Source organism: Homo sapiens, chromosome 12, assembly GCF_000001405.40.
Source record: "Homo sapiens chromosome 12, GRCh38.p14 Primary Assembly".
NCBI lineage: Eukaryota > Metazoa > Chordata > Mammalia > Primates > Hominidae > Homo > Homo sapiens.
Window position 1 is genome coordinate 42,041,599 of NC_000012.12, and position 112,090 is coordinate 42,153,688.

Sequence of the window (112,090 nt, forward strand, 5' to 3'; positions counted from 1 at the left end):
GGATTGTTTGAGTCCAGAAGTTCAAGACCAGTCTGGGCAACATAGTGAGACCCCATCCCTACAAAAAAAATTTGAAATTAGCCAAGAGGGGTGGCTCACTCCTGCAGTCCCAACTACTTGGGGAGCTGAGGCAAAACAATCGCTTGACCCAGTAGTTGAAGGCTACATGCCCCTGCACCCCAGCCTGGGCAACAGAGCATTACCCTGTCTCTTAAAAATTAATTAATTAAAAATAATAATTTAAAAATTAAAATTAAATAAAAATATAGTCTGAAGATTATTCAAAGCAAGCCCATTTTATATATTTTTAATCCTTACAGACTTTTAAGGATATGACATTTTGAACTTACTAATTTTTGTGTTTTTTTAAATAATAAACTGATTTTTATAATATGCTCAGTAAAAACAATAGTTCTGTCAACCTTCTCTTTTATATTAGGGAATAAGGAGAGCTGAGGAGGGAAGAAAGAAAGAGAAACAATTTTCTTTTTTTTTTTTATTATACTTTAAGTTTTAGGGTACATGTGCACATTGTGCAGGTTAGTTACATATGTATACATGTGCCATGCTGGTGCACTGCACCCACTAACTCGTCATCTAGCATTAGGTATATCTCCCGATGCTATCCCTCCCCCCTCCCGCCACCCCACAACAGTCCCCAGAGTGTAATATTCCCCTTCCTGTGTCCATGTGATCTCATTGTTCAATTCCCACCTATGAGTGAGAATATGCGGTGTTTGGTTTTTTGTTCTTGCGATAGTTTACTGAGAATGATGATTTCCAATTTCAACCATGTCCCTACAAAGGACATGAACTCATCCTTTTTTATGGCTGCATAGTATTCCATGGTGTATATGTGCCACATTTTCTTAATCCAGTCTATCATTGTTGGACATTTGGGTTGGTTCCAAGTCTTTGCTATTGTGAATAATGCCACAATAAACATACATGTGCATGTGTCTTTATAGCAGCATGATTTATAGTCCTTTGGATATATACCCAGTAATGGGATGGCTGGGTCAAATGGTATTTCCAGTTCTAGATCCCTGAGGAATCGCCACACTGACTTCCACAATGGTTGAACTAGTTTACAGTCCCACCAACAGTGTCAAAGTGTTCCTATTTCTCCACATCCTCTCCAGCACCTGTTGTTTCCTGACTTTTTAATGATTGCCATTCTAACTGGTGTGAGATGGTATCTCATTGTGGTTTCGATTTGCATTTAAGAGAAACAATTTTCAATATTTCTCTTGGCTGGGGTGAGAACTTCCTAATGCATAGCTAAGTTCATTAAAAAAAAAATACAGTTTCCAAAATAAACAAGAAATCTACTTTTCAGAAATAGGCCAAAAATTGGCACAAAGTAAAATCAATTGGTCTTGGACATTTTTTTTGTTGTTGTTGTTTTTGTTTTTGTTTTTGTTTTTCCTCTTTCAGTTCCAAATCTTTTAATTAGGTTAAAAAAGGTAAAGAAAACATGAAGAACATGAATAATATAATAAAAGCAATTTAATTTACATATCCAACTACTCCTTTACCCTAAAAAATATATATCCATAACTACAACCTTAATAAATTTTAATAATATGTGATCACAATATAATAAACATGGAGATTAAAATAAAACATAAACCAACAATCTTTATTTCTTACAAGAAAAAAGGTATAATAAATTATTTTATAAATAACTTTTATATCCAAGAAAATATCAAAACTTTACCTGAATAGCTGGGAATAACAGAATAGCTGGGAAATAACAATAATGAGAGTATAGCATATGAGGTATTATAAAACATGTCATCACATTAAATGCTTTCATGATTGAATAAGCAAACAAACTTTTCTTATTGACAGTTTTCATATTGACAGTTATTCTTTTATTTTATTTTATTTTATTATTATTATACTTCAAGTTTTAGGGTACATGTGCACAATATGCAGCTTAGTTTTACATATGTATACATGTGCCATGCTGGTGTGCTGCACCCATTAACTCGTCATTTAGCATTAGGTATATCTCCTAATGCTATCCCTCCCCCACCCCGCCACCCCACAACAGTCCCCAGAATGTGATGTTTCCCTTCCTGTGTCCATGTGTTCTCATTGTTCAATTCCCACCTATGAGTGAGAACACGCGATGTCTGGTTATTTGTCCTTGCGATAGTTTACTGAGAATGATGATTTCCAATTTCATCCATGTCCCTACAAAGGACATGAACTCATCCTTTTTTATGGCTGCATAGTATTCCATGGTGTATATGTGCCACATTTTCTTAATCCAGTCTATCATTGTTGGACATTTGGGTTGGTCCCAAGTCTTTGCTATTGTGAATAGTGCCGCAATAAACATACGTGTGCATGTGTCTTTATAGCAGCATGATTTATAGTCCTTTGGGTATAAACCCAGTAATGGGATGGCTGGGTCAAATGGTATTTCTAATTCTAGATCCCTGAGGAATCGCCACACTGACTTCCACAATGGTTGAACTAGTTTACAGTCCCACCAACAGTGTCAAAGTGTTCCTATTTCTCCACATCCTCTCCAGCACCTGTTGTTTCCTGCCTTTTTAAAGATTGCCATTCTAACTGGTGTGAGATGGTATCTCATTGTGGTTTGGATTTGCATTTCTCTGATGGCCAGTGATGGTGAGCATTTTTTCATGTGTTTTTTGTCTGCGTAAAAGTCTTCTTTTGAGAAATGTCTGTTCATGTCCTTTGCCCACTTTTTGATGGGGTTGTTTGTTTTTTTCTTGTAAACTTGTTTGAGTTCATTGTAGATTCTGGATATTAGCCCTTTGTCAGATGAGTAGTTTGCAAAAATTTTCTCCCATTCTATAGGTTGCCTGTTCACTCTGATGGTAGTTTCTTTTGCTGTGCAGAAGCTCTTTAGTTGAATTAGATCCCATTTGTCAATTTTGGCTTTTGTTGCCATTGCTTTTGGTGTTTTAGACATGAAGTCCTTGCCCATGCCTCTGTCCTGAATGGTAATGTCTAGGTTTTCTTCTAGGGTTTTTATGGTTTTAGGTCTAACATTTAAGTCTTTAATCCATCTTGAATTAATTTTTGTATAAGGTGTAAGGAAGGGATCCAGTTTCAGCTTTCTACATATGGCAAGCCAGTTTTCCCAGCACCATTTATTAAATAGGGAATCCTTTCCCCATTGCTTGTTTTTGTCAGGTTTCTCAAAGATCAGATAGTGGTAGATACGCGGCATTATTTCTGAGGGCTCTGTTCTGTTCCATTGATCGATATCTCTGTTTTGGTACCAGTACCATGCTGTTTCGGTTACTGTAGCCTTGTAGGATAGTTTGAAGTCAGGTAGCATGATGCCTCCAGCTTTGTTCTTTTGGCTTAGGATTGACTTGGTGATGCGGGCTCTTTTTTGGTTCCATATGAACTTTAAAGTAGTTTTTTCCAATTCTGTGAAGAAAGTCATTGGTAGCTTGATGGGGATGGCATTGAATCTATAAATTACCTTGGGCAGTATGGCCATTTTCATGATATTGATTCTTCCTACCCATGAGCATGGAATGTTCTTCCATTTGTTTGTATCCTCTTTTATTTCATTGAGCAGTGGTTTGTAGTTGTCCTTGAAGAGGTCCTTCATGTCCCTTGTAAGTTGGATTCCTAGGTATTTTATTCTCTTTGAAGCAATTGTGAATGGGAGTTCTCTCATGATTTGGCTCTCTGTTTGTCAGTTATTGGTGTATAAGAATGCTTGTGATCTTTGTGCATTGATTTTGTATCCTGAGAATTTGCTGAAGTTGCTTATCACCTTGAGGAGATTGTGGGCTGAGACAATGGGGTTTTCTAGATATACAATCATGTAGTCTGCAAACAGGAACAATTTGACTTCCTCTTTTCCTAATTGAATACCCTTTATTTCCTTCTCCTGCCTGATTGCCCTGGCCAGAACTTCCAACACTATGTTGAATAGGAGTGGTGAGAGAGGGCATCCCTGTCTTGTACCAGGTTTCAAAGGGAATGCTTCCAGTTTTTGCCCATTCAGTATGATATTGGCTGTGGGTTCATCATAGATAGCTCTTATTATTTTGAGATACGTCCCATCAACACCTAATTTATTGAGAGTTTTTAGCATGAAGCGTTGCTGAATTTTATCAAAGGCCTTTTCTGCATCTATTGAGATAATCATGTGGTTTTTGTCTTTGGTTCTGTTTATATGCTGGATTACATTTATTGATTTGCATATATTGAACCAGCCTTGCATTCCAGGGATGAAGCCCACTTGACCATGGTGGATAAGCTTTTTGATGTGCTGCTGGATTCGGTTTGCCAGTATTTTATTGAGGATTTTTGCATCGATGTTCATCAAGGATATTGGTCTAAAATTCTCTTTTTTGGTTGTGTCTCTGCCAGACTTTGGTATCAGGATGATGCTAGCCTCATAAAATGAGTTAGGGAGGATTCCCTCTTTTTCTATTGATTGGAATAGTTTCAAAAGGAATGGTACCAGTTCCTCCATGTACCTCTGGTAGAATCTGGCTGTGAATCCATCTGGTCCTGGACTCTTTTTTGTTGGTAAGCTATTGATTATTGCCACAATTTCAGAGCCTGTTATTGGCCTATTCAGAGAGTCAACTTCTTCCTGGTTTAGTCATGGGAGGGTGTATGTGTCAAGGAATTTATCCATTTCTTCTAGATTTTCTAGTTTTTTTGCATAGAGGTGTTTGCAGTATTCTCTGATGGTAGTTTGTATTTCTGTGGGATCAGTGGTGATATCCCCTTTATCATTTTTTATTACGTCTACTTGATTCTTCTCTCTTTTCTTCTTTATTAGTCTTGCTAGCGGTCTATCAATTTTTCTAATCCTTTCAAAAAACCAGCTCCTGGATTCATTAATTTTTTGAAGGGTTTTTTGTGTCTCTACTTCCTTCAGTTCTGCTCTGATTTTAATTATTTCTTGCCTTCTGCTAGCTTTTGAATGTGTTTGCTCTTGCTTTTCTAGTTCTTTTAATTGTGATGTTAGGGTGTCAATTTTGGATCTTTCCTGCTTTCTCTTGTGGGCATTTAGTGGTATAAATTTCTCTCTACACACTGCTTTGAATGTGTCCCAGAGATTCTGGTATGTTGTGTCTTTGTTCTTGTTGGTTTCAAAGAACATCTTTATTTCTGCCTTCATTTCATTATGTACCCAGTAGTCATTCAGGAGCAGGTTGTTCAGTTTCCACATAGTTGAGCAGTTTTGAGTGAGTTTCTTAATCCTGAGTTCTAGTTTGTTTGCACTGTGGTCTGAGACACAGTTTGTTATAATTTCTGATCTTTTACATTTGCTGAGGAGAGCTTTACTTCCAACTATGTGGTCAATTTTGGAATAGGTGTGGTGTGGTGCTGAAAAAAAATGTATATTCTGTTGATTTGGGGTGGAGAGTTCTGTAGATGTCTATTAGGTCCGCTTGGTGCAGAGCTGAGTTCAATTCCTGGGTATCCTTGTTAACTTTCTGTCTCGTTGATCTTTCCAATGTTGACAGTGGGGTGTTAAAGTCTCCCATTATTATTGTGTGGGAGTCTAAGTCTCTTTGTGGGTCACTAAGGACTTGCTTTATGAATCTGGGTGCTCCTGTATTGGGTGCATATATATTTAGGATAGTTAGCTCTTCTTGTTGAATTGATCCCTTTACCATTATGTAATGGCCTTCTTTGTCTCTTTTGATCTTTGTTGGTTTAAAGTCTGTTTTATCAGAGACTAGGATTGCAACCCCTGCCTTTTTTTGTTTTCCATTTGCTTGGTAGATCTTCCTCCATCCTTTTATTTTGAGCCTATGTGTGTCTCTGCATGTGAGATGGGTTTCCTGAATACAGCACACTGATGGGTCTTGACTCTTTATCCAATTTGCCAGTCTGTGTCTTTTAATTGGAGCATTTAGTCCATTTACATTTAAAGTTAATATTGTTATGTTTGAATTTGAGCCTGTCATTATGATGTTAGCTGGTTATTTTGCTCGTTAGTTGATGCAGTTTCTTCCTAGCCTCAATGGTCTTTACAATTTGGCATGATTTTGCAGTGGCTGGTACCGGTTATTCCTTCCCATGTTTAGTGCTTCCTTCAGGAGCTCTTATAGGGCAGGCCTGGTGGTGACAAAATCTCTCAGCACTTGCTTGTCTGTAAAGTATTTTATTTCTCCTTCACTTAGAAGGTTAGTTTGGCTGGATATGAAATTCCAGGTTGAAAATTCTTTTCTTTAAGAATGTTGAATATTGGTCCCCATTCTCTTCTGGCTTGTAGAGTTTCTGCCGAGAGATCCGCTGTTAGTCTGATGGGCTTCCCTTTGTGGGTAACTCGACCTTTCTCTCTGGCTGCCCTTAACATTTTTTCCTTCATTTCAACTTTGGTGAATCTGACAATTCTGTGTCTTGGAGTTGCTCTTCTTGAGGAGTATCTTTGTGGCGTTCTCTGTATTTCCTGAATTTGAATGTTGGCCTGCCTTGCTAGATTGGGGAAGTTCTGCTGGATAATATCCTGCAGAGTGTTTTCCAACTTGGTTCCATTCTCCCTGTCACTTTCAGGTATACCAATCAGATGTAGATTTGGTCTTTTCACATAGTCCCATATTTCTTGGAGGCTTTGTTTCTTTTTATTCTTTTTTCTCTAAACTTCCCTTCTCGCTTCATTTCATTCATTTCATCTTCCATCACTGATATCCTTTCTTCCAGTTGATCGCATCGGCTCCTGAGGCTTTTGCATTCTTCACGTAGTTCTCGAGCCTTTGCTTTCAGCTCCATCAGCTCCTTTAAGCACTTCTCCGTATTGGTTATTCTAGTTATACATTTATCTAAATTTTTTTTCCAAGTTTTCAACTTCTTTGCATTTGGTTTGAATTTCCTCCTGTAGCTCGGAGTAGTTTGATCGTCTGAAGCCTTCTTCTCTCAACTCGTCAAAGTCATTCTCTGTCCAGCTTTGTTCCATTGCTGGTGAGAAGCTGCATTCCTTTGGAGGAGGAGAGGCGCTCTGCTTTTTAGAGTTTCCAGTTTTTCTGCTGTTTTTTCCCCATCTTTGTGGTTTTATCTACTTTTGGTCTTTGATGATGGTGACGTATAGAGGGGTTTTTGGTGTGGATGTCCTTTCTGTTTGTTAGTTTTCCTTCTACCAGACAGGACCCTCAGCTGCAGGTCTGTTGGAGTTTGCTAGAAGTCCACTCCAGACCCTGTTTGCCTGGGTACCAGCAGCGGTGGCTGCAGAACAGTGGATTTTCATGAACTGCAAATGCTGCTGTCTGATGGTTCCTCTGGAAGTTTTGTCTCAGAGGAGTACCTGGCCGTGTGAGGTGTCAGTCTGCCCCTACTGGGGGGTGCCTCCCAGTTAGGCTGCTCAGGGGTCAGGGGTCAGGGACCCACTTGAGGAGGCAGTCTGCCCATTCTCAGATCTCAAGCTGGGTGCTGGGAGAACCACTGTTCTCTTCAAGGCTGTCAGACAGGTACATTTAAGTCTGCAGAGGTTACTGCTGTCTTTTTGTTTGTCTGTGCCCTGCCCCCAGAGGTGGAGCCTACAGAGGCAGGCAGGCCTCCTTGAGCTGTGGTGGGCTCCACCCAGTTTGAGTTTCCAGCTGCTTTGTTTACCTAAGCAAGCCTGGGCAATGGCGGGTGCCCCTCCCCCAGCCTCACTGCTGCCTTGCAGTTTGATCTCAGACTGCTGTGCTAGCAATCAGCGAGACTCCGTGGGCGTAGGACCCTCTGAGCCATGTGGGGGATATAATCTCCTGGTGTGCCGTTTTTTAAGCCCGTAGGAAAAGCGCAGTATTGGGGTGGGAGTGACCCGATTTTCCAGGTGCCGTCTGTCACCTCTTTCTTTGACTAGGAAAGGGAACTCCCTGACCCCTTGCACTTCCTGAGTGAGGCAATGCCTCACCCTGCTTTGGCTCGCCCACGGTGCGCTGCACCACTGTCCTGTGCCCACTGTCTGGCACTCCCTATTGAGGTAAACCTGGTACCTCAGATGGAAATGCAGAAATCACCCGTCTTCTGCGTCACTCACGCTGGGAGCTGTAGACCGGAGCTGTTCCTATTCGGCCATCTTGGCTCCCTCATATTCAGGTCTTGGACATTTTACCCTGATGTGCTGACTCTATGAAATCTCCTTAATTCTATATAATATAAATCATCTAACAGTATTAGAACTAAATATAATTTGAAATTAATGATGTGAGCAATTTATTTCCATTATCATTTAATCAAGCCACTTTCATAATATAACTATTCACCTTGGCTTTCCAGAAACTAATGAAAGAAATAGCTTCTCAAATGGCAGGGGGGATGGACTTGGGCATCTGATCTTTTCCCAGTTGTCACTGACTACTTCTGTAACCTTGGACAAGTCACTTCACCTCTCTAGGCCCAGGTTCTCATGTGAAAATAGGTACAATATTACCTACATCACAGATTATGTTCATCTATATGGCAAATACTTATCAAAATCTCACTAGGAGCTGCTCACATAGATGTTAGAAATTCAATTAAGAACTAAGAACGAGATAGACATGGTCCCTATCCTCATGGAACTTACATTATAGTGGAACACAAGGATAAGAAAGCAGAAAAAGAAATAATTATATGTCATGATGGCTGCTATACAGGAAATACACAGGGGTAGAAACAGAGAGTAACAGATAGGGTCCTAATTATACAGAGTGATCAGTGTTACAGGAAAGATGACAACAAAATGAGATCACAGAAAAAGCACTTGACATATAAAAGGCATTCAGTAAACACTAGTTTTTATTATGTATTATTGCTTCAGAATAAGATATGGAGAAAATTCTGGAATAAAAATAGGTAGAATGTGAAATTTAAAGGAATGGCAGCCTAGATATTTTCAAAAATTCTCCTACAAGATACCTAGATAAATTGAATACTATATAACATCAATCCTTTCTCATGCATAGTTGAGTTCATTTAAAAAAAAAAAGTAAAGGAAAATCCCAAGGGCAAAGACTAACAAGCAAGCTGTAACCCACAGTTATAGACTGACACTGAAGGAGCAGTTGGCCTCAAAGCAATTGCCAATTTCCATTATCTAAAGTCTTGGATTTTAATGGCTACTTGGGGACAGGAAACAAGGCAGTGAACTTGCATAAGGTAGGGATTTGGAATTGAAGCCCCACATAAAGTGTTCACACCCATCTAAGTGCAGTGGCTCACACCTGCAATATCAGCACTTTGGAAAGCTGAGGCAGCACTGCTTGAGCCCAGGAACTTGAGACCAGCCAGGGCAACATAGTGAGGTCCCATCTCTACAAAAAAAAAACAAAAAACTTTTTTTTTAAATTAGCCAGGCATGGTGGGGTGTGGCTATAGTCCCAACTACTCATGAGACTGAGGCAAAAAGATTGCTTGAGACCAACAGGTTGAGGCAGCAGTGAGCCACTCCAGCCTGGGTGACAAAGGGAGACCCTGTCTCTAAAGTTAAAAATTAAAAATTAAATCCTCACATTCAGCTTAACAGAAGGCTGCAAAAAAGCTGTCTACCCAACAGTAGAAAGGAGAAACAAGATTTGTCAGTCTTGACCCAGACTCAATGTGCTTAAAAATAAAAATATCTCCTGAGATTTATAACTGCAGGCTTAACGTCATGCAGTTAAGATTAAAATTCTGTCTCTGGTTTTAAAAACTCCAAAACAAGAAATTAACAGATAAAGGTCGGACAAATATGATTTCACAATCCAAAATTACAAACCACATCAGCAAACAAGTCATCATGAGTAAAAATCAGCAGAAATAAGAAATTAGGGTCTCAAGGACTTCAGCTATTGGAAATACTGGATACAGATACAGAATACAAAATGAGAATTGTAAAAGAAGCATATAGTGACTAAAAGTGAAAATCCATAATAAAAGATTACACTGACGATGGGGTAGAACACACAAAATAAAGTTAGAAATAAAAACTAAACAAATAAAATATAGGGATAATGATCTACTATAAAAATATAATGGAGGCTGGGCATGGAGGCTCACACCTGTAATCCCAGCACTGAAAGGTCAAGAGATCAAGACCATCCTGGCCAACATGGTGAAACCCCATCTCTACTAAAAATACAAAAATTAGCTGAGTGTGGTGGCACGTGCCTGAGTGGGACTCCATCTCTACATATATATATATTTTTATATATATATATATATATATATATATATATATATATACACACACACACACACACACATACACACACATATGTATATATATACACATATGAATATATATATGAATTATCTGAAAAATGCCTGAAATTTACTCAAATATCCCAAAAGATCCGTAATTGAATGGAATTTATATATCACAAATTTTAGAAAGATTGGGGACTGAAAATACACTGTTGGAATAGTCTCTTCTTTAGTGAAGTAAAGAATTCTGTGCTTTTAATACATAACATAATGGGATGCCTGGAATCTTAGACTTTCATTAGAATTACCTTATTTAGAAATGAAGCAGCTATTCACTTTACAATTTGAACAGGATTAATGTTTGCAAAGAGCCCCTCTTAGAAAAGTAGCTTTGGCTACTTTTTGGTCTCACTCTATCGCCCAGGCTGGACTGCAATTGGTGCAATCACAGCTCACTGCATCCAGCCTCGTCCTGCCTGGGCTCAAGCGATCTTCCCACCTCAGCCTCCCGAGTAGCTGGGATTTATAGGTGTGAGACACCGTGCCTGGCCTGGACTAGATTGTTTTAATAACAAAAAGAGATCTGAAAATTTTGGAATCCGCCCAAGGTATTGTTAGGAGGTTGTAAAGTGAGATTTGGCATGTGATATAATTGGAATATTTGTCCCCACCAAAATCTCATGTTGAAATGTAATCTCCAGTGATGGAGGTGGGACCTGGTGGGAGACGTTTGCATCATGGGGTGCATCACTTATGGTTTGGTGCTGTCTTCCTGATGTGAGTGAGCTCTTGTGAGATCTGGTCATTTAAAAGTGCAGCACTTCCCCCCTCTCGCTCTCTCACTCTTGCTCTCTCTCTCCCTCTCTCTCTCTCTCTTTCACTCCTGCTCCCACCATGTGAGAGCCTGCTCCCTCTTTGCTTTCCACCATGACTGTAAGTTTCCTGAGGCCTCCCCAGAAGAAGATGCCAGCATTATGCTTCCTATACAGCCTGCAGAACAGTGAGCCAACTAGACCTCTTTTCTTATAAATTACTCAGTCTCAGGTATTTCTTTATAGCAATGCAAGAATGGACTCATACAGCATAGAATTATTAAAAGCAGTTTATACCCCAATTTATTCCACATCTCACTAATGCAGTTACATATATGTAGAAGGCAGAACAATACAGTATTCAGCTTTCAAGCCCCAAGATGCTTTTCAGACCTGCATTAGGAAAATTAGAAAAGCCAATTTTATTTATGGATAGAAGTTCATAATCTATCTAGAGAGATGGGCTATGCGAACATAAAAAGTTAATGCAAAATAATTCACATAACAACAAATGACTAAGTGCTGACTGCATGGCACAGACTATGAGATGAGAGAAGGAAAAGCCCTGTGAGCTACTGGTGAGGTTTCACGGCCAACACAGGACCTGCGCTGCACCTGGAGAGACGGGAATCATTTGTATTGATAAAGAGGTGTGCGGGGGATTTTGCAGGTAAAAGGAGTATCATGAACAAAGATGCAGAAATGAAAATCCAGGCATCATGTTCTACCTGACTGCTGTGGAATTCACATGAAGGAACAAAGGGACATATGTTTGGAGAAGGAAAAGGTCAGATTTCAGAAGCTGTGACATGTCAGCCAAAGGAATTAGGATTTCATTGGATAAGCAATAAAAAAAAATTAGAGGCTTTGTAAAAGTCTTTTGAGATGATTGGTAAAGGAAGACTCAGAGAAGGGAGCATTTAGAAAAGGAAAGAAAACATTTATTTTCCAAGACAGACACACTTCAGCAGAACTGGCTAGCCAAATATGAGTATTTACATTTAAAAGGTGCAAAATTACCCAGGTTTCCAAGTTAGCATTAGTCTGCACATGCAGGAAAGACAGTAGCTTTCTCACATGATTTTCATATTCACAAAGGTCATGATGTATCTTCAGACACCACCATGGCAACTGTCAGATATAAAATGGTTTATGAAAAACATTCAAGGTTTTACCATTATAGAGACCACACCCAGCCAGGGTGACCTTGTTAATTTTGATTTATGTCTGAGAGTTGCATGTTTTCTCTGACTGCCGTATGTGAAGTGCTTAATTATATTGAAAGCAGGGCGAAGTGTCATTTTTTGCTTCTATATGATCAAAGTAGAAATGGGGATCAATACATTTGACACTGGTATTTAGTTTGGGTTGTTGGGATGAGCAGAACCAGGAAGACCAGAAGGCTATGTAGATCTGAGTTGTATCTGTTTTCCAGCTTCACCACTAAGAAACTGAGGCAGAAGGGTCAACCCACCTGCTCAATAACATATTACACAATATAGTGAGGCCATGGTGCAGAATTGACATTACAGTTTTCAGCCCCAGCTGTCCAACCCTTCTGATTAGCTTGCTGAACGATTTTACTCCTCTTTCAATAGCTACCAGTGAATTAATTCAAGTGTGGGTGTGTTTTGGAGTTACTTTCAACAAGACAAATGCTATAGGCCTTACAAGCAGCACCTACAATTCAATTATTCTTAATTAGGTGGTGCTAATCTAAGAAAGAATCATCGTGCAAGTTCCTTGATGCCTCCCTGGATATCTCAGCATTATTGTCAGAGCATCTGCCTCCTTTATTGCTAATTCCAAAACATATGATTTACCTCACATTTTATTACATTTTGGGGTTTTCCCCCTTGAACCTGGAATGTGCAATTGGTGTGTTGTTAGGTTCTTAATCTGGCCTCAGAAGGAGCAATGCGAAGTTGCAAATATGCCTCTGTGGTATCATACTGATTCAGCCATTAAGAGATTCCCATTATTTCTGCTACCCGGCTCCATGTGTTTCTGTGATGATGGAAGGAAGCACTTTCTAAAATCTTGACTGTTTATTTGGTATTCACTACATGATGAGCTTTCTGTTGTTCAGTACTCATTAAGCACTTAAAAAGTATAATACAGTGCTATAATATAATTTATAAGTAGAGAATTGTTTCCATATATGTTACCCAAAGATGCAAAATTCAAACCTTCTCAGGTCTTTATTTGTGTCACACAATGATTTTTTTTTAACAGAATGTTGGCTGAGACTTTTTCTTTTATCCTGATACTGCTGTTAATTTAGTCCTGCTTTTTACTGGTCTAACATACACAGGACCATCTGCCAAAATATACACATGGCTCCATAACTAGGCAATTACAATTGTGTCTATGTATAAAAACTGCATTCAGGCAGCAAGTGTTGGTGGTAGAGGTAGGAGGGGAAAAGAGAAGGATAAATTGCAGATGTTTTAGACTTGGAAGTAAAAAGGCTAACAAAATGTTCCAAATAAAATATTTTTGTTGTTTTCCTTTTGTAAAATAAGTTTGTCTTTCGAAATTATAACAAACATGGTTACATCACAGTAATAGCTCAGTAAGATTCAGAATACTTCAAAGATGGTTTTGCTCATCAAATGAACTCAACAACTTAATTTTTAAATGCAATTGTAAATTAATATAAGTTAAAATACAAATAAAACTTTCCCTTTAAAAGTAATTTTTGAGAACAAAACCTGGCCTTGGAATCTTTGCCTTTTCCTTCCTCTGCTGGAAGTGTTCATCTAAGCTGGTTTTATGGCATCTTATTTAAAAAGCATCATTGGGCTGGGTGTAGTGACACATGCCAGTCATCCAAGCACTTTGGGAAGTCTAAGCAGAAGGATCACTTGAGCCCAGGAGCTTCAGATCAGCCTGGGCAACATAGTCTAAAGAAAATAAAATTTTAAAAAGTAATTAAAAAGCATCATATTATCTAATAGGGTGGTAATGCAGGAGGGACCCTCTACTCCAATTGGATTTCAAAATGAGAAGCTGAAGCTGTATGGATCACTATATCCTTTTTTTAAAATTGTGTTAAAATACACATACCATAAAATTTGCCATCTTAACCAATTTTAAGTGTACAGTTCAACTGTGTTAAATATATTCACATTGTCATGCTATCAATCTCAAGAACTTTTTTTCTTTTGCCAAACTGAAACTCTATACCCATTAAACAACCCTCATTCCCATCCTCCCAGCCCCTGAAACTATACTCTTTTAAGAAAACCCTGTTTAATTTCCCTTTAGTGCTGTCTCATCATTGCCATCAGTTTTCCGCCTCTGGGAAGTCACATCACCTGTTCTGTCACCCTGCCCTCTCTAGCTCTTAGCTTTGCCACACTCATCTCCATTCTTTTCCTAAACATCAGGCTCCTCAATATTCCTAATCCTAATCCTACTCAACATTCTCTATCTCCTCCTCAGCATTTGTATTGGCCAGTGTAGCTCTTTCTCTTTTAAAAAAATTTTTTAGATTGATTCTTGGTTGGCATTTTATTTATTTTATTACTTTTTTTTTGAGACAGGGTCAGCCAGGCTGGAGCGCTGTGGCACAATCTTGGCTCACTGCAGCCTCCACCTCCTGGGATCAAGCTATCCTCCCACCTCAGCTCCTGAGTAGGTGGGACTACAGGCTCACACCACCAAACCCAGCAACCCAGACACCTCGCCACAAGCTCTCGCTCATATTTCCCTGAGAGCTCCAAATTCTTCACCCACACCAGAGCTTAGGGAGAACTGGTTAGTAGCTCTTTCTTGATCCTCCTCCCTTCAGACTTTCACTTCCTCAGCTTCCCTCACAATTGGGCAAGGTCTAATTCATATAATCACTTCCTTATTCTGTGACATTTTTGGTGGCTTTGCTTCCCTGACTGAACACCGACTGATAAAATGGCAGAGGAGGAAAAACAATTTCCCTCTACCTTTCTAAGTTCAGCAGCTGGGGCCCTGCCAATAAAACTGATAAAAGACAGATTAATAGGAGAAAAGGCATACAAATGTTATTTGATATTAATATGTTTACATGTACATGGAGGCCTTTGTAAAAAAGAAATGAAGATTCAAAGAAGCAAATAGGCTTGAGCACTTATATACCATTTCAACAAAGAATGCTAAATTCTGGAGCTATGACAGGTCAAAGGAAACGGAGGCAAGGGAATGTCCTAGGGGTGGTAAATGTGAGGCGTAAATATATGAGGAAATTAATGGTAAATAAAGGTTGTTTAGTAAGATTTGTTCTGCAGATTTGTCTTGGTGCATCTCAGGGCTGATAAGAGTTCTAGAGTCCTCTCAAGTAATTAAGAGTCCTGGTGATTAAGAGTTGTTCTCCTGGGAGCTGTGGCTCACACACCTGTAATCTCAGCACTTTGGGAGGCCAAGGCAGAAGGATCATTTGAGACCAAAAGTTCAAGACCTGCCTGGGCAACATAGCGAGACCCTGTCTCTACAAAAATAAATTAGCCAGGTGTGGTGGTGCACACCTGTAGTCCCAGCTACTCAGAAGACAGAGCGAGACCCCATCTCTTAAAAAACAAAAAGAGTGATGTTCCCCTTCCTGTGTCCACGTGTTCTCATTGTTCAATTCCCACCTATGAGTGAGAACATGTGGTGCTTGGTTTTTTGTCCTTGCGATAGTTTGCTGAGAATGATGGTTTCCAGCTTCATCCATATCCCTACGAGCTGATGGGTGCTGCACACCAACATGACACATGTATACATATATAACTAACCTGCACGTTCTGCACATGTACCCTAAAACTTAAAGTGTAATTTAAAAAAAAGAGTTGTTCTCTTCTTTCTGGTACAAAAGAGGTAAACACCTTTACAAGTAGAAATTTATGTCCTGCTTTTAGTCAGATGGAGGAGGGCAGAGAGTTTTTTCTGCATAAGCTATTTCTTAATTGCCTTCAGCTCAAAATAATCCTCATGCCAAAGTGGCATATTCTGGTTCCCTTCACAATATATGTATGTGTGTAGAAAAATGTCTGAAAAGATACATACCAAATGTAAACCCTGGTTATCTCTGAGCTTATGTGAATTTTTTTACCTTTTACTCATTTGTATTTCCTAGTTTTTAAAAGAATAACTGTGGGTTAACTAAGCTGAAATGATTAAAGACAGAAAAATTTCTATTTACATTACAACAATTGAGTAACAACCCATTCTTAAACAAGAACCTTGGTAGGAATGAATGGGACACAAACTACCTGGCATTCATATGAGAACCTTCTCTTCAATGTAGGCAGCCTGAAGTACTCAATTTATTCCCTGAGATGACTAAGGAATCTCTGAAATACTGTGGATATTTGTTAAAAAAGGAAAGACAGAATTATTATACCTTTTCAAACTTTTGATTCACTTTCACATTTCTTTACTGAGTCTTTTCCCACCCTGGCAAGGTAGATATATAAATCTTAGTTTTACAAAGAGAGGGACTGACACATAGGACAAAAAAGAGTCAACTAAAGAATTTATAATACAAATGTTTTATGCTTAATGTTTTTCTAAAACCATTGCAAATAAAGATTAAGGTATTTGTGGACATAGGCAAATTCTGTATGTGTTTGGTCAATCTTGGCAAGGAAGTGGTTGTCAAGGATTTTTTGTTTGTTTGCTTTCACAAGGCAGACTGATTTATCTGCAGGCAAAGTGGAAAGTGTTTAGAATAATTGATATGCTATAAAGTATTCATAATTAATAATTATTATAAATTAACTTCATAAATAACATTTTGGCACAAAAGAGTTGGCAAATGATCAGCAGATTTGACAATTCTTTAAAAATGAACATTGTAGCAAATGAATCTGTTGTGTGTAGCATGTAATTACAGTGCTGTGGATAAGGTGCTAAGCTATCAAAAGGAAAAGTATGCTCTAAATTGGCCTCCTGGAGCATGAGGGTTGTGAGAAGCACATTACAACACTCTAATAAATTACCCATGTCACCAGCTTGGGCAACATAGTGTGACTTCATCTCTACAAAAAAAATTTTTTAATTAGCTGGGCATGATGGCACACACCTGTAGTCCCAGCTACTCAAGAGGCTGAGGTGGGATCACTTGAGGTCAAGGCTGAGCCAAGATCATGCCACTGTATTCAAGCCTGGATGACAGTGTGAACCCCTGTCTCGAAAAAAAAAATATTACCTATGTCAAATGGGCAAATATTAATATAAATATTAATATAAAAGCCAAGAGAAATTCTCTTTAAAAATAAAAATTACATAATTCTTCCAGTAATTAACTACATTTGCCCAAACAAGACAATATAGCAACAGGGGAAAATGGAAAAACAAAAGGATGCATGTTTGATGTTCTAAGGTTAAGAATAAGACCACTAGGCCAGGCACGGTGGCTCATTCCTGTAATCCCAACACTTTGGGAGGCCGAGGTAGGCAGATCACCTGAGGTCAGGAGTTTGAGACCATCCTGACCAACATGGTGAAATTCCATCTCTACTAAAAATACAAAAATTAGCCGGCCATGGTGGCAGACGTCTGTAATCCCAGCTACTCTGGAGGCTGAGGCAGGGAGAATCGCTTGAACCTGGAGGGGCAAAGGTTGCAGTGAGCTGAGATCGCGCCATTGCACTCCAGCCTGGGTGACAGAGTAAGACTCTGTCTCAAAAAAAAAAAAAAAAAAAGAATAAGACCACTAAAGTCTGGTCTTGCCACTTATTGCTTTGTCTTAGGCAAAAAATATGTTTCTATCACTCAGTTTTCTCATCTATAAAGTGAGGATAGTACTATCTAACCCATAACACTACCATAAATATTTGATGAGCTAATCAATATAAAGTAAAAACATCATACTTACTACTCAATAAGTATGAACCATGAGAAAAAGCTTAGCTCCTTTAATAAACTGGTATGTGTGGGGTAGGGTAAGGGACTTTATGGAAGATAGAGCTTAAAACAGCCAGAGATTAGCTAAATGAGTCTTTTGCACATTTTTAAGCTAATATGCTAATTAGCATCTCTAGAAATTAGACAGTAAACTGAGAAGAACAGATAGAAAAGAGAATTAAAACTCCTTATGTTAAAAACAGCAACAAATTGTTGAATTAAACATAGTAAGTTGAACTCACATATTTACCTTTGCTTCTTCACTAACCTCCACTAAAATGAAAGTGTGATGGTTAATTTTACATGTCAACTTGGCTGGGCTAAGGAATGCCCAGATAGCTGGCAAAACATTATTTCTGTGTGTGCCTGTGAGGATGTTTCTGAAAGAGGTTAGCATTTGAATCAGTAGAATGAGTAAGGAAAATTGCCTTCAGCAATCTGGGTGGCCATGATCAATCCATTAAGAGCCCAAATAGAAAAAAAAAAAATGTAGAGGAAAGGCAAATTCTCTCTCTTCTTGAGCTGGGATATCCATCTTCTCCTGCTTTTAGACAATGGAGGTCCCAATTCTCAGATCTTCAGCCTCGGATTGAATTGCACCACTGGCTTTCCAGGTTCTCCAGCTTGCAGAGGGCAGGTGGTTGCACTTCTCAGCCTCCATTATTGTGTGAGCTAATTCCCATAATAAATTTTCTCATGTATAATCCCTATTGGTTCTGTCTGTCTCTCTGGAGAACTCTGATAAACACAGATAGTAAAAGAGGAAAGGCATAAACCCACATGAACAAAGAAAACTGGAAGAGAGATAAATGCAGCAACAAAAATTTGAAAACTGGAAAGCAAATGAAGAAGTTATTATCCTCTTCTCTGCCTAAATGTAAGCAGGCAATGGGGAAATCCCAGAAATAAGCTATCTGAATTTTTAAAATCCTGGGGAAATATCAGGAACTGAAGCATAAGGTGCCACTGAAAGCAAGGGAACTGATAGACTTAATGCATGAGAACTAGCTGAAAGTTCATATAAGATGCTGCTAGACCACAGCCATCTATTTCACCCTTCCTCCCCCTTCATCCCACCCCCACCACTCCCACACCTGCCCTCCACCTTTTGCCACCATATAACGCCATTCCTCCACTATGGCAGAAGCCTGGAGTTTAACTGGTTAGAGAGTTCGACCAAAAAGACTGAATTTGGGTACACTGTGCTTCACAGAGAATGAGGGGTATTCTACCAAAAAAAGACGGGAGGTGGTTTAAGTGAAAGGCAACAACCCCTTTCCCCTACTTAGATTCCAAAACATGGCAGTCAGTTTCAAACCACATAAACAAGAGTTTCTTAGGAATCTGACCAGTACTCCCCACCCCCCAAAAAAGACCTATACATACTGAGAGTCAGGGGCTCCCAATAAAACAGTACAAATAGATTACTGTATTATAGAGTCTATTAGGTAATAAATCCCACCCATGCATAGAGTTTCCCATCAGCTTTTAGGTAGCTCGATATTAAATATGAGAAGATAGTCAAGAATCATCAGTCATTAGAAATATTCAATCTAACATGAAAGACAGAGGTCAAAACAAAGAATAAAAAGAAACTGTGACTGAGCTAATACAAAATCATTAATATCCATGGAAAGATAAGAGTGCATCCTTGAAACAAGAACAATATGCTATTAAAAAGGACATTCAGAGAACAAAAAAAAATTCTTGGAAATTAAAAATATGAAAACTAATTAAAAACTCAATAGAGGCTGAGTGCGGTGACTCACGCCTGTAATCCCAGCACTTTAGGAGGCTGAGGCAGGCAGATCACCTGAGGTCAGGAGTTCAACACCAGCTTGGCCAACATGGCGAAACCCCGTCTCTACTAAAAATACAAAAATTAGCCAGGCATGGTGGTGCACGCCTGTAGTCCCAGCTGCTCAGGAGGCCGAGGCAAGAGAATCTCTTAAACCTGGGAGGTGGGGGTTGCAGTGAGCCGAGATTGCACCACTGCACTCCAGCCTGGGCAACAGAGTGAAACTCCGTCCCAAAAAGAAAAAGAAAAGAAAAAAAAAAAGCACCTCAATAGAAGTTTGGAAGTAGGAGAGAAATTATAGGTTTATTAGAGAACTAGCCCAGGCTATGAAATGTCTGAAAAATACATGTTCCAGAAAGAGAGATAAAAAGTGAAAGGAAAGTATTCAAGACAATTTCCCAGAAATAAAGGTTCAAATGTCAAATGTCCAAATCAAAAGTTTTTTAAGTACCCAGCACAATGAAGGAGAAAAGGCTCATCCCCATGTTCATCATCATGAAATTTCAGAACTCCGAGAATTACCCAGTGGAATGAAGATCTCCAGGAGAAAAGACTTTAATGGTTTCCAGAAAGACAGGCCATAAACAAGAGTTCAAGAATCAGAGTTCCATCAGACATCTCAATAACAATATTACAATTTAGAAGACAATAGAACATATGCCTTCCACATTTAAAGGACAGTTGCTGTCCAAATTAGAGTTCTATACACAGCCAAATTATCCAACATGGGAACTCTAGAACAAACACATTTTTTAGGTGTGCAAGATGGGACACTGATTGTTGCCCTTCAATAGCTTTCTTCTTCTTTCTGTCCTCCTCCTCCTTCTTCTTTTTCTTCTTCTTCTCCTTCTCCTTCTCCTTTGCCTTCTGTAGTAAACATGACAAATTCTATCTGGACCCATGAAGATCCAGAATATGTAAAAATTTTCCAACTTTCATTCTAGCTAGATGTGTCCATGTGACTAAGCTTTGGGCCAAAAGTATGTAAGTAGAAGTAATTGATGGTACTCCCCAAAAGTTTTATTAAAAGCTAAAAGCAGGCCCTTTTCCTTCCATTTTTTTTCTCCATAGCTAAAAAGGAGATGGTAGATGGAACCAGAATGGCATTCTTATACTACTGGTGGAAGCTATTTGTTAGGAATGACCAAGGAGCAGGCTAGAAGGAGATTGAGTCCCTGATAATAACAGAACTTCCAAATCAGCTTTGACTACATTTATGTGAGAGAATAAGCTTCTATCTTCTTTTTTCTCATTTAAAAGAAAATTATCAACTTGATCATATAAGTTTAAAGATGTAACCATCTTACTTTGTTACATCTCCATCAAGATAGTTCAGTATTTAGGTTACAGGTATATGACTGAGAGTTCAATTCTCTTTTGTGATAAGCATGGATTATTCGAGCTATCATTCAATATTCACTTTTCAGATACATGAAGCTTGTTGACTCACATTCAAATTCACATTTGCTACTTTTTAAAATCATTTCTCGGGGCCAGGCATGGTGGGTCATGCCTGTAATCCCAGGACTTTGGGAGGCCTAGGTGGGTGGATCACTTGGGCTCAAGAGTTTGAGACCAGCCTGGGCAACATGGTGAAACCCCATCTCTATCAAAAATACAAAAAGTTAGCTGGGTATGGTGGCACACACCTGTGGTCCCAGCTACTCAGGAGGCTGAGATAGGAGGATTGTTTGAGCCAGGGAGGCAGAGGTTGCAGTGAGCCAAGATCGTACCATTGCACTCCAGCCTGGGTGACAAAGTGAGACCCCCTCTCAAAAAAAAATCATTTCTCGGAGGAGCCAAGATGGCCGAATAGGAACAGCTTTGGTCTACAGCTCCCAGCGTGAGCGATGCAGAAGACAGGTGATTTCTGCATTTCCAACTGAGGTACTGGGTTCATCTCACTGGGGAGTGGCAGACAGTAGGCACAGGATAGTGAGTGCAGCGCACTGCACGCGAGCCAAAGCAGGGCGAGGCATTGCCTCACCTGGGAAGCGCAAGGGGTCAGGGAATTCCCTTTCCTAGTCAAAGAAAGGGGTGGCAGATGGCACCTGGAATATTGGGTCACTCCCACCCTAATACTGCGCTTTTCCAATGGGCTTAAAAAACGGCACACCAGGAGATTATATCCCTCACCTGGCTCAGAGGGTCCTATGCCCACGGAGTCTGGCTCACTGCTAGCGCAGCAGTCCGAGATCAAACTGTAAGGCAGCAGCGAGGCTGGGGGAGGGGCATCCACCATTGCCAAGTTAGTTGTTTGATTAGGTAAACAAAGTGGCCAGGAAGCTCAAACTGGGTGGAGCCCACCACAGCTCAAGGAGGCCTGCCTGCCTCTGTAGGCTCCACCTCTGGGGGCAGGGCACAGACAAACAAAAAGACAGCAGTAACCTCTGCAGACTTAAATGTCCCTCTCTGACCACTTTGAAGAGAGTAGTGGTTCTCCCAGCATGCAGCTGGAGATCTGAGAATGGGCAGACTGCCTCCTCAAGTGGGTCCCTGACCCCCGAGTAGCCTAACTGGGAGGCACCCCCCAGTAGGGGCGGACTGACACCTTACACGGCCGGGTACTCCTCTGACACAAAACTTCCAGAGGAACCATCAGGCAGCAGCATTTGCGGTTCACCAATATCTGCTGTTCTGCAGCCACCGCTGCTGATACCCAGGCAAACAGGGTCTGGAGTGGACTTCTAGCAAACTCCAACAGACCTGCAGCTGAGGGTCCTGTCTGGTAGAAGGAAAACTAACAAACAGAAAGGACATCCACACCAAAAACCCCTCTGTACGTCACCATCATCAAAGACCAAAGGTAGATAAAACCACAAAGATGGGAAAAAAACAGAGCAGAAAAACAGGAAACTCTAAAAATCAGAGCATCTCTCCTCCTCCAAAGGAACGCAGCTCCTCACCAGCAACAGAACAAAGCTTCGTGGAGAATGACTCTGATGAGTTGAGAGAAGACGGCTTCAGACGATCAAACTACTCCGAACTACAGGAGGAAATTCGAACCAATGGCAAAGAAGTTAAAAGCTTTGAAAAAAAATTAGATGAATGGATAAATAGAATAACCAATGCAGAGAAGTCCTTAAAGGACCTGATGGAGCTGAAAACCAAGGCACAAGAGCTACGTGACGAACGCAGAAGCCTCAGTAACTGATGCGATCAACTGGAAGAAAGGGTATCAGTGATGGAAGATGAAACGAATGAAATGAAGCGAGAAGAGAAGTTTAGAGAAAAAAGAATAAAAAGAAACGAACAAAGCCTCCAAGAAATATGGGACTATGTGAAAAGACCAAATCTACGTCTGATTGGTGTACCTGAAAGTGACAGGGAGAATGGAATCAAGTTGGAAAACACTCTGCAGGATATTATCCAGCAGAACTTCCCCAATCTAGCAAGGCAGGCCAACATTCAAATTCAAGAAATACAGAGAACGCCACAAAGATATTCCTCGAGAAGAGCAACTCCAAGACACAGAATTGTCAGATTCACCAAAGTTGAAATGAAGGAAAAAATCTTAAGGGCAGCCAGAGGTTGGGTTACCCACAAACGGAAGCCCATCAGACTAACAGCTGATCTCTCAGCAGAAACTCTACAAGCCAGAAGAGAGTGGGGACCAATATTCAACATTCTTAAAGAAAAGAATTTTCAACCCAGAATTTCATATCCAGCCAAACTAAGCTTCATAACTGAAGGAGAAATAAAATACTTTACAGACAAGCAAAGGCTGAGAGATTTTGTCACCACCAGGCCTGCCCTATAAGAGCTCCTGAAGGAAGCACTAAACATGGAAAGGAACAACCGGCCACTGCAAAAACATGCCAAATCGTAAAGACCATCAAGGCTAGGAAGAAACTACATCAACTAACGAGCAAAATAACTAGCTAACATCATAATGACAGGATCAAATTCACACATAACAATACTAACCTTAAATGTAAATGGCCTAATGCTCCAATTAAAAGACACAGACTGGCAAATTGGATAAAGAGTCAAGACCCATCAGTGTGCTGTATTCAGGAAACCCATCTCACGTGCAGGGACACACATACGCTCAAAATAAAGGGATGGAGAAAGATCTACCAAGCAAATGGAAAACAAAAAAAGGCAGGGGTTGCAATCCTAGTCTCTGATAAAACAGACTTTAAACCAACAAAGATCAAAAGAGACAAAGAAGGCCATTACATAATGGTAAAGGGATCAATTCAACAAGAAGAGCTAACTATCCTAAATATATATGAACCCAATACAGGAGCACCCAGATTCATAAAGCAAGTTCTTAGTGACCTACAAAGAGACTTAGACTCCCACACATTAATAATGGGAGACTTTAACACCCCACTGTCAACACTGGAAAGATCAACGAGACAGAAAGTTAACAAGGATACCCAGGAATTGAACTCAGCTCTGCACCAAGCGGACCTAATAGACATCTACAGAACTCTCCACCCCAAATCAACAGAATATACATTCTTTTCAGCACCACACCACACCTACTCCAAAATTGACCACATAGTTGGAAGTAAAGCACTCCTCAGCAAACGTAAAAGAACAGAAATTATAACAAACTGTCTCTCAGACCACAGTGCAATCAAACTAGAACTCAGGATTAAGAAACTCACTCAAAACCGCTCAACTACATGGAAACTGAACAACCTGCTCCGGAATGACTACTGGGTACATAACGAAATGAAGGCAGAAATTAAGATGTTCTTTGAAACCAACGAGAACAAAGACACAACATACTAGAATCTCTGGGACACATTCAAAGCAGTGTGTAGAGGGAAATTTATACCACTAAATGCCCACAAGAGAAAGCAGGAAAGATCTAAAATTGACACCCTAACATCACAAATAAAAGAACTAGAAAAGCAAGAGCAAACACATTCAAAAGCTAGCAGAAGGCAAGAAATAACTAAGATCAGAGCAGAACTGAAGGAAATGGAGACATAAAAAACCCTTCAAAAAATCAATGAATCCAGGAGCTGGTTTTTTGAAAAGATCAACAAAATTGATAGACCGCTAGCAGGACTAATAAAGAAGAAAAGGGAGAAGAATCAAATAGACGCAATAAAAAATGATAAAGGGGATATCACCACCGATCCCACAGAAATACAAACTACCATCAGAGAAAACTATAAACACCTCTATGCAAATAAACTAGGAAATCTAGAAGAAATGGATAAATTCTTCGACACATACATCCTCCCAAAACTAAACCAGGAAGAAGCTGAATCTCTGAATACACCAATAATAGGCTCTGAAACTGAGGCAATAATCAATAGCTTACCAACCAAAAAAAGTCCAGGACCAGATGGATGCACAGCCGAATTCTACCAGAGGTACAAAGAGGAGCTGGTACCATTCCTTCTGAAACTATTCCAATCAATAGAAAAAGAGGGAATCCTCCCTAACTCATTTTATGAGGCCAGCATCATCCTGATACCAAAGCCTGGCAGAGACACAACCAAAAAAGAGAATTTTAGACCAATATCTTCGATGAACATCGATGCAAAAATCCTCAATAAAATACTGGCAAACCGAATCCAGCAGCACATCAAAAAGCTTATCCACCATGATCAAGTCGGCTTCATCCCTGGGATGCAAGGCTGGTTCAACATACTCAAATCAATAAATGCAATCCAGCATATAAACAGAACCAAAGACAAAAACCACATGATTATCTCAATAGATGCAGAAAAGTCCTTTGACAAAATTCAAGAATGCTTCATGCTAAAAACTTTCAATAAATTAGGTATTGATGGGTCATATATCAAAATAATAAGAGCTGTCTCTGACAAACCCACAGACAATATCATACTGAATGGATAAAAACTGGAAGCATTCCCTTTGAAAACTGGCACAAGACAGGGATGCCCCCTCTCACCACTCCTATTGAACATAGTGTTGGATGTTCTGGCCAGGGCAATCAGGCAGGAGAAGGAAATAAAGGGCATTGAATTAGGAAAAGAGGAAGTCAAATTGTCCCTGTTTGCAGATGACATGATTGTATATCTAGAAAACCCCATTGTCTCAGCCCAAAATCTCCTTAAGCTGATAAGCAACTTCAACAAAGTCTCAGGATACAAAATCAATGTACAAAAATCACAAGCATTCTTACACACCAATAACAGACAAACAGAGAGCCAAATCACGAGTGAACTCCCATTCACAATTGCTTCAAAGAGAAGAAAATACCTAGGAATCCAACTTACAAGGGACATGAAGGACCTCTTCAAGGACAACTACAAACCACTGCTCAATGAAATAAAAGAGGATACAAACAAATGGAAGAACATTCCATGCTCATGGGTAGGAAGAATCAATATCATGAAAATGGCCATACTGCCCAAGGTAATTTATAGATTCAATGCCATCCCCATCAAGCTACCAATGATGTTCTTCACAGAATTGGAAAAACTACTTTAAAGTTCATATGGAACCAAAAAAGAGCCCGCATCGCCAAGTCAATCCTAAGCCAAAAGAACAAAGCTGAAGGCATCACCCTACCTGACTTCAAACTATACTACAGGCTACAGTAACCGAAACAGCATGGTACTGGTACCAAAACAGAGATATAGATCAATGGAACAGAACAGAGCCCTCAGAAATAATGCCGCGTATCTACCACTATCTGATCTTTGAGAAACCTGACAAAAACAAGCAATGGGGAAAGGATTCCCTATTTAATAAATGGTGCTGGGAAAACTGGCTAGCCATATGTAGAAAGCTGAAACTGGATCCCTTCCTCACACCTTATACAAAAATTAATTCAAGATGGATTAAAGACTTAAATGTTAGACCTAAAACCATAAAAACCCTAGAAGAAAACCTAGGCAATACCATTCAGGACATAGGCATGGGCAAGGACTTCATGTCTAAAACACCAAAAGCAATGGCAACAAAAGCCAAAATTGACAAATAGGATCTAATTAAACTAAAGAGCTTCTGCACAGCAAAAGAAACTACCATCAGAGTGAACAGGCAACCTACAGAATAGGAGAAAATTTTTGCAAGCTACTCATCTGACAAAGGGCTAATATCCAGAATCTACAATGAACTCAAACAAATTTACAAGAAAAAAACAAACAACCCCATCAACAAGTGGGCGAAGGATATGAACAGACACTTCTCAAAAGAAGACATTTATGCAGACAAAAAAACACATGAAAAAATGCTCATCATCACTGGCCATCAGAGAAATGCAAATCCAAACCACAATGAGATACCATCTCACACCAGTTAGAATGGAGATCATTAAAAAGTCAGGAAACAACAGGTGCTGGAAAGGATGTGGGGAATAGGAACACTTTTACACTGTTGGTGGGACTGTAAACTAGTTCAACCATTGTGGAAGTCAGTGTGGCGATTCCTCAGGGATCTAGAACTAGAAATACCATTTGACCCAGCCATCCCATTACTGGATATATACCCAAAGGACTACAAATCATGCTGCTATAAAGACACATGCACACATATGTTTATTGCGGCACTATTCACGATAGCAAAGACTTGGAACCAATCCACATGTCCAACAATGATAGACTGGATTAAGAAAATGTGGCATATATACATCATGGAATACTATGCAGCCATAAAAAATGGTGAGTTCATGTCCTTTGTAGGGACATGGATGAAACTGGAAACCATCATTCTCAGCAAACTATCGCAAGGACAAAAAACCAAACACCGCGTGTTCTCACTCATAGGTGGGAACTGAACAATGAGAACACATGGACACAGGAAGGGGAACATCACACATCGGGGACTGTTGTGGGGTGGGGGGCGGGGGGAGGGATAGCGTTAGGAGATATACCTAATGCTAAATGACGAGTTAATGGGTGCAGCACACCAAAATGGCACATGTATACATATGTAACAAACCTGAACGTTGTGCACATGTACCCTAAGACTTAAAGTATAATGATAGTAAAATTTAAAAAATAATAATAAAAAAAGAAAATTTTACAGGGGAAAAAAATCATTTCTCCTCATTTGTGGCATTAAGCCATATTGCTTATAATATGAAGAGCTGTTGACATCTTTCCTACCCATAAACATGACCATATGACCACCACTTATTCATATTTTCATGCATCTAAGTGCATAAAAAGGCAGTAAGTATATTTCTTAGAATATACCATTGAAAGCAGATTTTAAATCTACCTGTTTTTCTTAACTTCTGTTGGTTTTCTCCCACAGTTAAGGAAAGGAATAGTAATTTTTCATTTCATTCTAATCACACTAGTAATTTTTCACACTAATACAATGTCTAATATATTCCCACTGTATTAATCTGTTCTCACACAACTATGAAGAAATACCCGAGACTGGGTAATTTAAAAAGGAAAGAGGTTTAATTGACTCACAGTTCTGCATTGCTGGGGAGGCCTCAGGAAACTTACAATCATGGTGGAAGGCAAAGGAGAAGTAGGCACCTTTTTCACAGGGTGGCAACAGAGAGTGAGTGCAAGCAGGAGTAATGCCAGACACATATAAAACCATCAGATCTCGTGAGATTCACTCATTATCATGAGAACAGCATGGGGGAAACCGCCCCCATGATCCAATTACCTCCTTGATACATGGGGATTACGGGGGCTACAATTCAAGGTGAGATTTGGGTGGGGACACAGAGCCAAACCATGTCACACACCAAAGAAAAGTAGGCTGTGGTGCACAGCTGTTAAGTTTCCATAAAATCAGGGAAGACCATGAACATTTCAGAAGAGCACTCTTACTAAAGTTTATATTTGAATGACTGGCTGGAAATGCATCGATGTTCAGGGCTTCACCTGCTCTAAAAGTGCACACGTCATATGCCCACACTGTGTCTATCCCCTCCCTGGTTACATGGTCTGGGGTCCAGTGGGGGAAAGGGAACCGGCAAGCAATGACTCTGGCATCATCCTCAAGTTCAAGTTTCTTCTCCAACTGCAGCATCATCTGAGAGGCACACCAAAAATAAGTGTTTGAGTACTATGAAAAAGTAACTGCCCACAAATCTGAAATATAAAATTTGGCAGAGCCATGCACACTTTCTTGCCAACCGTGATACTTGGAATACCAAACTAGCCACGGATTTAATTCACAACCAACTGCTGTGAATCTTTCCTTTGCAGCTGTTATTACTGTGTTATTAATGTGTCCATCGCCATTACCAATGTCTACCAGGGATCCTCCTCTGCATAGCAACATTTTCACATTTTTTATCTGCTTTGTAGTTGCAGGTACAAAAGGCAAACAGACTTTTGAGAGGATTGGTGCTATAAATGGCATAGCTACAGCATACAGCCACCAGAGTCCCGCCCACAATCTCAATAAATAAAAACCCCTAGTTGCTTTTCTTCAAACGGTTGGCTTCAAAAGTCGAAGGTAGAATACGTCTTGACTGACTTTCTTCTTTAAGTGTTTCTAGGGATGTACCTCCCCCCACTCTTTTGGGAGTTTCTATCTTCTTTAAGCCACCATTACTTTGGGTTTCTGTCACTGTAGCCAACCTTATCCTGGCTAATCCTACCTAATGCACAAGTTTTTGAAGGTTTTCTTTGCAAATTATTAAGTTTTATAAATATGGATATAATATGTATATATAACATGATATTTGTGGATTGCATTATTTAAATCTTCTGTATACTTTTTTGTCTTCTTGATATGCAAATTATGAAAGAAGTTTATTAAAGAGTGACACTATGATGGTGGCTTTACCAATTTCTTACATTTTGGGGAAGATTTTGCTGTGTGTACACAAAACCATTATAAAATAGTCCTTTGCCCCATTTTAAACTTTGAGTTTTGATTTTTTCTGATAATACTATATTTGGTTTCTTACATTTTTATTTTTCTGCTGTGTCCTTCCCCACTTATTTATTTTCAAACTTCAGTTGTCACTTGCTTGAGTATTGCAGAATTGATCTCAGAGGATTCTGAAGGCTGATTTTTTTTTTTTTTTTTTTTTGAGATGGAGTCTTGCTCTGTCGCCCAGGCTGGAGTGCAGTGGCGCCATCTCAGCTACTGCCAGCTCTGCCTCCGGGGTTCATGCCATTCTCCTGCCTCAGCCTCCCAGGTAGCTGGGACTACAGGCACCCGCCACCACGCCCAGATAATTTTTTTGTATTTTTAGTGGAGACGGGTTTCACTGTGTTACCCAGGATGGTTTCGATCTCCTGACCTCGTGATCCACCCACCTCGGCCTCCCAAAGTGCTGGGATTACAGGTGTGAGCCACTGCGCCCGGCCAGGCTGATTTTTTTGAGGGATGCTAGACCTGGGAAATTGCCGTCAGCCTCACTCACTCTCATGGTAAGCATTCAGAAAATGTTGGGATTATTTTGCCTCTGATTTATGGGCAGTTATATAGCTCAGGTCTCTAGAATAGCCAGGTTGTGAGGCAATAGGCAGGGGTTGAAAAAAGAAGGAGATGAAAATCCTGTGAGAATGGTAAGGTGAGATTCCCTTGTGTAGCAGAATCTTCACTCAGTGCTGTTGATAAAAAACACAATTCTATTTCCCTATGGAAAGCTTTGGAGACTGGCAAGTCCACACCACCATTAGGTAGCATGTTATGTCATATCCTGCCTTTGTGCAATTGAGTCCATAAGTTTCCATATTATTTCCTATAAAAAACATTATATCCTTTAATAACATTGGCATTTTTTCCACCAATCACATCATCATTTTGTTAAGAAAGTCACCAGGTATGTCTTTTGCAGAGAACATGAAGCTAATTGCCGGATTTTTTTTTTCCTGTAGTATTACCACATAGTTACCATACCATTTAAAAAATATCTTGCTTATTCTTGGACAGCTCTGTTGAGATCTTTAATATGTTCTCATAAAGTATTTATTACTTCTCATTCATCACATTGAACATTTCTATGTGCCAGGTATGTATCAGTGAATAAAACAGAAAAAAAAATCCCTGTTTATACTACGGTGAATCGGGGGAAAAGATGTTGACTAAGAGAAAGATAATAAACATGGTAAATAAATACATTATATGTTAGAAGCTGATAAGTACTATGAAGGAAAAAACAGAGCAAGGTGAGAAGTGAGACATATAGTCACAAATTGCAACTTTACATTAGTAATCAGGATAAATGTTTTGGTTATTGTTGTGTAATGAACTACCCCAAGACTTTAATGGCTCAAAGCAACAACCGTTTTATTATATCACATGATTTTGTGGGTCAGGAATTTGGCTAGGGCTTAACTGTGCAATTCTTCCGTTCTACCTGGTGTCAACTGGTGGCTAAGCTGGGCTGCAAGATCCAACATGACTTCACTGGTCCAAGAGGGTTCAAGATGACTTCACTCACATGCCTGGACTTGACAGGGAGGACTAGAAGCCTAGGCTCAGCTGGGACCCTCTCCTTCCTCCATGGAGTGTCAGGATGTCTCCAGGTGGTTTCTAAGCACGGCATCAGACTTCTTACAAGGAAACTCAGGATTCTAAGGGTCCCAGGTGGAAATTGCTAGTCTCAAAGCTAAGTCCGCCAAACTCTATTGGTCCAAGCAGTCATACACCATCCATTATTCAAGGTGATGGGATATGGATTTTTACCTTGATAGGAGAAATGTCAAAAATTTCGTGGCTACACCTTCACCTAGTAGGCATCATTAGGAAGTGACATCTCACTAAAGACTTGAAGAAGGTGAGAGAATTGGCCAGGGGATATTTGGGAGAATAGAGTTGCAGAGAGAAAACAACAGGGCAACATTCCCTAGTCAGGATTGTGTCAGGCATTTCAATGTGACTGAAATAGAATGCGCAGGGGAAGAATATTAAAAGGAATATGAGAGAGAATGGGGAGGGGATGGATTCCCAGCAGATCCTGTGAGTCTTGTAGCCATTTAAGGACTTTGGATTTTACTATGAGTGAATGGTGGATCACTGAGAATTGAACAGAGGTATGACATATGACTTATCTTTTAAAAGGATTATTCTAGCTGATATGTTAATAGTCTGTTGCAGTAATTTAAGCAAGAGATCACACTTGCTTAGACAAGCATAGTAGAAATAGAGGTAGTGATGAGTGATTGGATTCTGGATTTATTAACAATTTGAAGGTTGATATAGGATTTTTAATGGCTTGAATGTGGAATGTGTATGATCAAGGGAAAAGTAGAGAATGATTGCAAATATTTTAGCCATACCTGGCCAGGTGCGTGGTTCATGCTTGTAATCCCAGCACTTTGGGAGGCCAAGGTGGGCAGATCATTTGAGGTCAGGAGTTTGAGACCAGCCTGACCAACATGGTGAAACCCCGTCTCTACAAAAACTACAAAAAAATTAGCCGGGCATGGTGTCGCGTTCCTATAGTCTCACCTACTCCGGAGGCTGAGGCAGAAGCACTTGAACCCAGGAGGTGGAGGTTGCAGTGAGCCCAGATCACGCCACTGCACTCCAGCCTGGGTGACAGAGACTCATTCTCAAAAAAAAAAAAAAAAAAAAAAAAATTTAGCCATAGCAGCTGGAAGAATTAATTTACAATCATCTAAATAAAGAAAATTCCAGATAGAGTAAGTTTAAGAGAAAAATTGAGGATTCTGTTTTGGACATGTTAAATTTGGGATGGATGTTAGCTATCCTAGCAGAGATGTCAAGCAGGAGCAAGGAAGAGAGAAGAGTGTGGAATTCAGAAGACACTCTTAACTGAAGATATTAAAAATATGACAGGTGTTCCATGTTCTTAAAGGCATAGACTGGATGAGATCACAGAGAGGCTGTGGTGTATTTCAGCATTAAGAGGGTGGAAGAAAATGGAATATCAGAATAGAGATGAAAAGAAGTACTGAATGAGGAAAGAGGAAAACAAAGAGTGTAATGAAATGGGGGGTCAAATCAAGGAAGTATTTCAATGAAAAAAGTGCCTCATCAAATTATGTCAAACTCTGCTCATAGGTCAAATACGATGAGAATTAGCAATTGGATATTGGAATCAACAGCACACACGTCATTGGCGACCTTGACAAGAGAGGAACTGGGGACAAAGAATACGGATAACTCTTTCAAAGAATTTTTGCTGGGAAAAATTCAGCAGAGTGGAAAAAACTGCAAGATAAGAGAAAGAGGGAAGAATTGATGGACAATGTTCTTGAATAAACAGATGGCTTGAGTCTAGAGCAAAATGAAGAAAATGGCTTTAGATGGGAGCTGTAGTGTAGTAACATGGGGAAGATAGAATCTACGGGTGCAGACTCAGGAACATTGGTTTTAGTAGATCTAATGCTAGGAACATGTGAAAATTCTAATTGTTGAAAGAAGAAACAATGGTGTCAGCTGGATATGAGGATCGAGGAAGAGGTGCTGCTTGGTTTGAAGAGAAAGGGGAAGGTGTAAACTATCATAGGAAAATGGGAGACTGAATAGATCAGGGAGTGGTATGGTTTGACTCTGTGTCCCCACCCAAATCTCATCTCGAATTGTAATCCCCACGTGCCAAGGGAGGGACCTATAATCCTCATGTATCAAGGGAGGAAGGTAGTTGGATCATGGGGCAGTTTCCCCCATCCTGTTCTTGTCATAGTGAGTGAGTTCTCATGAGATCTGATGGTTTTATAAGTGTTTGACTGTTCTTCCTTCGTGCTCTCTCTCCTGCCACCTTGTGCAGAAAGTACCTGCTTCCCCTTCCACCATGATTTTAAGTTTCCTGAGGCCTCCCCAGCCATGCAGAACTGTGAGTCAATTAAACCTCTTTCCTTTATAAAGTACCCAGTCTCAGGGAAGTTCTTTATAGCAGTGTGAAAACAGATTAATACAGGGAGATATACAGCATAACTGCTGGCAACATTAAGAGCCACTTGAGGTTGCAAACTACAAATCCTAAGCCCTGTACCAACTGAATGGACACCTACCTTGGCCAAGGGGACCCCAGAAAAGCCTCAAAGCAGTTCCCAGCTAAGATGGGACAGGAGGTTGGACATACCTCGTTATACCCTCTCCCTTTTGCAGTTTAGACACAATTCACCAGCATTAGTAAAATAGAGATCATAAGACTGACAGAACAGACTCTTCGTAGCAATAAGATACCAAATCATAAACAGGACCTAAGGCCATGTCAGGCAAGGGTTAAGTCATGCACCCCACATTTCCAAGAATAAACTATGTTCTAATGGCCACAAGGTTTTTTTCTCTAGCAGCTAAACAAGCACTGGCCTTGATAAGCAATATTAAAACAATTGCAGCTGATCCATTGCCAGACGCTGACTGAACCCCTGTTCCACCAGCCATAAGCACCGCTTTTATCAAACAGGAGGCAATTTCAGAAACTTTCTCCATGTAAAAAGACCACCAACTGGACCATGGGCTGGTTCTGGATGGTTTAGAGAGGTTGTGCCCTTGCATGCCTTCATGTCCTGAAAAGACCTTAAGTCCCCATCCCAAAGTGAACATGGGCCACATATTACATGTATGTTTGTTCAATAAAAATCTCAGGACCACCTTCATGAACATTCATAGCTCCTCCAGTAATTTGAATACATATGTTTAGCCAACTGTTTTGCATAAAGCTCTTACCCCAACCCCACCTTCTTTGAAGACCTTGTCTCTGATCTTGGCCTGAGGCATGCTTCCCAGCCTGTAGGATGGCAACTGTAATCCTTTATAGAAAATAAAAGTCTTCTTTTTTTAAAATTATATATTGTGTGTGGGTTTTTTTTTTTAATGTTTATAAAGTTCATGGCCATGAATTTAAAGTAGGACCAGTAAGCAGTTTTGTTTCTTCCTTCAGCCATTTTCAGCTGCACTGGTGCAGGTAAAGGATAGATCTAGAGTTGGATTTAACTAAGGTTGTGGTTTTGCCAAAGTAGGATGACAAAGTGAGAGAGGGCAAGGTTGAGGGCATATGCATGTAAATAATTTTATTTTTGGAGACAGGGTCTCATTGTATCACCCAGGAGGCTGGAGTGCAGTGGTGCAATCTCAGATCTTGGCTCACTGCAACCTCAACCTCCCGGGCTCAAGCGATTCTCCCACCTCAGCCCCCTGAGTAGCTGAGGCTACAGGTCTATGCCACCATGCCCAGCTAATTGTTTTGTATTTTTTTGTAAAGATGAGGTTTCAGCATGTTGCCCAGGCTGGTCTCAAACTCCTGAGCTAAGGTGTTCTGCCCACTTCGGCCTCTCAAAATGCTGGGATTACAGGCGTGAGCCACCATGCCCAGGCACAAGGAAATAATTATAATGATCAAATGGCAGGTAATTTGGCAAGAAAGTGAAGAGAGGACATCAAGAGGACAAGGGGCAGTGAAAAGTGGTAGATGAGTAGACTGGAATCCCCATGGAATAGGAAAACTGTTAAAGTCAGGATACTAGAGGAAGTGAAGTGGAAAGGAAGGTGGATGAGGTGGTGATCAGAGAGTGAGATGTACAAGGCCAAAATTATAGAGGTTGCAGCCGTTGTAATGACAAGGTTAGACTGTGACTATGAGTGCTAGAAGTAGGGTCGGGAGGAGTTTAAGGTGTTTAAAAGATCATTTATGTATTTATTGAAATCACCTAGAATATCAAAGTAGTAGTTTTGGTAAGATTAACAAGCCAGACTCTAAAATGATCATGAAATGAGAGGGAATGGGTGATAGAATGAAGGTCTCCTACTCCCATTTTATCTGCTGCTGCTATCTGTTGATAGGTTTTTCTCTCTTATCAACAGACATTGGCATTTTGCATCTTATGTACTTTTTCTCTACTGGAAGAAAATCTCAACTCTGGGGATCAGCAGTCTTTATCAAAATCCTAAGGCTCTCCTATGCCTCCTGATGTTTCAAATGTCGTTCACAAAGGCCCAGACTTCCTGTTTTCGGAACGCACCCCAGTTCTATAAGGAGTACCTTCAGCCTCAGAACAGTCACCTGATTCATTGGCTCTGGAGCCTACTTTTGTCAGAGGATCCACCCTATTTTCTCATAGTACAAACTTCTCTCACCAACAGCCACTTCCATTACCCTGAAGTCAAAAGCAGAAAGAGATAAGACACCTGCTCAGTTTGCTTATCACCAGCAATGCCATGGCAGAGTCTTAAGCACGACAGGCATGTTTACTAGATTAATGCATTAGGAAGACCATTCTGGTTACATTTTGGAAAACAGCTTAGAGGAGCAAGAATGGAGGCAGGGAGACAAACTAGGTGGCTACTGCTATAATCTAGGTTGAGACAGCTTACCTAGATTGATCTAGGCTGATGGCTGTGGAAAACAGGATAAAGACATTCCAACTTAATTCTAGTTTCCAGAACTCATGTTAATCTTTCTCATCTGGGGATTTGCAGTTAAACCTTCTGCTTAGAAAATTCTTCCTCATTGTTCAATTTCCACCTATGAGTAAGAACACGCGGTGTTTGGTTTTCTGTTCGTGTTTAGTTTGCTAAGAATGATGGTTTCCAGCTTCATCAACGTCCCTGCAAAGGACATGCATTCATCCTTCTTCATGGCTATATTCCATGGTGTATATGTGCCACATTTTCTTTATCCAGTCTATCATTGATGGGCATTTGGGTTGTTCCAAGTCTTTGCTATCGTGAATAGTGCTGCAATAAGCATACATGTGCATGTATATTTAAAAAATGATTTATAATCTTTTCGGTATATGCCCAGTAATGGGACTGCTGGGTCAAATGATATTTCAGGTTCTAGATCCTTGAGGAATCGCCACACTTTCTTCCACAATGGTTGAACACATGGACACATGGAGGGGAACCTCACACACAGGGTCTTGTCGTGGGGTGGGGGGCTAGGAGAGGGATAGCTTTAGGAGAAATACCTAATGTAGATGACGGGTTGATGGGTGCAGCAAACCACCATGGCACATGTATACCCATGTAACAAAACTTCACATTCTGCACGTGTATCCCTGAACTTAAACCGTAAGAAACAAATAAATGAAAGTTCTTCCTCACCCTTCTTGCCTAGCCCTTACTTTTCCTTTTGATTTCAGTACAGATGTGATTTCCTCTGGGAAACATTTCTTATGCCTCAAGAGCAGCTTGACTTCCCTGTGTGGCTATGGCCTCCTGTGCTTATCTGTATCAAGTAACGTCTTGCAATTATTTACCCGTATCCCAGTTTCTTAACAGTGGCATTGACATTCTGGATTAGCTAATTCTTAGTTGTGGGGGACTGTCCAACAAATAAGTTATTTGGCAGTATTCCTGGCCTCTACCCCCTAGATGCCAGTAGTACTCACCCTTTTCCTTCCTCCCACCTGTATAGTTGTGTTTGCCAAAATCATGTCTCCAGACATTGTCTTATGTCTCCTGGGGGCCAAAACTGCCTCCAGGTGAGAACCACTGACCTAGAAAAATGTATCATTTCCTAACAATTGCCCTACCTCTGGACATTTAGGTTGTTCCCATGTTTACTACAGATTTGAGATTAATGTTATATGCGTGAATCATCAATAATTCCAAAAAGTGAACTAAAAGGGTACATAAATCATACCAATCTTACATTTCCGTCTGTAGTTCCTGCATAGTAGATTCACCGTAACTTTTCAGTACTGAGCTTTCTCACATTAAAAAATACAAGGTCCACTCATTACAATTTTAAAAAAAATGAAACTCTTCTGGTTTATTTCGCTATCAGTGAGGATGGGCATCTTTTGAAGTATTTTACTTAATGTCTTTGTTTTTTAAATGGCTAGACTTCAAACTCTTCCAAACTCACAAAAAAATTCTAACACTTCTCAATTAAAATTCAAATGTTAGTGTTTACCATGTACAGTACTGTGGTCAGGGTACTAGGTGATAGATACTATAGTAAAAACAGAAATGGTGTCTGCTTTGAGAGTTTACATTCTAGAGAGGCATGGTCCAATATGATAGCCACCAGCCACAAGTGGTCATTGAATACTTGAACTGTGGCAAGTTCAAATTGAGAAGTGCACTGTAAGTGAAAAATAGGTGCTTGGTATGGGGAAAAAATATGAAATACCTAACTTTATACTGGCATGTCCATATGATAGGTTAGATATACTGGGTTAAATAAAACATGTTTCTGAAATTAATTTTGAATATACATATATATTTTTTATATATTGAAAATATCTTTTAACCAGTCAAGTGACTCTCTTAATATATTTTAAATGTTAAAGAATAGTGGGCAAAGCACAGGCACATTTGGTGGTCAATTTTTGTTAATTTTCTCTACTTATCTATCTTATCTATCTATCTATCTATGTATCTATCTATCTATCATCTATCTATCTAAAAGGAGACAGGATCTCACTCTGTTGCCCAGGCTGGAGTGCAGTGGCATGATCACAGCTCACGGCAGCCTCAAACTCCTGGGCTTAAGCAATCCTCCTGCCCCAGCCTCTGGAGTAGCTGGGATTACAGGTGCAAGCCACAATACCCAGCTCATTTAAAACATTTTTTATAGAGATGGGATCTCACTTTGCTGCCCAGGCCGGTCTCAAACTCCTAGCCTCAAGTAATCCTCCTGCCTCAGTGCTTGGGATTACAGGCATGAGCTACCACATCTAGACCACAAATAGTTTTTAAACTGTTCAAAATATTTAAAAAACATGTATGTAAAAGAACCTTGAAGTAACATTTATCAGCCACACCAGTTTCACAAAATCAGGTATTGCTACCTACTAGGTTGGTGCAAAAGTAACTGCGGTTTTTGCCATTAAACGTTAAAATGGCAAAATAAATAACTTTTGCACCAACCTATTAGTATGTATCAAACTGTAGAAAATTTCACTTTTAATTTTAAAAAATCTAACATTTATTTTGATGCTTACACTACAGTTTTACTCTAAATTAATGTTCCTTAAGTTAAATCACATTTAAGCAAAAAATTAGAAACTGGTTGGTTTCTACTTCCCCTATCAAGTTAAAACTCATTTACTTACACTTTTGTACTTCAGAAATGTGTCATCTCTACTTAAGGACACTACTATACAATAATCACAGCTATGAAGAATGAGATGAATCTAATGTATTAAGATGTCATAGATGATGTGAAAAAAGGCAAGTTATAGAATAGTGCATAAAGCAGAAACTATTTTACAGCCACATTTGTGTGTTCCTGTATGTACATGTGCATAGCACAAGACTGGGAAGAAAAATACCAAGTGTTTTTTAGTTGTAGATGGTGAGGAAGTTCTTTCATATTTCACATAATACACTTTTAACTCTTCTGTATTTTTTTATTGTTTCAATTGGGACATTTTTTAATTTACAAAAAGAATTTTAAAAACACGACAAAGATTGCCAATAAATACATTTTCATCACAAATTTAAAGGAACTTTTAAACTTTCCTCAGAAGCCATCATCTCCACAATCTTTTAAAACCTTTTATGATTGTGACAAAAAAAAGTATAAAAATTAAAATATACAAAACTGAAAACTGTTCGACTGTAACATTTCAGAGACTTATTTATTAAATTTTCTTTAGTACACGATTCTCATCTTAGTTGAGACAGGGTCCAGCTCTGCAGCCCAGGCTGGAGTGCAGTGGCATGATCTCGGCTCACTGCAACCTCCACCTCCTGGGTTCAAGCAATTCTCCTGCCTCAGCCTCCCAAGTAGCTGGGACCACAGGCGTGTGCCACCACACCGGGCTAATTTTTATATTTTTTGTACAGAGGGAGGTCTCACTATGATGCCCAGGCTGGTCTCAAACTCCAGGGCTCAAGCGATCCTCCCACCTCAAACCTCTCGAAGTCCTAGGATTACAGGTGTGAGCCACCTTGCCTGGCCTTAGAGAGACTTTTTTTTGAGACAGAGTCTTGCTCTGTCGCCAGGCTGGAGTGCAGTGGCGTGATCTCGGCTCACCGCAACCTCTGCCTTCCAGGTTCAAGCTATTCCCCCGCCTCAGCCTCCTGAGTAGCTGGGACTACAGGCGCATGCCACCACGCCTGGCTAATCTGTATTTTTAGTATAGACGGGGTTTCACCATGTTGGCCAGGATGGTCTTGATCTCCTGACCTTGTGATCCACCTGCCTCAGCCTCCCAGAGTGATGGAATTACAGGCGTGAGTGACCATACCTGGCCTACAGAGACCAGAGACTTTTAAAAGCAAAACTAGTTCCTGTGATGGAAAAGGGTGCTCTTCTCTAGATCTGAAATTTGACCCGACTGACAATTATAGGAAATACTTGGGTCAGTAAAACAACACATGGTCTGTTGCCCACCGAGCAGCTATCTTCCAAACTCCCTACAAACTCCTACCCACTAACTTCATCCAGAACCTGGAAGTTGTTCCCCTTTTTCCGAGCAGCTATTCATCAAGGGGAGATCATTTTTAATTTCAAGGGCAGGTCTTCATGGTCTGAGCCAATCATAGGAGCTTTATTCCCTTTGAAAAGTGATTGCTTTGGAGATAATACACATTTTGCTGTGGCCATGAGAGCAAGTGAATGGGGGCAGGTGAAACCTTCCTCTTATAAAAAAGAAAAAAAAAAGATATTTCAGCCTCTTATCATCCACCACCTGGAACCTTTGTGGTCACTTTGGAGCCATAAGGGGAGACATCAGACTCACTTGTTAAGAATGGCAATGAAAGGCAGAAGGTACTAAGGCTCTTGATGACACTGTTCAGCTGCTGAATTAGCCAATCTAGGAACTGCCCTCCACCTAGACTCCTGGTTCTCAAGCACCTCAATCCCAAAGATTCTACAACTGTTTTTGATTGCTAAAATAATCCAGACATATAATTTGAGGAAATAAAACGTTTATTGAGTAAATGTTTATTTAGTAACAGCAACACATAGTTTCTCAAGAAGAGGATGAACTGAAAACTCCTCTAAGGCAGGACGAAGCAACTTTCCATTATTCTTAGTTTAGACCAGAATCTTTAATTTTATATTCTCCTTTAATAACTGTCAAAATACACCAAATACTTAGAGGAAAATATTCACAGTATACCAAAACATTTTAAGATAAAGAGCAGTGTAAGAGTAGTATTCTCTACATACCACAGTATACAATGATGCCTTCCTGCAGGTTTAGAACTATTACTACTCAAAATATTAATACATTTATGCAAAATGATTGAGAAAATTGAAATACCTGCAACCTTTTCCAGTTTGACTTCAGGAACAGGTGCAAACCACCATCCTCTTCACAGATCTTCTGTTACGGCAACCATCAAAAACCATTGGTTCAGCTCTCAAATACTGATGACAATGCATGTGATGCATGCGTGCTCTGCTAAGTTTTGAACAGATAACATATTCTACAGCAATGCTCAAGCCCTGGATTATTTTTGCCTGACAAAAATAATATTCCAATATTCCCTGAAGAGGTTTTATAAAAAGGTTGAAAATGGCTGTTTTTCATAGTCAAAGCCAATTTCCTTTATTTTTTGAGACAGGGTCTCGCTCTGTCACCCAGGCTGGAGTGCAATGGTGCAATCTTGGCTCTCTGCAGCCTCAAACTCTTGCACTCAAGCAATCCTCCTGCCTCAACTTCCTGTGTAGCTAGGACCGCAGGCAAACACCACCACATCTGGATAATTTTTTAATTTTTTTGTAGAGATGGGGTCTCACTTTGTCACCTAGGCTGGTCTCAAACTCTTGGGCTCAAGCGATCCTCCTGCCTCGGCCTCCCAAAGTGCTGGGATTACATGCATGAGCCACCACACCCAGCCAATTTACTTTTTAATAGAATATACACTGTTGAATTCTATCTTCATGATTTTTTACAAGAGGTTGCTATAGTGTGCTATGTGTGTAAATATTCAGATCCTGTATATAAACTAATCAAAGGCTCCATGTCAGTTCTTAAGTTTGATATTTAAATGTCTGACCAGGGACCCTCCAAATAGTATTCACAGTATTAAAGGTGAGATAAATTTTCATTTCTATTTTTTCCTATCTTTTCAAAGTCCCATTAAACATCTGAAATTATTGGTAGAAATGAGGTGATAATAAATATTTTCTATTTAAGTCTGACATTGATTTGCAATCCATTTTAAACTGTTACATCTAATATGCTATTCTGTTTTTCTCATGAGTCTTTAATTGCTGGATATTTGAATAACACATTAATTTTTTAAAAAAAAATTTTCTGGTACCATTTTTAGACTTCTGTCTTTATATAATTTAGTTTGTAAAACCTAGTTTCATGTTTAATGAATTAAGAAACAACATCAGAACAGTTTAGCCAGATTTTAATAGGCAAAAAAGGGTTGCTTTGGCAATGGATAAAAGAATAACTGTTATAATACAAATCTTTATTTAATCTACTTTATTAAATATTAAAATGCAATAAGGCAATTATTGTTTTTAAGACACTTGAAATTGCATTTAATAAATGGATAACTGGCCCCACACCTGACATATTGCACCCCTACTTTTCTTCTCTACTCTAAGGAACCAAAAAAATTATTTTAAAAAACAAATCAGTGGTCTTTCTAAAAACATCTCAAAGAGGTTCTGACTACTACTAAGGTATTTATTAAATACAAATATCTGAAAAATAAGACAGCCAATAATATCTTTTAAGGTATTTCTGCTGTCTTTTGTTCTCTTAAATCTACTCAGAATGGTTCAACTGAAAGTATCCCAACTGAGGAATAAATAGGTGTAATTTATTGCTTAATTTGCCATCCAAGGCAGGGCAGTGATTCCCAAACCTGGCCTCTCGTCAGTATCATCTGCGAAAACTGCTGCAACACATTCCTTGGCCCCCTTCAGACCTAATGAAGCAGTCCCCTCCACTTCCAACCTCCACTGGGGAATATGTAGTTAGTCTTGCAGTCTAACACTTGGGATGGCTAAAACAATAAAGTTAAAAAGGAAGATACTTGTATTTCCACAGGTCCTAGCTCACAAACTGGGATCCACTAAAAAAAAAAGACATAAAATGTTGAATTGGCACTAAATGATCAGTGAGTAGGGTGATTGGGAAACAACTCTAGTACTAACAAACCAAATACAGCAGGCCCTGCTGCCCCATTCCATGGAAGTCAGCACCTTTCCTGACCCCAGAGAGCCCAGGCAAGCAAACTGATGTAGTGTGAGGGCTACAACTCAAAAAGTAAATGTTTCCACACCATTTCTCTCCATCTCTACTTCTCAATTTTCCATACACTCATTCCATCTTTTCTCTTACTCTGCCCTTTGCCATCCCCATTCTTACTCCTTTCTCTTTCCTCACCCCTTTTCTCACTTCCTCTCTTTTCCTTCTTTTTTGATTTAGTTACATCATTCTTTTCTTCTCTACTTTCTCTTCCTGAAAAACTCTTCCTTACATAAACAAATTCATACTGGAGATATATGTCAGAAAACATTCAGCCTGAGTAAACTGAACGCTCTGTACAGAAAACAACGAACAAAACAGAACTTCAACAGTAACACTGGCGTGGCATAATATAAGCCACGCAAAATGCTTCCAAATCCATTATCTCTTCTGAGTTTCATCTTGTGAGGTTTGAAGGGTACACTGATTGTACTTAAAAACCTAAGGCACAGAGAAGGGTAAATAACATGCCTGAGTTACTAAAAAGAGAATCCAGATCTAGTTCAAAATCTGGTCTTCTTTTCACTATACCAATAACATCTGACTGGAGGCAAGATGAGAGAGCAATGAGTAAGCACTAATGTTATTTCAGGGCCTTAAAACCCTTATATATTATGAACTACTCTTCATTAGAAAAAAGTATGCATTTTCTTAAAGCATAAATCACAATATATATTTTTAAAGGTTTCCCAAGTTCTTTTCTACTTCATACAAATGAAGTTTGACTGCATTTTAAAGGCATCCCACTTTGGTAATACTGTAGCCCAGAGATAGTTCTGAGGTCAGAATACATAGACTCAAATAATAAATCATGTAGTTTATATAAACTGCATAGATACACTATGTTTTATGAAAGACCATTTATATGAAGATGGAATACGTTCTCTAAGTTGTCCATCTATAATTTAACCTCTCATCAACTCCAAGAACTGCATTTCTTTAGAATTCAAAAGAATTACCTTGTCTAAAGATAAATTCAGAAAATTCATTTAAAAATTATTATACATATTTTGTGATACCTTTAATTTTAGGTAGAAACAGTACCCAAAAGACAGTTTTCACTATAATTCAATTTATGGTAAAATGATCAATTAGGTCAGGTCTAAATAAACCAGATGAAGAACCTTCCAACTGATCCACAATGTAGTGTGTGTGACAGTGTAAATAAGCCACAACATGAGTGAGACCACAGCATACAGTCCAGTTGGATTAAACTGTGACCACGCTCTACACAAGTCCCAATCAATTAGAGCCCATGGGGCTGAGATTCTCCGTTCACTGAGGAAATTTTATCTTATCAAACTTACTAATATAAATTCATATCCTGTCATTAACCCCAAATGCTTCCTCTAATATTTCAAAATCACATTTATAATCCACCAAACGTGCCAAGAATTGTGGTATCCTAACTTGAACTTTCAAGTTGGCAAAATAATTTCCAGTGGTTCTCAAAGTAGCTAACATCAAAGTCATCTGAGGTGATTGTTAAAAACGAAATCATCATGTGACTTATATTCTGTTGATTCTAACAAACCAACTAGAAGATGATTTTTGAGATAATCAGGGAAATTTGCTTAAGGACTGGCTATGAGATGAAGCCGAAGGACTGCTGCTGCCTCTGTTAGGTGTGATATCGTGGTATCTACCCAAAGTGTTCACAGCAGTGAAATAACACAATGTATGGGATTTTAAGATACTTAAGCAAACAAAAAAATGACAAATGAAGCAAACATGGTAAGATAGTGATAAGTGTCAGATCTGGATGTTGAGTACCAATGCACTATTCTAGTTTTGTGTAATTTTTAAATTTCTTCATTAAAAATTGTTTTACAGACTCCCTCCTAGACACAGCATGCCAGAGTCTCCAAAGGCCTAGCTCAGGAATCTATTCTTAAGCTCCCAACAAGAATCTTACATAGTCAGGCAGGCAATGATCATTATTTGAGGACCATTAGAAATGATCTAATACATACCCTCCAAACTTCACATTTTTAGTATTCTCATTTTCTACTCAGTAAGCTCAATTTCACAGTTTCTTATATTCACCATGGCATTCTGCCAAGGAACTACAACTCGTGTTCTCTAAACCCATCTGTTCTAAGAATGCTGGACTGGTTATCAACTTCTAATGCACCCTGCTTAAACTTTCCTCTCTCAATTTGTCCCTGACTGAACTGCAGACGACAGAACAACTGTACTAACCATCTCTTTCTGCATATTCCATGTCTCCACAGAGGTCACTGTGTCTTCACAAAGCTAACTGCCACAATTTTCACAGGTTGTATTTTTCCTTCATGATTTTCCATTTTCTACTTGAGCATTAAAATATCAGGGAGAAAAAGAAGATAACCATATAGATAATCATATTGTTGGTAAAATAAGATATGTGCCCCAGCATAGTATATGCTAAGTATTCAGAATCTATAGTTATATTAGCTAACAGGTCAAGAATGCCAAAGAAGTAATTTCTCAAGATTTAAAAAAATTAACTGTCTTAGGTGATATTCAAAAATGCACATCAACCCAATTAAAACCACATTTTCTACAGCTGGATGTAACAATCTTATTCCAAATCATCCACTTAAGTTGTTTAACTTACTTAAAGTAAGGCTCTAGACATTTGCTTCTTCAAAAGTATCTTGCAAGGCCGTTATGAGGTAGAAGACAAGTTTAAATGGACCATATTTTTCTACTCCATTGTAACTAAAATTACTACTCACAGGAAGTATATAGCTTATGCATTTTGGTCCATCACACTTTCCACCATCATGAGTATACTCTTAAGGTTCTCACTTTACCATCAGCATAATATATTTTGCTTCCAGAATGCCCAGTAAAGCTGACGTTTTTCATTTAAAGTGATTAAAAAAAAATTCCCCAAATATCTATTTAACAATCTTAGATCTGAGTTTTGGCAAGACAGTTTAATGCATACAAAATGAAACACTACATTTCTCACTCTCTCTCACACACAAACACGCACACACAGATTAAAATCCCAAAGTTTTCACTATTTTTCCTCTACCTTACACAGCTCAATTTTTAACATGCAGCTTACTTGTAATCTAAAAATAATTTTAAACATGATTGTCATAAAAATATTTTAAAACAGAGATGAAATGTATAAAGGCACACATAGATTGTCAATGGTTACATCAGTTACATCACATTTCTTCAGAAACAACAGACCTGTTTCTGCTCCTGTAAACAAACTTTTTTCTCACACTTTTAAAGTGAGGTTAGTGCTGACATAAAATTATTGCTCTACTCACAGTCTTGAGTGTTGGCACTGTTTGAGGTACATTTTCTCCATCTACACACCCCTACCACTCTTGAGAGTATGAGTCAACAGAAGTCTGCAGGTTAAACCCATTCAATAGTATTTTCATCAATACTGGAATGATAGCAAGTAACATTACAAAACATCAGAGATAAAAAATGTTCAATGTTGAGGCCCAAGATTTTAACTTATTCTTCATTACCTGAAAATACTGCTTACTTAACTTCTTTAGGAAAAAAAAAATTATTCTGGAGATGAGTAATTCCTTCCTGAATACTTCATCCAAGACGATTCCTTCACACTTATCTTCTGATTCTTTGTTTTCATCCATTTGATTAAGCAGTCACCAAGAATCACTTTTCCTTTGGTGATCTGGCATAACGATCTCTTACACTTTTTGCTAGTTGTTTGATAAATATTTTGTAAATTTTTCCACAGTATGTATGCACTGTTTTTTGTAGTTCCAGTTCTAAAGGTTTTAATAAGGAACGGATGTTGTCATCTTCAAAAGAACACTAGAGAAAGAAAATTTTAAAAAATAAAAAATTTAAAAGGCAAAGGTACATATGTAAGTTCAATTATTTTCCAAACTTCTTCAATCAGTTTAATATGAACGATCTCCATTTAACGTCTCACAGAAATTAGATGTTTAACAAATATTTTCAATAAATTAAACAGAACTATTATCTCCCATTAAAGAAAGACAGCCATGGTAAATCTCCGGGGGAATCCTGGAGAACATGCGCAAGGGCAGAGAAGACTGAAATACTGGTTAAGAAGACAACCAAAAGCCCTACGAGTATCTCGGTGAAACTAATAAAAGGTGGACTGGCTAAAAGAAGAGCTTTACCACACACCACACCCGCGTCCCACCTTTTAAAAACCACTCTGGCAATAATACTGCTGAGGCTGGAATGGAAGGAAATGAAGTAAAGGCATATGGTGGGAGGAATGTAAGATGATAACATAGTTCAGCATGTCCCACAGAACCCTAACTGCACAGAAGGATCCCAACAATAAACACATTTGAAAACTGCTAAATATTAGGCACTCTTCATGGGGATTCAGACTAGCACAGGAAAAAGTCTAAAAAGTAAAACAGAAAATAAATCTGTTGAGTGTTGTCTGACCTGTTTGTCCCAAGATATATTTTTGGCTAGAGTCCTTCTTTTACTATAAAATATACTAATATCGAGAAATAAATTTTGGAAAAGGCTGTGGTAGTAAAGTGGAAATAATAAGTAATCTTTGTATTTTCAACCAGGTATTTTGTGATTTAGTATTTTCAACTAGGTGTATTTTCAATTAGAAAGATGGATGGGGCTTAAAAGTAGAACATTTTATATGGAAGTTGAAGTTGGTGAAAAATGCAAAATCACAAAGGAAATTCAGAACCAGAAATCTCCCAGGTTATCCCTGAGGTTCACTAGCACGCTGAGGGAGAGGAAATGAAAGAACCACCCCAAGCACACTTAGTGAGTCTGCAGGAAGCTGCAGTCAATCTACAGAGAAGAGGATGAACTTGGATGTTTGTTTAAAACATGGGTTTTGTCACTGTAGAGATGCAAAGAGATCCTAAACTTTGGCATCTTTTGAGCAAGAAAAACTGTAAGCATTAACTGCATAAAACCATCACCCTTGGAGTGATTTTTAAAAATCAATCACACATACTCAAGATAAACGTCTAAAATTGTTTTGAAGATAAAAGTTTTAAAAAGAGATGGGGAAACTTAGCCAGGAACAATGTAATAAAAATAACAATAGCACACAGAGTGCTTGCTACCTACATGCCAGGCACCATTCTAAGAGTTGTATATGACTGCATGTTCTCATTCATAGGTGAGAACTGAACAATGAGAACACATGGACACAGGAAGGGGAACATCACACATCGGGAACTGTTGTGGGGTGGGGGGAGGGGGGAGGGATAGCATTAGGAGACATACCTAATGTAAATGACGAGTTAATGGGTGCAGCACACCAACATGGCACATGTATACATATGTAACAAACCTGCACGTTGTGCATATGTACCCTAGAACTTAAAGTATAATAAAATATATATACATATAAAAGAGTTGTATATGTATTAACACATTTATAATATAGGTAATATTATCTCCATCTGACAATGAAACAACGAAGGCAAGGAGAGAGGATTTTCTCAGTTATAAATGCAGTAAGTGGTTAAGCCAGGATTCCGTCCCAACAGTCTAGCTCCAAAAGTCCATGCACTTAATTAACCACCAGACAGCACTACTTATCCAAACATTAAGCAAACAACACCATGCCAAGTCAGTTCAAAAATCCTGTTGAAGGACGAAGCTCAATGAATGGTGGAAATCTGGGGAAAGTGCTGTATTGTAAACAGATACACAAATTTGTTTGGGGTTAAAAGTGTAGCCAGGTTGAAGAAGGTAAACTTCACCAAGTGATACTTTCAAGAAATATTTCAATGTGCACAAAAAACACTTGAACAACTGGTTGAGTGGCAGAAAATTATGGGAAGCCCAAACTACTATGATCATTATTTTTACTATATGACAATAAAATGAAAGCATTTAAGAATAGAGGAAGACTATTGATTCCCAGGAGTATGTAGTACTCGAGATTAAGTTTCTTTGTTTTCATGTGATTCAAATCCCAGTGTTTGTGGTTAAAAAATGTTTTCTTCTTCACTGGAAAAAAAAAGCCATTTGATGAATATTTTCTTAAATAAAAACAGTGTCTCATTAGTTAGACCTCTTTCTGCCCATCATATGAAAAAAGCAATCTGACCTCTAAGGAAGAAGATAAATTTCCAAAATTTCCACCTATATAAACATAGCCTAAAGACACTGCATTCTTCCATTTACATAATCTGCAGTGCCTGCATATTTGTACAGTACATAACCTACATCTAGGTGTCCCTTTCCCAGAGGCCACACGTGCCCTTACCTGACTCCAGACCTCTTTTTATACTATATACTATGCCTGACTTATCCTTACCTTTTCTTCTCTGCCTGGTACTCATCATCCTTACAGCTTAGTTCAAATGTCAGCTCCTCTGAGAAGCCTTTCCATGTACAGTTAATCGTTCCCTCTTTTCAGTGGCACAGGGCCCAGTACACTGATTTTTAGGAAGCTCATGCTTTATACTGTCAGTTGAACGACATGAAATAGTGAAGCTGTGATGACCATAATTAGGCAATTTGAGGTATTTTCAAAGAATAGTACATCTTTGGAAAATACAGGAGAATGGCAGTTCAATCCAACAAATCCTAAGTGTTCACTATATGCAAGTCAGTACTATGGGAAGGAAAACATTCAAGACTGCTTTGCAGAGAGTTTTGCAAATATAAGCAAGGTGTAAAGTAAATCAAAGTTAACACAAAACATCAAGAAATATAATTCAGAATGAAATGCATGATGCAGAAAATACCTTATAGAGCCATAAAATGTTTTGTTCTGATTTTGAATTTGTAATTTTTAAACATTTTTATTCACTCAACAACTAATATTTAACAAATATGCATGGACTATAAAAACAGATTTGCTGGTAGACATAGCCATGAATTCACACTTTAAAGATGGTTCACATCCTTTATAATTCATACTGTTCACTGCATTCCATGGCTATGACTAAGCCTCTGTCTGAAACTTGCATAAATATCCTTGTCTGAATACAATTCTTTTAAAAATTACACTTCTTACTGAATTACAGATAAGGAAATATAAAAACACTAAGCAGGAGCATCATAAAAGACAGATTAACTTCATTAAGTTGAAAAATGAATAAATGTAAGCTGTAGTTAACACAGACCCAAAACAAACACAGAAGATAATTAATCATCTGAAATCCTTTTAAAAATAAGATTTTTTTAAAAAAAAATCAAGTGTAATTAATCAACTTAAAACTATTACTCGTATTTTTAAAGGTACACACTTATAAACCAAAGAAAAGATCAAATAAAACCAGGGAAACTTAATTCTCTAATAGTAGATTTTTTTTAATACTCAAAGGAAACAAAGGAAATCTCATTTTTATAGGAATGCATTTCTTTTCTATCCTGCAAAGTCTCAGAACCCCACAAGCACTTTTCTTCATTTTTATCACCTTCTGACAACCCATAATAAAGCATTATTAAAATACAGTATTAATTTCTGAAGGCATACAAAGCCTGCTACATTAAAATGAACATCAACACTAAATTTTATAATTCATCAGTGAGTATAGTCATACCATGATAAACTGATTGTTTAGAAGCTGTATCTGTCAAGTTTATAGGACAAGAAACTTAGCTACTAATACACTAGAACTGTAGCCTACAATGCTGTTAGCATTTTGTCTACCACCAAGTTTAAGAAACAGATTTCTGGGAGAAAACTTTAATTCCTTTTCATGGTAGATCATCACCTTAACATGGCATACCACCTCCACATCCACTTCATTTCGGCCCCTGCTGACTTTCATCCATCACTCCAGTCACACTGAACAGATGGATGCCTGACCTCTCCGTGGATCTTTTCACAGCCTCTGAACCTTTTTCTCAGGCAGTTGTCAGCCCAGACTGCCTCCACCCACCTGGAAAACTCTTACTCATTCTTCAGGGCCCACTTCAAAAGCCTCCTCTTCAAGGAGGCATTCCCTGGCCCTTCAAGGCAAAACTGAGACACTCTTTCACAGTTCTAGAACAATCTCTGTCACCATGGATTATAGTGAAGTGTTTTTATTCTCACTGCTATTGATGAGGCTACATAGACCAGAGGATTTCAGTCACTAACAAATAATGAGAACTTAGGAAACGGGGGTCATCAGCTTTTCTCCTGACCCCCACATTTAAACTAAAGTAGCACTCATATTATTTGCTTTGTTTCCACCCACGTAAGATTAAACAGTGTAGTAGAACAGACAGCATATCTAAATGAGAGTTGAGTGATCACATGTATTAATACTTCTTCCTTAGTAGCAGTGAAATAGCTAACATGGATAGTGATACAGCTTGTTAAGTAACAGCATAAATCCAAACCTCCCCTGGATTTGCCCCAAGTCTTGGTCCTTAACATTCACAGAGATCTGGTTCATGCATCCACCTAGAGGTATATGAAGTATTAATCATGTCCCCCATCAATCCACCCCAATTACATAAAAGGGGACTAATAAGAACAAGAAGAAAAGAGAAAACAGACAACTGGGGGATGGGGGAGAGAGGGGCAGTATAATTTTTTTCCAAACTCATTATAAAGCAAATGCTTAAAAGACAAAACTTTATTTACAAAAGCAACAAAAAGACAATACTTAAGCATAAACTTAAGTTATATTCAAAACCTGTAGCAAAAAAAACTGTAAAGCAGGGGTGTCCAATCTTTTGGCTTCCCTAGGCCACACTGGAAGAATTGTCTTGGACCACACATAAAATACACTAACGCTAACAATAATGAGCTAAGAAAAAAAAAATCACAAAATAAATGTCATAATGTTTTAAGAAACTTTATGAACTTGTGTTGGGCCATGTTCAAAGTCATCCTGGGCTGCATGCGGCCCACTGGCCACAGGTTGGACAGGCTTGCTATAAAACATTCCTAAAAGACAAATGTAAAGACAGCTCTTGTTCTTGGTTAGGATGTCTCAACACCATCAAAACGTTAGCAGTCCCTAATATACGAAGCTAATATACTCCTAATAAAAATATCAATTTTTCTGAGATGAAGTTTCGCTCCTTTTGCCCAGGCTGTAGTGCAATGGAGCGATCCTGGCTCACTGAAACCTCCACATCCCAGGTTCAAGCGATTCTCTTGCCTCAGCCTCCCAAGTAGCTGGGATTACAGGCACGTGCCACGATGCCTGGCTAATTTTTGTATTTTTAGTAGAGACAGGGTTTCACCACTTTGGTGGCCAGGCTGGTCTCGAACTCCTGACCTCAGGTGATCCGCCCGCCTCAGCCTCCCAAAGTGCTGAGATTACAGGCGTGAGCCACTGTGCCCGGCCTAAAAATACCAACAAGTTTTTAACTTTTTAATGGAGTTGATACTTATAGAAAAATAAATATACAATAGCTAGGAAAACACTGAAAAAAACAGGCTATAAAGAGGGAGTAGCCCCATCAGATATTAAAACACAGCAAAGCACCTTTATAATTAAAATAGTGTGCTATTAGTGTACAAATGAACTGACCAATGGAACAAAACAGAAAATTCAGAAATTACAAATGGAATTTATGATAATGTCAGTATCTGAAATCTTCTGGTTAAAGACAGCCTTTTAATTTATTTTATTTTTTAGAGACAAAGTCTTACTATGCTGCCCAGGCTGGTCTCAAACTGCTGGGCTGAGGGAGTTGCCTCAGCTGGTCTTGAATTCCTGAGCTTGCCCACCTTGGCCTCCCAAAGTGCTAGGATTACAGATATGAGCCACTGCGCCCAGCCAAAGATAGATTCTTAAGTAAATGGTGTAGAGACAAAAGGATAGCCATTTGGAAAAGAGTCAAATAGTATCTATTCCTCACCCAATACAAAAGAGTAAATAAATTCCAAACACAGCAAAGGTCTGAATGTAATAAATGAAACAGCATATGGGTGAATTATCCTATAACCTGTTCTGTAACCCAAGTGTAGACTGGAAAAAGCTTGCTGATTACAACTTTAAAAAAAAAAAAGGGGGGTGTTAGGCTAGGTGTGGTGGGTTATCCTGGTAATCCCAGCACTTTGGGAGGCCAAGGATTGCTTGAGCCCAGGAATTCAAGACTAGCCTGAGCAACATGGCAAAACCTCATCTCTATAAAAAATACAAAAATTAGCCAAGCCTGGTGACATGCACCTGTAGTCCCAGATATTTGGGAGGCTGTGGGAGGATCAACTGAATCCAGAAGGTCAACGCTGCAGTAAGCTGTGATCACACTACTGCACTCCAGCCTGGGTGACAAGAGCATAACCCTGCCTCAAAAAAAAAAAAAAAAAAAGATGAGGCTGGGCTTGATGACTCATGCCTGTAATCTCAGCCACTATGGAGGCTGACGGTGGCAGACTGCTTCAGCTCGGTAATTCAAGACCAGCCTGAGAAACACAGCAACATCCCCATCTCCATAAAAAATACATATGTTAGCTGAGTGTGGTGGCACGTGCCTGTAGTACCAGCTACTTAGGAGGCTGAGGTGGGAGGATCGCTTGAGTCCAGGGGGCAGGGGTTACAATGAGTCAAGACTGTGCCACTGCACTCCAGCCTGGGTGACAGAGCAAGACCCAGCAGTGAAAAAAAAAAAAATTGATAAACTTATTACATGAAAAATATTATACAAACTGAATGGCATCAAATACCATAAATAAGTCAAATTGGTAGAAAAATATTCACAATGTATATCACAGGAAAAGTACTAATATTCCTAACATACAAAGAACTTTTAACAATTAAAGGGAGGAGAGGGCAAGAAAGCCCAAACGCCCTCATGGTAATAATGATGGTTGTACAATTCTGCAAACATGCTAAAAGCTACTGAATTATATATTTGAAATGGGTGAACTTTGTGGTATATAAATTATGTTTCATTAGTTATTTTTAAAAAACTATAGAAGAATAGGAGAAATATTTAAAAGAAAATTCACCCCCAAAAAGATATAAAAATATTTCATAAATATATAAAAAGATTAAACTTCACTCGTAAGAGAAATGCAAATTAAAACTACACTAAGATACCATTTCTCACCCATCAGAATGACAAAATTTTAAAAGCTTGATACTATACTCTGTTGACGAGGATGTGGGGAACAGACTGTCTCACAAATCATTGGCAGGAATACAAACAATCCCTATGGAGGAACACAGGTAATAATTTCAATCCAATAATCCCACTTCTAGGAATTTACCATGAAGATTCACCTTCCAACAATACAAATATATATATATGACACAGCTAACTGTACATTGCTGCATTATTTATAATTCAAGCTATTGGAAACTACCAAAATGTCCAAACATAGAGAATGGCTGAATAAACTCTGGTACATACATAAAGTACCATACAGTTTAAAAAAAAAAACTGAGGAAAATATCTCCAGAATATTTTAAATATAAAAAGCAAAGAATGAATGAAGATATACACTAAGCTACCTTTTGTGTAAGAAAATGGAAATTACAGAACATACATACATCTGCTCATCTTATTAAAAACACAGGAAGGATAAACCAGAAAACAATGAAATTGGTACCCGATAGAGGTAGGGGGCAGTTAGGATAAACGGGCTAAGATAACAGGTTACATCTGAGTAAACCCTTATGTTATTCTGACTTTGTGAAGTATATTAATATCCCCCTATCAAAAAATGCAATTATATCAACAAAGATAGTGGAAAAAAGCTAAAACTGAAAGCATACGGAAACGAATGAATCCAATTGTATTTCAAATAAATAAAATAATCACACTGAAAGATCGGAAAAAAAGAACTAACCCAAGTAACTTCTGAATACAGTATTGAGTACACACCCTTGTCTGGGAGCAGGGGAGAGGAAGAGGAAGGACTGAAAACAAATCCTAAGCCATTTTTAGTAAGCTGGTTTGGGGGTGGAGACAATGGTATGAAAGGAACATTTCTGAAATTATTTTAAATGACTGTAAGATTAAGCAAATGACAAAATGTGTTGATGACAGAAGTCAGGATTCTAACTGTGGAAGAAAGAAGATATAATATAGAGTAGAAGAAAGGAAGAGCCTTGGAAGAATGGCATGGAATTAGAGAATCAGGTGTGAACACATTAACATCATGTGTGCACGCTTATACTTCCTAGCTCTGCCACTGAAAAAGCTCAAAAGCAATGAGACCCTGGTAGCAATAAACATGCCTAATATCCAGAGCCTACTAAAGGGAACCAGAGCTCCTTTGACAGATGACTAATTTCAACAGTAGGGCAGGGAAAGTATAAAATAAACCTGGAATATTTTGTTGGAACAGAAAATAAAAGAGGTACTCAAAAAAAGTGATGAGGACATGTCAAAGGGACACAAGAAGTAGCCAATGGGGCTCCCAATGGCCATACCTGGAACAACTTTAGCATTAACATAATTAGAAGGAAAAATGAATTATAAATCATTGGAGGAACATAAGTATCAAAGGGTTCATACTGATTATATAAACATCAATATATGTGCAAAAGGGAGCGATCTTCCTTATAGACGCATGCCAAGTGTCAAATGATGTATGTGGAAGGAGTGCTATTGTTGAACAATCATCAATTTGCAAATAACATGGTGAAGATTGTTTTGGGCAAGAACCAACGATAGATGCTAAATCTTGTAGGAAAATTTTAATGAGAAGCAGAATGTTTACATGATTTTAAAAGGTTCTTCCCATAGGCTGCTTATAAGAGGAAAAATAACTACACTGTGGAGAAAATAAATGACATTTTGACTGACTGATCAAAATCAACATCACCAGTGAGGGGCAGACAAAAGGGACTATGACTATGAGGGCCTGAGAAGCACACATCACCACCTATACAGAATTCTGAGCAGGCATGTATATCCTGAACCTAATCGTAAGGAAACATTAGACAGGCCAAAATGAAGAACATTCTAATAAAAAAAGGGGTGAAGAGGCTCTATTGTCCAAATATGCCAATGTCATATAAGACAAAGACTGAGAAACTGTTCTAGATCAAAAGAGAGTAAAGCCATATGGATGGCAGATTAATGTATTCCATCAGTATTAAATTTTCTAGCTTGACATATGTACTGTGGTTAATAAAAGAGCGTCCTTATTCTTAGTTTAAAAAAAAAAACTGAAGTTTTTAGGGGTAAAAGAACTTAATGTATGCAACTTACAATCAAATTTAAGTTGAGTTTTCTGAAAAAACAACTACATTGTTTTCAGGAAAAAAAAATGTAGAGAGAAAACCAACGACAAAGCAAATAAGGCAAAATGTTAATAACAGATGAGGCTGAGTGTGTGTAAAAATTCTTTGTACTATTTTTGTAAACTAACCATTAGCTTGAAAGTATTTTCAAACAAAAAGTTAAAAAAAAGGAAAGGCAAATCTTACATTTCTCAGTGCTTCATAAACAGCTCTAAATGCTGGTTGCTTATCGTCATGGTAAACACCTCTGTTCCCATGAAGAATAAAGATTCCTCCTTCTTCTGCTTCTTGGCAATTGCTTCCATATATACAATGATCTGGTCGATAATTCCATTGACACGGAAAAACAAAAAGGCTTTCTACATAAAGAAAAGACCAAACAATGAAGCAAATACCCCTAATTCCACAGATGTAACATTATGCAAAACTTTCAGTTAAAAAATACAGCTCTTACAAGTAAGAATTAATGAAAAATGTCTGGCATTTAGATCTCTTCCAATTAAAGCAAAATTCAAGAAAAGTTTTACTCCGTCTTAAACATAAATAGCAATAATCATTAATATAAGACAGAATCAGATAAGTGCATGTTTTCCTTTTTCACTAAGTATTATCTGTGATTTTTTTAATGCAAATAAAAGGAATTTAAATAATTACCTGGATTATGAAAAAACACGATATTCAATAGATCTTGATCACCCCATGTGATGTTTAGTTTGTATTTTTTAAGCAATGGCATAAGTATATCTCCCCATTGTAGTCGTACAGTTGTCATATCATTCTGTTGATAAAAACATTCAAAAGAGCTTCAGACTTTCAGGCTTAAAATGGCAGCATGATGACAGTTCCTCATTCTTCCCACAGCAACCATTACAAATCCACAAAGAGAAATGCAAACTCCTCACAATATCAAGTGACATTTCTAACCCTAAATGTGAGAAGGGCTGTACAGTAAAACAGAAGATAACAAAAGGAAGTTGTATGTGGCAGTGACAAAACTAGTAAGTCACGAAAGAAAGCGAAAGTAACTGTGTCCTTATCTTAAAATGAAGATAGTTTTGGTACCTACGTCTGGGCCTACGTCAGAGTTGTTGATGATTAAAATTGTTAATATATAAATTTAAAGTGCTTGGAATAGCACCTGACACGTGGTAAATATTCAGTGTTAGCTATTATTATTTTTTACCATGATGGCTATTAGTCTGATTTATTTGCTTAACTTCTATAATTGGCAGTTCAAATAGATCATTTTGAAATTGATAAATCAAATTAAAAAATGCATACACAACTTAAGTTAAACACTAAAAAACAATATGATTGACAAAAATCAAGGCTGCAGAGGGAGTGGGGAAGATCAACAAAGAAGGAGAAATGTATGAGTTTTGTGTCTACTTGTAGTAAAAAATTCTCACAGAGAACTGGCCTTTTTATGATGGATTTTCCTATCCAAAAACATAGTGTATCTTTCTACTTATTTAAGTGTTCATTTATCTTATTAAATTTAAAACATATATATATATATATATATATATAATACATGTGTGTGTATATATACATGTATATATCCTGCCAATTTCTTTCAAGTTTGTTCCTATGTATGCTATTTCTTTTGAGGGTCTTCCATTTTATATTCTAAAAGGTTGCTATTTGTACATTAGAAAACGCAAGCAAAGAATTCTGTAAAGAGGCACCATGAATGACATATAAAGTCAAAGAAGATTTGCTGAGGAAAATAACTGGGTCCAGTCTAGCAGATGTATGCAGTCCCATAAACTCTCACCATCCCAGAGAGAGGCAAGTTAGGACTGGCAGCTTTGGCAATATTAAGACTGCACTCCAAGAAAGAGACCCTAGTCTCCTGATGCCTCTCATGCTACTGAAGAGCTGACAGATTCACCCAACCCATTTTAACAACTGTAAGCTTTGCTATCAGAATTACAACCCTGCTAACAAAAGTATTTTCCTATTCTTGGATATCAACTAATTGGCATATCAACACTGTTTTCAGGAGGAGACCATACTACGCTACTTGAGAAAGAACCCCTGGAGTCAGCCAGCACAGTAAATGGTTTGACTCTCCTTTTAAAAGCAGCAATTTCTGTATTTTAGTTTTCAACTCAGCCAAATTAACTATATATCCTTAATGTTTATAGTAGTTTTAATAGGTTGAGGTTTTCCAGGGATATAAATATGTCACGCAAATAATAATTCTACATCCTATCTAATTTTTATACCTATTTCTTTCATTTGTCTAATATGGGGGCTTGTTATTCCTCCATGCTGAGAACCACTATTTAAATATTACTTAATAGTTATGATGTCAGGCACAGCGACTCACGCCTGTAATCCCGGCACTTTGGGAGGCCGAGGCAGGCTGATCAGTTGAGTTCAGGAGCTCGAGACAAGCCTGGGCAACATGGTGAAACCCTGTACCAAAAGTACAAAAAACTAGTCACGCATGGTGGTACACGCCTGTGGTCCCAGCTACTTGGAAGGCTGAGGTGGGAGGATCACTTGAGCCTGGGAGGTGGAGGTTTGCAGTGAGCCAAGATTGTGCCACTGCACTCCGGCATGGGTAACAGAATGAGACCCTGTCTCAAATAAAAAAAAGTTATGGTAATATTAATAGATATCCTTATCTTCATTTTAACTGGAAAGCTCCTACTGTTTAGCCATTAAGCACAATGCTGCCTTTTGAAATGAGATAAAAATATAATACTAATAATCTATCAATTTATATTTTATGCTTTTTTAAAATAAAAAAGATACTGAATTTAGTGCTTTTTCAGATACTGAATGTAATGCTTTTTTCTTAATGCTCAAAACTTGTTATTTGAAAACCCAAAGTTAAATACTTAAGGGAGCAAGAAACTGAGTCCAATGAGAACTTGGTGTTGGAAGGGGTAGAAGTGAATACCGGGCCTTTTAGATCTATGTGACTCGGGGACTATCCAGAGTAAAAACCAGTATTCTTCATAGTGCAGTTCACAGCAGTTCACATAGTGTGCTACTATGTAAATTTTTTCTATGTCCTCAATAAGATTAAGTAATTAAGTATAGAAATTAAGAGTAAGATTTAGAAACTTTTACAGCAAGTTAACAGTTTTATGTGTACTTAATATATTTCTCTAGTAATCTCTCTTTTACAAAAGTATTGGCTCATAACATACTGAAAATTTTTTAAAAATTAATCTTTTGCCATAGTTTGAGAAACATTGTTATAAGTCATTTTATAATTTATATTAAATTCAGTGACGATATAAACAATCTATCCTTTAAAAAAGAGAAGGCCAGAATTCATGAAAAAAAAAAAATCCACATACTTAAATTGATGTGCTACAACTGCATTATTATCCTTGTGTGAAATTTCTTAGAACACAGTAAATAGTAATTATAATCAGAATTTTTTTTAATCTGGAAAATGACTAAAACAAGTTTTACTTAAGGAAACAATTTGAAAAGATAACTCTTAGAAATAAGTCATTGAGTATGTTAAGGAAATATTCTTAGGATCTGAAAAGAAAAATATCAATTACACAAGGACAAAAACCAGGAACACTTTCAACAGACAGAACTGGTGGAGCCCTTGTACAACACCATGTTAAAGTCTTCATGTGATTCTATCTATTCAAATATACACAGAAATACAGATACATATTTAAATTATAAAAACCAATATAAATCAAATATATATATTTGAATATATATCTTACAAGAAATGTACCTATTCAAAGAGCATCAATGAAATACAAAATTAAGAGTTCACTGCAGTCTTAGGAAAAAAATAAAAAGGGAAAAAAACCTTAAAGAAAAAAGTCCCATTAGAAAACTATTTGGAAAAGAAGCGATAACGCTAGTATTATTTGCTAATGATATAACCTAGATTATCCAAGACAACCAATGAAAAGCTATGAGAAATGAGTTTAATAAAGAGGTATTACATATAAAAGGAGTTCAAGTCAATAAGAAAGAGAAAACCAAGAAGTGGGCAAAGGATATGGGCAAGCAGCCATTCACAAAAGAAGAAACAGAAATGGCTACAAATTATAAGAAAAGATTTTTAACCACACCGGTAGTATAGTCAAGAAAATATGAATTTTAAAATATATTTTCAGCCATACAACTACATATCCATACTAGGTACACACAAAAAGAGAAAATAAAATCATCCATTCTCCACATCATACACACATTAAAAATGTGATTATGTGTAATGACATAGAAGTCAGTCAACTATATATTTACTAAATGAAAAAAGCTGAAGATGTATAAAAGAATCCTATATCTAAATGCTAATGCACACCTATGCTTGTTTCAAAATACTTTTTTTTTTTTTTGAGACAGAGTCTCACTCTGTCGCCCAGGCTGGAGTGCAGTGGCGCAATCTTGGCTCACTGCAACCTCCACCTTCTGGGTTCAAGTGATTCTCATGCCTCAGGCTCCCGAGTAGCTGGAATTACAGGCACCTGCCACCATGCCTGGCTAATTTTTGTATTTTTAGTAGAGATGGGGTTTCACCATATTAGCCAGGCTGGTCTAGGACTCCTGACCTCAAGTGATCCACCTGCCTCGGCCTCCCAAAGTGCTGGGATTACAGGCATGAGCCACTGCACCCAGCCTCAAAATGCACTTTTTAAAAGGTCCAAAGAACACATAGCCAAGTTTATAGTGTCACTCTGGGTGGAGGCATGAAAGTGTGAAGAGATATGTCAAGGGGAGACCTGTCTTTTCATTCTACATAAAATTACTTTTTTGAATCTTTATAAGCACAATTTAGTTTCATAACATTTAAAACAGAAAACTGTAGTTCTAATTTTACAAAATTTAGCAAACCTATGACCAAATACATGTATGTTACATCAAGATCAATTAGTTTCATTTTTTGAATTAAGCATGCTTTGAAAATGAATGGACTGTCATTATCAGCCTGTCCTATACATACATATAAAATTAAAGCGCATTCACATTATGCTCCAACAAAAAAGTGGGAACTCATCAATTCCCAAAGATTAGTTACTTCACTTTAAAAAGTTCTACCCCTTTGGCAAGATGTTCGTTGTTGTTATTCTGCTCTCATAAGCTATGTACTAACACAAGAAAACTCTTTATCACATACATCTTACAAATATGTAAAAGCATTGTATCTACTTCATACAAAGTGTTCCCTTTTCCAGTATTTTTCAATTCATTAATGGCCTAGTTTCTAAAACCTTCATCTGACTCTCCTTTGCTAGCAATTATCTATCAAGTTGCTACTTTATGTCAGACACTGTGCTAAATATTCTTAATATAAAGCTGTATAAAAGACACATCCTGCCCTCAGTAGGTGGAGCAAACAGACAAAAAAATACTCTACAAAATAATATATAGAAAGCTGAAAAGGGCAGAGTAAACAAAGAAAAAATTCCCACCATGTCTAATTTATACTCTTTGGTTTTTCTCTAATAAACAGGAAAAGGCTAAGAAATACAGTAATACATTTTTTAGAAGGAGAGAAAATAAATACCCTAATAGGGATTCAACACGGCAAATACGATACTGCAAAATAGAACGTAATCATTTAACCAATGTTATTCATTATCTAGCAAATATACAATTATGAGATTAAAAATTATGATTTTTAAAAAGTTGTATTTAATATTTAATTTAATTTAATAATTATTTCATTAAATTAAATTATTTGAATTTAAATTTTTTAATTTTTTTTTTCTTTTGAGACAGAGTCTCACTCACATTGTCACTCTGTAGCTCAGGCTGGAGTGCAGTGGCCCAATATCAGCTCACTGCAACCTCTGCCTCCCTGGTTCAAGCAATTCTGTCTCAGCCTCCCAAGTAGCTGGGAATACAGGCATGCACCACCATGCACAGCTCATTTTTTCTATTTTTAGTAGAGATGGGGTTTCACTGTGTTGGTCAGACTGGTCTCACACTCCTGGCCTCAAGTGATCCACCCACCTCGGTCTCCCAAAGTCTTGGAATTACAGGCGTGAGCCACCACACCTGGACCTATTTTAACTTTTTAATATACATAACTATAATACACCAGGTTCGAAATGAACAGCCACAAGTAGTAAGAACCAGGTGACAGCAAGGCAAATAAATAAACTATGACCTTTGTCCTAAATTTTTATTGTGGCTGTACATGGGTTAAGAACCATGAAGCAACAATCGTGGATCTGTATAAAACAGTTTGGAAAGTGATTATAAGTAACTCAGTTATATTGCTAAATTTCTAAAATTTAAGATCTGTGCTAGAAACTGTAAAACTGGTAGGAAAAACCAAGACAATGTTTTGCTATAGATATAAAGATCAAGAAAAATAAAAATATATGAGAAAAGGAATTAACAATCAATAAATTTTGCAGGACCATCTCGACAATCCTAAGTATAATAAAATATTTGAAAACAAAGCAAATCTGAGTATGTTCCCAAGGAGCAAGAACAGGGTTGTTTGTAACACAGGAATAGTAGGTGTGAAGTAAATTATACCTGCCAAATTAACATACAACCAATCATCTTGTGTTTTTTTTCACAGTCATTAATGTGCAGAAGAAAAAAAGGTTTGAAAGTTTAGAAATTATTCCAACTCCCATAACTACACCTCTAGGTAGCTTAGAACATGTCACAGAAAAAAAAAGAAAAAGGGAAAGGGAGAAACTATTATTTATGAATGATATTTAAATAAGTAATAGGTAAGTTAAAAACAGTAAATCTGGCCAAGCGCAGTGGCTCACGCCTATAAACCCAGCACTTTGGGGGTTTGAGGTGGGAGGATCACATGAGGCCAGGAGTTCAAGACCAGCCTGGGCAACTCTTTTTCTGTAGAGACTGTTCTCTACAAAAAAGTAAAATAAGAACAAAATAATTTTAAAAACAATGGATTTGAACTATATAGCTATTTTTAAGTTGTAATCAAATGGTGTTATATTATCTCTATAGTTCTTTGCAACACTAAACTTCTATTAATTTCATAAATTTCAAATGCAGTTATTGAGAAGTCACATTTTTTTTTTTTGCAGATAATCTTACAGCACCATCTTCTGGTATAAGATCACTGTGCACAGTCTAACAATCAGAAAATAACAATCATGTTACTATCTTAGTTTTACTATATTTAGTAAAACTTTACAGTACATGAAATTTAAAAATTCAAGACAGAATAACAAACTTGGTAACCAAAGAGAGATGTTCTCTGTTAAACAAGAGCAGAGGTTACCTAACACTGGGCTTATTAATGCAATCAGTTGTGGGAGACAAAACTAAATTTAAATCAGAATTTTAAAAAGATTCAGAAAAGGGAAAGCTAAAAAAAAAAAAAACTAAGTTTAAGATCAACAGAATAGACAAGTGACAGGTAATAGCTGTCAGACTTCTAAGACTGAAGTGTTGGCACATGGTAATGGCTACAGCAGTACTGCTGCCTATACCAAAGGTAAGAGGAAACAGTTCCAAATGAGGAAAAGACTTAAATCAGACATGTAGAAAGAATAAACTCCATTCCACCAGATACCATGTGAAAAACGCATGACAAAAATACATACATATAAATGTACACATATATCACAAAAGACATGATATCCCTTAATGTTTAATTTAGTCCTAATGAGATATAAAGGAATAAACAGTAACTCTATACTCCTAGAGGGTATAGTGTTTGCTCAGAAGTCACTGTTTTTAGCTAACATTTTACTGCTTACTTCCTGTCACGCTCTATTAAGAATTTTCAACAGATCTCTTTTAAATTAACTTAGTTAAGTCTGTTTATTATCTTATTCAGCTGAGAGAATTCATACTTAAAAGTTAACTAAGTGGCTAGTAGTTAAGTACTGCACAGGAGGCAAAGCTACACAGAAAGCCAGTCTGATTCCAGAGCAAGCAAACTACAGTGACTTGCAACTTAGATATACAACTAATCTACATGAAACTGGTAAATATTAGTACATACTGATGAAGTCTAAATGCACATTCAGAGAATTTAAATAGTCTGACTTTTCTACTGACCACACAATTTGAAAGACTGGAAACACGCAGGAATTTTTTAAGTTAACTTCCAATAACACCATAATAGCTAACATTTACTATGTGTCAGCCACTGTTCTAACTCATTTACTCCTCACAAAAGTCCCAAGACATTGGTAGTGCTATCATTTCCATTTTACGGGTGAGAACAAACAGGTTGCAGAGTCTATGCTCTTAACTGCAACTCCATGTTGTCCCTAAGGTATATCATAATTTAGATTCTATGTATTCTATGAATGTACAACTACAAAATAACATCTGCTTCCTGGAATGGCAATCTAGGGAGAAGATGTTCACTACTTAGGGCATTGTTATTTTACTCCATTGTCATGTCATCTGGTTTGACCTATTGTAATGCTCTGTTAAACAGAATAATATGAACACACTTCTAGATAAATCTAGATATTTATATTCTTCTAATGAGATTATTCTAAATAGAAAAATTATTTATAGTTCAATTTAGTTTTTAATAAAATTTAGTTTTATTAAAAACAATTTAGAAGGTTTTTAGAGAAATGTTAACAACTACCTGTATTAGTGACTTACCTTGAAATACTTCCTTCTCATTCGAGTCATGTTCATCAACATAACTCCAGAGTTTACTCCAGTTTTTCCATAATATGGATGCCTAGCAAAGCGATTATACCATCCTATTCGAGGTTCCTCATGTTCTGGTGCCATTGCAGCAATTTGTGTGGAATTAAATTTCTTTAGTAAAGACCAAATATCATCAACTGGTCGTAAAAAAAGGATATCAGTGTCGACATACAATAGTGAGTCAACTTCTTTCAGGATTAACTACAAGGAGAGATATTTGAATGATTAACTATAATTCTATTTTAAAAAGAAACATAAAAGCACCTCTAATTGTGTAAGATACACCTAAGAGATTAGCTAATTTATATTATTTTATTTTAAGGTAATCTTTCCTAAATCTGTCATTTTTAACAATAGCATATATATAAAGATACTATGCTAACCTTCATATTAACTTTCAGAGAAGATATGAAAACAAACCAAAACAAAATACTCAATTATAAAAATTGAGAGAATAATATGAAATCTTCAAAGATCAGGGAGGAAATGTTTTTCATAATGGATAATAACATTAACTTAGGTAAATTTATATCTTGAATCCTAATTTCCTGAGATAAATACAGAAATAAACCAATACAAATAAAGATTTTCTGAACTTATTCCCCTTGGCCTGTAACACTGGCATCTTTACATCATTTCGGTTTCAACTAGTAAGTGGTAGAGCCAAACTGGAACCCAGGCAATCCAGATTCAGAGTCCATACTCTTATTTCTAGGTTGTGTCCCAACGAATCAAAGCAAATGTGCACCTAGCAAGGGTAAAGGCTTGACTTTAGGGTAAAGCCAGAAAGACTGGCTATGTTGCACTTTCTAAGAGATAAATCTTCAACATGTGCCTTCCCTGGGGAATTTTAAGGATAATTATTATTATTTTTCTTTTTTTTTTTTTTTTTTTTGAGACAGAGTCTCACTCTGTCACCCAGGCTGGAGTGCAGTAGTGTGATCTCAACTCACTGCAACCTCTACCTCCTGGGTTCTAGGCATTCTCCTGCCTCAGCCTCCTGAGTAACTGGGATTACAGGCATGCATCACCACACCCGGCTAATTTTTCATATTTTTAGTAGAGATGGGGTTTCACCATCTTGGCCAAGCTGGTCTTAAACTCCTGACCTCAAATGATTCACCCATCTCGGCCTCCCCAAGTGCTGGGATTACAGGCACGAGCCACTGTGCCCAATCAAGGATAATTTTTCATTTCTGCCTTACCCATGAACTTTAGGTTCTGACTCCTACAAATTTAAATTTACCGCCTATCCTGGTTTATTAGTAAGATTCAATAAATAGGTGAATCTAAACCTTTTTAGTTAAGACATAATAGGAGCTTGATCCTAGTTCTGCTACTTTTCAAAGCTGCTACTTCTTCCTGCAACTAAAGCCATCACCTTAATGAGCAGCTACTAGGCTGAAATCACCTCATTCCTCCCTTATCTCACTATCAGCTGATTTAATATCAGGATGGGCAAAAAAATCTGATGGCTGACTGCAGGGCCTGAGTAGGGAAGGTTCACTTGGTCAAAGACCTCAACTAAAAGGGAATCTGTGGCCAGGCATGGTGGCTCACGCCTGTAATCCTAGCACTTTGGGAGGCTGAGGCGGGCAGATCACCTGAGGTCAGGGCTTCGAGACCAGCCTGACCAATACGGCAAAACGCTGTCTCTACTAAAAATACAAAAATTAGCCAGGTGTGGTGGCGCATGCCTGTAATCCAAGCTACTCGGGAGGCTGGGGCAGGAGAACCGCTTTAGCCTGAGAGGCAGAGGTTGCAGTGAGCCAAGACTGCGCCAGTACACTCCAGACTAGGCAATAGAGCAAGACTCTGTCTCAAAAAAAAAGGTGTTGGGGGAGGGGGCTGGGTGGAGTCTGTATGTCTATCTCACTTTTTTGAGGGGTGGTGGAGTTAGAATTGTTTTTAATAGCAACATTCTACATCTGTGTCACATCTGTTTACAGATTACTATATTCTTAGCAGAGTAGGAAGAAGCTACATAAAGCTTCAAGTTCAATGCTGGGAGCCACTACCAGCTGGAAATCAGACATGGTTAAATCATAATCACCTATGTATAGTTCTGATTCCTTTCAGTTGAAAAAGGCATTGGCACAGTTTACATTAGTTCTTTTCATGCATCTATTTTAAAGGAAGAGAAACTCAGCAAAAAAGTTTATCACTATAAAAAAATAAAGCACCAATTTACTTAAATCTGGTTAAAACGATTAGAATTAACAATAAAGTATGAGGTCAATTTGACAGGTTTCAAGTAGTTCTTGTACTTAAAATTCCATTTAGGGATTTAACTAGATTACATCATTAAATGATCTGGCAAATTTCATGTAACAACATCAACAATTAAACTTGTTAATAAAGTGTTAACAAAGTGCCATGGTGCCAAGTGTTAATAAAGTACCATAACAAAATGGCAGAGAAATGGCCAAAACCTCACATCTTTCTTTCATCTCTTATTGTTTTTTCAATACTATTTGTGTGATTATTTAATGTCTGTCTCCCACATCAGACAACAAGCTCTATGAAAAGAGGAAACCTGTGTGTTCTATTCATTCCTATATACCCAGCACTTCAGTATAGATGACTGACAAAAACTAGGCACTCACATATTAATTAAATGACTGACACTGCAGTCATTCAATATAAAACTTATTTCAAAAACTTACAAAACCTACGTGAAGTATCTAAAACTTTTTTTTTTAACCAATCTTAATCCCTTATTTGTGTGCTTTTTACAATGGAAGAGAAGAGAAAGATCCTAGGATATAACTTTTTAGGGCGGAGCAACAAACATACTGGTTAGACTGACTTTTTTATCAATATTATAACTTAATCTTACAGATATCCTGGATTCAATAAACCATATTCTTAATAAGCTAGGAATTCCCTTAATCCACTTAGCAATAAGAAGTAACTGAAGGTTCTTCCCCATAATTTATATAATTTCCGGAACCTTGTGTGCTTCTTAAATTCAGTATTTCTACCATAAGTATTCTCCATGTATTTAAGCTGCAAAACTGTAAGTATTTAAATATCATAATGGTCTAAACAACTACTGTGAATTTTAAAACTGGGTAAAATCAAATCAAAATGAAAGAGGTAACCTTGCTTCAGAACATTTGTATATAAAAAAGAAAAAAAAATCAAGGTTTATCATAGAACATTACCAAAGAACAGCCCCACTGAATAAATAGTTCCCATTTTCCCTTTGAGTTCATATGCCTTAAATTTGTTTCTGTTTAAGTATCAGTTACAATAGATAAATTGGCTTGGTATAAGACACAAATTGCTATTTAATGAAGCACTCTACCTCATTTCTCAAACTCTAAATGCTGCCTACAAGTTGAAGGTGATAACGCCACCGCATTTCTGCTGGCAACAGACTTGGCTCCATTAAGACCTGGCAACCTCTATTCCTTGTTACAGATAAAAGAGTTCACCGCAACTGAATATATTAAACTGGTATCTCAACAGAAATTACTAAAAATTTTTCATTCTTAACAGGGGTTTTTATTTTACTTGTTCCACAGGAATATTTTTTCATGTTCAAAAGGAAGATAGTACATGCATTGATTTCTATTTACTAATTTAATTATTTAACTGGAATTATATGTAACTCTTCAGAGACTCATGTGTAAAAGTAAGGTTCAAATTTAAAAAAAAAAAAAAAAAAAAGACACTAGGGGAAAAAACTTACCGGCAAGAACAATCTCTGCGAAGCACATGGTTTAAAGAGTTTTTTCCACTCTGCTGCATTCTCACTTGGAAAGGTTATGGGGTATAACGTATAATTAAATGTTTGTAGAAATGACCAGTTGTCAAGCTAAAACAATTTAAAAAAAAACTGTTTAGTTTCACTCTGAATTTTCTCTGTAAAATCATAAAACAACAGATTATAAAACAAAAGAGCTAAAAATTAAGATAATATACATTTTATGCTGTAAAATTAAAGGAAAGATTCTTCTGTTCCACCACTGTATTTGTTTTCATTTAAAATCTAAAAATCAAAATTAGATCCCAGACTTCCCCATTAAGATCTGAAGCATAATGAAAGTTATCAGGGTCCAACTCCCAAAATCAGAAAGGTGAAAGACCCTCGCAAGTTTGTCTTCCTCAACTTTACCTAATGTGTAAATTCTCTTAATCCATTAACAAGCTAAAATCAGAAAAATTAAGCACTAATATTATTACCACCATATATACGATATGAAAGATGCTTACATTCAAAGTCAGACCAAATATGAAACTAGTTAAAAAATATTTGTCCATCAATGCATAGCTTTAATATGCCTAAATATTTCTGAGAATATTCTGATACATAGCCAATGCCAATTTTTTAAAAATTATTACAAAAAGCAAAATGTATCTGAAAATCTATGATGAACATGTTTACACTTAGTACCCTAAATGCATTTCAAGATACTGAATTGTTTCTAATTCAGTTTAAGTATTATCTCTCATTCTTATTTCAACAGAATTACTGATTCAAATTTCCTGAGGAGCATTAAGAAACAATCTATGGGGGGGAAAAAACTAAGTAGTTTATGTACAGGCTGAATAAAATCTCTTTTGAATTATGATAGTGTTTAAGTCATTTCTAAAACACTAATATCTTCCAATATAGTTTAAGGGAATGCCTTTACTTCCAACACTCTGCTTTGGTGTCTCTGATTATTTTATTTTATTATTGTTTTGAGACAAGGTCTCACTCTGTCACCCAGACTGGGCTGAAGTGCAGTAACATGATTATGGTTCACTGCAGCCTTGACTTCCCAGGCTTGGGTGATCCTCCCACCTCAGGCCTCCCAAGTAGCTGGGACTACAGGTGCATGCCACCACAACCAGCTATCTACTAATTATTGTAAAATACTAGCACTGTCATTTCCCTGCTCCACTTATTAATCACTTAAAGATCTTTTCAATACCAACTTCAAAATAAAATCTTAGTCACTTTCATTTAACATATAATAGTGCTCTTTCATGTACTAAAAGCATGTTCCATAAAATATTTGATATTCTTTCATCAAAAGCAAAACCAAACATTCTCAGTGATTATTACAGTCAAACGAAAACTAAGTTCAAAAATATAGTATATGTTACACAAACAATAATTCAGCCAGGTGTAAACACAACACAGAGGCTGCACCTAAGATAATGCAATAAATGTTTTACTTTTCTATTATATTTTCAAAGACTCCCAAAATTGGCAGCAGTCTATTACTATTCTCTTAACCCCTAGGACAAGATTAATTCCTCAATATTTTAAAAAACAATCCAGGGAGGAGCCAAGATGGCCGAATAGGAACAGCTTTGGTCGACAGCTCCCAGCGTCAGCAACGCAGAAGACAGGTGATTTCTGCATTTCCAACTGAGGTACCGGGTTCATCTCACTGGGGAGTGCCAGACAGTAGGTGCAGGACAGTGGCTGCAGCGCACCGTGCGCGAGCCGAACCGGGGCGAGGCATCGCCTCACCCGGGAAGAGCAAGGGGTCAGGGAATTCCCTTTCCTAGTCAAAGAAAGGGGTGACAGACAGCACTTGGAAAATCGGGTCACTCCCACCCTAATACTGCGCTTTTCCAATGGGCTTAAAAAACGGCACACCAGGAGATTATATCCCTCACCTGGCTCAGAGGGTCCTATGCCCACGGAGTCTGGCTCACTGCTAGCACAGCAGTCCGAGATCAAACTGCAAGGCGACAGCCAGGCTGGAGGCGGGGCGCCTGCCATTGCCAAGTTAGTTGTTTGATTAGGTAAACAAAGTGGCCAGGAAGCTCGAACTGGGTGGAGCCCACCACAGCTCAAGGAGGCCTGCCTGCCTCTGTAGGCTCCACCTCTGGGGGCAGGGCACGGACAAACAAAAAGACAGCAGTAACCTCTGCAGACTTAAATGTCCCTCTCTGACCGCTTTGAAGAGAGTAGTGGTTCTCCCAGCACGCAGCTTCAGATGTGAGAACGGGCAGACTGCCTCCTCAAGTGGGGTCCCTGAACCCTGAGTAGCCTAACTGGGAGGCACCCCACTGTAGGGGCGGACTGACACCTCACACAGCCAGGTACTCCTCTGAGACAAAACTTCCAAAGGAACCATCAGGCAGCAGCATTTGCGGTTCACCAATATCTGCTGTTCTGCAGCCACTGCTGCTGATACCCAGGCAAACAGGGTCTGGAGTGGACCTCTAGCAAACTCCAAACTCCAACAGACCTGCAGCTGAGGGTCCTGTCTGGTAGAAGGAAAACTAACAAACAGAAAGGACATCCACACCAAAAACCCCTCTGTACGTCACCATCATCAAAGACCAAAGGTAGATAAAACCACAAAGATGGGGAAAAAAACAGAGCAGAAAAACTGGAAACTCTAAAAAGCAGAGTGCCTCTCCTCCTCCAAAGGAATGCAGCTCCTCACCAGCAATGGAACAAAGCTAGATGGAGAATGACTTTGACAAGTTGAGAGAAGGCTTCAGAAGATCAAACTACTCCAAGCTACAGGAGGAAATTCGAACCAATGGCAAAGAAATTAAAAGCTTTGAAAAAAAATTAGATGAATGGATAAACAGAATAACCAATGCAGAGAAGTCCTTAAAGGACCTGATGGAGCTGAAAACCAAGGCATGAGAGCTATGTGACAAATGCAGAAGCCTCAGTAGCCAATGCGACCAACTGGAAGAAAGGGTATCAGTGATGGAAGACGAAACGAATGAAATGAAGCGAGAAGAGAAGTTTAGAGAAAAAAGATAAAAAGAAACGAACACAGCCTCCAAGAAATATGGGACCATGTGAAAAGACCAAATCTACGTCTGATTGGTGTACCTGAAAGTGACGGAGAGAATGGAACCAAGTTGGAAAACACTCTGCAGGATATTATCCAGCAGAACTTCCCCAATCCAACAAGGCAGGCCAACATTCAGATTCAGGAAATACAGAGAACGCCACAAAGATACTCCTCAAGAAGAGCAACTCCAAGACACAGAATTGTCAGATTCACCAAAGTTGAAATGAAGGAAGTGCAGCCAGAGAGAAAGGTCGGGTTACCCTCAAAGGGAAGCCCATCAGACTAAGGGCGGATCTCTCGGCAGAAACTCTACAAGCCAGAAGAGAGTGGGGACCAACATTCAACATTCTTAAAGAAAAGTATTTTCAACCCGGAATTTCATATCCAGCCAAACTAAGCTTCATAACTGAAGGAGAAATAAAATACTTTACAGACAAGCAAATGCTGAGAGATTTTGTCACCACCAGGCCTGCCCTAAAAGAGCTCCTGAAGGAAGCACTAAACATGGAAAGGAACAACCGGTACCAGCCACAGCAAAATCATGCCAAAATGTAAAGACCATCAAAGCTAGGAAGAAACTACATGAACTAACGAGCAAAATAACCAGCTAACATCGTAATGACAGGATCAGACTCACACATAACAATATTAACCTTAAATGTAAATGGGCTAAATGCTCCAATTAAAAGACACAGACTGGCAAATTGGATAAAGAGTCAAGACCCATCAGTGTGCTGTATTCAGGAAACCCATCTCACGGGCAGAGACACACATAGGCTCAAAATAAAAGGATGGAGAAAGATCCACCAAGCAAATGGAAAACAAAAAAAGGCAGGGGTTGCAATCCTAGTCTCTGATAAAACAGACTTTAAACCAACAAAGATCAGAAGAGACAAAGAAGGCCATTACATAATGGTAAACGGATCAATTCAACAAGAAGAGCTAACTATCCTAAATATATATGCACCCAATACAGGAGCACCCAGATTCATAAAGCAAGTCCTTAGTGACCTACAAAGAGACTTAGACTCCCACACAATAATGGGAGACTTTAACACCCCACTGTCAACATTGGACAGATCAACGAGACAGAAAGTTAACAAGGATACCCAGGAATTGAACTCAGCTCTGCACCAAGCGGACCTAATAGACATCTACAGAACTCTCCACCCCAAATCAACAGAATATACATTCTTTTCAGCACCACACCACACCTACTCCAAAATTGACCACATAGTTGGAAGTAAAGCATTCCTCAGCAAATGTAAAAGAACAGAAATTATAACAAACTGTCTCTCAGACCACAGTGCAATCAAACTAGAACTCAGGATTAAGAAACTCACTCAAAACCACTCAACTACATGGAAACTGAACAACCTGCTCCGGAATGACTACTAGGTAAATAATGAAATGAAGGCAGAAATAAACATGTTCTTTGAAACCAACCAGAACAAAGACACAACATACCAGAATCTCTGGGACACATTCAAAGCAGTGTGTAGAGGGAAATTTACACCACTAAATGCCCACAAGAGAAAGCAGGAAAGGTCTAAAATTGACACCTTAACATCACAATTAAAAGAGCTAGAAAAGCAAGAGCAAAGACATTCAAAACCTAGCAGAAGGCAAGAAATAACAAAGATCAGAACAGAACTGAAGGAAACAGAGACACAAAAAACACGTCAAAAGATTAATGAATCCAGGAGCTGGTTTTTTGAAAAGATCAACAAAACTGATAGAACGCTAGCAAGACTAACAAAGAAGAAAAGAGAGAAGAATCAAATACACGCAATAAAACATGATAAAGGGGATATCACCACCAATCCCACAGAAATACAAACTACCATCAGACAATACTATAAAGACCTCTACGCAAATAAACTAGAAAATCTAGAAGAAATGGATAAATTCCTCGACACATACATCCTCCCAAGACTAAACCAGGAAGAAGTTGAATCTCTGAATAGACCAACAACAGGCTCTGAAATTGAGGCAATAATCAATAGCTTACCAACCAAAAAAAGTCCAGGACCAGATGGATTCACAGCCGAATTCTACCAGAGGTACAAAGAGGAGCTGGTACCATTCCTTCTGAAACTATTCCAATCAATAGAAAAAGAAGGAATCCTCCCTAACTCATTTTATGAGGCCAGCATCATCATGATACCAAAGCCTGGCAGAGACACAACCAAAAAAGAGAATTTTAGACCAATATCCTTGATGAACATCGATGCAAAAATCCTCAATAAAATACTGGCAAACCGAATCCAGCAGCACATCAAAAAGCTTATCCACCATGATCAAGTGGGCTTCATCCCTGGAATGCAAGGCTGGTTCAACATATGGAAATCAATAAACGTAATCCAGCATATAAATAGAACCAAAGACAAAAACCACATGATTATCTCAATAGATGCAGAAAAGGCTTTTGACAAAATTCAACAACGCTTCATGCTAAAAACTCTCAATAAATTAGGTATTGATGGGACGTATCTCAAAATAATAAGAGCTATCTATGACAAACCCACAGCTAATATCATACTGAATGGGCAAAAACTGGAAGCATTCCCTTTGAAACCTGGCACAAGACAGGGATGCCCTCTCTCACCACTCCTATTCAACATAGTGTTGGAAGTTCTGGCCAGGGCAATCAGGCAGGAGAAGGAAATAAAGGGCATTCAATTAGGAAAAGAGGAAGTCAAATTGTTCCTGTTTGCAGATGACATGATTGTATATCTAGAAAACCCCATCATTCAGCCCAAAAACTCCTCAAGCTGATAAGCAACTTCAGCAAATTCTCAGGATACAAAATCAATGTGCAAAAATCACAAGCATTCTTATACAGCAATAACAGACAACTAGAGAGCCAAATCATGAGTGAACTCTCATTCACAATTGCTTCAAAGAGAAGAAAATACCTAGGAATCCAACTTACAAGGGATGTGAAGGACCTCTTCAAGGACAACTACAAACCACTGCTCAATGAAATAAAAGAGGATACAAACAAATGGAAGAACATTCCATGCTCATGGGTAGGAAGAATCAATATCATGAAAATGGCCATACTGCCCAAGGTAATTTATAGATTCAATGCCATCCCCATCAAGCTACCAATGACTTTCTTCACAGAATTGGAAAAACTACTTTAAAGTTCATATGGAACCAAAAAAGAGCCTGCGTCGCCAAGTCAATGCTAAGCCAAAAGAACAAAGCTGGAGGCATCATGCTACCTGACTTCAAACTATACTACAAGGCTACAATAACCAAAACAGCATGGTACTGGTACCAAAACAGAGATATAGACCAATGGAACTGAACAGAGCCCTCAGAAATAATGCCGCATATCTATAACTATCTGATCTTTGAGAAACCTGACAAAAACAAGCAATGGGGAAAGGATTCCCTATTTAATAAATGGTGCTGGGAAAACTGGCTAGCCATACGTAGAAAGCTGAAACTGGATCCCTTCCTTACACCTTACACAAAAATTAATTCAAGATGGATTAAAGACTTACATGTTAGACCTAAAACCATAAAAACCCTAGAAGAAAACCTAGGCAATACCATTCAGGACATAGGCATGGGCAAGGACTTCATGTCTAAAACACCAAAAGCAATGGCAACAAAAGCCAAAATTGACAAATGGGATCTAATTCAACTAAAGAGCTTCTGCACAGCAAAAGAAACTACCATCAGAGTGAACCGGCAACCTACAGAATGGGAGAAAATTTTTGCAAGCTACTCATCTGACAAAGGGCTAATATCCAGAATCTACAATTAACTCAAAACAAATTTACAAGAAAAAAACAACCCCATCAACAAGTGGGCGAAGGATATCAACAGACACTTCTCAAAAGAAGACATTTATGCAGACAAAAAACACATGAAAAAATGCTCACCATCACTGGCCATCAGAGAAATGCAAATCAAAACCACAACGAGATACCATCTCACACCAGTTAGAATGGCAATCATTAAAAAGTCAGGAAACAGCAGGTGCTGGAGAGGATGTGGAGAAATAGGAACACTTTGACACTGTTGGTGGGACTGTAAACTAGTTCAGCCATTGTGGAAGTCATTGTGGTGATTCCTCAGGGATCTAGAACTAGAAATACCATTTGACCCAGCCATCCCATTACTGCGTACATACCCAAAGGATTATAAATCATGCTGCTATAAAGACACATGCACATGTATGTTTATTGTGGCACTATTCACAATAGCAAAGACTTGGAACCAACCTAAATGTCCCACAATGATAGACTGGATTAAGAAAATGTGGCATATATACACCATGGAATACTATGCAGCCATAAAAAATGATGAGTTCATGTCCTTTGTAGGGACATGGATGAAGCTGGAAACCATCATTCTCAGCAAACTATCACAAGGACAAAAAACCAAACACCACATGTTCTCACTCATAGGTGGGAATTGAACAATGAGAACACATGGACACAGGAAGGGGAACATCACACATCGGGGACTGTTGTGGGGTTGGGGGAGGGGGGAGGGATAGCATTAGGAGACATACCTAATGCTAAATGATGAGTTAATGGGTGTAGCATACCAGAATGGCACATGTATACATATGTAACAAACCTGCACATCATGCACATGTACCCTAAAACTTAAAGTATAATAATAATAAAATTTAAAAAAAAATCCAGGTAAAGAGATCAAGATCATAAAATTATCTAACAAAAATACAGATACTAAAAATATTTTTAAACAGTAAGAAGGTATACTTTCATATACCACTTATAACAGTAAGAAAACTTTTATACCTTTTAGTTTTCTGCCAAAAAGTATAAACGTTTTTGGCAGAAAACTGAAAGATCTGAGCTCATAATTAGTATTTTTGCACTTGACATGCAAAATGAACTGATTTAACCTGAAAAAAACATCAAATATATTTTTTACATAGACCAAGCATAAAAATCCAAATGAATTTAAAAGCTTAATTAAGTGGATAGATGTAAACAGACAATAGAGAGGGAGGAAAGAGAAAATATGAATGATCATTAGCATCACCTTTACCACCATCTCAGAACAAAAGGTAGTGAGATTTCAGGTGAGTTTTCTTTTTCTTATATGTTCTTCTGCCTCTATCTGTTCTCTTATTGTACAATAATATTTTGTTGTTGTTGTTGTTAAGGAACTTACAAGGCTGACCTGATTAAAGAGTATATATTCCACTGTAACAGCTAGGCATGGTCATATGACTAAATTCAGACCAATGGGATACTGGCAGAAATGTCACAATGACTTCTAGAAAGTACCCTTAAGGATACTGCCCTTCTTCACTCCCTCTCTGAATAGAATATGGGTGCAATGGTTGGAGTCTGAGTAGTCATCATGGACCATGAAGCAGAAGCCTCATGTTAAAGATGGCTCAGCCACAGTAAGACGAAGCCAGAGTATCTGAAGATAAAGAATTGCCATATAATCCAGACTACCTACTTTTATGGGAGAGAGAAATAAACTTCAATCCTGTTTAAGCCACTGTTATTTTGGGTTTTCTGCCACTGCTGCCAAATTGATTTTAACTAATACAAAACCAAAATAAATAACTTTCTTATCAGAACCAGAAGCCACTTCCCGCCATATTATTAATCAAGAATTCTCTCCTCTCAAAACAGGATTAAAACCTTTATATAAGCTCTGATTAAGGCACTCCCAAGGAAAGGATATAGACAAAATAAATCATAGGATTTCTCAGTCCTATGACTAAACATCCTGGAACTAGAGTCACTAAAATAAAACCTCCATTTTTGACAAAGAACTTACTTTTAAGTAGCCCACTGCTGTTCAAAAATGAACCTTCCTCTTTCACGTTAGATCTGGACTCAGATGGAAGTGGTTCAAGGAGCACTCCCCACTTACAAGGGCAGTGTTACAGAATAAATATTTTTGTGCAATTAAGAAATAAAACAACTGATATGGTTTGGCTCTGTGTTGCCACTCAAATCTCATCTCAAATTGTAATTCCCACGTGTCAAGGGAGGGACCTAGTGGGAGATGACTCGATCATGGGGGCCGTTTCCCCCTTACTGTTCTTGTGATAACCATCAGTTCTCATGAGGTCTCATGGTTTAAAAGTGTGGTCTTCTTTCTCTTTCTCTCTCTTCTGCTGCCATGTAAGACATGCCTTACTTCCCCCTTTGCCTTCTGCCATGATTCTAAGTTTCCTGAGGCCTCTCCAGCAATGCTGAACTGTGAGTCAATTAAACTTTTCTTTATAAATTACCAAGTCTCAGGTAGTTATTTCTAGCAATGTGAACAGACTATTACAACAACATTCTATTATAGTATATTATTAAATATTCAACTCTACAACCTTGACTATGTCTCAAATACTTACTCTGCCTTTAAAGCTATGATGTAGCTGATCTTCAGCAAAAATATGGAATTGAAGAGGTTTGATGCTGAAAATGATAGCTGACTTCAACATGGTCATAGTTTCTTCCAGTCTTTCACCACAGGCAACTACAGCTAGATGCATTTTCTCAACAGGCTGTATTTTCAGACTGTACCTAATAGGAAAGAAAACCACATTTTTCAACAGTTTTAGTATATGTTTACAATGTGTACTTTCATCATGCTCAAAAAGTGAAGCTCAAAGCCAGATGTTGTGACTCATGCCTGCAGTCCCAGCTACACGGGAAGCTAAGGCAGGAGGATCACTTGAAACCAAGAGTTCAATGCTGCAGTAAGCTATGACTGCATCACTATACTCCAGCCTGGGCAACAGAGCCAGACCCTGTGAAAGACAGAGAAGAAAGAAAGGACAGAAAGAGAAGAAAGAGAAAGGGAAAGGCAAAGGGAAAGGGAGGGAGGGAAGGAAAAAAAAAAGAAAGAAAGAAAAACTGAAGTTCAAAATTTTTATTTATAAAACAAACTAGGCCAAGTCTGTAATCCCAGAGCTTTGAGAGACCAAGGCAGCAGGGTCACTTCAGTCCAGGAGTTCAAGACCAGCCTAGGCAACATACCGAGATCCCATCCCTACAAAAAATACAAAAATTAGCCAGGAGTGGTGGCATGCACCTGTAGCCCCGGCTACTCAGGAGGCTGACATGGGAGGATATTTTGAGCCCAGAAGATAGAAGCTGCAGTGAGCTGTAATTGTGCCACTTTACTCCAGACAGAGCAAGATCCTGTCTCAAAAAAAAGAATGTATTTATTTAAAAAATAAGAAAAGGGCAAACATCAAATTACAAAACATTTTAAAAATGTTGAATCAATCACGTATTTCCACACTCTCAACCAGCTCTTCTCACCAATTTTCCTCCTTTCAAACTACAGAACACACAAAAAATGACAACTTTCTCAATTCTCCCAAGAATACATAACTAGCACCACTGTGGCTGCCAGTAAATAAATTAATTCATTACTCACATTAGATGCCTTAGGAAATCAGAGCTTAACTCTCTCAAGGAACCCATTGAGAAAGATAGATTTGAAGGTCTTTCATTCAATTTTTTAAAAACATTGTTATTAAAAAAAAACCCTTAAAAACATTCTTACTTCATATGAAACCTCTCCCCATACCACCTCTCACCAACCAACAGTTCACTGTAAAGCAAACCCAGTCATAATTTCATCCATAAATGTTTCAGTATTACATTCAATCTTAAACCATGCTGACTACAAGAAAAAATGTCCTTCACATTAATAACACACATTCATTCCCATTTACCAAATATCTAGGAAGATGTAAACACTTCTGAGATGGTCTAAAACATGCTAGTCAAACACTAGTATGTCTTTAGAATCTACTTCTAACACAGTGCAGCAGTGGATACCAACAGGCTTAAGTAACTTTTAATACCTCTTGCTTCTGCTGTGCCACTTCTTTCACGTCTGGTGTTAGCATTAGCTTCGGTCTTTTTACTTTTTTTTCCTTCTTTTTAGAGACAGGGTCTCACTCTATCACCCATGATGGAGTACAGTGGTGCATTCATAGCTCACTGCAGCCTCAACCTCCCAGGCTCAAGCCATCTTCCCATCTCAGCCTCCCAAGCAGCTGGGACCACAGATGTGCGACCACCATGTCCAACTAATCTTTTTTTTTATTTTTTGTAGAGATGGGGTCTCACTATGTTGCCCAGGCTAGTCTCGAACTCCTGGCCTCAAGGGATCCTCCCACCTCAGCCTCCCAAAGTGCTGGGATTACAGGCATGAGCCAGCGCACCTGGCCAGTTTGGGTCTTTTTAAAGCTCTCTATTATTTTCTGTTGGCTGTAATTAGAAAGAAGCAATGTCTCTTCCCTTGTTTGTACCCTCTGTCCTTTGCCCTCTTTTGTGCTGAGCCCATCAGTTCATAACACTGAAACTAATGATGGAGGGGAGACTTTCTACTCTTTCTACGTCTATAAAGAGGGGACATGAATCCAGTTCATCTCAAAAACAGTGGAAGCCACAATGACAAGTTAAAAACTAGGCAATCAAGACATGACAATTTTTAGAGAATTCTAAATTACCTCATCTTTCCAGTAACTGCCTCCAGATCCTACTTGTCATTACAGCATCATGATTTAAGAATCAATAACAGGCTCGGATTGCTTTACTGGCCCATAGCTAGATCTTGCCCCAAAGTCAAAGGCCAAGAGAAGATTTTAAAAGTAAGGCATAATAGTCATATGCTGTTTTGTAGAGCATCAGCTATATACACAGACAAGAAGTATATTAAACCTAAAGAAACATTAGCCTCAAGGCCGGGCATGGTGGCTAACACCTGTAATTCCAGTACTTTGGGAGGCCAAGTTGAGAGGACCGCTTGAGGCCCAGAGTTTGAGACCAACCTGGGTAACACAGCGAGACCCAGTATCCACACACACAAAAAAACTAGCTGGGTGTGGTGATGCACGCCTGTACTCCTAGCTACTTAAAGGCTGAGGTAGGAGGGTTGCTCGAGTCCAGGAGTCCGACGTTGCAGTGAGCTGTGAGCATGCCACACTGCACTCCAGCCTGGGTGCTGGGCGATGTCTTAAATAATAATATACCCAAATGTTTCTCAAGGAAAAAAAAAAAAATCCCTCTAAAAATCAGTCTCAGGAACTCCTCCCAGGTATTTCAGCAAGGATTGTTTTGGTCACACTGCCAGCACTCCTTTCACCAATTTCTACAGGAGTACTGTCAACTACATCACATTTCCTCTTCTGTTTGGGATCCTTTTTAGTGAAAGTATTATATACAGTACAGGCTCAACTCCTAAACTGACCACAAAAAACACGGTTAAAAGATGTCTCTGACAACCACCCTACCCCTAGACCCAAAAGACAGGAAAATCAATTGCAACTGGAAAAAAATCTAAAGTAAGCTTCTATATGATAGGAAGTGATAACTAAAACCTTCTAAGCAGTTACAGGGAAGCAGTCATTCAAATAATGTTGGCCCCAATTGAATGGCGGAATCTTGCCAGGGTCTACAAAAATCTTTCTTTCGGTCACAATATGAACAAAAGAAAAGTCCATCTGGATTTAAAGAAATGTAATAGAAGAGGAGATTTTAAAGTCAAGCCTATTTTTCTACAGATATACAATTAGAAGAAATTCGTCAGATGATTCAAAGATAATATCTGAGGGTTCCCATGGTTAAAGCTGGCATAACCTGAGTATGAAAAGTATGACAGTAATGAATGATAGTGTATTAAATTTACAAAGTGAACCCTGGCCGGGCACGGTGGCTCACACCTGTAATCCCAGCACTTTGGGAGGCCGAGGTGGGTGAATCATTTGAGGTCAAGAGTTTGAGACCAGGCTGGCCAACATGGCGAAACCCCGTCTCTATTAAAAATACAATAATTAGCCGGGCATGGTGGCACACACCTGTAGTCCCAGCTATTCGAGAGGCTGAGACAGGAGAATTGCATGAACCCAGGAGGCAGAGGTTACAGTGAGCTGGAATCATGCCATTGCACTACAGTCTGGGCAACAGAGCGAGACTCTTTCAAAAAAATAAATAAAAAGTGAACACATCGTCAAAAAATGATATTAAATAAAGGGGTAAGAAGAGGGAACTCTTCTTTTTTTAAAGATGAATACCAACCAATAAATGCAGAAGAAATGAGAGAATTATAAAATTCACTATTTTGCAATCACCATTGTAACAGATAATCTGGACAAAAATAATCAGTGGATGCTAAAACTACGTACTAACAAAATATTTCCCCCATATATTATAAAGGAGATAAAAGCACTGTTACAGTGTAGAAATGCAAGAACATCACCTTAACCATGTGATCAAACTTAATAATATTAAAACTTAAGGCATCAAATGTCTCCTGATAGCATGCCCAAAGAAGAACACAATATCCCATGCAGTAATCCTGCCAAAAATCCTGAATCTAATAATAAGTAGACAGTCGGCAAATCAAAATTAAGGGACATTCTGCAAAACAAAAACAAAAATATCACAAAAGATACCAATAACAGCACCCCTTTTCACCCCAAAAAAGGCTGGGGAACAGTTCTAGAATAAAGGAGACTAACTCAACCTGAGTTGAATGCAATGTATGGTCCTTGACTGGGTCCTGAATGGGGAGGAAAAGATACAAAGGACATTAACAGGAAAATAAGAAAATAGGAATAGGAATATATATTCTATAAAGTGTTAAATAACTTAAAGTGACAATTATGGCTGTATTAAAGTATGTCCCTGTTCTTAGGAGATACATGCTGAATCTATGTATTTAGGGGTGTGTCCTAATGCCTGCTGTCTCTCAAATGGTTTGGCAGAAAAAGAAAAGTGGTAAAATGTTAATAATAAATATCTAGGTAAAAAATGTATGGTATGCTTACTGTACTATTCTTGTAACCTTTGCATATTTGAAATTTATCAAAGTAAAAATTTAGGAGGTAGGGGTTTATCATAAAAAAAGAATGCTTTACATAACAAATTTAGATGCAAATACTGTTAATAAACTTCTAAGTCTTAAGAATTGACTTCTTATTTTAAGTAAATTTCTGCTATAAAGGAATCATAATAACTTTTTTGATTTTGTTTTATTTCACAGTATGATCTCCAGTGTGTTCTTATAGCCTATTATTAAATTAGTATTCCCTATTTAAAGAGATACATAATTAGACTACAAACTACCATTGAAGTATATAAAGTCAAATTAAACAATTAAATTTCAAATAACCATCTACTAAAACTAAAAAAGAACTGCCATGAAGCTATCTTTAAAAACTTGCAGTTGAACAAAATGGAAAGCTTTTTTGCTTAACCTGTTATGCTTAAAAAGAAAAACAACACCTTTTTCTCTTACTATTAAAAGAGTTGTTCCCAGCAACACATAATGGACTAAAAGAAAGAAAAAAAAAAAAGAGTTGTGCTAAATTATCATACCAGGCAAAATTACTTTCATGAGTTACATATAAAACACTTTCAAAACAAAATACTTAAAAAAAAAAGCTAGGATTTTTATATAAAGCATTAAAAAAATCTAAAAATCCAACATGAAATATAAGTATTAACTTCTAAAATATAATTTTAAATAACCAGTGAAAATATATCTCTTAAAACTGGTATGAACTACTCAAAATAATACAGCTAATATTAAATTCACCTATGACCACAGAATTCACAAATCTAAAATCAATTCCCACCATAAAGAAGATTCAATATTTTAAAGAACTGATTTTTTTAAAAACTAAAGTCATAGAAAAATTAGTACATTAAAACAAAATATTTCTGATATTTTGATAATTCTAAAATTTAGAGTTTGTATAATGAAAGTAAAATAAAAAAACAAATTAGAAACTTATTTGCAATCAATGGCAAAACCGAACATATTATTCTAAGAGTTCATAAAATAAACATTAAAAATTCAATAGATAACTATCAATATCAAATAGATGATATACAGAACAAAAGAAAAAAGCTAACTAAATGTGGAAATACATTCAACAAATAATCAACAAAAAGCTATCATTTTAATAAGTGATAAAATTATAATTCCCAATAATGCTAAGGTTATGATGACCCCAAGTACACTCACACAATGCTGGTGCAGGCTTACAGCCATATAATTTTTAAAACACAATTTAGTGATATAATTCATTCTTTTTAAAAAATATTTGAACTCCTTTCATATGGGCACTGGGGTAGGCAAGAAAGCCACAATCTTCACCTTATACAATTTGTAGCCTGTTGTGAAAAGACTGATTTTTAAAAGAATAAGAAAGCATGGTAATTGTTTTAATAGAAAAAAACTGAGATTGCTAAAGAGGCTCACAACGCAAACATCTAACCTGGTATTGGGGAAAGCTTCCCAGACAAATGATCCTGTTAATCATTTGTTTCTCACTGGTTGCCAAACACCTTGCTAGGCATGAGACTTAAATGATAACACCATATGGTATCAGCCTGCAGAGTTAACGGTCTAGAAGTGGATGAAGATTCACAGTCACAACAAATGCGGTAAATACAATAACCAAGAGGAGACAGAGAAGGGAGATGAAGTGAGCAGTGAGAGGAGACTATAATTGTTTGGGAAATGATGAGTACAACGGTTAAGGGAGAAGGAAGGAAGCAAGCAGCCAGGAGCAACAGTGTGAAAGGAGACAAGAAGAGTTAATGTAGACTGACATGTGGAGAAAGTCCGTTGTAAACATGATACAAAACACAGATGAAGGAAAGTCTGAGGAGCTAGAGCATGAGTTCAGGTTTGAACATGAGTCTCTGAGGCATTTGAATCAGAAAGGTAAAAATGACCAATATGCAACTAGAAATACAGGTCTGGCTCTCAGAAAAGAACTCTGAATTGGAGCTATCAGTTAAACAAATTATCCTGTGACTATTCAGGGAATGGGGAGAGAAAAGAGCAGAGTCCTAAGAAATGCAGATCATTTAGAAAGCAGCGTTAGAGGAGTCCAGGAGGAGAGAGATCAAAGAGCTGAGTAACTGGTCTGGTCTCAAAAGCCAGAGGCTAACAGAGCTGACAGAAAAAGGAAGTAGTAAACAGTGTCAAATGGGTAAGAGAAATAAAATTAAGCCCCAGAACAATAATTCAGAGGTGGGGTGATGACAGTAAGAGTCAGGTGGCAGACAGCTGAGGTGTGAAGTTCTTTTTATTAAAAGAAGTAAAACCAAGGCTGAGCACAGTAGCTCATGCCTGTAATCCCAGCACTTTGGGAAGCCAAGGCAGCAGGATCACTTGAGCTCAGTTGTTCATGACCAGCCTGGGCAACATAGCGAGACAGCGAGACCTTGTCTTCACTAATATTAAAAAAAAAAATTATTTGGCTATGGTGGCATGCACCTGTAGTCCCAGCTACTTAGAGGACTCAGGCAGGAGGATCACTTGAGCCCAGGAGGTCCAGGCAGCAGTGAGCCCTGGTGGTGCTACTGCACGCCAGCCTGGGCGACAAAGTGAGACTATCTCAAAAAAACAAACAAACCAAACAAAACCCAGAAGCAAAACCAGTAGGAACTTTTTTTTTTTTTTTTTTGAGACAGAGTCTCACTCTGTCACTCAGGCTGGAGTGCAGCGGTGTGGTATTGGTTCACTGCAACCTCTCCCTCCCGGGTTCAAGCGATTCTCGTGCCTCAGTCTCCCAAGTAGCTTGAACTAAAGTTGCGCGCCACCATGCCTGGCTAATTTTTGTATTTTTAGTTGAGACGGGGTTTCACCATGTTGGCCAGGCTGGCTCTCGAACTCCTGACCTCAGGCGATCGGCACGCCTTGGCCTCCTAAAGTGCTGGGATTACAGGCGTGAGCCACACCCCTCCAGCCAGTAGGGAGGTACTCAAAAGAAGCTTGCTGATGAAGGGAAAGAGAGGATTGAAAACAAACTGTTGCAGGGATTTTTGATTTTGTTTTAAAGACATAAAGCCAGGCACAGTGGCTCATGTCTATAATTCCAGCACTTTGAGAGGCAATGGAATAGTGTGTTGCCATTGACATGAGAAATATGAAGACCATACTACACTGAAAAGTATTAAAATTTTAAGCTCAGGATTCAAGATTAGGCCGGGGGCGGTGGCTCATGCCTGTAATTCCAGTATTTTGGGAGGCCGAGGCGGCCAGATCACCTGAGCTCAGGAGTTTGAGAACAGCCTGAGCAACATGGTGAAACCCCCTCTCTACAAAAACAGCTGGGCGCAGTGGCAGATGCCTGTAGTCCCAGCTCAGGAGACTGAGGCAGGAGAATCGCTTGAGCCCAGGAGGCAGCGGTTGCAGTGAGCCAAGATCATGCCACTGCACTCCAGCCTGGGAGACAGTGAAACCCTGTCTCAAGAAAAAAAAAAAAAAAAAAATTCAAGATTAGTCTACACCAGAATCACAACTATGTAAAAGCATATGATGATATGAATGATGAAAACACTTGTAATAGGAGTTGAGGCCATTTTAGTTTTTATATTATGTTCACTGTATAATAAATTAATTGGGAGAATATGATCACCCAAATAATATTTGATCAAAGTTATACAAATAATTCAAGTTGGGAAAGTAAGGTACCCAACTAAGGGCCCCCTGGTGCCAGGCAGAATGTGACATCAAAAGTGGTAGTAAAGGGGAATTCCAAAGAAGCTTTACCAGTATTAAAGTAGATACTGAGATGGAGGGCAAGAATGATTTGGCAGTTGTATGGCATTTGGGCTTGTATGCATATTTGAAATAGGGTGATTAAATGTGAGGGAATCGTTAGTTCTAAATAAGAAACTAAGTTTGAGAAATTTTTACATAATTATATGACACAAAATGTTTGCTTTTTTTAAATGTAATAGCATGATATAATGGATGCAATATTACGGGTAGAAAGTATAACAGAGGAAAGGCATATAACTTCTGAAGTCTCAAATTTAGGTTACAGGCACAAGGCTTACAACATTATGTATCCATCCACATATGATTTATTCCACGGAATACTTGGGAGCATTAGGAAAATGAGTTAGAGGAGCCAAAACAAAAGGAATGGTAAGCAGAGAGTCCAGGATTCCGACTAGGTAAATTTCCCTGGGACACTCCTGCAGTCAGTAAGGAGGAAAGATTATTATTACTCACGCTGTAATTTACAAAAGGGTCTGGGTTGTATAAATCAGAGTATGCTGAACTTTTCAAGTTTACCCAGCTTCAAGCTAGTGGAATTATGTGGCAAGGCAAAGTGGTTCTTGTCAATACTATATTCATTTGCAAATATTCGTAAGAATGAAAACATACAAAACTTCAATTATCCAAAAGTATAACCAAACTGAAAGGTTAGATTATCTTTAAAAGTTAATTTTTAAAAGCTGGAATATTACTTGGCTCATATTAAAATTTCAATCACCCAATCTCTTCCACAGCAACAGGATATAACTAAACTATCTGATTTGAACCTATTCCCCACCAGTTCTTCATGGGATGCATACTGTATTGAGAATGCAAGAATTTACAAATATGTACAATTAATAGATACTTACAATGCAGTTCTTACAGAGAGGAGAATGGTGGTTACCAGGCACTGGAGGTGAAGGGGTGGGAGAGAGTATGTGATGGAAAGATGTTGACCAAAGAATACAATACAAACTTCCAGTCAGAAGGAATAAGTTCTCAAGATCTACTGCACAGCAAGGTGTCTACAGATAATTATGTTTATTTCAAAACTGCGAAGAGAATAGGTTTTAAATGTGCCCATTACAAAAAAAAGATAAATATGTAAGATGATAAACATGTTAATGAGCTTGATATAATCAGTCCACAATATATACAGACACCAAAACATCGCTTTATGCCCCATAAATACATAGAATTATTGTCAATTAAAAATAAATTTTTTAATTAAAAGTTTTTAAAAATGAAGTTCTTCCTATCTCAAACACTTCACCTCCTGTCCTTGAAACTAGCTAATTTCCAGATCATCATCTGGTCACTCCCTCCAAGTCTTCCCTGATGCTTTAAGATGACTCATCATAGCAACAACTTGTCACACTCTATTGTAATTTCAGGTTTACTAGTGTGAAACTCCCATCAGAACGTAAGCTCCAAAAGGATGGAGCCACAATTAACCTGACCCAAGAGTCCAGTGCTTACCACCTAGCACAGCGTGTGGCAAATATAATGAGTAGAATTAATATTTATTTTATTTGTTTTTTTGAGACAGGGTCTTGCTCTGGGCTGAAGAGCAGTGGCGTCATCACAGCTCACTGCAACCTCAACCTCCACGGCTCAAGCAATCCTCCCACCCAAGCCAGCGCATGCCACCATGCCTGGGTAATTTAAAAAAAAAATTTGTAGAGACAGGGTCTTGCTTTTGTTGCCCAGGCTGGTCTTGAACTCCCGGGCTCAAGCAATACTCCCGCCTCAGCCTCCCAAAATGCTGAGATTACAGGCGTGAGCCACCATACCCAACCTAGACTATTTAAATGAATCATAAAGACGCAGTAAATAGATACTCTTCTAAGGAATTTTACTCTTGGGAAGAGCATTTCAAACCTTTGCCCCACTCTCCTCTGCCACTGTATCAGGGAGATAGTCTGAGAGTCACTGCCTTATCGTATTCTTATCAATACCTGTTTCTTTCATTCTAGATTAGAGCAGGAAGGGACCTAAGAGGTCAGAGTACCCAATACCTTCATTATCCAGAGAAGTGAATAAAGCCGAACTAGTCAGTAACTTAAAAGGTCAATAAACATTAAAGGAAGAAGTAGCCAGGAGCTGCTCCTCCATCTGCTCCTCCATTAAATACTTATCTTTATCCTCCTATTCCCAGTATTCAATCTCTCTACTAATAACGAATATAATCCTTCTCCAGTTGTCCCCATCCACTATAGTACACAAGCTTTTAGATAAATGCCATATTTTATATATATAGATATATCTGTAAACGTCAGTAGAAGCCTATTTTTATCCTAGTTTATCACTTTATCAACTGTTACCAAAAGTTAGATCATAAATTCTCTTAAGAACAGTGGTTTGTCTTAATAACATCTAAGAAAATTTAAAGCATTTATACACAGTATGTACTAAAAAATAGCAATAACAACTACAAAATGGGAAAAATAGAAAACCCAATAAGAAAATAAATTATTTGTATAATATCATAAGAAACATTCTTACATCCTATTACAAAGGTTTTATTATCAACTATCTAACCTTATCTACACTGATCTACCAATTAAATATTAAGTGCCTACCTAAAAGCCGCTTCCCAAAAGCAGTTCATTCCACAAACATCAGAGGGCAGCATCCAATAGGGATTCCAGTAACACAGAGAGAAATCTTTACACCTAACAGAGTAAGACAGAAATAAGAGTCCTGTGTGAGTATTTTGGTTTGGAACTAACAAGGAATTTACTCAGTAACACGATAACTTACTGTTCTATTTTAAAGCAAATAAAATTATAAATCCAAATTGCTATGATAAAGATTTTGGAAAACTGATTTCTCCCTTACTTAGGGCACCATTATTTTAAATAGAACTTTAAAACCCTGAAGGTAGACTATACTATAGATTGGGAAACAGTGTTTCCGTCGGAGAGTCTCCTGATAAAATCCCCTCCTCAGATAACACAGACAAATATGTCTTCTAAAATTTTCTTCACAGGCTACACATATACCCCTAGAACAAAATCCCTTTGGGACAAACAAAATATTTGCTTATCCTCAAACATAATAAAAATGCCACCAATACTGGCAGAAAGGGAAAAGAAGATCTTTAAATGCTTTTAAATTAATCCTCAATCCAAACTACTTGTATGGTGTTTTAAACTGAAAAATAAAACATAACAGCCAAGATGTATATGAAAATGGTCAATATCACTAATCATCAGGGAAACGCACATTAAAACCACAATGAGAGAACATCTCACCCAGTTAAAATGGTTATTATCAAAAAGGCAAAAAACAAATCCTGGCAAAGGTATGAAGAGAAAAGGAAACACTCATACACTGCTGGTAGGAACATACATTACTACAGTCACTATAAAAAAAAACAGTATATAGAGATTCCTCAAAAAACTGAAAATAGAACTACCATATGATCCAGCAACCCCACTGCTGTGTGTATATATACATACATATACACACATGCATACACACATACACAGACAGGCACAGTGGCTCACATCTATAATCCCAGCACTTTGGGAGGCTGAGGTAGGTAGACTGCTTGAGGCTAGGAGTTCAAGATTAGCATGGTCAACATAACAAGACTCCGTCTCTAAAAATAAAAAATTAGCTGGACATGGTGGCATTTACCTTAAGTCCCAGCTACTCAGGAGGCTGTGGTGGGAGGATGGCATGAGCCCAGGAGTTTGATGTTGCAATAAGCTGTGACTGTGCTACTGCACCCCAGCCTGGCTGAACACAGCAAAAGAGACTCTGTCTCAAACAAAAACAAAAAAAATTTTTAACCACCCTCCCTGCCCCAAAAAAACCCGAAAATCATGCTGATATTCACAGCCTAGTATCATTATCTACATAATCTCAGTTCCATATTATACAAGCTAAAATGGAAGATCAAGTCTGGTCTTTCTTGTTAGGTTGCATGTTGGAGCCAAAACGGAAAAAAGAAAACACCTTACATTACAAAAAAATTGTTTTTCATCGTGATTTCTTTTCAAAATAATAGTCTAAAAGTCACTGGGTACTAAAGTATGTATGAAGTCAGGGTGAGTCACTAAACCAGGTCACTTCATTATCTCATCACTATGCAGCTTTGTTTTCTCTCATTATGAATTCAATTATGAGTTACTGTGCTTATATCAAATGGTCTATGAAATTTCTGATTTGCAAAAATCTGATCACATCTCTCACAAATGGCAACAGTCTAAGGCAGGGGTTCTTAGCCCTGGTAGAGGGTGCCACACAAGACCTATTAAATCAGAATCTCTAGAAACGGTCTGGCACTGGTGGTTTTTAAAATGCTGCCTAAGTAATTGTGTATACTACTGCATAAAGAACAAGGTTGGAATTTCTTAACCAACAGAAAAAAGTTACATTATAACTTTGTTTTCCTCTAAAGGGACACCACATTCTAGCATAGCACAAAAGGCTACATATCTTCATTTAAAAGGCTGAACCAGAAAGAGAAGAAAATGTGTATGTATCGGTAAAACTTATGACTTGATTAGAAAATCTGTGTTTGTACCCTCTCAGGCATGGCTATGTATTTTCTTAAGTCTTTGATTTCATACCACACAGTCAGACTCATTGATGGTAATAACAACTAACAGAGTTATTTTCAGATTCAAGCACTTTCACACCCATTTAGACTCACTAGAAACGTTTTAAGGTAGGTATGATCTCCGTCTTTCAGATACAGATGATAGCACAGCTTTATTTCAACAAATGCACAATTTATTTACAATCAACACCTAATGTGTACCTTTGTTCTACGAAGACGATAACTAATCAGGTTATTCCATATCCCCTGTCAAACTCTACAACAGTGAAACATGGAAATAGAAATCTCAAAAACAAATTCAATTTTTCTATAAAATTAATTAAAATTATATATATTTAACAATACCATTTGCAGCCTCAACTTGTACTTTAAGTTACAAAACAAATCAGTTATGTGTTGTTTTCCAAACCTGCCTGGTCCTCAGGTCACTTGTTAAAAATACAGATATAGGATCCTATCCCATACCCAGTTAATCAAGACTCCCCAGAGAAGTGGCCTAAAAAGCTGAATTTTTCACCAATATCCGCAGATAAGTCTTAAAATCAGACCTGAATGAGAAACATTGTGTATCAAGGAATAACTAGAGTCAGCTTGAAATTTTTTTATCGCAGTACTGATCATTTCTCTTATGATAATCCTGTTTACTCCAACTTAAAAATGATTAAATTTTGAAAATTTGTGTTTCTACGAATACTTCAATCAATACATTTTATTAAGTACCGTTTAGAAAATTTTTTAAAGCCTAAGAAACAAATTACCCACCACTATTAACATTTTCGTATCTTTACTACCCCATATTTCAAAAATATCTTCCTACAAATATTTGACTAGAAAAGTTAACGTGTATGTTGCCAACATGCAGAAGTTGCTGAAACTACTTGATCTTCGTTAGTCTCAAGAAAACGCCCACGTGAGCTAGAGAGCACACCTCAAACTCCCTGTTCTCAGGAAATATCCACCAGGGAGCTTCTAACTCAAAAGACCCTCTTGCAGTATTACAATTAAACTGTATTTGGGGGCAATGTTTTTGTTTTGTTTTTTTTTTTAAGTTGATGCAAGATGACGAAGCCACAGACATGAGAATTAAATTCAACAAGACCAACATATTGAACAACTCAGTAACGAGTTTAAATTTTGTGAAGCTTTGAGCCACACCAAGAGCCCTACACTTCTGCTAGTACCAAACTAGGTGCCAAGTATGGTGGATTAAGGATGATCACACATCTGACACTTCTATTAATAAGTAGGATCTGCTGCACGCAGTGGTTCATGCCTCTAATCCCAGCACTTTGGGAGGCCAAGGTAGGCGGATCACTTGAGGTCAGGAGTTTGAGAATGGCCTGGCCAACATGGTGAAGCCCCATCTCTAATAAAAAAAATCAGTCAGGTGTGGTGGCGGTTGCCTGTAATCCCAGCTACTCAGGAGGCTGAGGCAGGAGAATCGCTTGAACCCAGGAGGCGGAGGTTTCAGTGAGCCAAGATCATTCCATTGCACTCCAGCATGGGTGACAGAGAAAGACTCTGTCTCAAAAAACCAACCAACCAACCAACCAAGTAGGATCTAACTCCCCTTATCCAGAATCTAAGTGGGCTCTGTGATTGCTTTGACAAATAGAATACTGAATATAATACTGTACCAATGTCCAGGCCCTTCCCTTAAGAGCTCCACATCCTATTTCTTGGAACACTCTTTGAACCTGATCTTCACGTTGTAAGAAGCCCAAGGCACATGCAGAAGCCACTTGAGAGAATGCAGATCAACAGCCTCCACTGAGCTCCTAGTCAAAAGCCAGCATCAACTGCTAGCCATGTAAAAGAGCCACAATGCCACACCATTCTGATCTACCAACCTACTGGTTCCTCCCCAACTCACAGAAAACTAGCATCCGGTTCACAGTCCTCGTCTCAGTACCAAATCCTACTTTCCTCTAACCATTCATTTGGTAAATCAATAAATTTTCTACTGAATGACTACCTACACAGGCCAAACACTGGCAACACTATAGTGAGTAAAATGGACATGGATCATACTGTCTAGTGGGGAGTAACAGAATGTCATTTCAGATACTGCAAGGTGAGAGACCTAACCAACACCCAGGTTACACAATTCTTTAAATCCAGTAACTCTTACCTCCTTTTCCCTTCAGTGAAAAATGGCAAATGCTGGCCGGGCACAGTGGCTCACACCTGTAATCCCAGCACTTTAGGAGGCCGACGTGGGTGGATCGCTTGAGCCCAGGAGTTCAACACCAGCCTGGGCAACATGGCAAAACCCCATCTCTACAAAGAATAAAAAAAAAATTAGCCAGGCATGGTGGTGTGTGCCTGTAGTCCCAGTTACTCGGGAGGCTGAGTTAGGAGGATAGTTTGAGCCCAGGAGTTTGAGGCTACAGTGAATTGTGATCATGCCAATGCACACCAGGTCTGGGCAACAGAGTGAGACCCTCTCTGACAAAAGAAAAAAAAAGAGAGAGAGAAGAAAAAGTAAAAAAATGACAAATCCTGGACCCTGTCAGAAACTGCAATCCAATACCTCATCTCAGACTAGTCTCTGATCTAATAATTATGGTTCTTTTTTCTGAGACAGGGTCTTGCTCTGTCGCTCAGGGTGGAGTGCAGTGGTACAAACACAGCTCACTACAGCCTCAATCTCCTGGGCTCAAGCTATCGTCCTGCCTCAGTCCCCAAGTATCTAGGACTATAAGCATGTGCCACCAAGCCTAATTTTTAAAAAATTTTTTGTAGAGACAAAGTTTTGCTTTGTTGCCCAGGCTTATTATTTATATCCCATTACATGTGTGGAAATCACTCAGCCCTCCAATCACATGCTTCCTAAGTATAAGCTCCCTGCTTTACCCATTTCCCTCCCTACTCAGACTACATCATATGGTTCATCCATTCATGTTCCTATACCTGCAAACTTCCACCTTCTTCTTTCACCGTACCTTTTCAGCACAATCTTCAGTTGAAACTGAGCTGTTCATTCACATTCTCAGATGAATACTGAAGAACAGTTAATGACATGACTATGCTGATTAGTAGAAATATAAATTAATTGTCTTCCCCTTAGCTAGTCTCATACCTATTACCAACTCCATATGCTTCCCCTTGTTGCCCATCTTCTTCTCAGGAGTCCTTAAAGACCTTCTTGCATCAATTAGTCTTTCTTTCTCCTTAACTGGCAATCTCTATTTGTGTAGTAGACTGTATTACTGTTCAGTTATTCACTCCCCACATTTAACTGTAAAAGGATTATACAACCCTATTCATTACCATGGGCCTTGCCTGCCTGATAAGGGAGGCATATATCCCTGCATCATTTATTGACTTTGACCTTATTCAAGTGACTTGCTTTGGCCAAAATAATATAAAAAGACATGATACTGTGGCATCAAAGTAGAAGCTTCAAATGGGACTGTGTTGTTCAATCTGGCTTCTTGCTCATCCACTACCACAAGACCAGGCATATCCAATGTATGGATTGCTCCTTTAGCTTGGATCCCAGGATGAGAAGATATATCAAGCAAAGTCATAGCCATAGACATGTAATGTGTGCAAGAAATAAATGCTTGCTATTGTAAACTGTTTAGATGTATGGGGTTGTTACAAAGCAAAGCAGAATAATACAAGCATAATTCCCTTTTAAAGTGTGTAATTCAATGGTTTTTCGTATATTCAGAGTTGTGCAACCATGACTCACCAATTAAATTCCTCAGTATATACTCAAGAGAACTGAAAACATGTTCACAGAAAAACTGTCCATGAATGCTCAGAGCAGCATTATTCATAATAGCCAAAAAGTATGAAAGAACTCAAATGTCCACCAAATAATGAGCAAAATGTGGTATATCCATACAATGGACTATTATTTGTCCATAAAAAGGAATGAAATATAGTGATACACGCTACAGTGGATAAACCTTGAAATATTATGCCAAAAAGAAAGCCAGATTCAAAAGGCCACATACTGTGTGATTCCTTTATGTAAAATGCCCCAAACAGGCAGACAGAAAGTAGACTCGTGGTTGCTCATGACTGGGGGACTGAGGAGTGCAAGGTGGGAGTTACTGTTACTGGATACAGGGTTTCTTTGGGGGGTAATGATTTACTTCACAAAGGTTTAATGCAGTCAAAATTGGATAGGAAAAATCAAGTTATAGGTAAATTTATTGATCATAATTCAATGTCAAAAAACACATAGTATATAGGAAAGATGTTTTTCTTTCTTTACTGGAAATATAAGAACACATGCACTAGTGAATACATATGCTGCATACCATTAAAAAATCATAAAACACTTAGGTATTGCTGTAAGGAATGAAGTAATTTGTTTATAGTTTTTTAACTCCCAAATATCTATTCTCCCATTTTGAAAAACTGGTTTGGGAGATTTAGATAAAGAGTAGAAACTCACACTGAGAACTTATGACATATCAGTGGCTTATTAGAAGCAATAAGATAAATTAGCAAAAGCAACTCATCTGAAGACAGCACTTGCACTTTTAGGCCAAAAAGAAAAATTAAAGTTTGAAAATACTGGAAAAGTAAAGGTAGTTATCCAGGTTCTGGCTATTAGTTGCTTAAAACTGTTGAAAGCAGAATATTAAACATCCAACATTCAAAGAGGTAACTCTATTAAATAATTTTAATGAGGCAAAGCATTAATATGAGTTAGGTGGGTATGTCTTCACTATACCCATACTGACATTCAAAAGCACTGAAGTCCTAAAAGGGAACTTTTTCACTGTGGATCAAACTGAAATAAAATGTTACTATGGCTCATCCTCAAGTTTAATAAGGCATAAAGCATCTAGCTCTAGGTAGCTTGTCTACAACTGACCAAGGGGTAGCACAAGGTACCTTTGCGGTGATGAAACAATTCTGTATCCTAATCCTAATTTTGGGGGTGGTTACATGTATTTACATGTGATAAAACAACACTCGGCATAATAACATTTGTCAAACTTGAAGTTTACTTAAAACCAATTACAGGAGGTTTTTTATACATACATACATACATACATACATACATACATACAAACAAACACACACACACACAAGTCGCCCAGGCTGGAGTTCAGTGGTGCGAACACGGTTCATTGCAGCCTCAACCTCCTGGGCTCAAGCAATCCTCCCACCTCAACCTCTGGAGTAGCTGGGACCACAGGCGCACACCACTATGCCCAGGTAATTTTTTGTATTTTTGTTGTTGTTGAGAGAGTGTTTTGCCAAGGCTGGTCTAGAACTTCTGGGTTCAAGCAATCCACCCACCTTTGCCTCCCTGCTAGGATTACAGGTACGAGCCACCATGCCTGGTTGTACTTTTAAGTTAAACTAGAAAAAGTAATTTTCATTTCAAAATGTCCAAGATAGGAGGCTTCAGTGAAAACTATGCAAAACTTACCAAAGAGTCAGTGATACGAGATGAGCCTGACCAACATGGTGAAACCTCATCTCTACTAAAAATACAAAAATTAGGCCAGGCGCAGTGGCTCACGCCTGTAATCCCAGCACTTTGGGAGGCCGAGGCAGAAGGATCACAAAGTCAGGAGATCGAGACCATCCTGGCTAACACAGTGAAACCCTGTCTCTACTAAAAACACAAAAAATTAGCCAGGCTTGGTGGCATGCACCTGTACTCCCAGCTACTTGGGAGGCTAAGGCAGGAGAATCGCTTGAACTCAGGAGGCAGAGGTTAAAGTGAGCTGAGATCGCGTCATTGCACTCCCGCCTGGGCGACAGAGCATCTGTTTCAAAAAAAAAAAAAAAAAAAAAAGCGGATCACAAGGTCAGGAGATCGAGACCATCCTGGCTAACACGGTGCGGTGAAACCCTGTCTCTACTAAAAATACAAAAAATTATCTGGGCGTGGTGGCAGGCGCCTGTAGTCCCAGCTACTTGGGAGGCTGAGGCAGGAGAATGGCGTGAACCCGGGAGGCGGAGCTTGCCTTGAGCCGAGATCATGCCACTGCACTCCAGCCTAAGTGACAGAGCGAGACTCCATCTCAAATTGAAAAAAAAAAAAAAAAGTCAGTGATAAATTTAGGCATATTCAGCATAAATATTTGACAGTATGAATGAAGTGCTGCTGCAAAGCAGTAATGCAACTTCAAGGCATGTATACCCTCCCTGTGACTGTGCAAGAAAAGCAAAGATGCTTACGGACACATTAAAGGAGGCCATTCCCATGATACTGCCAAATCACTACTATTTAATTTTCAACTAAATTGTTTCCAAGTCGGGCGCAGTGGCTCACGCCTGTAATCTCAGCACTTTGGGAGTCTGAGGCAGGCAGATCACCTGAGGTCAGGAGTTCGGGACCAGCCTGGCAAACATGGGGAAACCCTATCTCTACTAAAAATAAAAAATCAGCAAGGTGTGGTGGCATGCGCCTGTAGTCCCAGCTACTCAGGAGACTGAGGCAGAAGAATCGCTTGAACCCAGAAGGTGGAGGCTGTAGTGAGCCGAGAGAGTGCCACTGCGCTCCAGTCTGGGTGACAGAGACTGCGTCTGGGTGACAGAGACTGCGTCTCAAATAAATAAATAAATAAACAAACAAACAAATAAATAATTTCTAGACAACTTAACTTCTAGCTCTAAGTAAGATCTTCTTTTTCTTAAATTTCTAATTTCATTAATCCTTGGCAAGTAGGAAAAGGACTGCTTATATATAAATGACACTGAAACAATCATCTACCCATTTCAAAGAATAAGTTAGCATCACACAATATACCTCCTCTACCAGCCCCCAGCTCCCCCACAAAGCTGGATTGATTTAAATCTAAAAAAGGGAGGGGAAAAAAACTGGTAGAAAGCTTTCCTATGCGTAATAAAGGTAAACACGATAAAGTAAAAAGTAGCCAATCTGAAAACAAAAATCATAAACCTCATACAGTACACACATTATGAACAAAATTTAAGTTTATACGTAGGGGAAGTACTTCCAATAGGTATGGCATATAGATAATGATCTTACTGCTTTAAAATAAGATTTTCTAGGCAGGGTATGGTGGCTCATGCCTGCACTTTGGGAGGCCGAGGCAGGTGGATCACCTGAGGTCAGGAGTTCAAGACCAACCAGGCTGGCCAACACGGTGAAACCCCGTCTCTACTAAAAAATACAAAAAGAAAAAAACAAAAAAAGCTGGGCAGTTGGCACACACCTGTAATCCCAGCTACTTGTGAGGCTGAGGCAGGAGAACTGCTTGAACCCGGGAGGCGGAGGTTGCACTGAGCCAAGATCATGCCACTGCACTCCAGCCTGGGCAATGGAGCGAGACTCTGTCTCAAAAAAAAAAAAAGCCAGGTGTGGTGTGCACGCCTGTAGTCACAGCTACTCGGGAAGCTAAGGTGGGAGGATCACTTGAGCCCAGAAGGTCAAGGCTGCAGTGAGCCATGATCTCAGGCCACTGTACTCCAGCTTGGGTAACAGAGTGAAACCTTGTCTCAGAAATAAAAAAAAAAAGATTTCTAAATCAAAAGTACATATTATTTTTTCATCAACCAAGTAACTTTCTCCTCCAAAAGCACAGAATATTTTAATTAATTAATTACTAGTATTTATTAATATGTGTCAGGTTTGGACTAAGAATTTGCTATGGTCTGAATGTGTCCCCTCAAAATTCATATGTTGAAATCTAATTACTAACATGATGTTAGGAGGTAGGGCCTTTTGGTAGATGATTAGGTCATGAGAGCAGAGCCCCCATGAATGGGATTAGTGGGGGGCCTTATAAAAGGGGCCTGCCTCGCCTCTTCTACCATGTGAGAACACAGGGAGAAGGCGCCATCTATGAACCAGGAAATGGGTCCTCATCAGACACTGAATCTGCTGGTACCTTGACTTGGATTTCTAGTCTCCAGAACTGTAAGAAATAAATTTCTGTAGTTTCTAAGCTCTCTAGTCGATGGTATTTTGTTATAGCAGCCCAAAGAAACCAAGATAACCCTTCACAAATATGTAACGTAGATACCACTATGATCCTTCAATGACCTAAAATACAAAGTATAGGGCACTGGTTTTATGTAAGATGTTTTTGCAATAACAAAGCAGAGATTAAAGTGGCTTTAGTAAGTAATTCAACTTTCTTTACTGTTCACTGACTCAACTCTCTTCTTCAAACATAACTGCAGAAAAAAGGGGGGAAAAGGGCTGGGCACGGTGGCTAATGCCTGTAATCCCAGCACTTTGGGAAGCCGAGGTGGGCGGATCATAAGGTCAGGAGATGGAGACCATCCTGGCTAACATGGTGAAACGCCGTCTCTACTAAAAATACAAAAAATTAGCTGGGCATGGTGGCAGGCACCTGTAGTCCCAGCTACTTGGGAGGCTGAGGCAGGAGAATGGCATGAACCCGGGAGGCGGAGCTTGCAGTGAGCTGAGATCGCACCACTGCACTGCAGCCTGAGTGACAGAGCAAGACTCCATCTCAAAAAAAAAAAAAAAAAGGCGGGGGGGGGGGGACTTCACTAAAAACAGTAGTGTGAAAATAGTGCCCAAACTATTCTCAATTTTTGGTTTTATAACAAGCTGGAGCACATATCTAAAACATAAATTCCTGGACCCCACTGCCAGGGCATTTTGATTTAACAGGTCTTAACTGGAGCCCAATGACCAGAATTTTTCCCAGAGGTCAGAAATTGGAAGAAAAAAAAAATCCCAACTTAAAATTTAAATTACCAAAATGATATTAGCTAAAATGTTGTTGTGTCAGGCACCATACTAGGTACTCTGTATCAGCTATTTAATATTTAATTTCAATTCTCACAAACAATATCATACTGTTCTCTCTGATGACGAAAACAAGTTCAAGGTCAACACAGTAAGTGGCAAAGCTGAAGTCTGTCACTCCAAAACTCTTACTTTCTATTCTTTAAGTTCTCAGTATATAACACTAGTATTCCCAGGATCCAGCAGAAATGACAACTCTATGGCCTAACCAGATCTAAAAAAGAAAGTGAAATAATTACCTCCCTGTGTGACAAGGAGACACATAAGGAGACTCCAAGGGCTTGATGGGTCCAGAAACGGTATCACTGAAACATTTAGTAATTTCTTGATTCCCCACTACCAATACTGCTGTATAGCCACAGGTAAAATTTTGATAATCAATGTCAGGACTCATCAGTGAAATATGATAATTTAATCATCCTGAGTAACTAAAATGCAACAAAGTGGTATGAATTAGTGATGTCCGGTAATAACTACTGCTTTCTGTCAAACACCTTAATACAGTCTGTCCACACTGAAGAGCTTGAGTATCTCCTTCTAGAACAGCCACTGCCTATCCAGCATTCCTTCTCCTTTGAGGCACCGCTCCTCTCCAACACCAATCATGTTATTCTGTCTGCCACAGGAATGTGCAAGTGACACAGAGTCAACAAATCAGAGTTCCCCATCCCAAGTAACACTGACTGGTCCACAAACGGGCATGCAACCCAGGCAAGTCCAATGACAGCCTTTTCCTAGGATTTTGTATTTGAGATTAGAGAATAAAACCTGCAAGAACAGAAAAACCCCATGAACAAAGTTTTGTCTTTACTGGAAAAGACTCCCCAGTCCTTAAGGTCCTTTGAGCTGCCCTGCTATCTGCAGTTTTTCCTTCATTTCAAAAACTGTATAAGCCTATAAATATGTTTTGCTTGAGATAGTTTTACTGAATTTTCATCAAAGACAACTAAGAATTCTATTACAAATTAAGTAAGGTAATCTAATGTACAGCCTGATGACTATAGTTAACAAAGTGTACAGTATACCTAAAATGTGCTAAGACAGTAGATCTTTAGTGCTTTCACCACAAAAAAAAAAACCCTATGTGAAGTGATGATATTAACTAGCTTAACTGTGATCATTTCTCAATGTATATGTATGTCAAACTATCAAGTTCTATGCCTTAAACATATAGTTTCTATTTATCAATTATACCCTACTAAAGCTAAAAAAATTTAAGTATTATCTACATTTTACAGGTGAGGAAATTAAAACACAGGCATGTGACACAATTTAGGCAAAGTCTCACAGCAACCAGAGCCAGAATACTGAGAACACGGGTTTATCTGACTACAAGACCCATGTATTTTCTGATTATTAAAATCATGGCTTCAAACAGAATACACTAACGGATAAGAGATTCCACTGAAAAACTGTTCCTTTCATTTTAAAGTTCTTACTTCAAGGACTCCAAGTCTTTTGTCGTCATGAAATTCTATACCATGAATAGTTTTTATAAGATCTGACCAATGGAACTTACTGGGTACAAACCTAGATCCCGTGTTTAAAATAAAAAGAGAGAAATAGTTATAATCTTTCAAGTAAGATGTTATCAAAAAAGGCAAAAATGCAATAATACCTAAGTACTACTGAAAAGAGGAAGCTGCTGGCTTGCCCCATAGCCCCATTGCCCACTGAGTCCACTATCTAAACTAGACCCTTATCTTTCTTTACAGAAAGAGCTCTTGTATAACACTCCAAGGATACAGTTTCTAATCCTCCTCCAACACTGATTTGCTTTGGATCTTGGCCAAATGATTTATACATGAAGAGGTTAGGGATTTCTATACCGTATCTCATGGTGGCCAAAAAAGTTAATTTTTTTTTTTTTTTTTGAGACAGGATCTTGCTCTGTCACCCAGGTTGGATTACACTGGTGCAATCATAGCTCACTGTAGCCTTGAACTCCTGGGCTCAAGTGATCCTCCCACCTTAGCCTCCCAAAGTGCTGGGATTACAGGTGTGAAACACCACATTCAGTTAATTTTTTTTTAATTTTTTTATTTTTTGTAAAGATGGGTTGTTGACGAGGCTGGTGTCAAACTCCTGGCCTCCAGCAATCAATCATCCCCACTCAGCCTCCCCAAATTCTGGGATTACAGGCGTGAGCTACCGAGCGTTGCCAAAAGTTGATTTAATTCTATGACATTTCTATAAAGATGTTATAAATGACGATATACAAAATAGAGTCCTGAGGTCTTAGTAATTTGCGTGATCTTAATCTAACCATAGAGTAAAACTTCACAATCCAACTTTTCCACGTTGTTCCCCTGCCCAAATGGTTTCTTATGCGCGCAAATGTGGTGACATGCTGTTCTTCATCACATTTTTACAAAGAGAGATAAATACACCTATAGTTCTAACTTAGATGTACGCCTCATTTAAAATAAAGAGTAATGCTACTCAAAGGACCTAAAAAAGTACAGTATTTCGGTTGACTCAATCCTGACACATAAAACTTAACGTTTCAGTAATGATTATATTGGATGTTTATTAAAACTGAGGCTATTTTCGAAAATTTCAAATAATTTTATTAAAATTAGCTGGTCAAGCAAACAAAATTTGTAAATTTCTGTCACAAAATAAAATATCTAAGACCAAGGCACTAAAAATGTGATGTTAACATCAGTCTAATTTCATTCAATATTTAATTAAAATGTTGCTTCCTTACAATTCTACCCCATATAAAAATAATTCCTTTTCCATAATTGCAAATGCTTCACAATAACATACTAGGCCATAAACAGTTTAGCTTCAACCTGTCATTTTTCACGAGCTCATTCAAGTCTTCAGTGACTGCTTTCTCCCAGGACAGACAACTGAGGGTCCTGATGTAGGAATTACCCTGACTGTAATCAAATCTCAGGGTAAAAACATGACAAGTCCGCTTTCCACGCTGCTCCTCTGCCCAAACTTTCCCCTTTCATTCTGGGAATGACCATCGACTCTCAAAATGATGTTAAACAACAGCCCACAACTGATCTATACTCCCTCTTCCGACAAACCCTATACTTCTCTATATCAAAGCAGCATTTGCCAAGTCTTGGTAGGGAGCACTTCAGGTCATTCCCAGAGAGATGCCCATACATAAGGTGGAAGTGTCCATGTTGCAAGGCAGTGCAAACGCTCAGATTTCAAGCATTCATAATGCGTTGACAGAAACATTTTTTTTCTATTTAAATCTCATGTTGATTCCCACTCTGGCAGTGATTACGTCCTAAGTCATTACGTCGCTTTTTAAATACCAATTTGTCAAGAAAGGTAACTCCATCCCATCCAACAACAGACTTGAGCACGCCAAGTATCGCTCATTTTTCTTAATTTGCTCTAAGTTTCTTAATAAACTGAGTGTTTCCAAAAGAAAATTTCACAACCCGCACAAATGCCATTTCCAAATTTAACTAACCATGGCTAATACTTAGAAGTGTAAGCGTTAACACAGGAAAATCAGCATGAGGGACAAAATACACACACATATACACTCACACACACACACACAATCCTTAAACACTGAACTAGGGCGCCAGCCTCATGTTTAAATATCTCAACTTGAACTCCACTGAAACAAGAGGAAATTCTCACTAGCCAGGCAGCAGTAAGGCTTTTGTGGACACCTCTTATTTTCAAAGAACCCTCTTTTTAAAAAGTTGAAAATTAATTTCTAACTGCTTTAAAGGGCGCATGACTGGGTCAAAAGATAAACACAGAAAGTGTAGGACACTCTCAGGCGGGAGCAGCGCAGGTTTAGCCCCGGCCGGAGGGGAAGGAGGGAAATGAGTGAGGGGTCAGAGACAGGAGGAAAGACGCGGGAGACGCGGCACCCACCGGCGAGCAGCCCGGGCTAGGCCGAGCCCGCGCCCAGCGCCCCGCGCCCGCCGCGTCCCCCACACCGGGAACTGCCCGTACCTGTCCGACACGCCGGGATGCGCTGCGGGGCCCGCGACGCCGGCGCCTCTCACGGCGCCGCGTCCGCCGCCCGCGAGCCAGGAAGCCACCGCGGCCTGCGGCTTCCCGCCACCGCCGCCCGTTCCTTCTTCCAGGGACACGGCGAGCTGGCTGAAAGCGTAAAGGAGCGAGCAGAAGCCGCAGGCCACACACAGCACCACGACGCGCAGGTAGCGCCGCATCGCCCCGGCCGCGCTCCTCCTTCGCCGCCGCCGCCGCGCCCGCCCCGACGAACTGGAGCGGAGGGAGGGGCACCGCGCAGCCGCGGGCGCAACAAGTTCCTCACCCGCAGCCGCCGCCGCCGCCTTGCGCCCGCTCCCTTCCTTCCCTCCCCGCCCACCACCTAGGCGAGCGCAGTCGCGGCTCCGGAGCCGAAGGACTACCCGCCCGGAAGCCTGGACACCGCCTCTGCCGCCGCGCGCTCAAGGGTCAGCGGCAGCGACGCAACCCCGCCCCTCCCCCGGGCGGGAGGGCTGGACGCGCCGGCGCAGTTCGCGTGGGAGGGACGCAGGGCTGGCGCGCAGAGGGTGGTGTGAGTGCGCGGAACGCGGCGCGCCTGAGGGCTATAGCTAGCGCAGGCCGACGCGCAGGTGAATGGGAGCCCTGTGGGTCTCGACCGCCGAGAGAGGGGGAGCGAAAGCCTCAGGGCTCTGGAGGCAGTTGACCTAAATTCTAATTATGGTCCTTCCACATGGTAGTTTGTGACATTGGGCAACCTAAATTCTCTGAGCATGTTTCTTCGTCCCTAAAATGGAGCTACTATCCTCATCATGGGGTGGTTGTAAAGATTAAACTGTTTAACGCTCGAAAACCGCCTAACACTTAGAAGACACTTGACTAGGCCAGTTTCCTCTCCATCCTCCCCCAGCCTCTAAGTTTCTGTGATACTATAATGTGCACGAGCCATTTTCACCCCGATAAGCTCATTGCTTCGTGTGTTTGGTATGCGGACCTTACCTCTTGCCTCCCAGCAGACAGTGAGTTCCTGTAAGGCAGGGCTCTTCCCTTTGACCTTTTTGACCTCCCTCACAACTCATTATTTTCATGTGCAAAACAATTAGTATTCTCTCCACAGAGCTTCTTTCTTCCCCAGTTCTTCTCCCTCTTCTTCTGTGTTTCCACTACGTTCATTCATTGACCATTTATAAAGCATCACTTGTGCCAAGCTCTGTGTGAGTACCTAGGGGTATAAAGAGGCCTAAGTGGAGCGTGGGTGGGACAGCGGATACTTGTAAATAAGCGCAACGCAGTGATAACAGACTTAAGATCCAGGCCTGTAAGGGTGTGGGCATACACACAAAGGAACAATCAGTTCTATCTGTGAGTATGGTCAAGAGAGACTTCATAGCAAAGGTGGCGCTAGAGTCTTGAGTCGGGTAAGGGAAGTAATTCCAGGCTGAAGGATCAATAAACAGGCTCTTGTGTAGGGAACTGTTGAGAAGTTTGATACCACCAGCTAAGTGAATGCAAGAGAGGGTATGATGAGCGATAAGCGCGTAGAAGGGGCCAGATATTTGAGTGCTTTGTTTAGCACACCAAGGAGTTTGAATTTAATCTGCAAGACATTAGTGAACCATTGAAGGGTTTTTAAATAGGGAAGTAACATGATCACAATTGCATTTTAGAGAGCAGATTCTGGCTGTAGTGTGGAGGCTGAAACAGAGAGAGGAGAGATTGGAGGCAGAAAGCAGCACCAGTGCCAAAAAGTGAGGGAAGGGATACTTAAAAATACACACACACACGAACACACATTCATGGGGAAAAATCATGCGTTTAACTGCTGAAATTGCATCTGGGGCGTTGAAAAGTTTGGCCATGAGATACAAGGTGGGGAAATGCTGCGCAAAATAGTAGCAGTCTCCATTTGGATCCTTGGCTCCCTATACCAAAAAAGTAGTGGTTCTGTGACCATGATAAAGTCACTAAACAAATTTAAGGTTCAACTTCCTCCCCTTCTTGCTTTACCTGATAAAAAATGAACATTAGCATGCTATCAAGATGTGTAAAGAGAATGAGAACATACATTTATGCATTCAATAAACATTTATTGAACATATTCTACATGCCAGACAAGGGGCTCTGATGCAGAGTATTCAGAAATAAAAGGAGTGTACTGCTCTCAAAGGGAAAACAGGCAAATAGAAACCACAAGTATACTAAATTAATACTTCCACTACACCTTACACTTCTTAGAGAAATGAAGATAAACTTAACGAAGTATCCAGAATGATAGGAAAAGCATTGATAAGAATGAAAATACCTTTTGAGAGAAAGCTGAAAGATATGGTACCAAGAAACTAGAGTAAGAGCTAGTACTCAAAAAATGTTTAATTTAAAAGATACTAACTATAACTCTTCTCTATTTCAACAAAGAAACTAAACGTAGTAATAATTAAGAATAACTCCTTGACCCACAGATGGTTAAAATAATGGAATGGCAAAAAGAGAAGGCAAGCAGTTTTCATTTCTGCAACAATTTTATGAAAAGAGCAAATCAGGAAAAATAGCCACTCATTTATTGACGTCAGGGTACTGGACCATATCATCCTTTTAGGTTCCTTCTAATCCTGTAATTTTCTGTTGAAAAATTATATAAACCATTCCAAAAATAGAAATGATTTTTCTATTACTCACACATCATCTTAACTGGCTATCTTGGAGGAGCTGTGTGCATGCTGGCATCCCCTCTAATTATTAACCGGATTTACACGTTGCATTTTGATATTCCTAAAATTAAGTTAATGAAAGCGCTTTAACATATTTGATGTCACAACAGTTAGGTGTTTCTTCCATGTACTGCGTGAAGGTATGTATTCCTAAATCTATTTTTTTCTCTCTATACCAGTCTCTTAATTCTCTAATGATAGACTGATATCCAAATTTTTAATCCATGTTGACCTTCATTCATCGTATCAAATAGGTAAATTTAGGTGGAGAAAAAGTAATTTAAAATTATCAATATTTGTTGTTTAGGAGATAGAGATCTCCATGATCTGGAAAATTCTCTGATTCAGAATTAAGCCACATCTCAATAATTTTATATTTAAAAGATTAATCTTGATTTTTCGTATAGCTCTTAGTACATCCTGGATATATAATAGGCGTTCAATTAATGGGCGTTTTCTTTTTTTTTTTTTTTTTTTGAGATGGAGTTTTGCTCTGTCACCAGGCTGGAGTGCAGTGGCACAATCTCAGCTCACTGCAACCTCCGCTTCTCGGGTTCAAGTGATTCTCCTGCCTCAGCCTCCTGAGTAGCTGGGACTACAAGCGCGTGCGTGCCACCAGGCCCGGCTAATTTTTTGTATTTTTAGTAGAGACGGGGTTTCACCATGTTGGCCAGAATAGTCTCTATCTCCTGACCTCGTGATCCACCCACCTCGGCCTCCCCGAAGTGCTGGGATTACAGCGTGAGCCACTGCGCCCGGCTCCCATTTTCATTTTTTTAAAATGTCTTCTCTAAATCAGTCTAGAGCAGATTTGGGGGCCTGCTCAGCATTTTCTTTACACTTCTACCTTAAGTACTTGATTCCTTAAAAAAAAAGACATGGAGAAAGTTAAATTCTACACCTTTTCAGAGTAAAATTCAAAAACTCTTTTTGCAGGAAAAAAAAAAAAACCTTTTTGCATGACTTCCATTTTATAAAGGTCTATGCATAATGGAATTTAATCCTTGGCTGGGCACGGTGGCTCACACCTGTAATCCCCGCACTTTGGGAGGTGGAGCTGGGAGGATTGCTTGAGGCCAGGAGATCAAAAACAGCTTGGGTAATATAATGAGACCCCTCTTTCTACAAAAAAAAAAAAAAAAAAAAAAAAAAAAAAGTTTAATTTAATCTTTATAGCATTCCTATGAAGTAGGAGATGTTATTCTATTCTAAAAAAAAAACAAAAAAAACAAAAAAAACAAAAAAAAACGAGCCTGATAGAGATGTGACCACAGATAGCAAGAAAAATTTAAAAATAAAAACAATCCCCCCCCAAAAAAAGCAAACAGCCTGAAATTCAGAAATGTTCATTTACCACATGGTTAATAATAAGATCCAAAATTCAGATAGAAATCCTCTAAGATTTCTATTTCTTGTTCTTTTCCATTACGCCATGCTATCTCACTAGGAACAAATAAGCACTAAATGGAGTGGTACAAATTCAAATTGAAAGCAAAAAGGGAACCAATGTTATATGAAAATCTTTCAGACTGATCTTAGAGTCTAAAACAACATTTACAATCAGTGAAATGCAAGTCAGATTAGTAGCAGAGCACAAAGAATCAGAAACTCAGGCTAAAAGTAAAATTCATTCTCTCCGCTAGTGGGCTTCTAGTATATTTCCCCATTTTCCACAGTCCAATTCCTAGAGACTTTGTTGGACTGGAGGAAAAGTTGGAAAATAATGTTTAGTTTGCACAAAAATCTCATTTTATGTGTTCATTCAGACCAGTAACTGTAGGGAAAGAGTCAGAGGAAGGATGAAAGAGTAAAGTGATGCTCTTCATTCTTAAAAACACGTTGCTACAGGCCACAAGAGTAGAAAAAGAAGTAGTGAAAGATTAAAAAATAAATAAATAATTTAAACTGAAAAAAGAAAAGCGGTGGAAAACTAATTAATGAGGATGCCTTAACCTCCTATATGATACCAGAATTTCGCTGACATTTCCATCTACAAGGTAGGGAAAGTGTACAGTGGGCTAGGTGGGAAAGAGAACGAGGAATATCCTCTGGATGTCCCTCTATTTCTCCCTGGTTCAAACTTCAAGAACCCTGCATACCGATTAGTAAAACAGAATATATTATTTTTAAAAAATAGTAACGGCCAGGCGCAATGGCTCATGCCTGTAATCGCAGCACTTTGGGAGGCCAAGGCAGGAAGGTCACTTGAGCTCAGGAATTCAAGATGAGCCTGAGCAACATGGTGAAAACCCGTCTCTATAAAAAATGCAAGAATTAGCTGGGCATGGTGCTGTGCATCTGTGGTCCCAGCTACTCGGGAGGCTGAAGTGGGAGGATCACTTGAGCCCAGGAGGTGGAGGTTGCAGTGAGCCAAGATCACACCACTGAATACCAGCCTGGCTGACAGAGTGAGACTCCATCTCAAAACAAAAACAAACAAACAAAAAAAATTGTCAGTAAAATATAAAGCTAGATTTGTAGGGAAATTTAGTCATGACGAAATTTTGAATTAAAACACCCATAGGCCAGGTGTGGTGGCTTATGCCTGTAATCCCAGCACTTTGGGAAGCCGAAGTGGGTGGATCACCTGAGGTCAAGAGTTTGAGAACAGCCTGACCAACATAGTAAAACCCCGTCTCTACTAAAAACAGTCGGATCAACATAGTAAAACGCCGTCTCTACTAAAAATACAAAATTAGCCGGGCATGGTGGCACATGCCTGTAATCCCAGCTAGTTGGGAGGCTGAGGCAGGAGAATCGCTTGAACCCGGGAGGCAGAGGTTACAGTGAGCTGAGATCGCGCCATTGCACTCCACCCTGGGCAACAAGAGCAAAAAGCCGTCTCAAAAAATTAAAAAATATATAAAAAAAGAAAACACCCGTATGCAAATTCTTGTCATCAGCCAAGTCTCATAATTATAATATTAAAGAACAGACCTACTATTTGATAGCACAACAGGGTGACCATAGCATAATGGTACATTTTAAAAATAACCAAAACTGTATGTAATTGAATCGTTTGTAACACAGAGGATAAATGCTTGAAGGAATGGATACCCTATTCTCCATGATGTGATTATTTTGCATTGCCTGCCTTTATCAAAACATCTCATGTACCCTATAAATATATACACATACTATGTACCCCCAAACAAATTTTTTAAACTTTTAAAAGGAAATAAGCAAAGAAAGCAAGGAAGGAAGGGAGGGAGGGAGGGAGGAAGGAAGGGAGGAAAGAAAGAAAGAAAAGGTTTCAAGACTCTTCTGACCCAGGTTCCCAAACATTGAAGACTGAAAATAATTAAGAATTCTGATACTATCACACTTCTGTCTGATGCTTGGCTGAACTCATAATTCTTATTGTTCCCTCATATTCCTTTCTATACAGAAATTACATCACTAGGTAATCCTGTTATGTTTGGTTTCCTTTATTTTTACATTTATATATTTTATTTTTAATAAAGTAAAAATTCTTTTTTGCTCTCTTTTCCAATTAAGTGAAAGTGTTCCTTAAATTATTTATCTTATTCTTTGCTAGAAAACATAGGCTTTTTTAAAAATTTTGCCTTATTAAAGGCCAAAAAATCCAGCACTTTGGGAGGCCGAGGCGGGCAGATCACAGGGTCAAGAGATTGAAACCATCCTGGCCAACATGGTCAAACCCTGTCTCTACTAAAAATACAAAAATTAGCTGGGCATGATGGCAAGTGCCTGTAGTCCCAGCTACTCGGGAGGCTGAGGCAGGAGAATCACTTGAACCCAGGAGGCGGAGGTTGCAGTGAGCAGAGATCGCGCCACTGCACTCCAGCCTGGCAACAGAGCAAGACTCTGTCTCAAAAACAAACAAACAAACAGACAACAACAAAAAAACTACTTCTCAGGCCTAAGGTCAGATCACTGCTCTTTTCTTCTGGGAACTCAACCTACTTTCTTTTTAAAAGTGCATTCACCACCACCCACTTTCACCACTGTTATTCAACATACTACTGGAAGTCCTAGCTAGAGCAATCAGACAAGAGAAATAAATAAAGGGCATCCAAATTGGAACAGAAGTTGAATTATCCTTGTTTGCAGATAATTATAATCTTACATTTGGAAAAAACCTAAGGACTCCACCAAAAAACTATTAGAACTGATAAACAAATTCAGTAAAGTTTCAGGATAAAAAATCAACATACAAAAATCAGTAGCATTTCTATATGCCAAAAGTGAACAATCTGAAAAATAACAAAAGTAATCCCAATTAAAAGAGCCACAAATAAAATTAAATATCTAGGAATTAAAGAAGTGAAGGATCTCTACAATGAAAACTATAAAACATTGATGAAAGAAATTTAGAGGACACAAAAAAAATGGAGAGATTCCATTTTGATGGATTAGAAGAATCATATTGTTAAAATGTTCATACTTACCTACCCAAAGCAATATACAGATTCAATGCTATCTCTATCAGAATACCAATGACATTCTCCACAGAAATAGAAATAACAATCCTAAAATTTATATGGAATCACAAAAGACACAGAATAGCCAAAGCTATCCTAATAAGCAAAAAGAACAAAACTAGAGGAATCACATTACCTGACTTCAAATTGTACTACAGAGCTATAGTAACCAAAATAGCATAGTAATGGCATAAAAACAGATACATAGACCAAGGAAATAGAACCCAGAGGCCAGGCGCAGTGGCTCACACCTGTAATCCCAGCACTTTGGGAGACCAAGGCAGGTGGATACTTGAGGCCAGGAGTTAGAGACCAACCTGGCCAACATGACGCAACCCATCTCTACTAAAAATAAAAAATTAGCTGGGTGTGGTGGTGCACACCTGTAATCCCAGCTACTCAGGAGGCTGAGGCACGAGAATTCTTGAACCCAGGAGGTAGAGGTTGCAGTGAGCCAAGATTGCACCACTGTACTCCCGCCTGGGTGACACAGTGAGATTCTGTCTCCAAAAAAAAAAAAAAAAAAAGAATAGAAAAGAAAAGAGAATCCAGAAACAAGTCCACACAGCTACAATGAATTCATTTTTGACAAAGGTGCCAACAATATACAATGGGAAAAGACAATCTCTTCAATAAATGGTGCTGGGAAAACTGGATATCCATATGCATAAGAATGAAACTAGACCCCTATCTCTCACCGTATACAGAAATCCAATCAAACTGGATTAAAGACTTAACTCTAAGACCTCAAACTATGAAATTACTAAAAGAAAACATTGGGGAAAATCTCCAGGACCTTGGTCTTGGCAAAAATTTCTTGAGTAACACCCCAAAAGCACAGGCAACCAAAGCAAAAATGGACAAATGGAATCATATCAAGTTGAAAAGCTTCTGCACAGCAAAGGAAACAACAACATGAGGAAACCCACAGAATTGGAGAAAATATTTGCAAACTACCCCTCTGACCAGGGATTCATAACCAGAATATATAAGGAGCTCAAGCAACACTCTGTAGGAAAAAAAAATCTAATAATCCAATCAAAATATGGGCCAAATGTTTGAATAGACATTTCTCAAAAGAAGATGTACAAATGGCAAACAGGCATATGAAAAGGTGCTCAAGATCACTGATCATCAGAGAAATGCAAATCAAAACTACAATGAGATATCATCTCACCCCAGTTAAAATGACTTTTATCCAAAAAACAGGCAATAACAAATGCTGGCAAGGATGTGGAGAAAAGGGAATCCTTGTACATTGTTGGTGGGAATGTAAATTAGTACAACCACTATGGAGAACAGGTTGGAGGTTCCTCAAAAAAAAAACTAAAAATTGAGCTACCATAGTATCCAGCAATCCCATTGCTGGGTATATACCCAAAAGAAAGGAAATCAGTATATTGAAGAGATATCTGCACTCTGGTGTTTATTACAGCACTGTTTACAATAGCTAAGATTTGGGAGCAAAGTAAATGTCCATCAACAGATGACTGGATAAAGAAAATGTGGTACATACAAACAATGGAGTACTACTCACCCATAAAAAACATGAGTTCCAGTCATTTGCAACAACATGGATGGAACTGGAGATGATTATGTTAAGTGAAATAAGCCGGGGTCAGAAAGACAAAAATCCCATGTTCTCACTTATTTGTGGGATCTAAAAATTAAAACAGTTAAACTCATGGAGACAGATAGTAGAAGGATGGTTACTAGAGGCTGGGAAGGGTAGATGGTGGGGGTGGTGAGGATAGTTAATGAGTACAAAAAAATAGAATGAATAAGACCTTCTATTTGATAACATAATTGTACATTTAAAAATAACTAAAAGAGTATAATTGGATTGTCAGTAACACAAAGGATAAATGCTTGAGGAGATGGATACTCCAATCTCCATGATGTGATTATTATGCATTACATGTCTGTATCAAAACATCTCATGTACCCTGTAAATATATACACCTATGTACCCACAGAAATTAAAAATTAAAAAACAAAATGTGTTCACCGTCATTTTCTTTGTCCTTTAGAAGTCTTCTCCCAAACTAGTTTTATAACCTTCCAACTCTTCCCATTCTTGCTGACTCCAAAAGTAAACACAGGACCATTTTAT

The 112,090-nt window shown here is 38.6% G+C and overlaps 1 protein-coding gene and 1 pseudogene across 3 annotated transcripts, besides 3 other annotated features; both read right to left on the reverse strand.

The window, feature by feature from the left end:
• Positions 1 to 28,334: 28,334 nt before the first annotated feature.
• On the reverse strand, positions 28,335 to 46,165 carry LOC101929308 (ATP synthase subunit C lysine N-methyltransferase-like; annotated as a pseudogene).
• Positions 40,247 to 103,276, reverse strand: GXYLT1 (glucoside xylosyltransferase 1). Of its 3 annotated transcripts, none has more exons than NM_173601.2 (8): positions 102,828 to 103,276; positions 88,161 to 88,253; positions 77,402 to 77,573; positions 67,968 to 68,093; positions 64,220 to 64,471; positions 56,312 to 56,435; positions 55,844 to 56,016; positions 40,247 to 46,349 (listed from the first exon to the last, which is right to left on the reverse strand). In NM_173601.2, exons 1-8 carry the CDS (start codon positions 103,046 to 103,048, stop codon positions 46,188 to 46,190), a joined length of 1,323 nt encoding a protein of 440 aa, NP_775872.1. In that variant the 5' UTR covers positions 103,049 to 103,276; the 3' UTR covers positions 40,247 to 46,187. The 3 variants fall into 3 exon arrangements, with proteins under 3 accessions (NP_775872.1, XP_016874700.1, NP_001093120.1); XM_017019211.1 differs by lacking the exon at positions 102,828 to 103,276 and adding an exon at positions 86,448 to 86,630 and having other exon boundaries at positions 88,161 to 88,255; NM_001099650.2 differs by lacking the exon at positions 88,161 to 88,253.
• Positions 102,664 to 102,893: a silencer, noted in NCBI's record as "silent region_4357". NCBI's record gives its function as "represses an Ori minimal core promoter by ATAC-STARR-seq in GM12878 lymphoblastoid cells {active_cell/tissue: GM12878}" and the evidence as "EXISTENCE:reporter gene assay evidence [ECO:0000049][PMID:35858748]".
• Positions 102,974 to 103,473: a silencer, noted in NCBI's record as "silent region_4358". NCBI's record gives its function as "represses an Ori minimal core promoter by ATAC-STARR-seq in GM12878 lymphoblastoid cells {active_cell/tissue: GM12878}" and the evidence as "EXISTENCE:reporter gene assay evidence [ECO:0000049][PMID:35858748]".
• Positions 103,634 to 103,703: an enhancer, noted in NCBI's record as "active region_6209". NCBI's record gives its function as "activates an Ori minimal core promoter by ATAC-STARR-seq in GM12878 lymphoblastoid cells {active_cell/tissue: GM12878}" and the evidence as "EXISTENCE:reporter gene assay evidence [ECO:0000049][PMID:35858748]".

What these genes read in the sequence shown, in the direction of transcription:
- GXYLT1 (NM_173601.2), bottom strand. Translation starts at nt 103,048, where the DNA reads ATGCGGCGCTACCTGCGCGTCGTGGTGCTGTGTGTGGCCTGCGGCTTC. An exon ending in CGCAGAGATTGTTCTTGCCG is followed by an intron (nt 64,472 to 67,967) that starts GTAAGTTTTTTC and finishes CTCTCCTTGTAG; the next exon opens with TTAATCCTGAAAGAAGTTGA. An exon ending in CGTGTTTTTTCATAATCCAG is followed by an intron (nt 56,017 to 56,311) that starts GTAATTATTTAA and finishes TTCTTTATGTAG; the next exon opens with AAAGCCTTTTTGTTTTTCCG.